Here is a 131968-nt window from a genome sequence, read left to right on the forward strand (position 1 = left end):
TGATCCAGCAACAATGAAGGAACAGCGATAGATGTCCCAAGTCTTGGATGATGTGGGACTTGGAGATGATGGTGTTCCCCTGTGACATGCTACAGTTTAACCCACACAATTCCCCTCCAGACTACCTCCTTAAAAAGAGCCTGAATCTGCTGCTGCAGTCCACAGTGTGTCTGAAACTGGCTGTACCACTACTGAACAAAGTGAACTAGGGAACAAAGGCTTCAGAAATGAGCAATGGCACAGATGCTCACAGACCAGGATTTACACAAAAAAAATTCAAAAATAACTTATTTTCCTTTGCACTGTAAAAGAAACTCGTTGCACAAAATTGTGTCACAATGAAACTTGATTAATATTGAGAACAGGAACAATTCAGACATTACATTTCTAAAAAGAGGCAACTTGTATAATCATTGCACTCAAGTTATTAACTTGCATATTAGTGTAAACGGACAACTTTGGAAATTCCAAGCTCTTAAATCAGTTGAAGAACCTGCATTTGTATAGCGCCTTTCATGACCTCTGGATATTCAAAGCACTTTACAACCAAAGGAGGACATTTGAGATGTTGTCACTATTGTAATGTTGGAAACACAGCAGTCTTTCTGAAAGGGGAGGTTTGGGTGGAACTCAAGTTAAACTTACTTTTTTCAGGCACTGACTGGTCTGCTGTACATATCTGTAAAACCCCTGGAGTAGATACACTGTGGAACTGAAACTATTTGTAAGAAACTCAGGCTGTGGGGTAAAGCCTGCATGCTTTCGCTTTCAGTAAAGTTTTTTTAAATTTGAAATATAAAAAAGCCACACTTTTAGGAGGTTCAACAGATAAAATGGAAGTGAACAGGCACTGTACCAGGCATACAACTCTTGCAGTCAACTATGGGGCCAACACCTGAACTTGCAAAGCCACGTGAAGTTTCTCAAATGCCATTCCACTAATCAGGGAGAGAGATTAGGTTGATTTAATAAAAGCAAAATACTGCGGATGCTGGAAATCTGAAATAAAAACAAGAAATGCTGGAACCACTCAGCAGGTCTGGCAGCATCTGTGGAAAGAGAAGAGTTAACGTTTCGGGTCAGTGACCCTTCTTCGGAAGGTCACTGACCTGAAACGTTAACTCTGCTTCTCTTGCCCCAGACCTGCTGAGTGGTTCCAGCATTTCTTGTTTTTATTTTAGGTTGATTTAAGTTTTGTTCCACCTTAGGAAAAGAGGCTTCACAACAAATGCAAATGGACAATATTGGAAATGCTGAGCTCTTAAATCAGTTAAAGAAGTTACATTTGTATAGTGCCTTTTGTGACCTCTGGACATGCAGTCAAGCACATAACCAAGTAAAACATTCGAGAGCAATGGCTCATTCATGGTGGTGTAAGTTTGAAAAAAAATACATCCGATCACCATAGGAAGCTCCTCAATAAAGCATCTTCACCACAGCTTTTCCTTTAAGGAAAATACTCTGAAAAATGTACAATCTCAAAAATACTTCTATAATGTATTTAAAGTAAAGGAAATGGTAGAGTCACCCTTTCAGTTTTGCAAGTAGGATATTAGCACTTTATTTTCTGTTCAGAGCAAGACACTTCCTTTAGAGTTATTTTCTTCCTACTTTTGCACTCTGTGGTGATTCTGAAACAAGGATTGTCCAGACCTAAGGGGGGGCATCAGTCAATGTTGCTTGAATCAGGCACTCAGTGCAACTTACCCTCCTCTCCATGTGGAAAATCACCATCACCCTGCACCACTGCCCCAACCAGAAGCAAGACTGAGATAGGGAACTCAGCAAGCAAAGACCATGTTTACTACTCAATGTCGCAGTGTTGGAGTATCATACTGCCCCTCCCACCCTACTTACTCTCTTGAGTGTAAGACACACAAATGGAATAAAGTCCAGCTGCCTTTGCTACTCATTCTCAAATCGTATTTTCAGAGAAATAAACTTATATCTAAAAAGTTATTTTTAATTATGTAGAAACACTTACAAAGCAGCCGTTCATGCTGCTGTGCAAAGTTACCAGATAGAAGTTGCAACAGACATTTTTACTAAATTGAGAAACACAGCTTGTATGTTTTCACTTGACTTCATAGATGAAGATCTGTTCAGCTTCCTGAAAAGCTCTGAGCGTTAAGTAAATTGTGTAGATTTTATTTTTTTTTAAACATTTTTGACAAAGCATTTAATTTTTTTTCAAATGACTCATCTCATTTCACATGCGATTGATCAGGATGTTTAGCTGAAAAAGAAAAACAACTCAATACTGCACCCCACCCCGCCGGCATAAAGTAATACCAAGCAAACAGAGCAGCAGAATCAATTCATGGATCCGACTGTAGAGCTACCACCTTTGCCTAGGTGGGGACAGGGCGGGGCAGTAAGAACTAAAAATTCACAGGTTATGTGTGGGTTATACCACAGTAGCATAGTTCAGAAATAAAAACCACCTCTATACTCCTCCACCCAACCCAAAAATAGGGATTTGCGATGCTCATGCACCCAAGTGACTCAAGGTCACATGACACAAAAAGAAAGATAGCGGTTTGGTCCAAAGACTACAGGTAGATTTTCAGCTCTCTCCCCAGGAATATGAATCACACCTCTTTGAGGTTGCTCAATTTGCACCCCTCAATTTCAGTGGAAACAGAAAATTGTGCCTTTTCAATAATGGATGGCTGATCCATAGCATCATTTTACGCTCAGGCGATAAGTTAAATATCTTCCCTCACATGTTTGTATAAGTGAAGAGAGAGCAGTTACGTGGCCAGCATTGCTATGCAGCCTGCAGTATAATTAGCTTCCAAGTTATCCCGGCTCAGTCATACTTCAAACACCAGCCATTATTGCACACTGGCTATTTCCGTTGCTGGGGGAAGTGAGTACTCCTCCCACTTTCTCACTTCCTTTTCTGCTCCAAACATCTATCCCAAGTCAAACGGTAGCAGACCCACTCCAGATCTTCCATAGGATTTCAACACCAGTTGCCAGACCCTGCTTCCTCACTGGCAAGCTCTTGTTTCCACATTCCTCCATTTTGCCACTGGCAGACTGGTGCTGAATGCCTGGCTCAAGCAGATTAATGTTGTCTCAGCAGCACAGCCAAGATCAGGAGCATGTTGGGGGAAACCATGTCCTGCTACCACTTAATGCTGTACAATGGGGCACACACCACAGCACTGCCAGCTATTAGTGCCTGATTGAAACTTGGCACTGAAAATGAGAGAAATCATGTCCATCGTGGGGACAAATCTTCGAAACAAACTTTCCACTGCGAAACCACCCAAGATTCAGCTATGGCACCGTGGGTGAAATGGCACATTGAGAAACCAAGGGGCAAGAGAAATGGGCAATATGGTATCTCCCTTTTGTCACAACACAAGGTATTTTAAACATTATTTTTTAATAAAAAGGTACATCACATGGCAGAGTTTTAAAAATGTTTTGCTAGTAATTTAGGTTTGCAAACTGCCGTAAAACAGTTCCATCAATAAACAGGTTTGTCTTCTCAGTGGGCAAAAGATCATGTCTTAAATCAGAGTTGCGCTCGCCTGTGACTTATCATTCATGGAATCCGGAGACATACACCTGGGGCAGATGAGAATAATATGGGCAGGGCTGGAAAGAGAGGAGGAATTAGTGCTGAATGATTAAACTTCATTTTTTGCCAGCCCTTTCCCCAGATCACGGCCCGCTCTCTTTAAGATCGCAGCCCCGCTCCTCAATCCCGCGCACAGGCACCACCGGGAGCACAACGTGCGCGATGCGACTCCACAGGCCACTCAGCTTGTCTGTGTCCATGCCCTCTTTGTCCTCAGAGGCAGAGAACTTCCACTTCAGAAAGTCGCGGACTTTCACTTCCACGGCCCCAAGGCTGATGCCCGGTGGCAGTCTCTCTTCGTTCAGCAGTATGGTGATCAGTAAGGCGACATCCTTGTAGGCCGCGTTCTCGTGGTCACAGTACTTGTAGAATATCAGGGTGGAGGATGGGGGCAGGTCCTGGAAATGGTGAACCACCGCTGCCTTGCTGCCTTCATCAAACCCAGATGAGAGCAGAGTGTCTACCTCCAGCTTCGCTGCGTCACTGTCCCACCTCTTTCCATCAGAGGCGCTGATTTCCACCGTGGCAGTGGCGTTGAGGGCCGAAGAGTAAGCTTCAGCGATCCGGCGAGCAAGGCACCTCATGGTTTGCTTGCCGTCCCACGCGGCCGCAAACATCAGGATGGCAGGCTTCGCGTGCCGGGTCAGATTGATGTGGTTACGCAGGGTGATCCTGCATCTCCTCCACAGCGCTGACTGCTGACCCTCAAATAAGGCCTCGACCTGCTCAAATTTGTCTGAAAATACTGTCAGTGCCGTTGCTTCCCCCATCGCCACAGCCGGTGGTTTGTTCCCCAGGAGGAGAAACAGTGCGGAGCAAATTGCTACTACAATCACCACAATCAGGGCCGCATACTTGCTCGAGGCATCAGTGGTCCCTGTGGAGGAATGAAAAAGACACAGAAAGTCACTGACTGCTCAAATGACCAGTCGTTGAAATTCCAGTTTTGCACTAGGTTCAGTGTCTGACTCGTGTCTAGTCTGAGACTATAAAAGTATCTATGTGTGGGATGTCTGTGCACTAGATCATACAAGCACCAGATATGTGAATACTGAGAGCATAACAGTACCTCGTAGCCTTGGATGTCTGAGCACTGAGATCACACCTGTACCGGCTGTAACTCAAATTCTAACTAAAATCTTACTAAACCACTCCCATTTTTTACTAAGAAAAATTCAAGCCAGTAAAATCAGAATTTAAACATTCAGCAATGAGAAAAAATAATGGTTCACAACTGCTTATGCATAGTGGAATTTGGTTAATGCAAAATATTATGGTGTACTGCAGAAAAATTCCACTCCCCTACACCATATCATAGAACATAGAAAATCTATGGTACGTAAGGAAAACATTCACTCATCTTGTCTGTGCCAGCTGAAAAACAGCTACCCAGCCTAATCCTACTTTCCAGCTCTTGGTCCATAGCCCTGTACATTGGAGCACTTCAAGTATTTGTCCACGAGTTTTTTTTAAAAATTGCGATGAGGATTTCTGCCAACCTTTCAGGCAGAGTGTTCCAGATTTCCACTACCCTCTGGGTGAAAAAATTCTCCCAACTCTGCTCTAATTCTCCCGCATATACTTTAAAGCCATCTCCCCTGGTTATTGACCGCTCTGCTAAGGAAAAATAGATCCATATCATCAACTCCATCACAGTCCCTCATAATTTTATACATCTCAATTAAATTTCCCCTCAGCGTCTTTTATTCCAAAGAAAACACCAGCTTATACAATATTCCTTCATAGATAAAATTTTCCATATTGACAACATCCTCATAAATCTCCTCCATAGCCACTCAAGTGTGATCATATCCTTCCTATAACAGAGTGACCAGAAAGTATCCTGTATGCCTTCTTAACTCATCTACCTGTCGTGCTACCTTCAGGGATTTGTAGTAATGCATTCCAAGGTCCCTCTACATTATCCTACCATTCATTGTGTATTCCTTTGCCTTGATTGTCCTCAAATGCATTACCTCAAACTTCTCCAGACTGAATTCCACTTCAACAGCACATCTGGAGTATTAATGCACAGCAACACCATTAATAGATGGGTCAATTTATATACTTACTGTCAATGCAGTCTCCTGCAGATTCTTGACAGTAAATAGGATTCTAAATGCATACGCTGAGATGACAATTGAATAGATGCAAGTGACATTAACTCAAATTCCTACATGACCGTAAAGCAATTTTGTCTGCTTTGTACAGCTCTCATTAGGAAATTATCATAGGGTTATATTTACCTCGAGTATTTCCGTTAAAGAACTACATCCAATCGACACTTACACAACTCACCACAGTTGGCTTCGGTGCTAAACACATTGAAACTAAACATGTAGAAACTAATCACCAACAACCTGTCAATTTCTGAGAAGTGTAAAATAGAGGTGGGGCCAAACCAGGAGAAAAATACTATGTCCTGTAATTCCCCAAGTACTTTACTCTTCTATACCACATTGTGCTTGTTCCTAGATGTCTATCCCTACCCCCAACTCTCCTTCCCCATCTCCATAATTCCCTCTTCAGCTGAAGGGTGGGATGGTTTGCACCAGCCTTTATGTTCATTTTTATTGTTTCTCAATTCCTTAACAGAAACTCCATTTCTGCACGGCAAGAGTAGCCCTGAGAAGCTTTTTCTTTCTCACCCCCTACCAAATTAAAAACTCTGCACTTAACACATTAAATCCAAAACAAAGCAATACAGTTTTTCTTCTACAAAATACATTTGTGTGGGATTGATCAACATTTGAGAGAGGTGAAACATTTAACAGAAGCCTGACCATTTGCAATGTCCTGATAAATTATGGTTGAGTTATCCTGACCTCCTGAAAGTGTCAAAGAAGTTGCATTTTGAATGAAACAAACTTCCTGCATTTAGTTGCACAGTATTATACTTAATGGCCAATCAAGAAAAACCATAAACTCTCAATATTAAAATTGGATTCACACTCTCAATCATGCTGGTTGTAACAGAGCTTCGCCTCTCACCAATCACAGTAAAGGATACCATGCTCAAACTTCCTTCAGCAAATACCAATTTTTAACTGGAGCCAACACCCGAGCTTTAACAGGGTTCAATGAAGTGCTGCACACGTTACAGTCCTCTCACTGAAGCCCAGGAGCGTGGAAGGTTTTTATTTTGTAACTTCAAATAAGGCTTATCTCAGCATCATTTTCAGCTGTTCTCTTTGGCATAAACTTGAAATAGACCAATGGATAAATCTTAGCAGGTTCGGCTTATACCTTCCTTTGTAGGTCTTCTGTCCCTTTCTCCTTTCTTCGGTGAAGGCTCACTACGAGGCAGTGCTGTAGAGTAAAAGAACAAGGCTACTGAACAAACAAGTTATCCTATCCACCTCCGTGCAACGTCACTACCACCACATCTATACACTCAATCAACAAATTTAATCGCTCTGCTGTGTGATGAACACAGATCACTGAAGCTAATTACATTCGGTTAGCTGGAGTGATTGTCATTTGTACTTAATGGAAGTGATCACATACAGACTTACAGGTAGAGAATAACGCCTTTACTTCACTCATTAGATAAATGCAAGCTATTCCCCTCAGCACCTTGTAAATTAGGAAATGTTCATTGATGGAATAAATTGGCCTCAACATCTTCACAAAGCATCCTCTATGTAAAGAAGTCCCTTGCTCCGAGCATAGGTGAAGAGTACAACTTATTACACTGGGACAGTGAGATAAGCAAACATTAAATACTGAAAAAAGAACTTGCCATTGTATAGCGCCTTTCATGACTTCAGGACATCCCAAAATGCCACCCACCCAATGAAGTCCTGTTCTAGTGAGGTTAGAGATTTTTAACACCCACTTAAGAGGTCAGACAGGGCCTTTGTTTAATACCTCACCCAAAAGATGGCACCTCCGGCAGTGCAGCACTCCCCTCAGTAGTGTACTGGGGCGTCAACCAAGAATATCTATCTGAGCCTCTGGAGTGGGATATAAACCTACAGCCTACTGACTCAGAGGCAAGCCTGCTACCACTGCTGTCCCATCTTTTTGGACAGTTAATAGTGCAAATTTCAGTGGAATCCTATCCTGAACAATAACATGCAGGTCAGTGAGGGAAAGCACACACTCCCAATAAAACATTCTACACAGGGAATGACATTCTCAATGCATTACCAATCATTTCAATTGCTTTACAAAATGGAGATCATGCAGGTCTCCCCAGGAGAGACAGTCATTCCCAAAAAGTTGTGTTTACAGGGTTAGGGCAGCAAGTTGTCGATCTTGGATGATATGTGGAATCTAGAAAAAAAGAGAAGGCTGACGGGTGACTCAATAAAAACCCTTAAAATTATGAAGGAGTTCAAAAGGAGAGACGGAGAGATGATGTTTCTACTTGTGGGGAGACCAAAACTAGGGACCATAAATAAAGATAGTCATGAACAAATCCAATAGGGAATTCAGGAAAAACCTCTTTACCCTGAGAGTGGTGAGAATGTGGAACTTGCTATTATATACATTTAACAGGAAGTTTGATAAACATATGAGGCAGAAAGGGGTGGGAGGAGGTTCATGGGCAGCACATACACCAGCATGGACTAGTGGGCCAAATGGCCTGTTTCTTTGCAGTAAATTCTGTGCAATTCTATGTAATACTTCAAAAGGTGGATGCCACATCCTCAAAGAGCACACATGCACATCCACAGACAGCAGGTATTTGTAACAAAAATTTGTGATCATCAAAGTAAGTAAATGCCAGAGACGTGAAAACGTTTTCCACTTGCAATATCAAACATTGATATCGTGTTCTCCTAGGTTGGGTATGTAACCCCTCGCTGATTTTTATTGCCACCCCCTTTCAGAAGCCTCTCCCCATCCAAACCCAACTGAGAGAGCTGGAACTCAATCCTGCATGGCATGCAGATAACACATTGCACCATCACTCTATGCAGGAAAACTTTAAGTGGGTCTCAAGAGTCAGCTCGTCTTCAAAGAGCATCCCAGCTAAAATCTGACATTCCTTAAATTCTGACTGCGTCAAAAGTAAAATGAACTGACGTGGTAACAAGCGTTACAACAAAATATTGCTGTCTTGCTTTACCTGGAGTTACAGGCCTGGGATCGGCTTTAGCTGGTGAGAAAGTCTCACCATCCTTTTGGCCTATAAGAAAATAAGAATTGCAAGGATTAACTACCGTGTCTCCAAGTACATGTACGAGGCAAGATCAGGACAGTGAGTCATTTTATAAGAAATATAAACCTTAGCGCTATAAACCCTTGATGGATAATTTCAACTGGACAGCCAGACTGAATCTAAAAGAAAAAAATTGTTGCAGAGGTCATGACTTTAATTCTTAACTAGATAAAAGCTAATGCCATCAGCATTCTTTGCTGTGAGGTATATAACTCTCCTGAAGGGGAAAAACACAGATTAAACCAAAATATAATCCAGATGCTCCTTTTAAGAAAACAGCAAGGACTTTGCTTTTTGCCACAGGCAGAACGTTATTGGAAAAGAATTACGATATGGCTTTTTGCTTAAACAAACAAGAGAGCAAGAGTTTAAAATTTCACTTGACCAGCTCTTTCGGAGTATGGATGTGCAACACTGGCAGCATGTGTTCATCAGCTACAACACCAGTTTTCCATGCTGCAGGGAGATCCATCTACATTGTAGATTGAAGACATGTAGTTGCAGGATTTAGCATTTCAACACAGTTCAGACTTTCTGCAAACTCCTGGAGGGCCTTAATCTAAGGACCCAAAGGTGTGAGGTAGTGTGGGGTTCAAAAATAAAATAAGTTGGCCTATGTTATATTAAAATGTCTCCACAGTTAAGTAAATTAATGTCTTTGTTGCTGGTGTGACAATTTTAGGTTCCTGAAGAAAATAACCACATATTTAAGAACAGGATCTCAGAATTTGTTACTGTGCATTATGTGCAAACAGATTAACATTCAGTACAACAGTACGACAAAAGTTAATGCAACATTTTGGCTGTTCATGAAACTAGAGTTATCTGAACTCTGTATTTTCTGTTCAGAAACGAAGGTAAGATTTTAAGGCTGCTATCAATCATACACAGATTCAACAGATTCATAATATAAGCAGTCGAAAGGAGGAGTAGGCCATTTGGCCCTTTGAGACTGGTCTGCCATTCAACAAGATCATGGCTGATCTTCTATCTCAACTACAACTTCCTACACCATACCATATCCCTTAATCCCCTTAGTACTCAAAAATCTATCGACATGTGTCTTGAATATACTCAACAACTGAGCATCCACAGCTTTTTGGGAAAAGAGAAATTCCAAAGATTCACAACCCTTTGAGTGAAGAAATCTCTCATCAAATGGCTGACTCGATTCTGAGACTGTAACCCCATGTTCTAGATTCCCCAGCCAGAGGAAACATTTTTGCAGCATCGATCCTGTCAAGCCTCCTAAGAATTTTATAGGTTTCAATTAGATCACTTTGCTCCAGGGCATAAAGGCCTAATCTCTCCTCATAGGACAATGCAAGGAAACCAGTCTAGTGAACCTTCATTGCATTCCTTCTGAGGCAGGTATGTCCTTCCTTAGCCAAGGAAACCAAAACTGAACAAACTACTCTGGATGTGGCCTCACCAATGCCCTGTAATTCTAGTAAGATTTCTTTACTCTTATACTCCAATTCCTTCCTTACAAAAGCTATCATACCATTTGCCTTCTAATTGTTTGCTGTACCTGCATGTTAACTTTGTGACTCATGTACAAGGGCATCAAGGTCCCTTTGAATGCAAGCATTTCCCAGTCTCACCATTCAAGAAATATTCTTTTTTATTTTTCCAACCAAAGTGGAAAACTTCACTTTGCCACATTGCCATGTTCTTGTCCACTCACCCACGACGTGTATATCCATCTGCAAACTCTATGTAGCCCCCTCGCCACTTACTTTCCCACCTAACTTTGTATTGCCAGCAAACTTGAATATATTATACTCAGCCCCCTCATCTAATGCGTTAACATAGATTTTAAATAGCTGAGGCTCAAGTACTGATCCTTGTGGTACCCTGCCAGTTACAGCCTGTCAATCCGAAAATGTCCTAATTATTCTTATTCTCTGTCCATTAGCCAATCCTCAATGCATGCTAATATATTACCCCCAGTCCCATGAGTCCTAACAGTGCAACAACCTTTTGTGTAACACTGTATTAAATGCTTTTTGAAAATTCAAATACACCACATCCACTGGTTCCACCTTATTCATTCTACTAGTTGCATCCTCAAAAATCTAAAATTTGGCAAACACCATTTCCCTTTCACAAATCCATGTTGATTCTCCTAATCATATGATTTTCTACGTGCCCTGTTACCACATACCTAATAATAGATTCTAGTATTTTGAATACTGCTGATGTTATAACTGGCCTATTGTTCCCCGTTTTCTCTCTTCCTCTTTTCTTAAATAGTTGGGTTATATTCACCAACTTCTAATCTTTGGGAACTGTTCTAGAATCTGAGGAATTGTGGAAGATCAAAACTAATGGATTCCCAATCTCTGCAGCTACCTCTTTTAAAACCCTAGGATGCAGGCCGTCAGATCCAGGGGATTTGTCACCACTTAGTTCCATTAACTTCTCCAGTACTATTTCTTTACTTGGTTTTCCAGTATTTCTGAAAAATTTTTTTGTGTCTTCTACCATGAAGACAGAAAACAAAGCATTTGTTTAATGTCTCTTCCTAGTCCATTCTCATATTGTCTTTTGTCTTTTCTTAGCAGTTCTCTTTTGATGAATTCTAAAACCTCCCCATCCTCAGGCTCACTGCTCTTTTTGGTAACATTATAAGCATCTTCCTTTGATCTAATATCATCTTTAACCCCTCTTATTAGCCATCGTTGGACCACTTTTTCTGTGGGGTTTTTGTGCTTTAAAGGAATGTACATTTGTTGCAGATTATGAATAAATTATTTAAAAGCTAGCCATTGCTTGTCTACTGTCATATCTTTGAATGTAGTTTCCCAGTCTATCAAGGCCAACTCACCCCTATACTTACATAGTTTGTTTAGTTTAGGTTTAAGACTGTAGTTTGGGCTTAACTGAATCACTTTCAAACTCAATATAAAATTCTATCATGTTATGGTCACTCTTCCCTAGAGGCCCCTTTACACAAGGTTCTTAATTAAACCTCTCTCATTGAATATTAGATCTAAAATAGCTTGCTCCTGAGTTGGTTCCACAACATACTGATCTAGAAAAGTACCTTGTATATATTCCATGAACTCATCCTCCACACTATTACTGCAGATGTGGTTTGCTCAGTCAATAAGAGTAAAATCCCCCATGATTATTGTATTACCCTTATAACATATGCCTCCAATTTCCTAATTTAAACTCTGCCCTACACTACAACTACTGTTAAAAGACCCATAAACAACTCCTACCAATGTTTTCTGCCCCTGGATGTTTCTAAGCTATGCCCAAACTAATTCAACTTTTTGATTTTCTTGAGCTACAATTCTTTCTCCTTACAGTCCTTATCCCATCCTTTATCAGGGCTACCCCTCCTCCTTTTACATTTTCCCCATCTCTTCTAAAAGAGAAGTATCCTGGCATATTTAGTTCCCAACCTTGATCACTTTGCAACAATACCTCTGCAATAGCTATTGGATCAAACCTATTAATTTCTATCTGCGCTACTAATTCAATTAATTTATTTCAAATGTTTCACACCTTTAGCTTTCACTTTTTCCTAATTTTCCCTGACATCACCTTAGTCACTGATGCCCGATCAACTTTGTTACTCTCACTGCCCCTTCCTGACCCACTCTGCTTATTTTTACCCAAAACGCTGCTCTGCTCTAGAACCTCGATATTTCCCTTGCTGCTTTTGAATTTATCCTTTCCCGAATCCTCCTACTCACCCCCTTTATTAGTTTAAAGCCCAGGCTACTGCGCTAGTTATTCAATTCACGAGGACACTGGCCCCAGCCCAGTTTAATTGGGCCTGTCTCAACAGAACAGCTCCCTCTTTCTCAGTACTGGTGCCAGTCACCCATGAAGCAAACGCCCTGTCTCCCACCACCCATGCATTTAACTTTCCAATCTGTTTACCCCTATGCCAATTGGCATGTGGCTCAGCTAACAATCCAGAGATTACCACCTTTGAGGTTCTGCTTTTTAATTTGGACCCTAACTCCTCAAACTCTCTCAGCAGGACATCATTCCTAGTTCTACCTATGTTGTTAGTTCCTCCATGAACCACGACAACTGATGCTCGCCCTACCACTCCAAGTCCTTCTCCAGCTGCTAGGAAATATGTTGATCCCTACTACTGGGCATTCAACACAATCTTCAGAACTCCAGGTTGCAGCTGCAGAGAACAGTATCTATTCCCCTATCTGCCCAGCATCACTACCACATTCCTTATAACACCACCAGCCACCGCCCACCCACCCCCCCCACCCCACCACCCCCACTTATGCAAGCAGCTCTTTCAGGAGTCAGTTCTATACTCAGACACCTATCATACTCTCTTGCTCGGGAAACAACCTTGGGTTGAACGAAGAGGTCTTCGGCTGAGGCTAGGCTGTGTGTGCAGGAGAACTTGATCTGTAGAAACACAAAAACAGAAAAAGTTATGAGTGCCCAAAGTTCAGCTGTGAATTTAGCTTAACTCTTCCAATACAAACTCCTGTGCGGATACCACAAATTAAGTACTTGTTGCTGATATTCTCGACAGCAACACGTAGAAGACAGAATAAAGTGCAGGATTGAGCCACACAATCCCTGGTTCAATCCCATCGTGAGTTAGCTGATCTCATCCAGGGCAGCGGTCGGGGCATTAAAAATGGCCTCAACATCCCTGGAGTAAGGAAAGATAAATATCGTTTCAGGCTTCCACGCCTCATGGCTACCCTGCAACTTTTACTAGAAAGTGCACCGGTGTAGGCAGCAGGTGCAGACAAGATGGACGCAGCTAATAATGCCCCAATGTCAAGAGGAAGGAAGAAGGGAAGGTGGGCGAGTAAGGAGGGGCAGGGGTGGGGAAGGGTGGAAATAACAGCCAAATCCAATACTGTCCACATACATTCACTTTACGGCAAGGATACTGATGAGTCATGGTAAGCCCTCTAACTGGTGAGGAAGGAAACCAGTTGGAGTGCCTACTTCATTGCCCTGATTTACAGATATGAACATTTTTACTATATTCATTCCAGCACGAGCATTTTAACTGGGAAGGTCAATTCCAAAGAAGTGCAGAATTGATCTACAGCCAGTGGGTTCAAGTACAATTGACAGAAATGGAGAACCCCTCAAGTGTGTTCTATCGCTGGAAACTCTGTACCTGTTGAAATCCGAGAACGTGTCCTGCTACATATCGGTGAATCCCCAGCTGCCCCCACATCCACATCAGAGTCACTGGTTTCTAGAAAGAGAAAATAAAACACACAAGCATCACACCGAAACTGTTCGGGGATCCCCACCAGCACTTATAATGACAATGGGCTTTTTGAAACCAGACTGTTTCAATAACGACTAGCAACCCATCCGATAAAACAGGGCTAATACTCTATACACATCCACTTACCTTCGTCTGATTTGCTAAAGTCAACTTCATCTTTAGGACTCCAATCTGTAGGAATAGAAGAGTCACTTCAGCTACGTACTCTGGTTGCTGTTCCATACATCAAGGAATCATGAGAAGTATCTCCCAAAGCTAACCTCAGTTTGAAGAATTATATATGATACGAATGTAGATACATATATACATGGGCGGCACAGTGGCGCAGTGATTAGCACCGCAGCCTCACAGCTCCAGCGACCCGGGTTCAATTCTGGGTACTGCCTGTGTGGAGTTTGCAAGTTCTCCCAGTGTCTGCGTGGGTTTCCTCCGGGTGCTCCGGTTTCCTCCCACATGCCAAAGACTTGCAGGTTGATAGGTTAATTGGCCATTATAAATTGCCCCCAGTATAGGTAGGTGATAGGGAAATATAGGGACAGGTGGGGTTGTGGTAGGAATATGGGATTAGTGTAGGATTAGTAGAAATGGGTGGTTAATGGTCAGCACAGACTCGGTGGGCCGAAGGGCCTGTTTCAGTGCTGTATCTCTAAACTAAACTAAACTAAACCCTAAAGGGCTGGGGGGGGAAATGGAGCCTTATCTCACCCTTGGAAAAAGGAAACAGGAAGTATATACAAGACTTCCCTTACATCAAGCAAGACCCAGATGATTTGGAGGTGAAGGTCAGGATAGAGGGAAGAGAGGAGGCTAGTGGCAAAAGAGATGAACAGTTACTGACCTGTGCACAGTTGCCATTTATTATTAAACACACTAGTCTGTATATGGTTGTGGCTGGAATGTGCTTGAAAGAAGCCATATGAGAAACTTAGAATGCAAATAGCCCAAACGTACTCCTTCAAAATTTGGCCATACACTTGGTTATTTAAGAAAAATTACTGAATATAAATATAAATATACAATCCATTTCTGTTATTGACCCTCAATGCTTCATCTCCGTGGGAATTTGTTTTACTAACTGCAGACCGAGGAGTTTGATTTACATTCAAGCATGCACTTTTTGCACAATAAACCCTACCCTCACCCACAGTTAAGGATTCATCTGATGGCTCTTTTCCAGCATCTGCTGAGGTCTAGCCAGTGTACCAATGACACTCTAAACGCCATGATTTGTATCCCTGATAGATATTGGATTCACAAGCAAAATCTACTAAACAAATCAATGCTAAACACTGTTGTTAGGATTATGAACTGACCCTTCTCAGAACAATTTTGTATTCATTCACAGAATGTGAGCATTGCTGTTAAGGCCAGCATTTATTGCCCTCGAGAAGGTGGTGGCCAGCCACCTTCCTGAATACAATTGAGTGGTTTGCTAGGCCGTTTCAGGGAACAATTAAGAGTCAACCACATTGCTGGGGGTTTGCATCACATATAGCCGATTTCCTTCCCTAAAGGACATTAGGTGAAACAGATGGATTTTTACGACATTCTGGCAGTTCGATGCTCAAATACTATCTTTTTAAATTTCAGATATATTTAATTTCCCTAGCTGCCTGGGCGGAATTTGAACCTCTGCCTCCGGATCATCACTAATCCAATAGTAACCACTATGTTACTCTACTGCTTAATGGATTCATAGTCACTAAAAGCAAAATAGTAATTATTTTTCACAGTCGACAACTGATAATCAGGCTCCTTAATTCTCTGAGATAGTGGGAAAAGAACGCTGGCATGGAGGAGAGAAAAAAAGAACTTGCATTTATATAGTGTCTTTTATGACTTCAGTACCTCACAGCTAATGAATCATTTCTGAAGTGTTGTAATGTAGGGACAAGTGGCAGCCAATTTGCACATAGCAAAGTCCCAGAAACAGCATGTAGATAAATGACCAATTAAACAGTGGCTGAGGGATAAATGTTGGCCAGGACACCAGGGAGGATTCCATTGCTCTTCTTTGGAATAGTGCCATAGGATCTTTACATCTACCTGAGAAAGCCATCACAGCCTTGGTTTAGCATCTCATCCAAAAAACACTCCCTCTGTACTGGACTGGAGAATCAGCCAAGATTATTTACTCAAATCTCTAGAATAGGGCTTGAACTCATGATGTGCTAGCTCAAAAGCAAGACTGCTGGTATTGAGCCAAAAAACAACAGATTTGTATAGTGCCTTGAATGAAATAAAAGATCCCAAGGCGCTTAATAGAAGCATTATAAAGCAGGATTTGACACCAAGCCTCATAAGGTGATATCACGCCAAAAGCTTAGTCAAAGAAGTGGGTTTTAAGAAGTGTCTTAAAAGAGGAGAGACAAGCTTAGGGAGGGAATTCGAGAGTTTAGGGTCCAGGCAGCTGAAGGCACAGCCACCAATGGTGGAGCAATTAAAATCAGGGATGCTCAAGAGGTCAGAATTAGATGAGCAAAGGTATCTTAGAGAGTCGTGGGGCTGGAGAGGATTATCTCCATAGCAAGGTCTTGGAGGGATTTGAAAACACAGATGAGAATTTTAAAAATTGAGATGTTGCTTGACTGGGAGCCAGTGCAGGTCAGCGAGCACAGGAGTGACAGATGAATGGGACTTGGTACAAGCAAGGACGTGTCTACAGAGTTTTGGATGACCTCAAGTTTACAGAAGGTACAATGTGGGAGATCAGCCAAGATTGCACAGGAAAAGTCAAGTCTGGAGGTAATAAAGGCATGAATGAAGGTTTCAGCAAGAAATGAGCTGAGTCAGGGGCGATGTCAGGCAATGAGGTGGAAATATGCAGTTTTAGTGATGGCGTGGATTTGTGGTGGGAAGCTCATCTCAGGATCGAAAATTACAGGGAGACAGATTGATTCAGTAGCTCGGGAACGGAGCTTGGAGCGAGAACCGAACACACTGGCTTCAGCCTTCCAAATATTTAATCAGTGGAATTTCCAGTACTGGATGTCGGATAAGTAGTCTGATAATATAGCAATATTGGAGGAATTGAGAGAGATGGTGGTGAGGTAGAGCTGGGTGACGTCAGTGTACATGTGAAAATGCTGTGCTTTCAGATGATGTCGCTGAGGGGCAGCATGTAGATGAGAAATAGGAGGCGGCCAAGGATAGATCCAAGGCTGGCACTGGATAATATAATATGCACATTTGCTGCTATAAGGCATGGCCTGGCACAGTTTGTATACAACCGTCTGGACTGCGAAACTTTCTGTGTCTCTTGTGATTACCAGTACTCTAAGCGTGGTTGGCAATAGGTGTTCTCCCACTGCTGACACCTTCCTTTCATTTCTCCCAGAAAATTGAGAGTTTCTCTGCTGTGCAGTGATCCAAGGACAAACAAGAACTGAATGAGGGAAGGCAAGTTTAAATGGTGCTCAAGACTATAACTCCATGTTAGAACCCTACACTAACGTGTCAGAGTTCCTGAACCATCAGCAATTGCCTCTCCTCCCCTACAAGAACATAAGAAATAGGAACAGGTGTAGCCCATAGGACTCCTCAAGGCTGCTCTGCCATTCAATTCAATCATGGCTGATCTCCTGCCTCAAATCCACTTTCCCACCCTCTCCCCATATCCCTTGATACACCAAAAATACGTTTATCTCAGCCTTCACGTACTCAACAATACAGCATCCACAAGGCCCTGGGCTAGACAATTTCAAAGATTCACAACCTTGGGTGAAGATATTTCTCCTTCTCAGTCCTAATTGGCTGACCCCTTATCCCGAGACTGTGTCCTTAGGTTCTAGATTCCTCAGCCAAGGGAAACAACCTCTCAGTGCCTACACTGTCAAGCCCCTTCAGAATCTTCTACGTTTCAATGAGATCACCTCTCATTCTTTTAAACTCCGCAGAGCATAAGCCCAATTTACTCAGCCTCGCATCACAGGACAACCCTCTCATCCCAGGAACCAATCTTGTGAATGTTCACTATACTGCCTTCAAGGCAAGTATATCCTTCCTCAAATATGGAGACCAAAACTGCACACAGTATTCCAGGTGTGGTCTCACCAAAGCCATATACAACTGAGGCAAGACTTCCTTATTCTTGTACTCAACACCCTTGCAATAAAGGCCAATATCCATTTGCCTTCCTAAATGCTTGCTGTATCTGCATGCTAACTTTCTATGTTCCTTGTACAAGTACACCCAAGTCTCTCTGAACATCAACAATTAGAAGTTTCACACCTTTTAAAAGAGATTTTGTTTTTCTGCTCTAACAACCAAAGAGAATAATATCCTCACACTTCCCTACATTATACTCCATCGGTCACCTTGTTGTCCACTCACTTAACCTGTCTATATCTCATAGCAGCCTCTTTGTCTCCTCCTCACAGCTTACATTCCCACCTAGATTTGTATTGTCAGCAAACTTTGATACATTAATCTCGGTCTCTTTGTCTAAGCCATTAATATAGATAGGAAATAGCTGAGGCCCCAGCTCAGATCCTTCAGCATTCCACCAGTTACAGCCTGCCAACTTGAAAATGCCCCATTTATCCCTACTCTTTGCTCTCTGTCGTAAACCAATCCTCCACCCATGCTAATATATGATCCCCTAAACCATGAGCCCTCATCTTTTGTGTGGCACCTTATCAAATGTCTTTTGGAAATCTCAATATACTTCAATTACATGCACCCCGTTATCTACCCTACTGGTTACATACTCAAAAGATCTCTCAGAAATTTGTCAAACACAATTTCCCTTTCGTTACTTTAGCTACACACCTTTTTAGATACTAGTAAAAGCTCTTGCAATTCATTTTTATATTTCTGGCTAGTTTACTCGTCAGCAGAACGGCATTCCTAGCTCTACTTATGTCATTGGTTCCTACGTGGACAACTGGATTCTCCCGCTCCAACTCAGAGTTGTCTTTAACCCTGGCACCGTGCAGGGAACACAGCCTTCGGAACTCCCAGTCGAGACTGCAAAGAACAGTATCTATCCCCCTGACTATACTGTCCCCCCGTTATCACTAGCACATTCCTTTTCATTCCCCCCACATGAATGGTTTCCTTCACTACGGTGCTCTGGTCAGTTTGCCCATCCACCCTGCAGTCCTTGTTCTCATCCACACACGTAACAAGTATCATATAACTATTGGTCAACGTCAAGAACCGAGGCTCCTCCATCACTACAGCCTGGATTCTCATACCTAGGTGACTCACAGTCACACCCTCATGTCCCTGACCACTGACCAGCTCTAAAGTTCTACTTAACCTAAGGGGTATGACTATTTCCTGGAACAAAGTCAGAGTCATTATGGTACAGAAGGTGGCCGTTCGGTCCATCGAATCCATGCCAGTTCTCTGTAGAGAAATCCAGCCAGTTCCATGCTCCCACTCTATCCCTGTAACCCTGCATGTATATTTCCCTCAAGTACCTATCCAATTTCCTATAGAAATCATTGATCGTCTCTGCTTCAACCACCCTCGTAAGCAGCAAGTGGCCAGGTAACTCTCCCTTCCCTGATGCCCCGCAATGTCTGCAGCTCAGACTCCAGCTCCACAGCTCTTAGCTGAAGTTGCTTAAGCTTCAGACACTTACCACAGATATGGTTGTCCAGGATCAAAATGTTCTCTACAACCTCCAACATGTTGCAGTTACGGCACACCACCTGTCCTGCCATGTCTGTCTCAACTTAGTTATTTATTTGATTAGTTAATTAGTTACTAATTTAGTAAAATAGTAGCAAGTTACAGTCTCCTAGCTTAGAGACAGTAAGGCTCCTCGACCCCACACACAATTTCCTGGAACTCAACAGAGTCAACACAGGTTGAAAGATCTCACCAGTAAACCAACATACCCTCAAATACACAACTGTACTTCTTGCCGATAATGTTAACTTTTGACGATAGTGTAAAATGCGCAATATCAATCGACTGTTTGTTCATTTCCACTGATGTTAATCAGAATCGGGAGAGGTGCGTAACATGTCGTTGACTAAATATTGGCCATTTCAAACTATTGCCACAAGTTATTATTATCCCCTCTTCAGGCTCATGTATGCAACATTTAGGAGGGGCAGCAGAGGTTGGAGACTTCCCTACAGGGCATAAAATTAAACAGAAGAGGGCACACTAATCCAGGGTCAGGAGAATGACTGGCAGAAATGTGGCCTAACCAGTAAAGCCTCTGTACACTTGAACGCTACTGTTCTGACTAATGCATCTTAGTAATTTTTGGCTTTTTTGAAATGTGTCACTCATTGAAAGAGATGCATCTATTATGCCAAGGTTCATTCCTACGATTGGTCAAAGGGGCTGCACTGTTCCATAGCAACATAATCCTACTGGGTATGAACTTGAAGAAAAGTGCTAGCATTCCTAAACTATGGTGCACATTTATTTGATCATGTGGACTTGACATTTCTCAGTGTGAAGTTTCATTTCCCCAGTTCCATAACTGATCTAAATTCTGTGCCAATCTTCAGTTGTTCCTTCTGTATTTCCTATTTTAGTGTTGTCAGCAAGCTTAGCCACTTAACATTTAGTTTTGATATCTAGGTGTGAGCTGTGGTTCCATTGGTAAGCACTCTCACCTCTAAATCAGAAGGATGTGGGTTCAAGCCCCACTCCAGAGACTTGAGCATAAAGTCAAGGCTAATACTCCAGACGTTAAAATCCCTCTAACCCTCTCAGTAAGATGTAAAAGATCCCTTGGCACTATTTCGAAGAAAAGCAGGGGTGTTCTCCTCAAAGTATTTCAGTGGTTGTAAAGCACTTTGGGACATCTCGAGGTTCTGAAAGGCACTATAGAAATTCTTTCTAGGTAATTGATGTGGTGACGAACAGCAGAAGCCCAAGTTTTGTGCTTAAATAAATAAACCACATGCGGTACAAAATTCTCTGTGCAGTCTAAGAACATGAAAAGTTTAATTCATACCTCTCCCCGCAGGACTGCTATCCACATCATCTGTCACTCTTTTATTTGGAGAAAGTCTGCTTCCATCTGGAAAAGCAATGGGGGTAACAAATCACCTAAACAACAAGATGTCACACTGCAGATAAAGTGCTTAGACATCACCTAATGTGTTTCAACAAATCACTTGGTTTACCAGCTAGGTACACTTCGTATGTCTTTTGAAACTTTGCCGAACTCCAGCTCAAAGAGTGCAAATGACGAACAGCAGAGAATGCTCCATCGCTGCTGAGATAGACACACAAGACACACCAGCACATGTCAATCGCATCTGGACTGAACCCAAATGAGACTGAAAGCACCTGTGTTCAGCTAACCAAATCAGTGCGCTTTCAAATATCTTCCAACTGGAATTGTTTATGGTTCCAGTGATAAGATACAGAATTCTTAAAGAACAGGATGCAAAGGTCACTCAATCAGCTGCAGAATGCCCAAGAGAAATCATCACTTGAAGTCCAGCAACACGAGAGATGGATATTAAAACAAAAAGGCACTGATATGCAGAACTGAAGAGACACGAGTCTGCTTTAGAACTCTAAAATGAGATTAATACATCTGCCAGGTCAGAGGTCACTTCTTTCCCCTTAGCAATGAGAAGTGTCTCTCAGTCCTCAGGATTATTTTCAATGATCAACAACCTTATCATTTTGAGGTAAGTTTATATATTGCATAAAGATACAGACAGAACATAAGGGTATTATTAAATCTCAGCATTCATGCAATATCCATAAACCACTTGAGCTTTGTTCTCTGAACTTCCAACAACCAGAATACCAAAGTCAAACACATCGAAAGGAATGAATTAAGAATATGTTCGATTAGTGCTCTCTGGTTGCAACACAATGGCACACCAGTGGCGCAGTGGCTAGGACCGCAGCCTCACAGCTCCAGCGACCCAGGTTCGATTCTGGGTACTGTCTGTGTGGAGTTTGCAAGTTCTCCCTGTGACTGCATGGGTTTCCACTGGGTGCTCCGTTTTCCTCCCACAGCCAAAGACTTGCAGGTTGATAGGTAAATTGGCCATTGTAAATTGCCCCTAGTGTAGGTAGGTGGTAGGAGAATTGTGGGGATGTGGTAGGGAATATGGGATTAATGTAGGATTAGTATAAAATGGGTGGTTGATGGTCGGCACAGACTCGGTGGGCCGAAGGGCCTGTTTCAGTGCTGTATCGCGAATAACAAATATTTCTATAACTGATTAAGTCAATTATTAACCACACTCTTGGATTACACATTCAAGATTAACAGGATTTAACTTCAAAAAAGTTCAGATTATGTATATTCCAATCCCTGCCAAACCCTCAGCCAAATGTTTACCTACACTGTCTTTCACAAGTACAAACATCATGCCAGAATTTCATCCAAGTAGCCATGCAAGCCAGACTGCTGCAGTGCGGTTTCCGAGACTGCTGTTGGTGAAGTAGAGCTGGGAGCCATCAACGTACACATGGAAACCGGTGTTAAATTTTCAGACAATGCCATCAAGGGGCAGCATGCAGATGAAAACTAGGAGAGCAGTCAAGTATAAATACTTGGGGAACTCCACAGTAATGCTGAGCAAGCAGTGGCAAAGTGGTAGTCAATGGACTAGTAATCCAGAGGCCCAAGCTATTGCTCTGGGGACATGGGTTCGAACCCCACAGCAATGTGGTTGACTCTTAAATGCCCTCTGAAATGGCCCAGCAAGCACTCAGTTGCATCAAACCGCTACAAAGTCCCACTGGCAGGACAGACCCACCAGAGGTGGTGGCACAGTGGTATACAGTCGGGTTGGAGTTGCCCTAGACGCCCCATGAAATCTCATGGCATCAGGTCTAACAAGGGCAAGGAAACCTCCTACTGATTACCACCTCACCCGATGAATCAAAACTTCTCCATGTTGAACACTAATTGGAAGAAGCACGAAGGGTTGCAAGGGCTCAGAATGTACACCAAGAGTGGCTAGGTAGCACGACTACTAACCGAGCTAGCAGAGTCCTAAAGGACATAGCTGCGAGACTGGGTCTGTGGCAGGTGGTGAGCGAATCAACAAGAGGGAAAAACCTAGACCTCGTCCTCACCAATCTACTTGTTGCCCATGCTTCTGTCCATGACAGTCTTGGCAGGAGTGACCACCGCACAGTCGTTGTGGAGACCAAGTCCCAACTTCACATTGAGGATACCCACCATCGTGTTGCGTGGCACTACCACTATGCTAAATGGGATAGACTTCAAACAGATCGAGCAACTCAAAACTGGGCATCCATGAGGCACTGTGGGCCATCAGCAGCAGCAGAATTGCATTCCACCACAACCTGTAACCTCATGGCCCGTCATGGCCTCCCCTCGCCAGCCATCCCCACCCCTCTCTCTCCTCACTACCCCATCACACCCCCTTCCCAGCCCACCCCTCTCTTCCCCCGTCACCCCTCCACCTCCTCCCCTCTCTCTCCTCACTACCCCATCACACCCCCTTCCCAGCCCACCCCTCTCTTCCCCCGTCACCCCTCCACCTTCTCCCTTCTGCTCTGCCCCTCCTCCTCCCCTTCTCTGCCCCCTCCTCCTCCTCTTCTCCCCCCTCCCACACCTCTTCTCACCCCCCTTCTCCTCTGCCCCCTCCTCTACTCAGCCCCCCTCCTCCCCCTCTTCTCAGCCCCCTCCGCAACTACCTCCTCCTCCTCTTCTCACCCCCCATCTTCCTCCCTCTTCTCACCCCCCTCCTCCTCCTCCACACTCTTCTCACCCCCCTCCTCCCCACTCACCCCCCTCCTTCCCCCTCTTCTCACCTCCTCCTCCTCCTCCTCCCCCCAACTCGTCCTCTCACCCCCACCCCACCTCCTTTCCTCCTCTCACCACCCCCTCCTCTCCTCCTCTCACCCCCTCCACCTCCACTCACTCACCGCCCGTTCTCAGAGTGTCCTCAGCGGTTGCTTTGCGCCTCTCGGCCCTGGGGCTGCGTTTGCCACTCATGTCGCGGACACGGCAATGCCAGTGAAACAGCGCCCGGCATTAGAAGGAAAACAAAATCATTTCCCATCAAAGTTCGAAACAAAAAGGAACAGCCGCGCGCCGCCCGGAAGTAACAACAGCAGCGCCGGAAGTGCAGCCGCTGGGAGAACAGTTTAAAGAATTTCTTTGTCAAGCAGTCAGATCGCATTTTGATCACCGGAGTCGATGTTGTATTAGTCTCTCGGGGATGGATTTTTTCCGATCCGACTTCGGGTCTCGGCGGGGGCGGCGTGTTGTTGGGTGGAGAATGGGAGCCGGGATCGTTGGGCCCGATCTTCCTGGCAACGACCAGGCTCTGCGACTTTACATATTTAAAATACCTCTCTGCAGACATTTAAAGTTCGTTCCACACCATCTTACCTGCACTTGCCAATCTTGAGCATGTTGTGCGGCGCTCATACACCTTTACTTTCCCGTCCCGGGGGAGATGGCGCGACCGAAGTGGGGAAGGGGACAAATCTGCATCATTTACTGTATGGGGGAAGGGGACAAATCTATCATTTACTGTATGGGGGAAGGGGACAAATCTATCATTTACTGTATGGGGGAAGGGGACAAATCTATCATTTACTGTATGGGGGAAGGGGACAAATCTATCATTTACTGTATGGGGGAAGGGGACAAATCTGCATCATTTACTGTATGGGGGAAGGGGACAACTCTATCATTTACTGTATGGGGGAAGGGGACAAATCTATCATTTACTGTATGGGGAAGGGGACAAATCTGCATCATTTACTGCATGGGGGATGGGGACAACTCTATCATTTACTGTATGGGGGAAGGGGACAAATCTATCATTTACTGTATGGGGGAAGGGGACAACTCTGCATCATTTACTGTATGGGGGAAGGGGACAAATCTATCATTTACTGTATGGGGGAAGGGGACAAATCTGCATCATTTACTGTATGGGGGATGGGGACAACTCTATCATTTACTGTATGGGGGAAGGGGACAAATCTATCATTTACTGTATGGGGGAAGGGGACAAATCTATCATTTACTGTATGGGGGAAGGGGACAAATCTGCATCATTTACTGTATGGGGGAAGGGGACAACTCTGCATCATTTACTGTATGGGGGATGGGGACAACTCTATCATTTACTGTATGGGGGAAGGGGACAACTCTGCATCATTTACTGTATGGGGGAAGGAGACAACTCTATCATTTACTGCTGGATTCACTCAGCAGGTCTGGCAGCATCTGTGGAAAGAGAAGCAGAGTTAACGTTTCGGGTCAGTGACCCTTCTTCGGAACACTGACCCGAAACGTTAACTCTGCTTCTCTTTCCACAGATGCTGCCAGACCTGCTGAGTGAATCCATTTTTTCTTGTTTTTGTTTCAGATTTCCAGCATCCGCAGTATTTTGCTTTTAATCTATCATTTACTGTATGGGGGAAGGGGACAAATCTATCATTTACTGTATGGGGGAAGGGGACAACTCTGCATCATTTACTGTATGGGGGAAGGGGACAACTCTGCATCATTTACTGAATGGGGGACGGGGACAACTCTATCATTTACTGAATGGGGGACGGGGACAACTCTATCATTTACTGTATGGGGGACGGGGACAACTATCATTTACTGAATGGGGGACGGCGACAACTCTATCATTTACTGTATGGGGGAAGGGGACAACTCTATCATTTACTGTATGGGGGAAGGGGACAAATCTATCATTTACTGTATGGAGGAAGGGGACAAATCTATCATTTACTGCATGGGGGAAGGGGACAACTCCATCATTTACTGTATGGGGGAAGGGGACAAATCTATCATTTACTGAATGGGGGACGGGGACAACTCTGCATCATTTACTGTATGGGGGAAGGGGACAAATCTATCATTTACTGTACGGGGGAAGGGGACAACTCTGCATCATTTACTGTATGGGGGAAGGAGACAACTCTATCATTTACTGTATGGGGGAAGGGGACAACTCTGCATCATTTACTGTATGGGGGAAGGAGACAACTCTATCATTTACTGTATGGGGGAAGGGGACAACTCTGCATCATTTACTGTATGGGGGAAGGGGACAAATCTATCATTTACTGTATGGGGGAAGGGGACAACTCTGCATCATTTACTGTATGGGGGAAGGAGACAACTCTATCATTTACTGTATGGGGGAAGGGGACAAATCTATCATTTACTGTATGGGGGAAGGGGACAACTCTATCATTTACTGTATGGGGGAAGGGGACAAATCTATCATTTACTGTATGGAGGAAGGGGACAAATCTATCATTTACTGCATGGGGGAAGGGGACAACTCCATCATTTACTGTATGGGGGAAGGGGACAAATCTATCATTTACTGAATGGGGGACGGGGACAACTCTGCATCATTTACTGTATGGGGGAAGGGGACAAATCTATCATTTACTGTACGGGGGAAGGGGACAACTCTGCATCATTTACTGTATGGGGGAAGGAGACAACTCTATCATTTACTGTATGGGGGAAGGGGACAACTCTGCATCATTTACTGTATGGGGGAAGGAGACAACTCTATCATTTACTGTATGGGGGAAGGGGACAACTCTGCATCATTTACTGTATGGGGGAAGGGGACAAATCTATCATTTACTGTATGGGGGAAGGGGACAACTCTGCATCATTTACTGTATGGGGGAAGGAGACAACTCTATCATTTACTGTATGGGGGAAGGGGACAAATCTATCATTTACTGTATGGGGGAAGGGGACAACTCTATCATTTACTGTATGGGGGAAGGGGACAAATCTATCATTTACTGTATGGGGGAAGGGGACAAATCTGCATCATTTACTGTATGGGGGATGGGTGGGGACAACTCTATCATTTACTGTATGGGGGAAGGGGACAAATCTATCATTTACTGTATGGGGGAAGGGGACAAATCTGCATCATTAACTGTATGGGGGATGGGGACAACTCTATCATTTACTGTATGGGGGAAGGGGACAAATCTATCATTTACTGTATGGGGGAAGGGGACAAATCTATCATTTACTGTATGGGGGAAGGGGACAAATCTGCATCATTTACTGTATGGGGGATGGGGACAACTCTATCATTTACTGTATGGGGGAAGGGGACAAATCTATCATTTACTGTATGGGGGAAGGGGACAAATCTGCATCATTTACTGTATGGGGGATGGGTGGGAACAACTCTATCATTTACTGTATGGGGGAAGGGGACAAATCTATCATTTACTGTATGGGGGAAGGGGACAAATCTGCATCATTTACTGTATGGGGGATGGGGACAACTCTATCATTTACTGTATGGGGGAAGGGGACAAATCTATCATTTACTGTATGGGGGAAGGGGTCAACTCTGCATCATTTACTGGATGGGGGATGGGGACAACTCCATCATTTACTGTATGGGGGAAGGAGACAACTCTATCATTTACTGTATGGGGGAAGGGGACAACTCTATCATTTACTGTATGGGGGAAGGGGACAAATCTATCATTTACTGTATGGGGGAAGAGGTCAACTCTGCATCATTTACTGTATGGGGGATGGGGACAACTCTATCATTTACTGTATGGGGGAAGGGGTCAACTCTGCATCATTTACTGTATGGGGGATGGGGACAACTCTATCATTTACTGTATGGGGGAAGGGGACAACTCTATCATTTACTGTATGGGGGAAGGGGTCAACTCTGCATCATTTACTGTATGGGGGATGGGGACAACTCTATCATTTACAGTATGGGGGAAGGGGACAACTCTATCATTTACTGTATGGGGGAAGGAGACAACTCTATCATTTACTGTATGGGGGAAGGGGACAAATCTATCATTTACTGTATGGGGGAAGGGGACAAATCTGCATCATTTACTGTTTGGGGGATGGGGACAACTCTATCATTTACTGTATGGGGGAAGGGGACAACTCTGCATCATTTACTGTATGGGGGAAGGGGACAACTCTGCATCATTTACTGTATGGGGGATGGGGACAACTCTATCATTTACTGTATGGGGGAAGGGGACAACTCTGCATCATTTACTGTATGGGGGAAGGGGACAACTCTGCATCATTTACTGTATGGGGGAAGGAGACAACTCTATCATTTACTGTATGGGGGAATGGGACAACTCTGCATCATTTACTGTATGGGGGAAGGGGACAACTCTATCATTTACTGTATGGGGGAAGGGGACAACTCTGCATCATTTACTGTATGGGGGATGGGGACAACTCTATCATTTACTGTATGGGGGAAGGGGACAACTCTGCATCATTTACTGTATGGGGGAAGGGGACAACTCTGCATCATTTACTGTATGGGGGATGGGGACAACTCTATCATTTACTGTATGGGGGAAGGGGACAACTCTGCATCATTTACTGTATGGGGGAAGGGGACAACTCTGCATCATTTACTGTATGGGGGAAGGGGACAACTCTGCATCATTTACTGTATGGGGGAAGGGGACAATTCTGTATCATTTACTGTATGGGGGAAGGGGACAACTCTGCATCATTTACTGTATGGGGGAAGGGGACAACTCTGCATCATTTACTGTATGGGGGAAGGAGACAACTCTATCATTTACTGCTGGATTCACTCAGCAGGTCTGGCAGCATCTGTGGAAAGAGAAGCAGAGTTAACGTTTCGGGTCAGTGACCCTTCTTCGGAACACTGACCCGAAACGTTAACTCTGCTTCTCTTTCCACAGATGCTGCCAGACCTGCTGAGTGAATCCATTTTTTCTTGTTTTTGTTTCAGATTTCCAGCATCCGCAGTATTTTGCTTTTAATCTATCATTTACTGTATGGGGGAAGGGGACAAATCTATCATTTACTGTATGGGGGAAGGGGACAACTCTGCATCATTTACTGTATGGGGGAAGGGGACAACTCTGCATCATTTACTGAATGGGGGACGGGGACAACTCTATCATTTACTGAATGGGGGACGGGGACAACTCTATCATTTACTGTATGGGGGACGGGGACAACTATCATTTACTGAATGGGGGACGGCGACAACTCTATCATTTACTGTATGGGGGAAGGGGACAACTCTATCATTTACTGTATGGGGGAAGGGGACAAATCTATCATTTACTGTATGGAGGAAGGGGACAAATCTATCATTTACTGCATGGGGGAAGGGGACAACTCTATCATTTACTGAATGGGGGACGGGGACAACTCCATCATTTACTGTATGGGGGAAGGGGACAAATCTATCATTTACTGAATGGGGGACGGGGACAACTCTGCATCATTTACTGTATGGGGGAAGGGGACAAATCTATCATTTACTGTACGGGGGAAGGGGACAACTCTGCATCATTTACTGTATGGGGGAAGGAGACAACTCTATCATTTACTGTATGGGGGAAGGGGACAACTCTGCATCATTTACTGTATGGGGGAAGGAGACAACTCTATCATTTACTGTATGGGGGAAGGGGACAACTCTGCATCATTTACTGTATGGGGGAAGGAGACAACTCTATCATTTACTGTATGGGGGAAGGGGACAACTCTGCATCATTTACTGTATGGGGGAAGGGGACAAATCTATCATTTACTGTATGGGGGAAGGGGACAACTCTGCATCATTTACTGTATGGGGGAAGGAGACAACTCTATCATTTACTGTATGGGGGAAGGGGACAACTCTGCATCATTTACTGAATGGGGGACGGGGACAACTCTATCATTTCCTGAATGGGGGACGGGGACAACTCTATCATTTACTGTATGGGGGACGGGGACAAATCTATCATTTACTGTATGGGGGAAGGGGACAAATCTATCATTTACTGTATGGGGGAAGGGGACAACTCTGCATCATTTACTGAATGGGGGACGGGGACAACTCTATCATTTCCTGAATGGGGGAAGGGGACAACTCTATCATTTACTGTATGGGGGAAGGGGACAAATCTATCATTTACTGTATGGGGGAAGGGGACAAATCTATCATTTACTGTATGGGGGAAGGGGACAACTCTGCATCATTTACTGTATGGGGGAAGGGGACAACTCTGCATCATTTACTGAATGGGGGACGGGGACAAATCTATCATTTACTGTATGGGGGAAGGGGACAACTCTGCATCATTTACTGTATGGGGGAAGGGGACAAATCTATCATTTACTGTATGGGGGAAGGGGACAAATCTATCATTTACTGTATGGGGGAAGGGGACAACTCTGCATCATTTACTGTATGGGGGACGGGGACAACTCTGCATCATTTACTGTATGGGGGAATGGGACAAATCTATAATTTACTGTATGGGGGAAGGGGACAACTCTGCATCATTTACTGTATGGGGGAAGGGGACAACTCTAACATTTACTGTATGGGGGAAGGGGACAACTCTGCATCATTTACTGGATGGGGGACGGGGACATCTCTGCATCATTTACTGTATGGGGGACAGGGACAACTCTATCATTTACTGTATGAGGGACGGGGACAACTCTATCATTTACTGTTTGGGGGAAGGGGACATCTCTGCATCATTTACTGTATGGGGGACGGGGACAACTCTGTATCATTTACTGTGTTGGGGAAGGGGACATCTCTGCGTCATTTACTGTATGGGGGACGGGGACAACTCTGTATCATTTACTGTATGGGGGAAGGGGTCAACTCTGTATCATTTACTGGATGGGGTACGGGGACAACTCTGTATCATTTACTGTATGGGGGAAGGGGACATCTCTGCATCATTCACTGTATGGGGGATGGGGACAACTCTGCATCATTTACTGTCTGGGGGAAGGGGACAACTCTGCATCATTTACTGTATGGGGGAAGGGGACATCTCTGCATCATTTACGTTATGGGGGAAGGGGACAACTCTGTATCATTTACTGTATGGGGTATGCGGACAACTTTGCATCATTTACTGTATGGGGGAAGGGGACAACTCTGCATCATTTACTGTATGGGGGAAGGGGTCAACTCTGCATCATTTACTGTATGTGGGAAGGGATCAACTCTGCATTAATTACTGTATGGGGGAAGGTGTCAACTCTGCATCATTTACTGTATGTGGGAAGGGGTCAACTCTGCATTAATTACTGTATGGGGGAAGGGGTCAACTCTGCATTATTTACTGTATGGGGAAGGGGTCAGCACTGCATCATTTACTGTCTGGGGGAAGGGGGCAACTCTGCACCATTTACTGTATCGGGGAAGGGGTCAACTCTGCATCATTTACTGTATGGGGGAAGGGGTCAAGTCTGCATCATTTACTGTATCGGGGACGGGGACAACTCTATCATTTACTGTACGGGGGAAGGGGACAACTCTGCATCATTGACTGTATGGGGGAAGGGGACAAATCTATCATTTACTGTATGGGGGAAGGGGACAACTCTGCATCATTTACTGTATGGGGGAAGGGGACAACTCTGCATCATTTACTGAATGGGGGACGGGGACAACTCTATCATTTCCTGAATGGGGGACGGGGACAACTCTATCATTTACTGTATGGGGGACGGGGACAACTCTATCATTTACTGAATGGGGGAAGGGGACAACTCTATCATTTACTGTATGGGGGAAGGGGACAAATCTATCATTTACTGTATGGGGGAAGGGGACAACTCTGCATCATTTACTGAATGGGGGACGGGGACAAATCTATCATTTACTGTATGGGGGAAGGGGACAACTCTGCATCATTTACTGTATGGGGGAAGGGGACAAATCTATCATTTACTGTATGGGGGAAGGGGACAAATCTATCATTTACTGTATGGGGGAAGGGGGCAACTCTGCATCATTTACTGTATGGGGGACGGGGACAACTCTGCATCATTTACTGTATGGGGGAATGGGACAAATCTATAATTTACTGTATGGGGGAAGGGGACAACTCTGCATCATTTACTGGATGGGGGACGGGGACATCTCTGCATCATTTACTGTATGGGGGACAGGGACAAATCTATCATTTACTGTATGGGGGAAGGGGACAACTCTGCATCATTTACTGTATGGGGGACGGGGACAACTCTGCATCATTTACTGTATGGGGGAATGGGACAAATCTATAATTTACTGTATGGGGGAAGGGGACAACTCTGCATCATTTACTGTATGGGGGAAGGGGACAACTCTATCATTTACTGTATGGGGGAAGGGGACAACTCTGTATCATTTACTGGATGGGGGACGGGGACAACTCTGTATCATTCATTCCATCTTCGCTGCCTTCGGAGAATACTTGGCATCAGGTGGCAGGACTATATCTCCAACACAGAAGTCCTTGAAGCGGCCAACATCCCCAGCTTATACACACTACTGAGTCAGCGGCGCTTGAGATGGCTTGGCCATGTGAGCCGCATGGAAGATGGCAGGATCCCCAAAGACACATTGTACAGCGAGCTCGCCACTGGTATCAGACCCACCGGCCGTCCATGTCTCCGTTATAAAGACGTCTGCAAACGCGACATGAAATCGTGTGACATTGATCACAAGTCGTGGGAGTCAGTTGCCAGCATTCGCCAGAGCTGGCGGGCAGCCATAAAGACAGGGCTAAATTGTGGCGAGTCGAAGAGACTTAGTAGTTGGCAGGAAAAAAGACAGAGGCGCAAGGGGAGAGCCAACTGTGCAACAGCCCCAACAAACAAATTTCTCTGCAGCACCTGTGGAAGAGCCTGTCACTCCAGAATTGGCCTTTATAGCCACTCCAGGCGCTGCTTCACAAACCACTGACCACCTCCAGGCGCGTATCCATTGTCTCTCGAGATAAGGAGGCCCAAAAGAATGGGGGAATGGGACAAAACTATCATTTACTGTATGGGGGAAGGGGACAACTCTGCATCATTTACTGTATGGGGGAAGGGGACAACTCTGCATCATTTACTGTATGGGGGAAGGGGTCAACTCTGCATCATTTACTGTATGGGGGAAGGGGACAACTCTGTATCATTTACTGTATGGGGGACGGGGACAACTCTGCATCATTTACTGTATGGGCAAGGGGACAACTCTATCATTTACTGTTTGGGGGACGGGGACAACTCTGTATCATTTACTGTATGGGGGAAGGGGACAACTTTGCATCATTTACTGTATGGGGGAAGGGGACAACTCTGCATCATTTACTGTATGGGGGAAGGGGACAACTCTGCATCATTTACTGTCTGGGGGAAGGTGTCAACTCTGCATCATTTACTGTATGGGGGAAGGGATCAACTCTGCATCATTTACTGTATGTGGGAAGGGATCAACTCTGCATTAATTACTGTATGGGGGAAGGGGTCAACTCTGCATCATTTACTGTATGTGGGAAGGGGTCAACTCTGGATTAATTACTGTATGGGGGAAGGGGTCAACTCTGCATTATTTACTGTATGGGGAAGGGGTCAGCACTGCATCATTTACTGTATGGGGGAAGGGGCAACTCTGCACCATTTACTGTATGGGGGAAGGGGTCAAGTCTGCATCATTTACTGTATGGGGGAAGGGGTCAACTAAATTATTTACTGTATGGTGGAAGGGGTCAACTGCATTATTTACTGTCTGGGGGAAGGGGTCAAGTCTGCATCATTTACTGTATGGGGGAAGGGGTCAACTAAATTATTTACTGTATGGTGGAAGGGGTCAACTGCATTATTTACTGTATGGGGGAAGGGGTCAAGTCTGCATCATTTACTGTTTGGGGGAAGGGGTCAACTAAATTATTTACTGTATGGTGGAAGGGGTCAACTCTGCATTATTTACTGTATGGGGAAGGGGTCAACACTGCATTATTTACTCACACAACAAAAACAAGAAATGCTGGAATCACTCAGCAGGTCTGGCAGCATCTGTGGAAAGAGAAGCAGAGTTCACGTTTCGGGTCAGTGACCCTTCTTCGGAACTGAATTTAATTCACTGCATTATTTACTGTATGGGGAAGGGGGTCAACTCTGCATCTTTTACTGTATGGGTGAAGGGGTCAACTCTGCATTATTTACTGTATGGGGGAAAGGGATCAACTCTGCATTACTTGCTGTATGGGGACGTGTCAACTCTGCATTATTTACTGTATGGGGAAGGGGTCAACACTGCATCATTTACTGTATGTGTGGAAAGGGATCAACTCTGCATTATTTACTGTATGGGGGGAAAGGGATCAACTCTGCATTATTTTGACTGTTGACAGGGCTGGCAGCTTTTAAAAATGGCACCAGCACCTGCTCCTGCATCAGGTGACGCCGTTAACGTCGTTGCTAATGCAGCCCTCGTCACATTATTGTGGGGGGGGGTCGCTGTCAATATGTTAAGTAGGCACCCATCGCGTAATCGTCGCGGCGTAGCTCTTATGCAGGGTGGCTGCCATTTTCTGCACCCGCCACTTCCAGCAGCGGGACATCAAAATCCAGCTGTTTATCTCTACTGCTCACCTGACCGAACACGAATTTTCAGTGAGTTCCCAACCTTCGCTGGATGGAAATCCAGAAGATCAGGACTGCTGTGGGTGGCAGGGGAATGAGGAAAGACCAGGGAATGGGGGAATTAGGGAGAGAGCGAGGAATGGAGATCAGGCAAGACTGGTGAATGCTGGAGGCTACTGCGGAGGCCGGGGATGAGTGCACACTGGGGATAGGGAACTCAAGGAGTGAACACTGGGGAATTGGGGGAAAGAGAAATACGCAGCAGTGACAGAAAAAATGAAATTAAAAAAGGTTCAAATTAGTCTGTGAACAGACTGACAGCAAGGTGACAGAGCAGCACACTTCAAAGGAATTGTCATTCTGTGTGGTATGATTCAATGATTCTTATTAATGTGTTACATCAGTGGCCTGTAGCCAATGAAAGAAGTTCTTCCTGCTTCAGTGTCGGAACAAATTGCCATTTATTAAGCTGCAAGATTTATTTCTTCAGGATGTCTGGGGCATGTCTTCAGTCACATTTGGTTTTGTACACTAGTTATTTCTTAAAATTCAACATCACCAGCCACTCCCAAAAATTACCTCATATCTCCTATAATCTGAAGTATGCTGGACACAATACTCAAGGCCAACCCAGTGTTTTATACAGGTTTATCATAACTTTCTTGCTTTTGTACTCTAAACCCCTATTTATGAAGTCCACGATCCCATCTGCTTTGCTCCATGGATGACAAAAGAGGTAGAGGTTAAGACAAAGAAGAAAAAGTGTGCTTATGACAGGTAGGAAATACTGTTGTGAACCAGGCTGAATATAGAAGGTGCAGAGGGGAAGTGAAAAAGCAAATAAGAGAAGCAAAGAAAGAGCATGAAAAGAGACTGGCAGCTACCATTAAAGAAAATCCCAAAGTTTTCTATAGACATACAAATAGTAAAAGGGTGGTAAAAGGAGGCGTAGGGCTGATTAGGGACCAGAAAGGGGATTTACACATGAAGGCAGAGGGCATAACTGAGGTATTAAAAGAATACTTTGCGAAGGGAAAAGATGCAATGCAGACAATGTTGAAAGAGGAGGTAATTCAGGCACTAGAGGGGTTTGAAGTTGATAAAGAGGATGTATTAGATCTGCTGTCTGTACTTAAAGTGGATAATGCACCAGGGCCAGATGAGATGTATCCAGGGATACTGAGGGAAGTGAGGGCAGAAATCGCAGAGGCACTGACCATCATTTTTCAGTCTTCCTTAGACTCATGAGTGGTGCCATGGGACTGGAGAATTGCAAACGTTACACCCTCGTTAAAAAAAGTGTAAAGATAAGCCCAGCAACTAAAGGTCAGTCAGTTTAACTTTGGTGGTGGGAAAATATCTAGAAAAAAATAATTCTGGACAAAATCAATAGTCACATGGACAAATGCAAGTTAATCAAGGAAAGCCAGCAAGGACTTCTTAAGGGAAAATTGGGTTAAACTAACTTGCTGGAGTTTTTTGAGGAGGTTGATGAGGGCAATGCTGTTGATGTGTTGTACATGGACTTTCATAAGGCTTTTGATACAGTGCCCACAACAGACTTGTGAGCAAACTTGTAGCTCATGGAATAAAACTAACGGTAGCAACATGAATACGAAATTGGCTGGGTGACAGGAAACAAAGAATAGTCGTTAATGGATGTTTTTTGGGCTGGAGGAAGATTAGTAGTGGAGTTCCCCAGGGATCAGTGTTGGGACCCTTGTTTTTCCTGATATATATTAATGACCTAGACCTTGGTGTAAAAGGGCACAATTTCAAAGTTTGCAGATGATACGAAACCAGCTGGGTGCACCAAGGAAGGCCTATCCATGGCAGAGAATGTACTGGGCTCACCTCAACTACTTCCAAATACAGGGCACAATTTCAAAGTTTGCAGATGATATAAAACTTGAAAGCATTGTGAACTGTGAGGAGGATAATGTAGAACATCAAAAGGACATAGACAAGCTGGTGGAATGGGCAGACAGGTGGCAGATGAAGTTCAATGCAGAGAAATGTGAAGTGATTCATCTTGGTAGGAAGAACCTGAGAGACAATATAGAATAAAGGGTACGATTCTAAAGGGGGTGCAGGAGCAGAGGGACCTTGGTGTATATGTGCATAAATCATTGAAGGTGGCAGGACAGATTGAGAGAGCACTTAATAAAACATACAGTATCCTGGGGTTTATTAACAGGGGCATAGAGTACAAGAGCAAGGAAGTTATGTTGGAACTTGAATAAGACACTAGTTCAGCTTCAGCTGGAGTATTGCGTCTAATTCTGGGTGCCGCACTTGAAAGACGTGAGGGCATTGGAGAGAGTACAGAAAAGATTCACGAGAATGGTTCCAGGGATGAGGAATTTCAGTTATGAAGATAGATTGGAGGGGTTAGGACTGTTTTCCTCGAAGAGAAGGCTGAGAGGTGCCTTGATAGAAGTATTTAAAATCATGAGGGATCTGGACAGAGTAGACAGAGAGAAACTGTTCCCACTCATGAAAGGATCGAGAACAAGGGGGCACAGATTTAAAATATTTGGTAAGAGAAGCAAAAGTGGCATGAGGAAAATGTTTTCACGCAGCGAGTGGTTAAGGGTCTGGAATGTGCCGCCTGAGAACGTGGGGAAGGCAGGTTCAATTGAAGCATTCAAAAGGGATTAGACTGTTACATGAAAAGGAAGAATATGCAGGGTTATGGGGAGAAGGCAGGGGAATGGAACTGAGGGAGTTACTCTTTCAGAAAGCTGATGCAGACACAATTGGTCGAATAGCCTCCTCCTGCGCTGTAACAATTCTGTGATTAACCACTTTCTCAACCTGCCCTGCAACCTTCAATGATTTGTGCACATATGCCCCCAGGTCCCTTTGCTCCTGCACTCCTTTTAGAATTATACCCCTTATATTGGGCCTCCTCGTTCTCTGCCCCCACCCCCCCCCACCCCCGCCACAAAATGAATCAGTTCATACTTCTCTGCATTAAATTTCATCTGCAACTTGTCTGCCCATTCCACCAGCCTAGCTACGTTTTCTTGAAGTTTCTCTATCCTCCTCACAGTTCGCAAGACTTCCAAGTTTTGACTCATCCACAGATTTTGAAATTCCGCTCTGTACTCCCACATCTAGATCAGTACATATCAGGAAAAGCAGGTGTCCTAATACCATCCTAACATGACATGATAAGTAGTTCCCAAAGCTCTCCCCCTCTGGGCCTTTCGGCATGTCATAGTTGGGTCTGGTGTAGGTTAATTGGGAGATTGATTGCTACATTTAGCCAACAATGTTAGATAAGTCCTTTTTCCTTTAAAACAGATTAAGATAACTAAAGCCGGTAATGTGTTTGATAATTCACTCCATTTATTATTGACAAACCAGTAATCTTAAACACCCATACAGAGTAGCACACATTAACCCTGCATCCAAAACTCAAGTCACACCACTGGGTCTAAAAGGCAGCATCGGTCTCTTTCTTTCTAACTAAGTGAAAACACTGCATTACTGTTTTGTACCATTTTTGTGGTCTTCCTGCTAAATGCAACACCACCTGATGTTTTATGATTACCCAGTTGTTGGAACCGATTACCAAACAAAATGAGAAGTCCCATGCCTTTTTACACCACACTGTTACTTCCAATCATGGCCTTTCCCAAGCCATAGCTTTGTTGTAAACAACCATTAGTGTGTGTTTTCACAGCATATTGCCTTTTATATTGCAGCAATCTCCTGCTCTCTCTGTGATGAAAAGCCTGTGTTTAAAAAAAAACTTGCGTTTCATTCTTAATTGTTCCAGCTCAATATTATTCCACCTCACTTATTTATGTACCTATTTTTACAGCATAATATCCTTGGTCCTAAAATGTATCCTTCTCTCATGTTATCGGCATCACTGAGGAGAAAAGACAGCCTGCATTACTTTTATTTCTAGCGAAGACAAAACATTAATGTAAAAACATATTGATATTCTTGCAAACAACTGCACTATCGTATCATGTGACTACCAGGATTGTGCAAGGTAAACTCAGTGGGCCTTGGTCATTTCTCATCTAGCAATTCCTATGTTTAGCAATTCTGCATCCTGCACCAGACAGCAGCATGCAGTAGAACTGCATGATCTTGTGCAGGTCATTATCTGCATTCTGCCCAAATCCACTTTCATCTCCCTATGTCCGTGTCCCCCACAATATGTAGATTTTTAGTCTATTCATTAGTGCAGTCGAAATTTTATTTTAAACTTCAGTACAGAAGTACATAAGGTTCCATGCCACTTTAAATCAGTTACATCTTTGCTTGATAATGTGATCTCATTAATATTTTACCAAATGAATTTAGACTTAATTTTAAAACATTATTAGAAATGCTAAGAGGTTAAACAGGTTGTTTAGTTAAAATTATTAAACGGACAACAGTTATTTCTGTCATCACTCAACTCTATCTGGTCCTTGATGTGGCAGATTTCAGCTCAGTCCCAGAACAGTAAAAAGAAAATCCTGGAATGAGGGTCGACACTGCAGGGGACTGGTAGACACTTCGTCTTGATCACTTCCTTATTATTTAGTGGTCATGACTCCTAGACCCTGTGCTAATCTAATGGAGCCAGTATGACTTCAGCAAGCTAACAGGTGACTAAAGGATGGTCGTACTCTGTAAATGAGAGCTGCAAGCATTGGCTATAATAAAACGGCAGGATACACAAAATTGTCTCCCTCCAGTATATGCTTTGACCAAGAGGCTGCCTTTGTTGGCTGGATGGGATCCGTCATTCACTTCCCCAAGACAACAGAGAACATGGGATTGGACGGACTAAAGCTCCTTTACTAATGAACCATGTTATTCAGCGTGTTGTATACAAACTGTATTCAATGGAGAATAAAATAAAATGCATTTCACTTGAGGAACTATTTAACTTCAATTGTACCATTTGTAAGGAAGATTTGAGTTATTAGGGTTTCCTCACTTCCAGGATACATTCCATATTCTCCACTCCTATTGAAGGAGACAAGTGTATGCTCTTGATAAGGTCTTCTTTGTTTTTTGTCATTAAATGGAGACCTTGTGTAAAGGTAAGGCATTTTGTTAAGTGGGAAGTGAATTAAATGAAATAGAAGAAACGCTTGCATTTAGACTGAGCCTCATGGCATACTAGCAACTATCATCTAATGCAGCAGCCATCCTCAAACTGATAGCATTGCAACAACAATGTTATTAGCCAGGACATTGGGAGAGCTCCCTGTGCTTCCACCAACAGCATTGTGAAATCCTGAATGTCCACAATATCAAAAAAGGCAGGTGGAGCCTTGAACTTCTCTCTTTTAAAGCCTTCAGAAGTGAAGAAAAGCAAAACATAAGTTTCCAACAAATTTTTTATTACGAATTTAAGAAGTAACTATAACTATGAAAAATAGGGTACTTCCTCAAAGTGAATAGACAAACATATAAAACACATTCATAAGAAATATATACAATTCCAATTTAAAGCATTATTTTTGGGAGTGGAAATTAATTTTCATACTGCTGAGAATATTTTAAATTACGAATGTGGCTCCTTGCAGAATGGAAATCGCTGACAATGTCCATTGTACAAAACAGAGCTGGGATTAATTAAATGGGGTTTTGGACTAGCTTGCACACCAGCTGTTTGCTACTGTCCAAGCTTCTTCTGTTTTCTCCTCTCTAGTCCCAGTGCAATCACTGCAGTAAAGAGGTTCAGCAAACTGATGTGCCTCTCGGCCTCGACCCATGCTGCTCTTCAGCCAGCTGCAAATTATTGATTTCCAACCCCGCCCTGCTCTACAAGGCCTCTTGGGCTCTGCTTGGCACCTCCCCACAGCAGCAAGTGGAGATCAGTAGTGCCTTACATTTAGGGTTGCCAACCCTCGAAGGATTGAAAATTAATCTCCAGAACCACAGCTCGAAGCAACCCAGAAAAATAATCATAGGGGCATTTTAAAAAACTCAACGCTTTTGTTTAGTAGTTATAAAAATGTTGGAGTTAGGAAAGCGAGGATTTTTGACTGACAGTCAAGAATCATCCAATCAGATATTGAGTGTCACTTTCCCATTGGTGTGGAAAGTGTTGCCATGAGAACAGACATGTCGAGAGACCAATGGCAATTGGAGGGTGGAGGTCATATGATGAAACCTCCAGAAATACATCCAGCCAAAGCTGGCAACCAGATTTACATGGGATGCACTGCACAGACTTATACCTGTCTCCTCAGTGAGTTAGCTAGACGGGTAAGATGATTGGAGGTCAGAAGAATATTTCAAAACATACAGTATCTCCAGTAGAGAAAAAAATTAGTAATATAAATGATACAAGCATTTAATACCAAAATTCCCAAAATATGGGTTAGTTTTTAAAAAAAAGTTTTGAACCCCCCCCCCCCCCCCACAAAACTCCAGAAAATATTAGATCAAGATTCTTAATATTCATAAACATGACATTTAAAAAACACTGACCCGGAGTATCATTTTAGTAAGAAAAGTGAAAAGTCACTTGGATCCTCTTGAGTATTCGTAACTCAAGTAATGAATGCCCTTTCACAATTAATGCACAATCAGTGCACGACCGTGATATGTTCGAGATCATAAACTCTGTGCAGTGCACAACTTTCACATCACTTCAAACTGGGCAGGCTCCAGTTTCAATTTCTTTCTCTAGCTTGACCGGCAGCACCAGATGGGAGATGCGGCTCCACAGGCCACTCAGTTTGTCTATGTTCATAACGTTGAATGTTCCTGGTTTATCGGAGCAGAGCTTCTTCCTGAGGAAGTCGTGGACTGTCTCCTCCAGGGTGTTGAGAGGCAAGTCTGAGTTCAACGTTGGCTCGTCAAGCAAAACTGTGATCAACAGGGAGATGTCCTTAAAAGCCGCGTTTTCATGGTCGCAATACTTGTAGAACAGAAGGGTAGAAGGGGGTGGGAGATCTTGAAAGTGATGAATAATGGCCGCCTTTCTCCCTTCCTTGAACCTAGACGACAGCTGGTTGTCTAGGCCTAGCTTCACTTCATCACTATTCAGTGAATTCATGTCAGATCCGTTGATTTCCAGCACACTTGAATTGAAAGCTGAAACGTAAGCTTCAGCTATCATGCGTACAAGGCAACGCATGGTTCCCTTTGCATCCTGAGCAGCGGTGAACATCAGGATAACGGGCTGAGTGTGCACTGCCGTGCCCACGTGCTTCTTCAACAGAACAGTGCTTCGCACCCACAGTTCCTCCCGCTGATTTGGGAACCTGGTCTGGATCTCTTTCATCTTGCCCTGGAGGAACTCCTCTCTCTTCAGCATTCGGTGAACAGTTGTCTTGGGCACCCAAAGGCAAAGAATGCAGGCGGTTAAGACTGCAATCAGTCCCATTATTGGAACTGCAAACTTCCAGAACAACTTGGATCCTGAGGAAAGATGAGATAGGGCACAATCAGTCCTTTTTTTGTTCCTGGAATGGTAGATTGCAAGGCCTTACAGCAGATCAATGCAACGTCTCATGTGCATTGGGCAAAGTCAAATAACATAGCTTGAAGCAAATGATCACAGCTAATTCTACTTAAGTCTGCTCTATAATACTATGGAGTTTTTGATTCAGCGTGATCTATCACATATTTGATATTCTGGCATCTTGCAATTTCCATCGCTCCACCATTGGCACCTATGCCTCCACATGTCTACACCCCAAGCTCAAATTCCCTTCCCTAACCTCTCCACCTCTCGCTGTCCTTTAAGATGCGCCTTAAAACCTACATCAACTGTCCTAATATCACCTCACATGGCTCAGTGTCACATTTTGTTTCATAATTGCTCCTGTGAAACCCCCTGGCACATTTTACTACGTTAAAGGCACTATACAAATACAAGTTGTTGTTGATATGGTGGAGATTCCACAGTACTGGCATTAACACAAAAAACAAAATCTCAAACAAATTTGTGACTTTCTCGATTTGCCACCTGTCCATCCGTCATGGCTTCTCTCGAAAACTGCACTATGACAACCATATGAACATAAGAAATAGGAACAGGGGAAGAATGTATGGTCCCTCAAGCCTGCTGTGTCATTCAATATGATGATCATGACTGATCTTCTGCCTCAACTCCACCTTCCCGCCCTCTCTTCATATCCCTTAATTCCCCGAGAGATCAAGAATCTGTCCCAGGCTTGAATATATTCAATGGTGGAGCATCCGCAACCTCTAGCATAGAGAATTCCAAAGATTCACAATCCTCTGAGTGAAGAAATTTCTCCATGTCTCAGTTCTAAATGATGGCCCCCATCCTTAGGCTGTGCCCCCATGTTCTAGATTCCCCAGCCAGGGGAAACAACCTCTCAGTGTCTACCCAATCAAGCCATTTCAGAACCTTGTATGTTTCAACGAGAGTACTTCTCATTCTTCTAAACTTCAGAGTATAGTAAAATAAAAGCAAAATACTGCAGATGCTGGAAATCTGAAATAAAAACAAGAAATGTTGGAAATACTCAGCAGGTCTGACAGAATCCAGCATTCTCCCTCCACCTGGAGCCCTCCCTCTGGCCTCTTACCCACTTTTGATCTTTTCATTGAAAACTGTCGGCGAGACATTGGCCATCTCAATTTCTCTGTCTCCCTCACTCACTTTAACCTGTCTCCCTCTGAACTTGCTGTACTCCGTTCTCTCAGGTCTAATCCCAAAATTATCAAACCTGCAGACAAGGGTGGTGCTGTTGTTGTCTGGCGTACCGACCTCTACCTTGCACAGGCTCAGCGCCAACTCTCAGACACTTCTTCCTACCTCCCCCTGGACCAAGATCCCACCAACGAACATCCAAGCTACTGTCCACATCTCTGGAGATCTTCCCTTTACAACTTCCAATCTCATAGTCCCGCAACCCCGGACAGCCCGCTTCTATCTCCTTCCTAAAATCCACATCAGGACTGTCCTGACAGACCCATTGTCTCAGCCTGTTCCGCCCCACTGAACTTATTTCTTCCTATCTTGACTCTACCTTTTCTCCCCTGGTCCAGTTTCTTCCCACCTACATCCATGACTCTTCTGACGCCCTACGTCATTTTGACAATTTCTAGTTCCCTGGCCCCAGCCGCCTCCCCTTCTCTATGGATGTCAGTCTCTCTACACCTCCATCCCCCACCAGGACAGTTTGAGGGCTCTCCGCTTCTTCCTTGAACAGAGGCCCAATCAGTCCCCACCACCCTCCTCCGCCTGGCTGAACTTGTTCTCACATTGAACAACTTCTCCTTCAACTCCACTCACTTCCTTCAGGTAAAAGGGGTTGATATGGGTACCCGCATGGGTCCTAGTTATGCCTGTCTTTTTGTGGGATATGTTGAACATTCCTGTTCCAGTCCTAATCAGGCCCCCTCCCCTAACTCTTTTTCCAGTACATTGATGACTATATTGGTGCCGTTTCCTGCTCCTGCCGCCAACTAGAAAACTTTATCAACTTTGCTTCCAATTTCCACCCTTCTCTCACCTTTACATGGTCCATCTCCGACACTTCCCTTCCTCAACTTCTCTGTCTCCATCTCTGGGGACAGGCTGTCTACTAATATTCATTATAAGCCCACTGACTCCCACAGCTACCTTGACTACACTTCTTCACAGACTGCCTCCTGTAAGGACTCCATTCCATTCGCCCAGTTTTTCTGTCTCCAACACATCTGCTCTGATGATGCACCCTTCCACGACAGCGCTTCTGATATGTCTTCCTTTTTCCTCAACCGAGGATTCTCCCCCACTGTGGTTGACAGGTCCCTTGACCGTGTCCAGCCCATTTCCCACACCTCGACCCTCACCCTCCCTCCCAGAACCATGACAGGGTTCCTCTTGTCCTCACTTTCCACCTCACCAGCCTCCACATCCAAAGGATCATCCTCTGCCAATTCCGCCACCTCCAGCGTGATGCCACCACCAAACACATCTTCCCCTCCCCTCCCCTCCCCTGTCAGCATTCCAAAGGGATCGTTCCCTCCGTGACAACCTGGTCCACTCCTCCATTAGCCCCAACACCTCATCCCCTTCCCAAGGGACCTTCCTGTGCAATTGCAGGAGGTGTAATGCATTCACTTTTACCTCCTCTCTCCTCACTATCCAAGGCCCCAAACACTCCTTTCAGGTGAAACAGCAATTTACTTGTACTTATTTCAAGTTAATATACTGTATTCTCTGCTCACAATGCCGTCTCCTCTACGTTGGGAAGACCAAACGCGGAACACCTCCATTCATTCAGAAAGCTTGACACCGAGCTTCCGGTTGCTTGCCATTTCAACACACCCCCTTGCTCTCATGCCCACATATCTGTCCTGGGCTTGCTGCAGTGTTCCAGTGAACATCAACGCAAGCTCGAGGAACAGCATCTCGTTTACCGATTAGGCACACTACAGCCTGACGGACTGAACATCGAGTTCAACAATTTCAGAGCATGATGGGGCCCCCCTTTTTATTTTCAGTTATTTTTTTTCTTTTTTCTGTTATTTTAGTTTGTTTCATCATTCATTTTATTACCATGTGCCTGCCTACTTTTTTTTCATGTATCTGCTTTGGGCCAGGACTGTTCGTTTTTCCGTCCATTAACACCCTTTCTGCACTAACGCTTTGTCTTTCAACACACGATTAACATACCGTTTGCCTTTGTTCCATGACCTTCTGGTCAGTTATTCTCTGTGACCCTGTCCTATCAACACCTTTACCTTTGTTATCTCTTGCCCCACCCCCACTTTATTTGCTTAAAACCTATTACATTTCTAATCTTTGCCAGTTCTGATGAAGGGTCACTGACCTGAAACGTTAACTCTGCTTCTCTCTCCACAGATGCTACCAGACCTGCTGAGTATTTCCAGCGTTTCTTGTTTTTATTCCATAGAGTATAGGCACAAATTACTCAACCTCTCATCCCAGGAACCAATCTAGTGAACCTTCGCTCTACTGCCTCCAGGGCAATTATATCCTTCCTTAGACATGGAGACCAAATCTATACACAGTACTCCAGGTGTGGTCTCACCAAAGCCCTGTATAATCGTATCAAGACTTCCTTGTTCTTGTACTTCAATTCCTTTGCAAAAAAAAACCAACAGCCATTTACCTTCCTAATTGCTTGCTGTACTTGCATGCTAACTTTGTGTCCATCTATGAGTACACCCTAGTGTTTCTGAACATCAACATTTAAAAATTAAATGCCTTTTAAAAATATTCTGCTTTTCTACTATTAACAAAGTTATTAACAACTCACTCTTCCCTGCACCACCCCCCCCATTATACTCCCATCAGCCACCCTGATGCCCAATCACTTAACTTCTCTATATCTCTTTGCAGCCTCTTTGTGTCCTCCTCACAGCTTACATTCCCACCTAGCTTTGTATCGTTGGCAAACTTGGATACATTCCCCTTGGTCTCTTTGTCTAAGTTATTAATATAGATTGTAAATGGTTAACTCAGCCTTGCGGCATTCCACTAGTTGCAGCCTGGCAACTTGAAAATACCCCATTTATCCGCGCTCTCTGCTCCCTGTCCGATGACCAATCTTCCATCTATACTAATATATTTCCCTGCACACCATGAGCCCTTGAATATTAACCTTTTGTGTGGTGCATTCTGTTGTTGCTCCAGCAAAGCACATGGTGTTGGGGTGGGGAGGAAGGACTCTCCATCCCACTAGAGCCTCCAGATCTGCTACATTAATGACTACAGAATCAGCAATGGCATTCAGCTGGTACAGTGGTTGCACAGTGCTTTTTTTGTCCTATCCAGGCCTTGTAACTGAGCCATAACTGGAAGCTGCGGTTATGTATTTCCAACACTGCCTACACATCACACAGGAATGGCATTGGTAGCTGCACCTGATCAAGTGGGGAGGTGTGCTAACATAGGAACAGGAGGCCATTCAGCCCCTCAAGCCTCTTCTGCCATTCAGTTAGATCATGGCTAAACTGTATCTTAACTTGATCGATTTGCCTTGGCTCTATAACCCTTCCCTAACAAAAATCTATTAATCCTGGTTTTGAAATTTTCAACTGACCTAGCTTCACCAGCTCTTTGGGGGAAGAGAGTTCCAGATTTCCACTACCCTTTTTGACATCACCCTGAACGTCTTAGCTTTAATTTCAAGGTTATGCCTCCTTGTCCTGGATGCCTCCACCAGAAGAAATAGTATCTCCCTTCTATATTACCAAATGCATTCATCATATTATACAGCTCAATTAGATCACCTTTTAACCTATATTCAAGGGAATATAAGCCTAGTCCTTTCAACCTGTCCTCATAATTTAATCCTTTTAGCCCTGGTATCATTCCGATGGATCTGTTCTGCACCCTCTCCAAGGCCAAGATATACCTCCTAACGTACGTGCCTAGAACTGAAGTACTCCAGATGGGGTCTGACCATAGTTCTATACAACTGTATTATAACTTCCACCCCTATGTATTCCAGTCCTCTTGAGATAAAATACATTCCATTAGCCTTTTTAATTATTTCTTGTACCTGTCCACTAATTTAGTGATTTCTATACTTGGTTCCCTAAATACCTCTGCTCATCCACAGTTCTTAGCTTCCCACCATTTAGAATTGTTATGCCAATATGTTTTGTTGGATGATAATTTTCTTTGGTCCACTGACTGGAGATCTGAATTTATATATTTTTTTAAAAGAAATGTAAAAAGAACATTTAAAACAGGATGACTGCTGGCAGCTTAAGATGATCACCTAGTTTGTAAATAATTAAAACTAGAGTATGGCCATGACAGTGAGACTGATGAGTTTGTGTGTGTGTGTACAGGTTTTTAATTTGTGACCTCATTACGAAATGTTCCTGTTGTCACATTTCATTTTGCATGGTGGGGAGGTGTTATGCCAATGTGTTTTGTTGAATGATAATTTTCTTTGGTCCACTGAAAATTATATTAAAAAAAAAACATTTGAAACAGGATGACTGCTGGCAGCTTAAGATGATCACCTAGTTTGTAACATTGTATCCTACATTGCAAAGGACTGTGAGGAGGAAGACAAAATGGCTGCATTTCTCAGCAAGAACCAAGACCTAGGAAGTTTAAAGGAACTACCAGTTCTTTCAGCAAGCAGGGAAATACTGTTAACTGCTATGTTTGAGTCACTGAGTGACTGTCATGTGACAAGCCCCTCCCTGTCTGTGGTTTTAAGCTGGTGTTTTCTCTGCAGTAGAAAAGCAACTGGACTCTGACATGAGCAGACCCTAAGTGGGGGTCCCTCTCTCTCCATTCCAGCTTTCAAATCCTGCTTGTTGACTGACCACCTTTGCATAGTCCGGATACAATCCAAACCCCGTTGGAGGAAATCATCCGCAACGCTATCTCGAAGAGACTTACCAAACCAGTCATCTACATTTTCAAACTAAAAGCCTCAGGGCCACTGAATTCAGCTAGAAACCAGCCAAATCACAAAACTCCACAGACTGTATACCTTTTTTATGGACTCTAAAACTCAACCGATCTACCTATCCCCGCTCTGTAACCTATTTGTGTGTGTGTAAACCTCTAGTGTGTGTGTGTGTGTGAGTGTGAAAATTGGCACGCTGTTTATTATATTAATTCGGTTTAGGTACAATAAAGGTAACCTCGTTCTTTGTTAACTCAAGAAAACCTGTCCGATTGGTTCTTGCTAATAGCAAGTAAGTAATCAAACACCCACTTTAAGAAAGAATTAAACCTGTTGTGGTCTAACAAGAAGAGGGAAAGGAGGGAAGCCCTTCAACCCCTCCTCACTTGACGGTAACAGAATATACTCTGATCTATTTTCCTTAGGTCCAAAATGGATGGCCTCACACTTCCCCACACTGAACTCCATCTGCCAATTTTGCCTGCTCACAAGATTAGTCAGAGATGACCTACCCTTTGCAACCTTTTGCTCCCATACCATTTACTGAGCCACCTAAATGAGTGTCCTCAGCAAACATAGATGTATGGCTCTCTATTGCTTCAGCTAAGTCATTTAAACATATAGTGAAAAGCTGAGGGCCCAGTCAAGATCCCTGAGGGACACAATTATTCACATCCTGCCAATTTGAGTGCATACCTATGAACACTACTGTCTCCATCTTAATCAGATTCCCTATCCAAGCCAACATGTTGTCTCTAATTCCATGCATTCTAAAACCTGGTGACCCGACCCAAACCCGACGAGAACCGACTACGTGTCGGGTTCAGGTCGGGTCAATATTCCGAGTCCAGCACCCGGGCTGGTGAATGTCAGCTACAGGAAGGAGAGAATAAATAGGAACTTATGTTAGAGTGCAGCAAAGCATGGACATTTAAAGTATCTCCCCCAATATATTCAATAACAAGAATGATCTCTTTTCATTTGGCATGTTTGTATCTGAAACATCACTCTCTGCTCCTATCAGGAGGCTGCAGAATAGGCTTGTAACCACTATAATGTGGTAGAATTGTATTATGGATCCCCCAGTTTCTGAATAGCTAAAGTACAGAACTGCCACTCCATAGATGACTGGGAAGTAACGGGATCAGGCTTCCCCATGCTTCCCCACAACTCCATCCGCAGAAATAGCCTGCTGCTGGAACAGGTGAAGGATATTCGTGTTGGATAAGGTCGGGTGCGAAAAAAAATTAAAGGACTTGGGTCGGGTTTGGGTTGACTGTGGTCTGGTCGGGCCTGGGTTGGGTTTTAAGTTTATACCTGAGCCAGGCTTGAATGCATTTAAATTTTTGTTAAGTTTCTTAAGTGACTCCCATTACTAATTTAAACAAACAATGCAGCTAGAGATTCCTCTATTTTTGTTTAGATTTAATGCTAGTAAATAGAATTTTTCCTATTTCAGGCACCCAGTGTCAGCAGCATGCATTCCCAGCACAGCAATAACGACAGTTATCAGTTACATACAAAATAAAGCTTCCTCTGCTCTGTTCCAACAACGTGCCTCAACCACCCCAACCTCAAGGGAGCACTAACTACAGCACCAGTGCACCAACTTCCTACCATCCACACCAGTCAACCCATGGCCTCTCTAAGTGAAATTACCAATTAGTGTTGAATGAAGGGCAAATTTGCCCTGGGTGCCTATGTCCACTGGGATCTGGGTTGGCACTAGGTTCGAACAAGAATCCTTCCAGGCAGCACTGAGCTTCTTTTAAGCCTCAAAACAAATAAGTTTATATTTTTAAAGCTCCACCATTGTCTTGTACGTCAGTGTTAGTATTTTGTTTTCCACTGGTTATCTGACTCAATTTACCTTTGTATTTTTGTTGTTTGATTCCATGATCTGTAGAAAAAAAAAGAGGATGACAATTTTAAAACTAGTATCAAGAAATAAAACATAAAAGTATACCTGCAAAAATAACATGATACATGGTCCCTTTGTAGTGTACTGTACCTTTTACCATTCTAGGATAACATTTCCATTTCCTCAGCAACTGTCTTTAAGGTCTCTTTGAATCCAACTCCTGATTTTGGGAAGATTCTACTCTACAAATTTATGGGAGGCATATGGGAGTCTTTCAACATTGTCTGATGCCACCTGGGTTACACAACAATTCCAAGTGCAGCAGGTCTTCAGGCAGATTGCCCACTCATCAATATGGAGTTTCTGTTCATCTGGAGGACAATATTGAGGATTGGTTGGTGCGGGCAGTTCAAGCACTTATACACTCCCAATCAATTCTGGGATCTAAGGATTGAGAAGAGGCCATGGCACCATGGCATATCTCCTCCTGCTGCTGGCATTAAGGGTGCTTTGTGAAATGTCAGTGAGCAGTCATTTATCAATCATCATCACTAGGGAAAACATACTGAGCAAACTATTGGGATAGAAGGCAGACAAGTCCCCAGGGCGTGATGGCCTAAATCCTCTGGTCTTAAAGGACGTGGCAGCAGAGATAGTGGATCCATTGGTTTTAATATTCCAAAATTCCCTGGATGCAGGAAAGGTTCCAGTAGAATGGAAAAATCCTAATATAACACCCTTATTCAAAAAGGGAGGGAGGCAGAAAGTAGGACATTATAGACCAGTTAGTTTAACATCTGTTGTTGGGAAATTGTTAGAATCCATTATTAAGGAAGTAATAAGAGGACGCTTAGAAATCAGAGTCAGCATAGTTTTATGAAGCTTACATTGGGTTTGACTAATTTGCTAGAGTTCTTCGAAGATGTAACAAGTATAGTGGATAATGGGGATCCTGTAGATGTAGTTTATCTGGACTTTCAGAAGGCATTTGATAAGGTGCCGCACAAAAGGTTAATATACAAGGTAAGTTCACATGGGGTTAGGGGCAATTTATTAGCTTGGATACAGGATTGGCTAACCAACAGAAAACAGAGAGTCGGGATAAATGGGTCCTTTTCTGGTTGGCAAGATGTAACTACTGGGGTGCCACAGGGTTCGGTCCTTGGGCCCCAACTATTTACAGACTATATTAATGACTTGGATGCAGGGATAAAAGGTACTATAACCAAATTTGCAGATGACACTAAAATAGGAGGGACAGTAAGTTGCAATAAAGAAATAAGAAATTTACAAATGGATATGGATAGGTCAGGTGAATGGGCCAAAATTTGGCAGATGGAGTTTAATGTGGATAAGTGTGAGGTTATCCATTTTGGTCGGAAGAATCGAAAGGCAAATTATCTAAATGGAGAGAAACTTCAGAGTGCTTCGGTGCAGAGGGATCTGGGTGTCCTCGTGCATGTATTGCAGAAAACTAGTATGCAGGTGCAGCAGGTAATAAGGAAGGCAAATGGAATTTTGGCATTTATTACTAAAGGAATAGAGTATAAAAGTAGGGAAGTGTTGCTGCAACTGTACAAGGCATTAGTGAGACCGCACCTGGAGTACTGCGTACAGTTTTGGTCCCCTTGAGGAGGGATGTCGTTGCATTGGAGGCAGTTGAGAGGAGGTTCACTAGATTGATACCAGAGATGAGGGGATTGTCTTATGAAGAGAGATTAAGCAGTTTGGGCCTTTACTCTCTAGAGTTTAGAAAAATGAGAGGCGATCTAATTGAGGTATATAAGATGATTAAGGGGATTGACAAATTAGACGTCGAGAGGATGTTTCCTCTGGTGGGACAATCTAGAACGAGAGGTCATGGTTTTAGGATAAGGAGTAGCAGATGTAAAAGAGATGAGGAGAAATTACTTCTCTCAAAGGGTTTTAAGTCTGTGGAATTCACTACCCCAGAGTGCAGTGGATGCCGGGACATTGAGTAATTTTGAGAAGATAGACAGATTTTTAATTGGTAATGGGTTGAAGGGTTATGGAGAACGGGCAGGAAAGTGGAGTTGACGCTGAGATGAGATCAACCATGATCATATTGAATGGTGGAGCAGGCTCAAGGGGCTGAATTGCCTACTCCTGTTCCTAGTTCTTATGGTGTACTGAGAAGACTCACACTCTGCCCATTGGATGCACTCCAAAAACATCAAAAGTGGCCATCATCAGACACTTTTGTGCGTGGATAATTTTACAACCCAATTCTCCAAAGAATTAGAAGCCCATTAAGACCTAATGAATCCAGAACTGGCACTCCCAAACAGCTTGTTATCTGCTTACCTGCCATACTCAACCTCTTAAACTGAGCATTTCGTTTTGCACCAATGTCATTTTGGGGATCCCTGTAGCTCAAGGGCTGGTGAATGTCAGCTACAGGAAGGAGAGAATAAACAGGAACTTATGTTAGAGTGCAGCAAAGCATGGACATTTAAAGTATCTCCCCCAATATATTCAAAAACAAGAATGATCTCTTTTCATTTGGCATGTTTGTAATCTGAAACATCACTCTCTGCTCCTATCAGCAGGCTGCAGAAAAGGCTCGTAACCACTATAATTCGTGGTAGAATTGTATTATGGATCCCCCAGTTTCTGAATAGCTAAAGTACAGAACAGCCACAGGTGACCGGGAAGTAACGAGATCAGTCTTACCCATGCTTCCACACAACTCCATCTGCAGGAATAGCCTGCTGCCGGAACAGATGAAGGATATTTGTGTTGGGTCAGGTCGGGTGTGAAAAAAACATTAAAGGACTCGGGGTCGGGTTCGGGTTGGCTGTGGTCGGGTCGGGCCCGGGTTGGGTTTTAATTTTATACCCGAGCCAGGTTTGAATGCATTCTAACTTTCGTTAAGTCTCTTAAGTGACTCCCGTTACTAATTTAAACAATGCAGCTGGAGTTTCCTCTATTTTTGTCTAATATTTCAGGCACCCAGTGTCAGCAGCATGCATTCCCAGGACAGCAATAAGGACAGTTACCAGTTCCATACAAAATAAAGCTTCCTCTGCTCTGTTCCAACAACGTGCCTCAACCACCCCAACCTCAAGGGAGCACTAACTACAGCACCAGTGCACCAACTTCCTACCATCCACACCAGTCAACCCATGGCCTCTCTAAGTGAAATTACCAATTAGTGTTGAATGAAGGGCAAATTTGCCCTGGGTGCCTATGTCCACTGGGATCTGGGTTGGCACTAGGTTCGAACAAGAACCCTTACAGTCAGCACTGAGCTTCTTTTAAGCCTCAAAACAAATAAGTTTATATTGTAAAGCTCCACCATTGTCTTGTACTTCAGTGTTAGTATTTTGTTTCCCAATGGTTATCTGACTCAATTTACCTTTATATTTTTGTTGTTTGATTCCATGATCTGCAGAAAAAAGGGGATGACAATTTTAAAACTAGTATCAAGAAATAAAACATAAAAGTATACCTGCAAAAATAACATGATACATGGTCCCTTTGTAGTGTACTGTACCTTTTACCTAATGAAACTAGAACTGGCACTCCCAAACAGCTTGTTACCTGCTTACCTGCCAAACTCGACCCCTTAAACTGAACATTTCGTTTTGCATCAATGTAATTTTGGGGATCCCTGTAGCTCAAGGGCTGGTGAATGTCAGCTACAGGAAGGAGAGAATAAATAGGAACCTATGTTAGAATGCAACAAAGCATGGACATTTAAAGTATCTCCAATATATTCAATAACAAGATTGATCTCTTTTCATTTGGCACGTTTGTAATCTGAAACATCACTGTCTGCTCCTATCAGCAGGCTGCAGAAAAGGCTCGTAACCACTATAATACCTGGTCAAATTGTCTTATGGATCCCCCAGTTTCTGAATAGCTAAAGTACAGAACAGCCACTCCATGCAGGTGACCCCAAATAAATCTGCATCAAATGTACCTTAAGTGAATGGAGCAATGCTAGGCCTTCACTTCAATTGTTAATTTGCAGTGCTACAAATGTTGGGCTGGGTTTTAAGCGCCCGCCACCAGGAGCAGTGGTGGGCAAAAGTAAATGGCAGCCTGCATGCCGCTGCAAGCTCCTGCGCAGAGGCTCAATTAAATACCCCAGTTGGCCTCCACCACCCACCACCCCCTTCCCCAATCATGTGGAGGGGCGGGCTCTCCAACAGCGGCAATGGCATCAGCTGCCTGTGCACAGGCACTGGCGCTATTTTTAAAGCACAGTCAGTCCTGCCGGCTAATTTAAATTTTTAAAGGGAACCACCCCCCGCCAACTGTTCAAATCAAAATTCTGTCACCCCTTTTTTCCATCCCCCCAATAACAGTAAAATTAAGAATTTTCTCTTTTTCCCGCCAAAACACTTATCTTACAAATATGACCTTCCACCCACCGCCCCCCAAACTGTACAAAGTTCACCCCTTCCCACCATCCCCTACACTAATGATGAGAGTTTGACACCCCCCTGTTCCACACTAAAACTCTCACGTTCACCCCTTCCCCACCACTGTGGCACCCACTTTTTCCAAACGGGAAAGTGAAGGCGCGGGAGGGGCGGCTGCGGCCCACCTGTAGGATAGCTGGTAAGTTTATTGTTCTCATTTCAATATGGTAAGCTGGGTACCGTTGCCCAGCGGTGGGGACCGCCACCGGGAGGATCAGGCCTGGCCCTCCCGGCGTCGGGCTCCATGGCGGGCCACTGTTGAAATGATCTTCCGGCACCCCCACCCCGCCTCCCCACCACCACAATCCCAATGTCGACAGCCCTGTAAAATCCAGTCCGTCGACTCCCCATTGGAGTAAAATTTTAAGGCAGAGAAAAAATTATTGCACTCAACAGAACTATTTCGGAAGTATGCTGAGGTTAGCTGATACATTTCCACGGTCCCCAGTTCAGTGCTCTGTTCCCCATATATTAAGCCAGGATAAGTCAGAGTTATACAGCACAGAAACAGGCCCTTCGGCCCATCGTGTCCGTGCAGGCCATCAAGCACCTATCTATTCTAATCCCATTTTCCAGCACTTGGCCCGTGGCCTTGTATGCTGTGGCATTTCAAGTGCACATCTAAATACTTCTTAAATGTTGTGAGGGTTCCTGCCTCTACCACCTCTTCAGGCAGTGTGTTCCAGATTCCAACCACCCTCTGGGTGAAATTTCTTTTCCTCAAATCCCCTCTAAACCTCCTGCCCCTCACCTTAAATCTATGCCCCCTGGTTATTGATACCTCTTAAGAGAAAAAAAGTTTCTTCCTATCTATGCCCCTCATAATTTTGTATACCTCAATCAGGTCCCCCCTCAGCCCCTCAGGAAAACAATCCTAGCCTATTCAGTCTCTCTTCATAGCTGAAATGCTCCAGCCCAGGCAACATCCTGGTGAATCTTCTCTGCACCCTCTCTAGTGCAATCACATCCTTCCTATCGCATGGTGCCCAGAACTGTACACAGTACTCCAGCTGTGGCCTAACTAGCACTTTATACAGCTCCATCATAACCTCCCTGCTCTTTTATTCTATGCCTCGGTTAATAAAGGCATGTATCCCATATGCCTTCCTACCCACCTTATCTACCTGTGCTACTGCCTTCAGTGATCTATGGCCAAGTACACCAAGATCCCTCTGACCCTCTGTACTTCCGAGGGCTCTACCATCTATTGCATATTCCCTTGCCTTGTTAGTCCGTCCAAAATGCATCACCTCACACTTCTCAGGATTAAATTCCATTTGCCACTGCTCCGCCCACCTTACCAGCCCATCTGTACCGTCCTGTAATCTAAGGCTTTCCTCCTCACTATTTACGACACCACCAATTCTCGTGTCATCTGCGAACTTACTGATCATACCTCCTATATTCACGTCTAAATCATTAATGTACACTACAAACAGCAAGGATCCCACCAAAAAGGTTTCCGTCAATTTATTATTATTAGCTTGATAGCTAAGACAGCTAACTAAACTCTGTTTCCAGTGTGGAAAATTATTTGCTATGTTACTGGTTGAATGACAAAGTTACTTCTCACAATCCTGATTTTTATCGTGTAATGGTTTAGCTGGCTGGCTACATGCTAACGCAGTATTTGGACATGGTGTAGCTAGCTCTATTGCCAACAAAAGTAATTTTACATTGGCATTGCATACTGTTTTGCTTTCTAAATAGCTAATACAGTTGTGCTGCTCTCCACTGAGGTTTGTATGCTTAGCTACTTTATTTAGAGGGAGAAATGTGTTTTAAAATTGAACTGTGTTTTGATGGCATTAGGTTGGCTATACACTTTATATACAGATTAATTGCCCCCATGTCCGTGGCTGAGTCAATAATTTTAATATCCATGGTGCAAAATGTTGGTGCCTATCCCTGGTCTTAAAAGAAGTGGCTGCAGAGATCGTAGATGCATTGGTTGTAATTTTCCAAAATTCCCTAGATTCTGGAAAGGTCTCATCAGATTGGAAAATAGCGAATGTAACTCCTCTATTCAAGAAAGGAGGGTGACAGAAAGCAGGAAAATACATGCCAGTTAGCCTAACTTCTGTCATAAGGAAAATGCTAGAATCTATTATTAAGGAGGTTATAGCAGGGCACCTGGAAAATCTTAATGCAATCAGGCAGCATCAACATGGTTTTGTGAAAGGGAAATCATGTTTGACTAATTCATTAGATTTATTTGAGGAAGTAACAAGCAACCTGTAGGTGTGGTGTACTTGGATTTCCAAAAGACATTTGATTACGTGCCACATTAAAGGTACTATACAAACTAAGCTCATGGTGTAGGGGGTAATCTATTAGCATGGATTCAGGATTGTTTAGCTAATAAGAAGCAGAGTGTAGGGATAAATGTGTCATTTTCAGATTGGAAAGGTGTAACTAGTGGACTGCCACAGGGATCAGTGCTGGGGCCTCAACTATTTACAATCTGTATACATGACCCGGATAAAGGGACCAAATATATGGTTATTAAGTTTGCTGATGACACAAAGATAGGTTGGAGAATACGTTGTGAGGAGGATATAATGATATATAAAGGGATTTAGATAGGTTGAATGAGTGGGCAAAAATTTGGTCGATGAAGTATAATGAGGGAAAATGTGATCTTGCCCACTTCGGCAAGAATAGAAAAGCAGTATATTATTTAAATGGAGAGGGACTGCAGAACTGTGTGGTATAGAGGGATCTGGGTCCTGGTACATCAATCACAAAATGTTAGTATGCAGGTAAAGCAAGTGATTAGGAAGGCAAATGGAATGTTGTCATTTATTGAAAAGGGAGTAGAATATAAAAGTAAAGATTGCTGCAGTTGTACAAGGCGTTGGTGAGACCTCATCTGGAGTACTGTGTGCAGTTTTAGTCCCCTTACTTAAGAAAGGATATAAGTGCAATAGAAGTTCAGACAAGGTTCATTTGACAGATTCCTGGTCTGGGGTGGGGGGCGGTTATCTTATGAGGAAAGGTTGAAACGGTTGGGCCTGTATCCATTGAGGTTTAGAAGAATGAGAAGCGATCTTATTGAAACAGAAGATCCTGAGGGGACTTGACAGGATGGATGCTGAGAGGATGTTTCCCCTTATGAGAGAGATTAGAACCAGGGGACATAGTTTAAAAATAAGGGGTCCCATTTAATAAGATGGAGAATTTTTTTGTCTCAGAGGATCGTTCGGCTGTGGAACTCTCTTCCCTGGAGAGCCATGGAGGCAGGGCCATTGAATATTTTTAAGGCTGATTTAGATAGATTCTTGATTGACAAGGGGGTCAAAGGGTATAGGGGGTCAACAGGAAAGTAGAGTTGAGGGCACAATCAGATCAGCCATGACCTTAACAAATGGCAGAGCAAGTTTGAGGGGCCGAATGGCCTATTCGTATATGCCATTCCCACCTTTTGACCAAGATCAGCTGATTCAGCTGAGATCTGGTCGTTGTGGCTTAGCTGCTCACTGTACCAACTTGTTGAGTCGTCAGAGAATTATAGAATGGTTGCAGCACAGGAGTTGTCGTGGTCCACATGGGTACCGATGACATAGATAGGACTAGGAAAAAGGTTCTGCTTAGAAATTATGAACATCTAGAGGCTAAATTAAAATGCAAGAGGTAATAATCTCTGTATTACTACTTGAGCCAAGAGCAAATTGGCATAGTGTAAATAAGATTAGAGAGTTAAATGTGTGGCTCAAAGATTTGTGTGGGAGAAATGGGTTTCAATTCATGGGCACTGGCACTAGTACTGGGGAAAATGACAGCTGTATGGTTAGGATGGTCTTCACCTGAACTGTGCTGGGCCCAGTGTTCTGGTGAGTCAAATAACTAGGGGAGTAGAGAGGGATTTAAACTAAATAGTGGTGGGGACGGATCAAGTGAGGGGAGATGTGTTAAATCAAAGAGAAAGGACAAGGCAATAGTGCAGGGTAGCAACATGGGGAACTATAGCCAGAGTGCAGCAGCAAGGGACAGAGCGTACAAACTTACGAGTACACCAGTAGACAGGGTCAGAGTTTCCTGAAGGCTCTGTACCTGAATGTGCGCAGCATTCAGAACAAAACGGATGAATTGTTTGCACAAACAGCAATAAATATGTATGACCTGATATTCATTACTTAGACGTGGTTGCAAGGTGACCACGGCTGGCACCTGAATATTCAAGGATATCTAACATTTCAGAAGGACAGGAAGCTAGGAAAAGTGGCGGGGTAGCTCTGTTAATTAAGGGTAACATTAGTACAGTTGTGAGAGATGACCCAGTTCAAAACCATAGAAAAGTTATGCCACAGAAGGAGGCCATTCAGCCCATCGTGTCTGCGCCGATTGAAAAAACGAACCCCCCTATCTAATCACACCTTCCAGCACCTGGTCCGTAGGCTTGCAGGTTACAGCACTTCAAGTGCAGGTTCTGGTACATTTTAAGTGAGTTGAGGGTTCCTGCCTCCACTACCGATCTGGGCAGTGAATTCCAGACACCCACCACTCTCTGGATGAAAACGTTTTTCCTCATGTCCCCTCGAATCCTTCTACCAATCACTTAAATCTGGAGCCCCTGGTAATTGACCTCTCCGCCAGGGGAAACAGGTCCTTCCTGTCTACTCTATCTAGGCCCCTCATAATTTTGTACACCTCAATTAAGTCTCCCCTCAGCCTCCACTCTTCTAAAGAAAACAACCCTAGTCTTTCAAATCTTTCCTCATAGCTGCAACTTTCAAGCCCTGGCAACATTCCTGTAAACCTCCTCTGTACTCTCTCCAGAGCAATTATGTCCTTCCTGTAATGTGGTGACCAGAACTATATGCAGTACTCCAACTGTGGCCGAACCAGCGTTTTATACAGTTCCAACATTACATCCCTGCTTTTGTTTTCTATACCTCGGCCAATAAAGGAAAGCATTCCATATGCCTTCCTCACCACTTTATCTACCTGTCCTGCCACCTTCACGGACCAGTGGTCATGTACTCCAAGGCCTCTCACTTTCTCTACCCCTCTCAACATCCTCCCGTTTATTGTGTATTTCCTTGCTTTGTGTGCCCTCCCCAAATGCATTACCTCACACTTCTCCAGACTGAATTCTACTTGCCACTTTTCCACCCATTCAACCAAACCATTGATATCATTCTGGAGTCTACAGCTAACCTCTTCTATCAACTATACGGCCAATTTTTGTGTCATCTGCAAATTTCCCAATCATGCCTCCCACATTTAAATCCAAATCATTAATATATACCACAAACAGCAAGGGACCCAACATTGAGACCCTGTGGAACACCATTGGAAACCACCTTCTATTCACATAAACATTTGTCAACCATTACCCTTTGTTACCTGTCGCTAAGCCAATTCTGTATCAAACTCACCACATTCCCCTATATCCCATGGGCTTTTACTTTTCTGACCAGTCTGCCACGTAGGACCTTGTCAAATGCTTTACTAAAATCTATGTACACAACTTCCACTGCTGACTATCCCTGATTAATCCGTGCCTAAGTGACATTTTTTCCTATCTCTCAGAATTGATTCCATTAATTTGCCCACCACAGAGGTCAGACTGACTGGCCTATAATTATTTGGTCTATCCCTCACACCCTTTTTAAACAATGGTACAACATTTGCAGCCCTCCAATCCTCTGGTATTTCGCCTTTATCTAGTGAAGATTTGAAGATGGCATTCCTTTAACAACCTGGGATACAATTAATCCAGCCCTGGTGATTTATCCACTTTCAAGGATGTCAGACCTTCTAGTACTTCCTCTCTTATTATGCTTATTGAATCTAATATTTCACACTCCTCCTCTTTAACTACAAAGTCTGCATCATCCCCCTCCTTTGTGAAGATAGAGACAAAAATACTCATTAAGAACCCTGCCCACATCTTCTGCATCCACGCATAAGTTAGCTTGTACATCTCTGATAGGCCCTACCCTTTCCTTAGTTATCCTCTTGCTCTTAATGTACTGATAAAAACATCTTTGGGGTTTTCATTGATTTTAGCTGCCAATATTTTTTCATGTCCTCTCTGTTTTCCTAATTTTCTTTTTTACTTCACCCCTGCACTTTCTATGCTCCTCCAGGCTTTCTAAAATATTAAGTTTTTTGTGACTGTCATAAGCTTCTTTTTCTGCTTTATCTTACCCTGTATGCTTTTAGATAGCCAGGGGGCTCTAGATTTGGCAGGAGCACCCTTTTTCTTTGTGGGGACATGTCTACACTGTGCCCGTAGAATCTCACTTTTGAATGCCTCCCACTGGCTTGCCACTGATTTTCCTTCAAGAAGCTGTATCCAGTCCACATTTTGCTAGATAGATCACCTCTCAGCTTTGTAAAATTTGCCTTCCCCCAATTTAGAACTTTTACTCCTGTTCTATCCTTGTCCTTTTCCATGACTATGCTAAAACTTACGGCATTATGGTCACCGTCTCCAAAATGGTCACCCACTGATACTTCATCCACTTGCCCAGCTTCATTTCCTGAGACTAAATCTAGAATTGTGCCCCCTCTCGTTGGGCTTGTTACATACTGGCTAAAAAACGTTCTCTTGAATGTAGTTCAAGAATTTTATCCGCTCTGTGCCCTTCATAGTGCTTGTATCCAGTTGATATTAGGGTAGTTGAAATCCCCAACTATTATTGCCCTATTGTTTATGCACCCAGAAATGTGCCTACATATTTGTTCTTTTATCTCCTTCTCACTATTTGGGGGTCTATAGTACACTCCTAGTAGTGTGGCTGCCCCTTTTTTTTATTTCTGAGCTCAACCTATATGGCCTCATTTGATGATTCATTTAGCATATCATCCCTCCTCACAGCTGTAATTGATTCTTTAACCAATAATGCTACACCCCCTCCTTTTTTATCCCCCTCTCTATCCTGCCTGAAAACTCTATATCCAGGGATGTTGAACTGCCATTTTTGCCCCTCTTTCAGCCAAGTTTCCGTTATAGCAATGATATCATGCTGCCATGTGTTTATCTGTGCCCTCAGCTCATTGGTTTTATTTGCTATACCCCTTGCATTTAAATAAATACATTTTAACACTGCCAAATTCCTGTGCTGCACACTTTTTAACCTTTGCTTCTTCTGTCTTTCAGAGTCACTCGCTAATTTTCTGCCTCCTGTTCCCTGCCCTGAAATTGTCCTATCTGAAACTGCCCTCAGCTTCCCATCCCCCTGCCAAACTAGTTTAAACCATCCCCAACAGCACTATCAAGCCTGCCTACAAGGATATTTGTCCCGGTCCTGTTCAGGTGTAGACCGTCTGGCTTCCACAGGTCCTACCTTCCACAGAACCGGTTCCAATGCCCCAGAAATCTGAAGCCCTCCCTCCTGCACCATATCTCTAGCCACACATTCATCTGCTGTATTTTTCTATTTCTATAGTCACTAGCATGTGACCTTGGAGTAATCCAGAGATTACTACCTTTGAGGTCCTGCTTGCTAAAAAAAAATCTCTTTTCTCACTCCTTAAACTCAACCTGCAGGACCTCATCCCTTTTTCTACCTATATCTTTGGTACCAATGTGGACCACGACCTCTGGCTATGCACCCTCGCCCTCCAGAATGCTCTGTAGCTGCTTGGCGATATCCATGACCCTTGCACCAAGGAGGCAGCATACCCATCCTGGAATCACATCTGCAACCACAGAAAGGCCAGTCTGTTCACCTAACTATAGATGTGCTATCACTATTGCTCTCCTGTCTTTTCTCCTCCCTCCCTGCACAGCTGAGCCACCCATGCAGCTCTGGTCATGACTCTCACTACACTCTCCAGAGGAACCCTCTCTCCCATCGGTGCTCAGAACTGAATACTGGTTAGAAAGTGGGATGCTCTCCGTGGTCTCCTGCACGATCTGCCTTGTCTTTCTTGTCTATCTAACAGCCACCCAGTCCCTCTCTGCCTGCGCTCTCTTAAGCTACGGGGTGACCACCTCCTGAAATGGGCTATCTATATATCTCTCATCCTCGCGAATGCACCTCAGTGACTCCAGGTGCTCCTTGAGTTCTTGCATTTGGTGGCACTTTCTGCACATGTAGTTGTCCAGGACATGGGCAGGCTCCTGGAATCCCCACATGGCACAGGATGTGCTTTGACAGGTGAGAGCAGATCTGCCATGCCTTGAATTATTTATTTACTGCACTAACAATTGGAAGTGAAATAAACACAATAAAATGGTTATAAATAAAATAAACAAACAGGTCACCACCTACCAACTATTGGTATTTCAGCTTCCACCAGATACTCGATGACAAGCTCCCTGTGCCTCTCCATGCTCTCCCCTCTCGTGCTGTTTGTAGCTCCACAGTCTCATACAGCCAATCACCTACCTACTTCCCTGTGATGTCCACTTAACAAAACTAATCTACCTTACCACTATTAATATACCCTAGCAATACTAAAATGTCACCAATAGTAGTAATAACCTCAGTAATAAACCTTACTGCTTTAAAATAAAATAGAACAGTAGACTCACCAGCTTTTCCGTTCTGCTTGTGTACCTAGACAACTTTCAGGCTTGGGCTGATAAGCAGCAAGTAATATTTGCACCACACAAGTTCCTGGCAATCTCCAACAAAAGAGAATCTAACCATCTCATCTTGACATTCAACTGCATTACCATCGTTGAATCCCTCCATCAACAACATCATGGGGGTCACTATTGACCAAAAACTTAAGTGAACCAGCCACATAAACACTGTGGCTACAACATTAAGTCAGAGGCTAGGAATCCTGCAGTGAATAACTCACCTCCTGACTCACCAAAGCCTTTCCACCATCTACTAGGCACAAATCAGGAGTGTGATGGAATACTTTCCATTTGCCTAGATGAGTGCAGCTCCAACAACACTCAAGAATCTCAACACCATCCAGGAAAAAGCAGCCCACTTGCTTGGCATCCCATTCACCACATTAAACAATCACTCCCTCCAACATTGGTGCACAGTGGCAGAAATGTGCATCATCTACAAGATGCACTGCAGCAACTCATAAGAACATAAGAAACAGAAGCAGGAGTAGATCATTTGGCCATTTGAGCCTGCTCTATTAACAAGATCATGGCTGATCCCCTATCTCAATTCCACCTTCCCAAACTATCCCCATTATCCCTCAATTCCTTTAGTACCCAAAAATATATCAACATCTGTCTTGAATACACTCAGTGACTGAACATCCACAGTTTTCTGGGGTAGAGAATTCTAAAGATTCACAACCTTATGAGTGAAGAAATCTGTCCTCATCTTCGCCCTAATTGGCTGACCCCTAATTCTGAGACTGTGACCCCGTGTTCTAGATTCCTCAGCCAGGGGAAACATTTTCTCAGTATCTACCCTGTCAATTCCCTTAAGAATTTTATATATTTCAATCATGCTTCTAACCTCTAGGACACATAGGCTTACTCAGAGGACAATCCCCTCATCCCAGGAACCAGTCTAGTGAATCTTCACTGTGCTCCTTTTAGAGCAAGTTATGTCCTTCCTTAGGTGAAGGGACCAAAACTGCACTCAGTACTCCAGGTATAGCCTCCTCAATGCCCTGTATAATTGTAGTAGGAATTCTTTATTCTGATACTCCAATCCCTTTGTAACAAAACTGACACACCATTTGCCTTCCTTATTGCTTGCAGTCCCTGCATGTTGACTTTGTGATTAATGTACAAGGACATCCAGATTCATCTGAATGCAAACGTTTCCCAGTCTCTCATCATTCAAGAAATATTCAGCTTTTTTACTTTTCCTACCAAAGTGGATAACTTCACATTTCGCAATATTGTACTCCATCTGCCACGACCACTCATCCAACCTGTCTATATACCTCTGCAGCCTCTTTAAGTCCTCCTCACCACTTACTTTCCAACCCAACTTAGTATTGTCAGCAAATTTCGATACGTTACACTTAGCCCTCTCATCTAATTCATTAATATAGATTGTAAATAACTGAGGCACAAGTACTGATCCTTGCAGTACCCAGCTAGTAACAGGCCTCTAACCCAAAAATGTCCCGTTTATTTCTACTGTGTTTTCTGTCCATTAACCAATCCTTAATCCATGTTAATATATTACCCCCAATCCCATGAGTCCTAATTTTGTATAATAACCTCTTGTATGGTACCTTATCAAATGCATTTTGAAAATCCAAATGCACTACATCCACTTCTTCGCAGCACCTTCCAAACCTGTAACCTCTACTGCCTAAAAGAACAAGGGTAACAGGCATGTGGGAACACCATCCCCTACAAGATCCCCTCCAAGTCACACAACATCCTGACTTGGAACTATATCACTGTTTCTTCATCATCGCTGGGTCAAAAGCTTGGAACCCCCTAGCTAAAAGCCCTGTGGGTGTGTCTACACCATACGGACTGTTGCGCTTCAAGACAGCAGCTCAACATCACCTTCTCAAGGGCAATTAGGGATGGGCCTACATCCCATTAACAAATATTAAAAAATCCCTTTACCATAACAGAATATAGCATTTTCAATTCCTCACAGCTGTCTTTGAGGTCTCTTTGCATCCAACTCCTGATTTTGGGAAGATTCTACTAACCAAATTTATGAAGGCATGGTCTTTAAAAATGTCTGCTAACACCTAGGTGACATAACTTCAAGGGCACCAGGTCTTCCAGTAGATAGCCCACTCATCAACATACAGCCTCTGTTCATTCTAGATGACTGAGGATCGGATGGTGCAGGGAGTTTGAGCACGAACACCCTCCACAACAACACTGGGGTCCAAGGAGTGAGAAAAGGGCACAGCCACAGCATTTCTCCTCTTCCTCCTGGTGTTAAGGGTGTTCCGTGAAACGTCAGTAAGCAGTCAATTATGGAGTGTCAGTAAGCAGTCAATTACTGAGGGAGGACACATTCTACCAATTGGCTGAACTCCAATAACATCAAAAGTGGCCATCACCGGACACCTGTGTGCATTTTACAACCCAATTTTCAAATAATTAGAGACCCAAAGACCACCAAATGAAGCCAGAAATAGTACTCCTAGCTTGTCACAACTTACCTGGTACTCTTGGCCTGATAATCTGCACACTTGGTTTTGCATCAATGTAGTCAGCTACAGGAAGGAGAGAATAAATAGAAATTATGTTGGGGTGCAGCAAAGTACAGACAGTTAAAGTATCTCCCCCAATATATTTGATAACAAGGAAGTTCTCTTTTTATTTTCATGTTTGTTACTGGAGACCTCACACTCTGCTCCCAACAGGGAGCTGCAGGAAAGACTCGTAACATTATAATATACGGTACAATTGTATTATGAACCCCCTGGTTTCTGAATAATTAAAGCCACTCGATGCAGATGACACCAAATGTACCTTCAGTGAATGAAGCAATGCTACTTCAGTTCAGTTCAATTGTTAACATACAGTGCTACAATCATGGAGTCCACACTGGAGTAACATTTTAACGCAGAGAAAATAAAATAAATATAGCACTCCTTAGCAACAGAACTATTTCTAATATATTCTGAGTTCTGCTGATTTATTCTCCATGGAGAATAAAACACCTGTGAGAGGAAGTGTTCCCAACACAATGCTCTTTTCCCCACTCATTAAGCCACTAACAAAACTTTGATTTTTCTTTTAAGGTAAAGCTTGAAATTTCCATCTTCTAGTCTTCAAATCACTTTCTAATTATCACTTCTTCACCGATTCAAAATCAGATTATTCTTATGTCCTCTCCATATGTCATGGGCAGGTAAAAGGCCAGTACACCTAGCTAGTATGGTAACCCAGGTCATCAAAATTGGGTGTAAAATCTTTTCTTGCTAACCTTTTCCTCTTCTTCCTGAAGATGTCGGCTCTTCAATGGTACATTTCCATGGTTCAAAAATAAGCAGAGTGGGTCAGGAAAGGACAGGTAAGAGTAACAGAGGTAATAGGGCATTAGTGACTAAGGTGATGTCAGGGAAGATGAAAAAAGTTAAAGTTAAAGGCACTATATCTGAATGCATGAAGCACTCACAACAAAGTAGATGAACTAATAGCACAGATAGAAATTCATAGGTTTGATCTAATAGCCATTATGGAGAAATGGCTGCAAAGTGACCAAGGTTGGGAGCTAAATATTCCAGGATACTTAACTTTTAGGAGAGATAGGCAAAATGGAAAAGAAAGAGGGATAATCCTGATAATAAAGGATACGATACAGACAGTAACTCAGAAAATCAAGAAGTAGAATCAGTTTGGGTGGAGCTAAGGAGCAGCAAGGGGCAGAAAACATCGGTGGGAGTTGTTTATAGACCTCTTAACAGTAGATGTAGTGTAGGGCAGAATATAAATCAGGAAATTAGAGGTGCATGCAATAGGGTTAATATTGAAATCATGGAGGCCTTTAATCTTCATATAGACTGGGCAAACCAAATTTGCAGTAATCGGGCTGAATTTAATGGGCCCCCCCGAGACGGGTTCAGATGCGGGAGACCCATAGAATTGTAGTGGAGGGTCTGTAGCCTTCCCGTCGCACCAGAATTTAGTCAGTGGCGGGATGGACCGACGATGGCCTTCCTGCCCAAAGGCCAATTGAGGCCCTTATGTGGCCACTTAAGGGGCTTCCTGCTGCCACTGTGATTTAACCAGCAACCAGGGGGGCCTTTGCCACGCGGGGAGGTTGCCCAGTAAAACGAGGCAAGCCCCCTGTGGGCATGGGTGGGGAGCCCTCCTCTGTGGGCAATCTTTGGCGATCAGCCATGATCTTGTTGATTGGCACAGCAGGCTTAAAGGGTTAATTGGCCTACTCCTGCTCCTATTTCTTATGTTCTTATGAAATGTAGACGCTTAAAGTGGCACAAAAACAATGACCTGTGCAATTGTCTTGGTGCATGTTTAAGGCATCCAGACTTCAACTGTTGATGCAATTTTGTGCCATATCAGCTCAAACCTGATTAATAGGTATATGAAAATGGAATAGCTGTGAAGTTAAATTTTAATTTGCTCCATGGCACACAGAGTTGGAACACCACTTACACATCATTCACAGATCTTGGATATGGAGCGGAACATTTATTTTCAAAGAAAGTCTACCTGCATGAATACTTTAGTGACCTGGACGCACCTTGAATTGGGCTTGAATATACTGTCTTAGGCTGTCCATCAGGAACTTTCTGCATATTGCCAGCTGAAGAAAATGGACCTGCAAAAGAAATCACAACAGTCCCCAGAGTAAAATCTGGTCACCTTTATGAACTTCAAGTGGCCTCTCGATCAAAATTGACAAGAGTTTATCGTGCACAGTTTCCTCAAATAACAATAAGATATGTACAGTGCTCTGCAAACATAATAAACAAATGAGGTAACGTTCATATTTAAGAACATAACAAATGGGAGGAGTAGGCCATTCGTCCCTTCAAGCCCACTCCCCCATTCAATAAGATCATGGCTGATCTTCTACCACAACTCCACCTTCCTGCAGTTCCCGATCTCCCTTCATTCCCTTAGTGCTCAAAAAAATATTTATCTCCGTCTTGAATCTACTCAACAAATGAGCATCCACAGCACTCTGCGGTAAAGAATTCCAAAGAATCACAACCTTTGAGTGAAGAAATTGCTCCCCATCTCAGTCCTAAATGGCCAACCCCTCATTCAAAATCTGTAACCTCTAATTCTATACTTTTAAGCCAGGGGAAACATCCTCACAGCATCTACCTGGTCAAGCCTCTTAAGAATTTTATGTTTCAATGAGATCACCCCTCATTATTCTAAACCCTAGGGAATATGGGCCACAACAGTAGCTAGCACCCATTGCTTTCAGTTGGACTGTGAGTGTGCCCAACATGCTGAAGTTCAATTCTACCAATAGTGATCAGAATCACTGTGGCCATGATATTTCCCTCGTGCTCATCTCAGAGTTCAAAAATTACGTGGGTTATGTGGCAGTCGTGGTACACTGGGCCCAATGATTCAAACTTCAATTTTAACTAAAAATAACCTTCTGTTATCTCCATGAACAATCTTCATGTTGGCAGCAATTTATGAAATAAAAAGTGAATGCTGTCATACGTTAAGTTTTTACTAAAGCTGAGTGTGCTGAACTCAGCACCCAATACTCCTGTCATCCTGCATTGTGTTGAAGCAAATCCAATTGCCCCGCGATGGCTGGTCTCTACTCCACATCTCTCTGAAGACATGGCTGAGATTGACTTGCTGCATGGGGAATTAATATCAAAATAAAACCACTATCTCTCTCCTGAAATATGGACTTCCTTGATGTCATCTCACTGTTGGACACACGTATGATACGAGACAGGATACAGGAAATACAAATGGCATAGCTAGAGGTCAGAAAGATGCCATCATTGTAAAAAAAAATGTATTTGATCAGTTCAAATGTAATCTCCAAATCAGTGGAGGAATGCTGCATGGAAGATCTACTTGCAACATCTTTGACTATGATAAGAATGACAATGCCACCCGCCCCACCCCAGCATCCCATAAAACACATCTCAGTGCTGTCTTTCCAATGAGAAGTTAAACTGAGGCCTTTCCTATCTGTTCTTCAGGTGCATGTACGATTCAAAAGAGAGCAGGGAGTTCTTCAACGTCTTGGACAAGATTCACCTTCAAACCAATACCACCTAAAAAAAGATTACGGGGTAGAAATCTGTCTCAGGCGGTGACGCAAAATGGCGCTATATCGGATCGGCCGCCCATTATACACAGCAGCTGATATTCAGTTCCATTGCAGTCAATGGAATTAAGTATCATGCACAGAATACAGGGGCCAGACAATCCAATCCCGCCCATTTTGTGCCACTGGTCGAGATGAATTTCTAACCCTGACTGTTTATTTCTCATAAGCGCTCTTTGTGGGACCTGGCAGTGTGCAAATTAACTGCTACAGTTAACTGCCTATCAAAGCAATAGTGACAAAAATGTAGAAGTAATAAACTAGCTATGAAGCACTTAGGGCCATCCTGAGAACGTGAAGGTGTTATATAAATGCAAGCTCCGTCTTTTGTTACCCTGGATAGCCTCATGACTGCAATCATATTATTAACTTCATACACATTCTCACCGCGTCATGCTGAAAATTAGGCAGAGTGATGTGGGAGTTCTGATAACAAAGCTCAGCACTTTGGTCCGAGTACTGACCAAAAATAATATTCTGTTATCTCCGTGTACTATTTCTCAAGATGATAGGTAAACACGAAAACATTGCTTTCAGTCACAGCTCGGCTTTGAACTAATCAGGAGTATTGAACATCCAATGCCCCTGCCACCCTGCATTCATTTAAAGCACCTCCAATTTTCCTCTTTATCCGAACACCTACATTCTGCTTCACATTTCCTTGAACATTCAGCTAAAGCCGGGAAGTTATTGGTGAAAACCCATATCCCGTCATATTCTTGATGTTTTCCTCAATGTCAAGCACATACAAAGTGGAGGAAAGGAAACCACAGCATGGTTGATGAGGTCATAGAGGTACCATGACTCCAATAAAAAGGGCCTTGTCATTTCAAACAGCAGAAATGCCACCAAACCGTAAGAGGAGTGACAGCTGCCTTGTATCATTCCAAGGTTACATCATGGCACTTACCAATGCCTTCAGGAGAGAGGGTGAGAAATTCCACTTGTATAGAGTGAGAATAAAATAAAGGCTATGTTTAGTTACACTACTAGGACAATTAATGACGAAATGTAATCTGACATTTGACGCAGTCAGGCTACAGACTATAGACTATAGACTGACAGCACTGCACTGAAGTTCTCCACAGGAGTTCTATATATGGCTGTGCAGAACTGAACAACGAACAGTGCATCAACACAGCACAACAGCAGCACAGCATGAACACTTGGGCTGAGCTCAAGTGACCTCAGGTGCATGTGGGTCATCGGCCTGGCAGCAGCATCAATATCTATTCTGTTTTTAAAAAATAATTCTCAAAATGTGGGCAGCGCTGGGAAAGTCAGCATTTAGTGCCCATCCCCAGTTGTCTGAATTTACACGTTGATTTATCTCAGACAGGCTACTGCCTACAACACAGCATACTGGCATTTTACACACTAAACGTAAAGCAATCAGTACCAGAAAATGTTTGACTTGCTGATGGTCCTATGGGATCTTGCAACTTGTCAGCTTCCACCTCAGATTCTAAATCCATATCTGAAAATTGAAAGCAATTATTACAGATTATATCTCATGAAAGATATTCTTTAACCATTAGAAAGAAAGAGCCATTCATCTGCTGCTCAAGGCTACTTTTTTGAACCAAGCACAGCTAGATAACCAGCCAAAAGATTTGAAGGATGTATGAAAAGCACATTTTGCTGATTACAAACACCTCAAGTTTGAGAGCTTCATTTGTACCAAAGGATTGACACAGATACAAAGTGCTCAGACTTTACTGATAGAATTAGGTTGTGCAGCTAAGGGAACTGAACCAACACCGGCAGAGGCAGACCAATAAAAACATATTTCAGTGATCATGGCATTTCAATTATGCATTAGAATTCACATCCTTCACAATACCGTGCTCAGCATCTTCCTGCAACTGAATTAGTAGGAATGGCATTGGAGTTCACTAATTCAAGCCAATATTTGCACAAACCATGAATAGCGATTATTTTTAAAAATCTTTTTGTTATTTCTTTAAATCCTTTGTAATTGTTAAAATGGCTGAATAGCCTCCTCCTCTGCCATAATGACTCTATGGCTCTGAGGGTGTGACTCCTTTAAGAGCTGGTTACGCTGTTCTCAGCAGAGTTGTATTGAATGGAATGTGGAAAATCCCTATTACACAAGTTTTTTTTGGTTGGAAAATGTAAAGTACTTTTTAACAGGAGTGGGAACACATTACCTTCATCTGCAGGATCCTGAGGCGACACGGTGGAATCTTTGTTACCTTCAGACTGGTTCCCATCTGAAAGCAAATTGCAAACATTAACCACTAAAAATAGGATAATGAAGCAGTTGTCCTCCTTGGTATGCATCAGGAACAAATGCTTGCTGAAACATTTTACTGAGCCTTGTTACAACCAGGTGAGAAAGGGGCTCGAGGGGTTCCCTCTCAGTCTTTGCCTGGTTTAACCGTAACAGGGTTTAATTTTCAAAACATCGTGTATTTAACTCCCCCTCAGTGAATCCTTGTTCTTTGCTCTCCAATTGCAAGGCAAATAAATCAACCAGACAGGTTTTCTTAGATTTAAACAAGAAAGGTGGAAGTTTATTAACCTTAAAACTCTAATTCGGTTAAAACGACTACAAATACGTGGTGCGACCATGCTAGCATGCATACGCGATAAACACACAGACAGATACAGAAAAGTAGAAAGAATAAAGGGGAAAAGTTTGAGGCAATAGCTGGAATTTATTTATGGTCCTCTGAGTTCAATGTAAAGTCTTTGACTGCTGGTAAGTCTTGCTGTTTCACTGGCGCCCAGTGCACACTTTAAAACCTGTTTTGATGTAGGAGTCTTTTCTCTCTTGATGTTTAAGTGACTCCAGTAGATCTGGGAATTCGTGAGAGAGAGAGAAAGAAAGAACTAGCCAGGAGAGAGGCTCTCTTCTTCCAAGTTCAGTTGCAATCTCCCAAACTGTCCTGTGAGCAGTTCAAACAAAACCTGGGCCAACAAGTTAGTCATGTGACAAGCTGTTTTAACAAACTTCTGCATTTGTGGATTCTCCATTTTAGCAGACACCCTGGAATGCTGGCTTTCTTACACATTCAATGTCCGGTGATCAAAGTCCATTTGGGTTAAGTGGATCAGGGAGCAAGCAGTTCTCTTCTCTCCATGCACTGTCTCTTAGTATGCAAATATTTTCCAGCCACGGCTGATCTCTTTAAACAAGTCATCTCTTCACTCCAGCAACAGTTTAAAATCCATGTTCATATGATGAAATTAATATGGCTCATTCATGGCAGGTGGGGTCTTCATGACACCCTCCCTTCTCCCCTGCCATTCAGTACCTCACCCAAGAAGTCCATTCATTCAGGTGTGAGCCAAACAGAAGTGTCTGCGGGCTGTCTGACTGCAAGGGTTGGGGGCGGGGTAGGTACCAACATTCCCACTAAGCAGCTTGCATGCACCACAGCCTGAAAGGTACCGCGGGGGTCTTGTTCCATATTAAATGCCACAGATGCAAGCGGCCACACAAAAAATGTGAAGGTACCATGCATTGAAGAAATTGCCTGTGCACAACAACATTTTAAAGGGAACATTGGTGGGTATATAACAACCAAGTACTAGTCACATTGCTTGTACATCATACCTGGCCGTTGGACAAACAACACAAAAGTGTGCATTTCGCACTACTGCAGCAATCTACTTTGATTATGAACTGCTCACAGTTATGAACAATACTGCAAAACTACTCGCGTGCCATGTTATCAAATTTTGTGGATCAGTTAATCAACAAATGATTGAACACATCTATTATATTATATCTTATTAGATCTTACTATTCATCTATAACAGAGAAGGCTGAAGGGTGACCTAATAGAGGTCTTGAAAATTATGAAAGCATTCAATAGACTAAGGAACTATACATTGGTTAACTTATCATCAGAGGTAGGAAAAACAACAGAAGCTTTACTGAAAGATGCAATAGAAAAATATCTGGAAACTGAAAATATAATAAAGAATAGTTAGTACGGATTTCAAATAGGGAAGTTTTGCTTGACTAACCTTACTAAATATTTTAAAGGAGTAACAGAATGAGTAGATAAGGGTAATGGAGCAGATGTAAAAACATTGGATTTTCGAAAGGCCTTTGATAAGGCACCACACAACAGACTTATGACTAAGGTCAGAGTAAGTGGAGTCAGGGGACAAGTACTAGAATGGATAACAAGCTGACCAAAGAACAGAAAACAGAGAGTAGGGGTCAACGGTTGCTACTCAGACTGACAAAAGATGGGAATGGTGTTCCACAAGCATTGGTGCTGGGAGGACTGTTGTTCACAATTTACATAAACAATTTACACTCAGAAATCATAAGCACAATTTCAAAATATCGGTACGTCATCAAATTGGGGGTGGGGACGGTTAGATTTTGACAGGAAGAAAAAGGGGATCACTTGGGCTGATAAATGGCAAGTAACATTCATGCCACACAAGTGTCAGGCAATGACCATCTCCAACAAGAGCGAATCTAACCATCTGCCCTTGACATCGAACAGCATTACCATCGCTGAATCCCCCACTATCAACATCCTGCAGGGGGGGGGGGTGCGGCGGTTACCATGATCAGAAACTTAATTGGACCAGCCATAGAAATACTGTGGCCACAAAAGCAGGTCAGAGGCTGGGAATTCTGCAGCGAGTAACTCATCTCCTGACTCCCCAAAGCCTGTCCACCATCTACAAGGCACAAGTCAGGAGTGTGATGGAATACTCTCCACTTGCCTGGATGAGTGAGGCTCCAACAACTTTCAAGAAGTTCGACACCATCCAGAACAAAGCAGCCTGCTTGATTGGCACCCCATCCCACCACCTTAAGCACTCACTCCCTCAACCACTGGTGCATAGTGGCAGCAGTGCATACCATGTACAAGATACACTGCAGCAACTCACCAAGGCTCCTTTGACAGTACCTTCCAAACACGCGACTTCTAACACCTAGAAGGACAAAAGGCAGCAGATGCATGGGAACACCATCACCTGCAAGTTCTCCTCCAAGCCACACATCCTGACTTAGAAATATATCGCTGTTCCTTTACTGTCGCTGGGTCAAAAGCCTGGAACTCCCATCCTAACAGCACCATGTACCTACACCAGATGGACTGCAGCGGTTCAAGAAGGCGGCTTACCATCACCTCTCAAGAGCAATTAGGGACGGGCAACAAATGCTGGCCTAGCCAGCGATGCTCACATCCCAGGAACCAACTAAAAAAGCATACTGCTTGGATAAGAAGATTCCAAATGGGACAGAGGAGCAAAGGAATCTGGGAGTACAGATACACAAATCACTAAAAGTATCGACGCAGGTTAATAAGGCCATTAAAAAAAACAAACCTAACACTGAGGTTCATTTCTAGAGGGATAGAATTTAAAAGCAGAGAAGGTATGTTAAATTTGTATTGAACCTTGGTTAGACAACACTTGGCATACTGTGCACAGTTCTGGTCTCCATATATACAAAGGACATAGAGGTATTGGGGAAGATGCAAAAAAGATTAACAAGGATGTTACTAGAACTGAGAGGATATACGTACCAGGAAAGACTGAACAAGCTGGGGCTCTCATCTCCAGAAAAAAGAAGGCTGAGGGGTGATGTGAGAGGTCTTTAAAGTTATAAAGTTTGATAAACCCTCACAACATTTAAGAAGTATTTAGATGAGCACTTGAAACATCATAGCATACAAGGCTACGGGCCAAGTGTTATAAAATGGGATTAGAATAGTTAGGTGCTCGATGGCTGGCACATACACGATGGGCCGAAGGGTCTATTTCTGTGCTGTATAACTCTATGACTCTATAGGGTAGATGTACAGATGTTTTGTGGTGGTGTCCAAAACTAGGAGTCATAAATGAAAGATAGTAATAAATCAAATAAGGAATTCAGGAGCAACTTCTTTACCCAGTGGTGGGAATGTGGTACTTGCTACCACATGGAATGGTTGAGGTGAATAGCATAGATGCGTTAAAGGGGAAACCAGATAAACACATGAAGGAGAAAGGAATAGAAAGTCATGTGTAATGGGTGAGAGAAAGTGATGTGGGAGGAAGATTGTGTGGAGCATAAGCATACATAGACCTATTGGGACAGACGTCCAGCTTATGCGCTGCAAATTCAATGCAACTCTATGTAATATTTCCAAGGTGTATATTCATCTACCTTGTTGAGGGTGGTCACACAGCAGTAATGAGGAGCAGGAGGAAACCCATAGGATCTGTCCATGAGAACTACATGAAAAAGGCCAACTGAATGAGGCCATCTTTGTTTTGTTTTGTTTAGAAAGTCAGGCTAGCCTCCCCCCTCACCTGCCAAGAATGAGGAAAATTAATTTTGCCACATGAACTTTGATTTTAAACTGTTGTTGGCGAAGAAAGAACGTGCTTTAAAAAACAATTGGAGACTTTGGCTGGAGAGAGACATTAGTATATCAACAGACAATACTTCAAAAGGACAAAGGAGCTATTCCCTGTTCCAATTTAATCCACAACGGACTTTTGATCACCAGACGTTGAAGCATTCCAGGTTAACTACCAAGATGACCAAATACAGAAACAGACGCTCACCAGCTTCCGAAACCACTGAAGACAGATGAACCCCAAGAAAGAAAAGTCTCCTACAGTGAACAAGCTTTAAGAAGAATGCAGTGTGTTTCTTCTTTAAACCCTAAGAAAGCCTGTTTGTGCTCATTTCTTTGCCTTATAATTGGAAAGTGGTGAACAAGGATTCACAAAGGGGGGAGATCAAAACACAGTATGTTCAAAACATAAACCCTGTTACAATAAGACCAGGTGAAGACAGTAAAAGACCCCTAGACACCATTCTCACCTGGTCGTAACAAGAAACTCAGCCTCTGTTACTGTCATGAAATACACAGCAGTGACAGAAAATAAATGAAACAAAAATGCTCAGGCTCAGTCTGCAAACTGATGTCTGACTGACAGAAAGGTGACAGAGAAGCACACTCCAAAGGAATTATCTTTTCCCACCACACTTGATGGAAGCAAAAGCAGACTCTACAAAGAAGTCTGAGGCTAGAATTGTTTTAACTGGGAGAATGGGAGTTGGTGGTGGTTGGAGGAGTGTTGGGGAAGGGTGTAAAATCAGGTGAATCTGGTTGCTCAGCAGACGTGGAAGGTTAGCAATACGAATTGTGCATCTGGTGTCAACACTCTCAGGTCAAGTGTAGCACAGATTGGATGTTTCCTCTGCCCCGACTCTGCTGCTTGAATCTGAGCCTCTTTAGTTTCCACACCAAATGTTCCTCTCTGAGTGAGATGGCTAACTGTTCCAAATTATAAGCTGTTTTTGCAGTGGATTCCAGCCACAGGGCACCATCAGTCTGACCTCCCTTCAAACCCAAGTTGCACCTCAAAAATTTTGCATGAATCCTTTTGCCATCAGGACGACATTATTGAGCAAGCTACAGACTATTGATAACACTAACTGTATTTATATAACATTTTTAACATTGTAAAATGTCCCACGAAACTTCACAGGCACATTATCACATCAGAAATGACACACCTGGAGACACTTGGCTGGTAGCATCGGAACAGTCCATCTTCTCTGGTTCTGCATGAGAAGGCAAAACAGAATCCTTTAAAATCTATTGACAATAAAATCTCACAAAATTAAACAAGGCTGCATGGCAACTAATATTCACATGGACAAATGCAGGTTAATTTAAGAAAGCCAGCATGGATTTCTTAAGAGAAAATCCTGTTTAACTAACCTGCTGTAGTTTTTTTGAGGAGTTAACAGAGAGGGTTGATGAGGGCAATGCTGTTGATGTGGTGTATATGGATTTTCAAAAGGCGTTTGATAAAGTGCCACACAACAGACTTCTGAGCAAAGTTATAGCTCATAGAATAAAAGGGACGGTAGCAACATGAATACGGAATTGGCTGAGTGACAGGAAACAAAGAATAGTCATTAATGCATGTTTTTCGGGCTGGAGGAAGGTTTGCAGCGTTGCAGGGGTCAGTGTCGAGACCCTTGCTTTTCCTGATATATATTATTGGCCTAGACCTTGGTGTACAGGGCACAACTTCAAAGTTTGCAGATGATAAGAAACTTGGAAGCATTGCGAACTGTGAGGAGGATAATTTAGAAACTCCAAAAGGTCATAGACAAGTTGGTGGAATGGGCAGATAGGTGACAGATGAAGTTCAATACAGAGAAATGTGAAGTGATACATTTTGGTAGGAAGAACATGGAGAGACAATATAAAATAAAGGGTACAATTCTAAAGGGGGTGCAGGAGCAGAGGGACCTGGGCGTATATGTGCATAAGTCATTGAGGTGGCAGGACAGGTTGAGAGCACCGTTAATAACGCATACAGTATCTTGGGCTGTATTAACAGGGCATAGAGTACAAGAGCAATGAAGTTTTATTGTACTTATATAAGACATTAGTTCGGCCTCAGCTGGAGTATGGAGTCCAGTTCTCTTCAGATAATTATCCAATTCTCTTTTGAAAGGCACGACTGAATGTGCCTCCACCACACTCTCAGGCAGTGTATTCCAGATCCTAACCACTCGCTGCCTAAAAATGTTTTTCTTCATGTCGCCTTTGATTCTTCGCCAATCATCGCTGTCTACTGCTCCTTGACTCTTGCGCCAATGGGAACAGTTTCTCCCTATCTACTCTGGCCAGACCCCTCACAATTTTGAACACCACTATCAAATCTCTCAACCTTCGCTTCTCCAAGAACAGCTCCAGTTTCTCTAATCTATCCACGTAACTCAAGTCCCTCATTCCTGGGATCATTCACGTAAATCTTTTCTGCACCCTCTCTAATGGCTTCATAAAAAGTGTTGCGTCCAGAATTAGACATAATACTCCAGTTAAGGCTGAACCAGTGCTTTATAAAGGTTCACCATAACTTATTTGCTTTTGTACTCTATGCTTCTATTCATAAAGCCGATTGTCCCATATGCCTTACTAACCATTTTCTCAACCTGCCCTGCCACCTTCAAAGATTTGTGCACATATACCCCCAGGCCCCTCTGCTCCTGCACCCCCTTTAGGATTGTATCCTTTATTTTATATTGCCTCTCCTCGTTCTTCCCACCAAAATGTATCACTTCACACTTCTGTATTAAATTTCATCTGCTACATGTCCACACATTCCACCAGCTTGTCTATGCCCTCTTGAAGTCTATCACTATCCTCCTCACAGTTCACAATACTTCCAAGCTTTGTGACATCTGCCCTGTACACCCAAGTCTAGGTCACTAGTATTGATCAAGAAAAGCAGTGGTCCAAATACCGACCTCTGGGGAACCCCACTATATACCTTCCTCTGAAGTCTGAAAAACAACCGTTCACCACTATTCTGTTTCCTGTCACTCAGCCAACTTCGTATCCTTGCTGCCATTGTCCCTTTTATACCATGGACTTTAACTCTGCTGACAAGCTTGTTATGTGTGGCACTTCATCAAATGCATTTTGAAAGTCCATGTACACCACATCAACCGCATTACCCTCATCAACCCTCTCTGTTACCTCATCAAAAAACTCAATCTATTTAGTTGAACACGATTTGCCCTAAACACATCCGTGCTGCCTTTCCTTAATTAATCCACATTTGTCCAAGATTATCTTTTCTAAAAGCTTTCCCACCACCTAGGTAGTGCTTGGTGAATAAAATCACATGCACAGAATTTGTATTTAATGGCTTAAACTGTATCAAAAAGTGAAGGAAAAGACATTTTTTACTTTTGGTGCTTTTTCTCCTGCTACTTGTCATAGAGTTATACAGCACAGAAACAGGTCCTTCGGCCCGTGTCCACACCGGCGATCAAGCCTATCTATTCGATTCCCATTTTCCTGCACTTGGCCCACAGTCTTGTATGCTATGGCATTTCAAGTGCTCATCTAAATACTTCTTAAATGTTGTGAGGATTCCTGCCTCTACCACCCCTTCAGGCAGTCCATCAGTCAGATGGACCAGAACTGTACACAGTACTCCAGCTGTGGCCTAACTAGCATTTATACAGCTCCATCATAACCTCCCCTGTGCCTCATCATTGTTTAGTTATGTGCTATGTGTTTTTCATGTTAGCGCATGGCATGGCTTGTTATGTCACAAGTTGGGTTTTATAGTCTCAAAGGAACAGGATGAAAACTATGATTTCTTTACTGCATCTCTCTTCCAAACACTAACAAAACAAAATACGCACACCCAAGGCCAAGGAGAAGTTTCTGACTCAATCCCCATGTCCTAACTATAAGGGCAGATTGGCCCTTTCTCTTGTATTAAATCCTTTCTTTGCCTGAATCTTCCGCTGCCCACCTGAAGACAATCCACATCAGGCCACTACCCACAGCTTTGCCTGCACCTGGTCATTTCTTTTACTTAAAGCTCCACACAGGTGGTTTGCTCTATCCCTTCTTCCTAACCTGCTTCTGGCTCTCTCCAATTCATCGGCGTCACATGAAGCAGCCCTGGTATGTTCCCAGCCACCACCCGAGATACAGCTCTGAGTTCTTTTAAACACTTTTATGGTCTCTGTTAAAGGTGGTCAGAACACATGGAACACTTTAAAGAACTTCAAGCCAATTATCTCACCCGCCACCAGACATGTGGCATCATGGTCACTTCTCGGTCGGCTGATGGGTTGCAGACGCCAGCACCAGACTTTGAACTAGCAGCTGGGAACTTGGGCTTGTGGGTAGACACCCAGTAAAGGAATGTAATACAGATACCCGCGGATTTTACACTTGCCATATTTACAGGAACAACTGAAAATTAATGTTGCAGTAGCTCCGAAATACCTGGGCTGGGGCATGACTCCAGATCCTCCGTAACAGCAACAGGAGGACCATCTGGCTCTTTCTGGAGATGTTGTACAGCTGAGGCTCCATCTTAAAAAAAGGTATAAGATATAAACTCATTATATCAGTTCAGGAGCAGGTACAAGAACAATACAGAGAGAACATGAAATAAATAGGCAAAAGGAAGGGGAGTCTTAACAAAAAAGGGTGAAACATCCATGTTTCCCAATCAAAACTCTTCTCTTCCCACTTGCAAAACCCACCCCAGTAAATAATGGGCCAGTACGTGTTCAAGAAACAATTGATAGATTTTCTTTTTGTTAGGAAAGTATTATAGGTTGTGGGACCATGGTGGGTAGATGAAGTTAAGATACAGATCAGCCATGATCTAACTGAAGGGCAAAAGAGGCTCGAGATGTTGAATGGCCCATTCCTATAAAGTCTGTTGGTCCAGTACAGACAAATGTCTCAATGAGGCAGTCAGACTTTAGTGTGTGTTTTTTGATTTGGTAGCCCAACTACTGTTTTTAGTTTAAAAGCCTCCAAGCTCTGTACAGCATTTACTGTTGACAGGGGCTTCGGCTGTGAATAAGCTTTTGATTGGAATATCCTATGTGCTTTTAAAAAGCACAAGTTTGGAGTAGTGATGTGAAACAGCTGCAATGCTCATCACTGTGCACAGTTGATGTTGAGTTTCTGATCAAAACTGCAAGGAGGTGCTGAGCAGAGGCTAGGAACTTCTGTTGTGGGTTGTGCAAGGGGCTGAGAATAGAGTGGAAAGTGGTCAGCCAGGGCAACCTAAGCACATCTTTATAACACCTATGGGTCAGCACAGGGCAAGGGAACAAGTTATCTGCTCACTTAGCTTGTGTGTCATAAACAAATGTGCAGAAGTGAGAAATGAACTAATCGACAATCTGAAAGAGTGTACCTTTAAGAGATTTCTTCAGAGATTCTGATGATTCAGCACCCAATCGATAATCTATCACAACTGAAAGGGAATGGCCAACATTACAATTAGAGTAAAACTACTGTAAAGGCTTTATTGTGATTTCACAGAATTTTAGCCTTTTCCCACTTGAAGGTAGGTAACAATCACTGAAATGTCATGCACCAAGATACTAAGAGAAGTCAGCAAGGAGGCACAAAAACAAGTTCCACGGCCAGGCATAGCACCTACATCCTCACTTTAGGGCTGACCAAACAGAGAAATAGGAGAATGGAGCAGCTATGAGGACTGGCCACTCTGACAAGCCAGGGCTCACTCTATAGTGGGCTGAATGGCATCAATTTGTGCCAGTTGTGGTGAATAAAGGTCTGCAAAGGAAACCCGACGAGCCCCAATGCCGGACCCGGAAGTCCGACCCGGCCCGAACCCGACACATGACATCGGTTCTCATCGGGGGTCGGGTCGGGTCGCAGGCCTGTACATCAGTACATGGGTAAAGGCCTGCTACCCGACCCAACCCCGGCGGGACCCGATGACATGTGTCAGGGTCAGGTCGCACTTCCAGGTCCGGCATTCGGGCTCGGTCGGGTTTCCTTTGAAGACCTTTACATCACATATAAGGCTATCCAACAGGGCATTGCAGTGCTTTATTGGTGAACCTACGTAGCTCACTATCAGCATGATCTGTAAAAATGTCAACAAAACATCCCTATCTGCTGTAGCAGTGGGGCCTCCACATTGAGCAGCCTCCCGCCTCCACTCCAGAACAACCCAGCAACTGACTTGTGTGCCCCTGCAAATACGTGGCCCGATAAACAGGCACAGCAGGCTCATGCGGAATACTGGAATCATTTCTCTGAGGCTGAATTTGACAAATCCACAGCAATGACTATTTTACATACTTTCAGCTGCAAGGCTGGTTTAATGAGGCACATTTCATTCAACGAGAACAGATGAAGTGATATCTAGCGGAGCTGAAGCTTTTTAGCCTGGGAGCTGGTTATCTGCTCACTTAGCTTGGGTGGCAATAATAAACGTGAAGTTAGAAATGAACTCATCAGCAATCGGAAAGAATGTACCTTTAGGAGATTTCTTCAGAGGTTCTTCTGATTCCGTATCTGAAAGGGAACAGCCAACATTCAACCAGAGCAAAACTAACTTCATTCGAAGTTCTGTATTTTTCCCCCCCCCGTACCCTTGCTTGTGCTCATGACAAATAAACAAAGTCTTAATTTGTGAGGTGGAGTGAGGGCAAAGAGAAGGAATAAAGTGAGACAGTGTCGGTTTTCAAATTGGCTGCCCTGCACCCGAAGAGGTCGATGAGGAAAACATAAGTAGTCAGCGGGTGCAATGTGAACGGGTGGGAGTCAGTGAAGTTGTCACATTTGAGTCCAACATTCCTGTAATTATTTTTCGCACCCCCAACCCCCGAGTATGCAAGTGATTTCTTGAAGCGCACAGACCATTAAAATTTTTTTTGCACGACCACACACAAGTGGTAACTTAACAGGCCAACTTGTGCGTGGCCTGCACGGAGTCTTCCGGGTTGCTGCGCGACCGCGTGGCCACGCAGTTTCGAAAGAAGATTATTTCTGTCCACCTGTTATCAGATTTCTGTATTTGTTACCTTATTAATAAAAAATGCTTACTGCCCTGCCGGCAGTTTTCCTTTGGGTGGCTGACACGATGGGCTAACTTTCCTGGCCCTGGGATGAAGGGCTTGGAGGCGGGAGATCTGGGAAAATTGGGGGGAGCCATGTCAGGCCAGCTCCCTGATGGATTCCCGCTGCCGGGAAACTTACCCGGGGTGGCCTGGGAAGCAGATCGGCTGCATGCTGCACAGCCAATTTACATAGTTACGGTCCCAATTAGGGGCAATTTCGTGGCCTCGCCAGCATTTTACCGCCAGCGGAGCAAAGCCCCGCCGCGTGCGGAGGTCACCAGCTCAATGGAGACAGCCTCCTTGCAGCAGGCTGGGGGCCCATTGGAGCTGAAGACTCCATTCCCCAATGATGAGGCCGCAGGAGGGGAAGGCTGCACTCGCGGCCCAAGCAATTTAACCAGAGGGGTTTCCCCTCCACTCCCAGGGGCCAACCGCCTTCACCCCTCTAAATTTTCTGCCTGCCTGAATGTGAAGTTGAGGCGCACTCGCAGTCCCCGACCTGTTTCAGCAGCATCCACCTCTCCCGGTCTGGCTGCCAAGGCTCCAAAGCTGCTAGCCCTCTAATTGGGCCGGCAGCACTGGGAGCCTGCCCACGGTCATTAATTGGAGGGCAAGCTTAGAGGCGGCCTCTCCGCGAAGACTACGACAACGGTCTCTCTGCCAGCAAGTGCAGGCATAGGCCCTCCATTTGCCAAAAGCCCTCAGGATAATCCAGCCCTATATTTCAATAGTGGGAACAGAAGGTCCTGAATGAGGAAGCTTGTGACACCTGTACTGTCGATTTGGTTAAGCCCCCTGCTGGAGAATAAATAATACAAACTATCCTATTGTCAGGATGCAAACTGCTCAGGAATGCACCTGAATCTCTTGCCATTGTTTCAAAACTGACATAATGGTGCTAAAGTCCTCAATTTCATGACAGCTCCATCTGGGGTCCCACCTAATCAGCATTCTAATCGCTGTGCGTTAACCCACTGTAAACACGAAACTGATCTTTAAATCAATAACATAAAATAAATCCAGCCAAAATTCCTTCCAGATCAACTAAGTAGAAGTCCCAAAATGTTACAACGGTTGATTTGCCATATATTCTCCTGAAACAATTAAGCCTGATTCACAGTTAATCATCACAAATCTGTAAGTAGCTGCAAACAAAGACACAGATCTTAGTTTATAAGAGGCTTTTGGGGGGACAATTTTAATGCAACCCACCATTTGGGAAACTGACAAAATCGAGTTCAACACTAGTCAATGGAAAGTAATATCATGCGGGACGGAACACCAGTGTTGGCCACCCAATCCCATGGGTTTCCCAATGGTGAGTTAAGTTAAAATTACTGCCAGGGTCTCCCTACAGAAACATTACTCTAGCATGAAGCAGAAGTAAAGTATTGGAAAAAGAACCCCAGGGCTTTTTCTGCTCATCAAAATTTTGTAGCAGTCGAGAAAACACTTAATGATCAGAGGTATTGAAAGGAAAACTAACATCTTAATCTTATTAGCCTCAGTTACACACCAATGAGGCAGCTTTCTAATCTTACTGATCTTGGAGACATAGCAAGTACATTCTAGTCTATCAGTAATGAATTCTGAATTTAGTGTAACTGCTTAATTTATTTATGTTAGTGATTTATAAGAAGTGGCTCCAATTCTTTTCCCGTTTCCTTAGAACATCATAAGTGGGAGCAACCTTCTCACCTTCCCACTCTGCAGAGAAGGTTTGTATTTAACAGAATAAACAATTGAACAGCAGAAAGTATGTCAAATCTGTTGAATTCCTAAAAAAGTTAGAACCCAGATAACGTGGTTTGTCCCAAGCTTTCTGTCAATAAACTGCATTCAAGCGCCAACAGGTATGTAATTAGAGCATCTTACCGACTTTTCTTTTTCTCTGGTTCTTTATTGGAGATCGAGGTGTCACTTCTATTTTGTCAGGTCTGTTTGCTCTGGAGGAACCTGTGTGTAATAAGAGTGTCCAGAAATGGCAATATTTTGCAACTGGTCCTGCTCCTGAAGAGAACAAGCTTTTTCTCACCATTTCCTACAAAAGGTTTTCTTTGCAGTCTGAAGACTGGTACAAACACCAATAAAAATCAGCCTATACTAGGGTGCAGAGGAAATTTACCAGAATGATTCCAAGAATGAGGGATTTTAGCTACAAGGTTAGGTTGGAGAAGCTGGGGTTGTTCTCCTTGGAGCAAAGGAGTTTGTAGGGAGATTTGATAGAGGTGTACAAGATTATGACAGGTTTGGATAAGGTAGACAAAGAAAAATTATTCTCATTAGCTGATGGTACAATGACTTGGGGACACAGATTTAAAGTTTGGGCAAGAAATGTGGGGGACTGTGAGGAAGAACTTTTTTTAAGCAACAAATGGTAATGACCTGGAACTCGGTGCCTACAAGGTGGTGGAAGCAGAGACAGTCACAAGAACACAAGAAATAGGAGCAGAAGTAGACCATATGACCCATCAAGCCTGCTCCGCCATTCAGTACAATCATGGCTGATCTTGGGCTTCAATTCCATTTTCCTGTCCGCTCCCCATATCCCCAAGACCAAATATCTATCTATCCCTCCCTTAAATGTATTCAGTGAGAAGCATCCAAAAACCCTCTGGGGTTTCAGAAAGGAAATTGGATGGTCACTTGAAAGAAATAAACTTGCAGGTCTACGGAAATAGAGAGGGAACGGACTGGACTCGATGGGCCAGATGGCCTACTTTGGTGCTGTAAATGTCTATATTTTATAATACAGACAGTGTCTGTAATGTATTTAGTGGCTGAGTCTAAATGGTTAGGATAATCACAAAAACCTCCTTTATTTTTCCTTGATGTAGTACCAGGCTGTTTAGATCGTTGTTCATCTTTGTTTCCATGAAATAGCTCAACTTAAATTTTTTAAATGCGAAACCCAAGCTGAGGCCTAAGGCCCATAGTGTAGGACACAACCTTGATCAGAAAGAGCAAAAGAGGCAAGGTCAATAGGGAAGCCAGGGTTCGAGTATACAAAGCTTGGACTTAAAAACCTGAGATTAAAGACAGGAAGGGAAGGTCAGAAAGAAGTATGGAGCTCTGCAGTTTTGACATTCTGGGAAAAGAACAATAACTGTGTGAGACACGAAATATGGCCTAGGTTAACAACCAGTTTGTTTATTAAATAATTGGTTACTTGTTAGCACATTAAAGCAATTCCGTACAAATCCAGAAAATGACGTCAGCTTTGCTTTAATAATACAAGTTGCGCCAGAAGGTAATGTACAATAGATTTCACTGTACATTAACAAATGTTACATATAATATGGTGTGATTGTTACATCTCCTAAGGTTTGCTGCATTGTGCTAGATGAACTGGGTCTTGATTTTTTTCCGCTAAAGAAATATTCAAAGGAAACTTTAGCGGGGGAAGAACTAAACACAGAGAGACTAGACCACATCCTTGCTTACACTGAAGTTAGCTGAATCTAGATTTCTCTTTTGCTCTTCCACTCTCTTCCTGTTCTCCCTGGACCATGACCAATCCTTGGCCTAGAGGATAGACAAGCAAGCTGACCCCAGGCCTCTGTTAAACCCACTGAACCAGGTTGCTTTAAAATGTGCACAAGTGGCCCGAGATGACTTTCCCTCAGATTTTTCTTATGAGAAACAAATGACACAGATTTAGGATAATTGGCAAAAGAAACCAATGGGGAGGAGATTTTTTTTTAACATGGCAAGTTATGATTTGGAATGCACTGCCTGAAAGAGTGGTGGAAGCAGATTCAATACTAACTTTCAAAAGGCAATTGGACTTATACTTGGAAAAGAAAAAATGTGCAGGGCCATGAATAAAGAACAGGGGAGTGGGACTAATTGGATTGCTCCTTCAAACAGCTGATACAAGCATCATGGGCTGAATAGTCTCCTGTGCAGTAGGATTTGTTGATGCAGCTGCCAATAGGCACCTCTCTGTGACACTGCATAATATTAGCTTTTGAACGCAGACACAATGGCCTGTTCTGTGGAAAATTGCATGGTATTGTCACTGTACAAAGGCAGCTAGATGCAAAACTAGCTTTGTGCACAAATGTACTTCATAAATTCATGATGATCTACATAAAAGCAAGTCCCAGGTTGTAGAAGGTCTAAGCCAGCCACCCCGCTCTGGTGTACCCAGCTTCTGGCAGATGTCTTTTGTCTGATTTTTGTACAGTATTAGTGTTAACTAAGAAAAGGAAGGCACTTTTTGGGTGGTGTGAAGAACATCCACCTGTCAATCACTCAACCGAAAATGGGAGTCTCAGAGGAAATGCTAAGACACTAAAATTCAGTTCAAGTATTTTAAAAACTGATAGGTCAATGAAGTGTGTGGCCTGGGAGACACAGTAAGAGTAACAGAGAGTGGGAGGCAGGGTGGTGCGAGGTGAAAAGGTAACTATAAGAAAGCATTGGTAAAGAGGCTCAGGCTATATTCATTGCTGTAAAAAGCCAAGTATAGTTTTAAATATCATCTTATGACATGACTTGGAGAGAAACAGAATGCAGTAGACATTAGTACATAGTATTATGCAAGTGCTGAAGGACAGCGGTCTCCGCAGAGGCAGAATACCACAGGCACAGGGCTGCAGCTTCTGTTTTGTGGTGGACTGGGATCCATTAACAGGAAATGTGGAGTCACCATTGCAGGAGGGACCAGGTCATTAACTACCCAAAATTGCATTACACTAGAGGGTGTGAATTAAGAGATACATGTCCTGCCACATTGTCATTCAGTTCACTCTTTCTAGAATTCATTCATCTGGCTTTACCTTAACTCCCCTCCATTCATTTCATTGAATCATAGAGCACATTCAGCCCATCACATCTGTGCCAGCTCATTGAAAGAGCTATCCAATTAGCCCCACTTTCCTGCTCTTTCCCACAGCTCTGCAAATTGTAGTCAGCCACTTAGAACCTTGCACCCAGATGCCAAGGGGCTGTCCATTGGGAGGTAACTATGCATATGATTAAAATATTTTATTTCATTTCTCCAATAGCTTGAAGTCAAGGCAATGTTTTGAAGTAATATTACACAACACAGACCATAAATTATTTCAGAAGATAAACAGCAAGCAAACAACAGACAGTCAGAACTCATCAATTCAGCTCTAGAACCAGTCACTTCAAATTTTCCCAGCAGTAATGCTGAGATTAGAGTCTCGCTGTATTCTATAACATAATTGCACAGTGTGTTGGCTTTGCTCAACAGTTAACACTCTTATCTGATTCAGAAGGTTGTGGGGAGCAAGGTCTAGTACAGGCAGATACTCCAATGAATATAAAGATTTTAATCCCTCTGATTGCAAAACATGGAAACCAAAATTAAGCACATCCTATTTGGATTAGTGGAAATGTTAGCAAAGTACCAAACCCATTTGCACATAAAGAAAACAAAATATTAGGTCATTTCAACATTCTCTTCTCTTTAGCATCCAATCATTGTTTATTCTGTTTTATTCCTTTTGCTTCTGTGTAATTATAAATCTTGTGCATAAATTCAACAACTCGTTTTAGCCTGAACTAAGTAATCTAACCACATAGTGTTGTCCACCTTTCAGAGAGGACTGGACCGTTTGGTGGACAAATTCCAGTATAAGATGAACCATTAAAAAGGTAATTATTCATTTTGTCATGCTTCTCCCATCCACAGAATTGATTTGGGTGCAAGATCACAAGAGGTAAAATTCTGACTGTGCAAGTGCAAGAGAGAGAGAGACAGAGAGAGACAGAGAGAGACAGAGAGAGAGAGAGACAGAGAGAGACAGAGAGAGACAGAGAGAGACAGAGAGAGACAGACAGAGAGAGAGACAGAGAGAGAGACAGAGAGAGAGACAGAGAGAGAGACAGAGAGAGAGACAGAGAGAGACAGAGAGAGACAGACAGAGAGACAGACAGAGAGAGAGACAGAGAGAGAGACAGAGAGAGAGACAGAGAGAGAGACAGAGAGAGAGACAGAGAGAGAGACAGAGAGAGAGACAGAGAGAGAGACAGAGAGAGAGACAGAGAGAGAGAGAGAGAGAGCCCAAATTGTTGGAGATTGCATCTGCAGTGACACTGCTTTTCTGTGATGACATGCCTGGCCACTGCTCAGAAATTCATTACAGAGATGAAGCAGGAATTAATCTGGTTGTAGAAAACTGAGCTGCTGCTCTGAAGCACCCTCCACTGCTGCTTCAATAGGCCATTTCACAGCTTTGCCTCATAAACGCAAGACTTTTACTGAGAAACGCTAAGCCTAAACAATTGCCCATTACCACTTACTGTCTAATGTACGTTTCTGGTCCTGGTCAGTCTTTTGTCTCTTTGAGGACCAGTTCACTTCTGGTGAAGTTTGACTTCGCTCTGCAAGAAATTAAGAATACTGCTGCTTTATTTTTCTTGTTCACGTTTCAGTCTATGAGGTTGCATTTACATGCAACATTTTTTGTTCTTTACGACAGTGGGGTTTCAGAGATTCTTGGATTTAGCCTGTGAAGGCCTGATTGATTTCCTCCTACTTTGTGCTTGTACACACTGCCAACTTCAGCACCTTCAAGCTGCTCAAAGTTCCCAGGCCTGGAATACAGGAAGTGGTCAGGGTCAAAGATTGCTGAAAGTTTGTCAAGCAGCAGCCTTTACTAATCTTCCAGGCGTGGCATTTTTAAAGAACAGAAGTACTGTCCCAACAACCCATACTGCTTTAGGGGTTCCAGACGGGTCTTTCAATATCTCCCTGTTCCCTGAAGAGGACCTCTGGAGAGTAGGGTGGGAAAGAGAGCAGAGGGAAGAGGAGCAGGGTGGGGGAGGAGAGCGAGGTGGTGGGGGGGAGTGTGGAGAGCTACTTGGAAATACTTCAATATAATTTCAGCATGTTGCAACTAAACTTCTAAAACTTCACAGGAATTGATGTTTCCTCCAACGTGCCTGAAAAGACATCTATAAAACATCTGTGGTATTCTGTAGCTTGCAAACCACTCCCAGTACGGTTTTGCATCACAGTGGGTTCTACTTTGCATTGGCAAACCTGACCCAACGGAAACTCAATGCCTCCCCTTAAAGGGGTGTAACCACATATTTCCAGGGAGCAAGCCAAGGAAGGAAGATGTTAGCTGATCTCTGCTGGGTTGACAGTAAGAGTGCTGTAATCAGTATCAATGCCTTAAACTAAAATGAGGAGAAGAAAAGGGAATCAAGGTTCCAGAACCTGGTCACTCATTCATAATCCCTGCTGAAAATACCATATGTGTGGGTGTCATCTGAGGACAGGATCAGATTTGGCTGTCAAACAACTTGTTGACATTCATTTCCTTGCCTTACTTATTAAGAATTATTACAAAGATTTCAGATGATTGAACTGTAAAATAATGCTTCCCAAAAGTGGCACACCCAGAATCTGAGTGAATGAAATTGATCATATGAATGAATGCCACGCAATTGTTTAACTGCCTAAACCGAGGTGAAGGGTCAAGCTTCACAGTGGAGAATACCACCAAATTGGGTAAATTAGGTAAAGAATTAATGATTAGGTAACACCAAGTTAAGTTTTAAAAATCTGTAGATTGTAGGAGCTGTTGTATGGGTGATAGAAGAATTTCCATAGTTTTACAGTCCTGTGAAAGAACCAATTACATCAGGAGACAACACAAAATAAAGAAAATACAAAAAAACTACAGATACTGCAAAATCTGAAACAAAAACAGACACTGCTGTAAACATACAGCAGGTCAGGCAGCATCTGTGGAACAAACAGACAAGTTAATGTGAAATAAAGACAAAGTGCTAGAAATACTCAGCACTTTCTGTCATTATTTTAGATTTCCAGCATCTGCAGTATTTTGCTTTTATTATAGACAAGTTAATGTTTTGCATGTAGAACAAAGGTCTGGATCTGATACATTAGACAGTGCCACCTGCTGATTTCAACATAGCAAAAATTCAGGGAACGTGTAAAGTTATTTAATTGGGGCTTAGGAGGTGATAGATACTGTTACATAGGACTTAAGAGCAGGAGTAGGCCATTCGGCCCTTTGAGCCTGCTCCGCCATTCGATAAGATCATGGCTGATCTGGTTGTGGTCTCAACTCCACTTTCCTCTCTGCCCCCTATAACCCTGGACTCCCTTGTCTATAAAAATATATCTAACTCAGCCTTGAATAAATTCAGTGACTCTGCTTCCACTGCTTTCTGGGGAAGAGAATTCCACAGACTAACAACACTCAGAAAAAATTTCTCCTCATCCCCATCTTAAAAGGGAGACCTCTTATTCTTAAACTGTGTCGCCGAGTTCTAGTCTCCCCACAAGAGGGAACATCCTCCTGGTGTCCACTCTAAGTCCCCTCAGGATCTTAAATGTTTCAACAATAAACAAGAAAATTTATGATGAGGAAGGAAGCTGGAGGGCAGAAGTGAGACAAGGATTGTAACCTGTTCAGGATTGCAAGCAAGGTGAAAAGAGCCCCCGTAATTAACAGAACACATTTTCAATGCAAAACTGAATTTATCAAAGGATTCAGACAGTTTACACACGGAATAATAATGCATATTTGGGAATGGCGGGGTTAAGATATCACTTAATTCCGTGTCATGACAGCTTTGCACAGTAATCCCCTCCAGCTACTGTTTATTACGAATGATAATCTGCTTCAATTTTACAGACCTCTATTCTGTATTTAGACGCAGACTGATGAATATTATTAGAGTCCGTATGGTTACCATATGCTGGTCAGTGTGGGCTCCAAGAGAGCCACTGACTGGGATAGAAGCTAAAACAGGAAGTACGATGTTTTAAGGCTTGTGTCAATTTTATAGCAACCTCAGCTCGCATACAGGAAAGCAGTTACTCTCCACCCAATTTATTAACAAAAAAAATCTCAGGCCACTTAATTTAGACAAGAAAACGCCTCTGCAGCTTCTAATCTATTACTTGCAATAAGTCCTTCCTGGGAGAGTTGAGTCTGAATCATTTTCGATTTTGATTCTGAGCCTGAACAAATCCCCTTCCAATCAAAATCACCCAATCTCTCTGACAAACCCCCCATTGCAGTTCCACACTCTTTCTCTCAATCTTTTCTTCGGTTTCTAACCTCTCTGTTCCTTGGACCGGTCATTATTATTTCTCATTGATCTCCGAATCATTTTGCTGTCTTGCGACCGTCGCTCTTCTCCCCCCCGCCCTCGACAAACCACGCCTCCACCGGGCTCTCGCCGCAGTACCAGTTTCCCTCCGGACATCATGCGACGCACAACCCCGCCGCCGATCCGATTGCTGGCGGACAGATTGCGGGGCAAAAGATAACTTCCGCTTTCCACCTGAAGCGGAGCAATCTGTGCTTCCGGTCGGCTTCATCTTGTGAATGTTGAACTGCATTGTTTGGTCCACGAATTGAAATGGGTCCAACGCTCCTTTTCATTTCAATGCCTGAAGTTTTCCCCAGTGCTGCAGTTCTCCTTTCAGTGTTTTAGCAGTAGCGGAAGATCCTCCCATGACAAAAACAAATCCCAACCGTTACTAACAGAATGTCTGAATTGGCGCCAGGCGCCGGGGGTTCTGAAAACCGTTAAAGGGGCCGCGCGCCCATTCAGGGAAGCTGATGTGCTTCTCAAGCAAAAATACCTCAAATGCAAATGTATACATTTGTATATTATGATAGTTTTGAAAGGTGCATTTCAGTATTGCTACCTGCCAAGATTGGGGTCATCGCCCATCCAATTCCGAGCTTTCCAGAAAGTTCTGGGGTGCAAGAAGTCTTTCTGAACTAAAAGTCAATCTGCCTGTTTTGGAGGCATTTATTTTTTTTTCAGTTAGTTTTCTACCCGAGTTATAGCAAACTCCAGACCTCGAATGTCAATACTCCTTGAATGGTTTGGATGAAAGGTGTCAATCTCACCTACTGCTTTAGGCCTCCCCCAAAAAGGAGCGATGCCAAAGCAGGAGGCTGCTCCATTTGAGGAGCTGAGGAATCAGTTATGGAGCAGCTTGGGTCGGGGTCCAGAAGTGCACAAGATGCTTTTTTTTTTAAATGTTGGATCCCAAATGAAAATAGACCAGCATTAGGAAACGTGGTGTCGAGCGATGGAAAGTCCAAAGGCAGTATTTCATGTTTAAACTACTCCATTTAACAGAAGAAGACAGTTGATCTCACCAGTTGGTAAACCCTCACCAATTCACTTGCCATTTTTGACAAATTGAACCCAGCTATCCCATCTGCAGTTTTCAAACTAATTTGGGACTGAACCTCACCTAAGTGCTGTTAACCTTTCAAGCTCTGCTGGCTAAGATTATTGGTAATGGTAAGTCTGCAAAAAAAAAAACTATCTCCTCCCTCACTTAAGTTCTCTCTCATCCTCCATTTCTGTTTCGCATTTCACTTCTGTGCTGGCTCTGCTCCTTTGCTGTTTTTCTTACTCTTCCTTTATTTCTCTGTTTAGTTTCTCCCCTCCTTCACTGTCATCTCTCTGCAAACACAACTTGTATTTATATAGCACCTTTAATGTGGAAAACATCCTAAGTGGAAAGGAAGAAATAAAATAATGTGCTAAGCAAAGGGAGGTAAATGAAAACTTGCTCAAAATGATGGTTTATGAGAAGGTTTTTAAAAATAGACATGGAAAGGCAGGGGGATTTAGGGAAGGAATTCCAGAGACCAGGGTCAAGGCAGATGAAAGCTGCCTTCAAAAAACAAATAGGGGTTGATGTGTAGGGATACACAGGTCAGAGTCTGAATATCATAGATAGAGAGATACAGCACTGAAACAGGCCCTTCGGCCCACCATGTCTGTGCCGACCATCAACCACCCATTTTATACTAATCCTACATTAATCCCATGTCCCCTACCACATATCCCCACCTTCCCTCAATTCTCCTACCACTTACCTACACTAGGGGCAATTTACCATGGCCAATTTACCTATCAACCTGCAAGTCTTTGGCTGTGGGAGGAAACCGGAGCACCCGGCGGAAACCCACGTGGTCACAGGGAGAACTTGCAAACACCGCACAGGCAGTACCCAGAACTGAACCCGGGTCGCTGGAGCGATGAGGCTGCAGTGCTAACCACTGCGCCAACCTATGTCAAATCATGAAACAGTCGTTCTTCGTGCTTGAGAAGTTGTAACACCACCGAAGCTTGCGATCTCCAAACATCATGCTCCTCTGCATGAATACCATTTACAGAATAATTAGACTTTCACAGTACGTGCCATTGGGAAGGTGACCACTCTGGCTCAACATCTAAATACCAAAGGATTCAAAAGGATATGTAAAGGGAAGTTGACGAGATAAGATGTTGCCATGGGTACAGAAAGATGTGAAGTCGAGGCTATGGTTTTTTAAATGAATACATTGGGGAACAGGGAGCCAGCAGAGGTCAACAAACACAGTCGTTATGGCCAATCAGGACTTAACATGGGACATGATACAGGTGGTTGAGTTTTGAACAAGTTGGGGGTTAGTAGGATGGAAAGCTGCCAAGAAGGAAATTGGAGAAATCAAGTATAGAAATGAGGAAGGAGGAATTAAGGTTTTAGAAACATAGAAAATAGGAGCAAGAGTAGGCCCTTCGAGCCTGCTCTGCTATTCATTATGATCATGGCTGATCATCCAACTCAGTAACCTATTCCCGCTTTCGCCCCATATCCTTTGATCCCTTTCACCCCAAGAGCTATATCTAACTCCTTCTTGAAAACATACAATGTTTTGGCCTCAACTGCTTTCTGTGGTAGCGAATTCCACAGGTTCACCACTCTCTGGGTGAAGAAATTTCTCCTCATCTCAGTCCTGAAAGGTTTACCCCATATCCTTAGACTATGACCCCTGGTTCTGGACTCCCTCACCATCGGGAACATCCTTCCTGCATCTACCCTGTCAAGTCCTGTTAGAATTTTATAGGTTTCTATGAGATCCCCCCTCACTCTTCTGAACTCCAGTGAATATAATCCTAACCAACTCAATCTCTCCTTGTACATCAGTCCTGTCATCCCAGGAATCAGTCTGGTAAACCTTTGCTGCACTCCCTCTATAGCAAGAACATCCTTCCTCAGATAAGGAGACCAAAACTGCACACAATATTCTAGGTGTGGCCTCACCAATGTCCTGTATAATTGCAGCAAGACATCCCTGCTCCTGTACTCGAATCCGCTCAGTATGAAGGCCAACATACCATTTGCCTTTTTTACCACCTGTTGGACCTGCATGCTTACCTTCAGCGACTGGTGTACGAGAACACCCAGGTCTCGTTGCATATTCCCCTTTCTCAGTTTATAGCCATTCAGATAATAATCTGCCTTCCTTTTTTGCTACCAAAGTGGATAACCTCACATTTATCCACATTATACTGCATCTGCCATGCATTAGCCCACTCTCTCAACTTGTCCAAATCACCCTGAAGCCGCTCTGCATCCTCCTCATAACTCACCCACCCAATTTTGTGTATTCTGCAAATTTGGAAATATTACATTTAGTTCCCTCATCTAAATCATTGATATATATTCTGAATAGCTGGGATCCTAGCACCAATCCCTGCGGTACCCCACTAGTCACTGCCTGCCATTCGGAAAAAGACCCCTTTATCTCTACTCTTTGTTTCCTGTCTGCCAACCAATTTTCAATCCATTGCAATACACTACCCCGAATCCCATGCACTTTAATTTTACACGCTAATCTCTTATGTGGGCCTTTGTCGAAAGTCTTCTGAGAGTCCAAATAAACCACATCCACTGGCTCCCCCTCATCAACTCTGCTAGTTACATCCTCAAAGAATTCTAGTAAATTTGTCAAGCATGATTTTTTCTTTTGTAAATCCATGCTGACTCTGTCCGATTCTACCACTGTTCTCCAAGTGCTCTGCTATAAAATCTTTGATAATGGACTCTAGAATTTTCCCCACTGACTGGTCTATAACTCCCTGCTTTCTCTCTACCTCCCTTTTTAAATAGTGGGGTTACATTAGCTGCCCTCCAATCTGTAGGAACTGTTCCAGAATCTTGGAAGATGACCACCAATGCATCCACTTTTCCTTAAGTACTCTGGGATGCGGACCATCAGGCCCTGGGGATTTATCGGCCTTCAATCCCATCAATTTCCCCAACACCATTTCTCTACTAATCCTGATTTCCTTCAGTTCTTCTCTCACTCTGAACCCTGTGTTCCCCAACATTTCTGGTATGATATTTGTGTCTTCCTTTGTGAAGACAGAACCAAAGTATGCATTTAGTTGGTCAGCCATTTCTTTGTTCTGACTGTAAGGGACCTACATTTGTCTTCACTAATCTTTTTCTCTTCACATACCTATAGAAACGTTTACAGTCAGTTTTTATGTTCCCTGCAAGATTGCTCTCGTACTCTATTTTCCCCTTCTTAATCAATCCCTTGGTCCTCCTTTGCTGAATTCTTAACTGCTCCCAATCCTCAGATCTGTTGTTTTTTCTGGCGAATTTATATGCCTCTTCCTTGGATCTAATACTATCTCTAATTTCCCTTGTAAGCCATGGTTTGACTACCTTTCCCGTTTTACTTTTGCGCCAGACAGGAATAAACAATTGTTGCAGTTCATCCATGTGCTCTTTGAATGTTTGCCATTGCCTTTCCACCATCGTCCCTTTAAGTAACATTTCCCAATCCATCATAGCCAACTCGCACCTCATACCTTTGTAGTTTCCTTTAAGATTCAGGACCCTAGTCTCAGAATCAACTATGTCACTCTCCATCTTGATGAAGAATTCTATCATATTATGGTCGTTCATCCCCAAGGGGTCTCGCACAACTAGATTGTCAATTATTCCCCCCTCATTACACAATACCCAGTCTAGGATGGCCTGTTCTCTAGTTGGTTCCGCAACATATTGGTCCAGAAAACCATCCTGTATACACTCCAAGAATTTCTCCTCTACGGTATTGTGACTAATTTGATTTGCCCAATCTATATGCAGATTAAGGTCACCCATAATTACAGATGTTCCTTTATCGCATGCATCTCTAATTTCTTGTTTATTGCCGTTCCTAACATCACCAGTACAGTTTGGGGGTCTATATGCAACCCCCCACTAATGTTTTTGCCCCTCAGTGTTTCTCAGCTCTACCCATACAGATTCCACATCATCAGAGCTAATATCTTTCCTCACTATTGCGTTAATTTCCTCTTTTACCAGCAAAGCAACTCCACCGCCTTTTGCTTTTTGTCTGTCCTTCCTAAATACTGAATACCCCTGGAGGTTCATTTCCCATCCCTGGTCATCTTGCAGCCATGTCTCCGTAATCCCGAATATATCATACCCATTTACATCTATTTGCGTAATTAATTCATCCACTTCATTGCGAATGCTCCACACGTTAAGGCACAAAGCCTTAAGGCTTGTCTTTCTATCATTACTTGGCCCCTTCCCACTATTTTTCACTGTGGCCCTGTTTGATTCTGGCCCTTGATTTCTTTGCCTATCACTTTTCTTATTCCCCTTACTGTTCTTTTGTTCTTGTCTTTGATCTCCCCCTCCTCTGATTCCTTGCAAAGGTTCCCATCCCCATGCCATTTTAGTTGAAACCTTCCCCAACCACTCTCGCAAATACTCCCCCTAGGACATCAGTCCCGGTCCTGCCCAGGTGTAACCCGTCCAGTTTGTACTGGTCCCACCTCCCCCAGAACCGGTCCCAGGAATCTAAAACCCTCCCCCTCACACCATCTCTTCAGCCACGTATTCATCTGATATATCCTGCTATTTCTACTCTGACTAGCAGGTGGCACTGGTAGTAATCCTGAGATCACTACCTTTGAGGTCCTACTTTTCAACTTGCTTCCTAACTCCCTATATTCTGCTTTTAGAACCGCATCCTTTTTTTTACCTACATAATTTGTACCAATGTGTGCCACGACCATTGGCTGTTCACCCTCCCCCTTCAAGATGTCCTGTAACCACTCTGAGACATCCTTGACCCTGGCACCAGGGAGGCAACATACCATTCTGGAGTCTCTCTTGCAGCCACAGAAATGCCTATCTATTTCCCTTACAATTGAATCCTCTATTACTATTGCATTCCCACACTTTTTACTCCTCCCCTGTGCAGTAGAGCCAACCATGGTGTAACAAATTGGGCTGTTGCTGCTTTCCTCTGAGAGGCCATTCCCCCCAACAGTATCCAAAGCAGTATGTCTGTTTTGCAGGGGAATAGCCACAGGACATTCCTGCACTGGTTGCAGTGAATGTGCAGGTGAGGTAGGAGTGGAGGTGAACAATTTATGGAAATTGAAGTAATGGTTTTGGTAATAACTAGGATGTGGAGTTTGAAACCCAACTGTGGGTTGAAGATGATGCAATGGCTTCAGACAGCCTGGTTCAGTCAAAGTGTATAGCTGGGTTAGGGGATCAAGTTAATGGCAAGGGAGTGAAGATTGTTGTAGGAGTTGAAAATTTTGTCTTTGACCTTCCAGAATTCATTTGGAGCAAATTTTTGATTACCTGTGATGTCAGACAATCCTGTTCCTTTTGGAGCTATTCCATCCCACCAAGAAGGGAGACCTAGCTTGTTTTATGGCAAATAACGTTTTTGTGAAGCTAATTTCTTCTATAATTTGAGGGAGCAGTGAATCTTTCTAGACAGTAGATAGGGAAAAACTGTTCCCATTGGCAGAAGGGTCGAGAACCAGAGGACACTGATACAAAAAGTGAATGCCAAAAGAACCGTGACAAAGGGAAAATATTTTTTACTCAGCGAGTGGCTAGGATCTGGAATACACTGTCTGGTGAAGGTAGATTCAAATATGGTTTTCAAAAGGGCTTCCGATAAGCACCTAAAGAGAGGAAATTTGCAGGGCTACAGAAAAGAGCTGGGGAGTGGGACCAGGTGAGCTACTCTTGCAGACAACCGGCACAGGCATGACAGGCTGAATGGCCTCCTATGCTGTAACCATTATTATTCTATACCAAATTTCTTGCATATCGCATATACTTCCTGTCCACAAGAATTACTGCCTATAAGGTTTTTTTTAAAGTCTTACTCAATACCCACCTGTTTCGGTGGCCAGATATTTGAGCTTGACATGAAATTTAAAGGCAGTCTTACTGATTGAAGACAGCAGGGAAACTTTGGAAATTAAAAAAAATGGCTGGTAGAAATCCAGAGAGGGCACCCAGCTTTGGAGACCTGAGTCCAGGCTGTTGCCTGAGGAGGAATTCTGTTCCCCCTTGAGGACAGAAAGCCCTCCAGGCAACACATCCACCATCAGTGGAAAGAGGTCATCGAGAAGTTCAATACAAGGAGCTTAGCTCCTTGGAGATGACTGCAATACAAAAAAAAATTCAGTGACTTCACCCGAGTTGTCAAGGTAAGAATCTTAACTCATACATCTTTACTTAAATCTGCAACAATGCTTCTCACAGTACACCCCTTCACACTTAATGCTCCAATAATCACTGTGCCATGTTTCACTCCATCTCCTTCAGCTACTCTCACCACTATAACAACCCTCACTTCCCCACACCTCGCATCTTATATACAACATACTTATTATTAGAATATATAAGGCACATCCTCCAAACAGCTCACAAGGTTGTCACACGCACATTTCTTTATTACAGGATAATCTTGCACACAGCATAGGGAGAGAGACCAAAACTGGAGGAGGCAGAGCACACCTGCATACCCCTTCTCCTCTGGAAGATGTACTGGCCATCACAGGGGAGGGGCGTCATGATCGTGGTCAGTGGCAATGCTAGAAGTGGCATCATATAGGGTTTCTTCACAATGTATTTTTTTCCCTTTTCATCTTCTAGCTCACTCTACACTCTGCATAATAAGCTGCAGCTTTCAGCAGCTATACATCCCTCTGCTCTTTCTTCACACTAAAGGTCACCCTTGTCCCTCTCTTTCTCTTCAGCTGCTCAAAAATCAAGGCTTCACTTCAAGAGGAGGAAGTATAGAGATGATACAGCATTACTAAGTCTGACTGAGCAGTTACCAGCTCAGAAACTGACACCATGCATACCATAGAGGGTAGGTTAGAGCAAGATTCTTCACTTGATGAATTTACAACTACAAGTGTGCAGGAGATAGGAAGCCAAGGTGCCAGCTCGCTGAAGAGTGTGATCACATACTAGTTCTGCTGCAGAGGACTCTCATGCTGACTTTGAGGGCCTAGTTTACCAAAGAAGACCAATGGGCATAGACCAGGAAATGCTAAATGCATTTGTCAGCCTGCAAGCGAGCTTCTATTCAATGAGTAAGGACTCCAGCATATAGCGAATGGTCAGCTCCATGAAATCAATAGTGGCGCCCACCATGATGGAGCCTTTGCTGACAGCTCAGAATGTTGCCATAAATGCCACAGTTGCCATCTTGCCTCTGGAAGCTGATGTGGATGGGTTCTCACAGGATGTCAAATCACTCCTGCATTCTGTTCTCGCACAGAACCCTAGAAATGCTGAATTGCATTCCCAGATGAGTGGCCATCTTGCCATGGTAGAAGCAGCTGCTGTTCTCTCCCAAGGTGCCAGCTCCCTCCCACCCACAGTTTTTTAATTCTTTCATGAGATGTGAGCATCTCTAGCAAGGCCAGCATTTGTTGCCCATTCCTAGTTGCCCTTGGGAAGGTGGTGGTGAGCCACCTTCTTGAACCGCTGCAGTCCATATAGTGTAGGTACACCCACAGTGCTGTAAGGAAGGAAGTTCCAGGATTTTGAACCAGCGATAGTGAAGGAAAGGCAATATAGTTCCATGTCTGGATGATCATCGTTAGCCACGGGTGAGGTACTGGAAGACTGGAGGATAGCTAATGTTGTGCCTTTATTTAAGAAGGGCAGCAGGGATAAGCCAGGGAACTACAGGCTGGTGAGCCTTACATCAGTGGTGGGAAAGTTATTGGCAGGGATTCTGAGAGACAGGATTTATATGCATTTGGAAAGGCATAGTCTGATCAGGGATAGTCAGCATGACTTTGTGCGTGGGAAATCATGTCTCACGAATTTGATTGAGTTTTTCGAGGAGGTGACCAAGAGGTTTGACGAAGGCAGGGCGATGGACGTTGTCTACATGGACTTTAGCAAGGCCTTTGACAAGGTCCCGCATGGTAGCCTGGTCCAGAAGGTTCGAACACATGGGATCCAGGGTGAGCTAGCAAAATGGATACAAAATTGGCTGGGTGATAGGAGGCAGAAGGTGGTAGTGGAGGGTTGTTTTTGATTGGAGGCCGGTGACCAGTGGTGTACCGCAGGGATCAGTGCTGGGCCCTCTGTTGTTTGTCATATATATTAATGACTTGGATGTGAATGTAGGGGGCATTAGTAAGTTTGCAGATGACACCAAAATTGGTGGTATAGTGGACAGTGAAGAAAGTTGTCTAAGGTTACAACAGGATATAGATAAACTGGGAAAGTGGGCAAAGGATTGGCAAGTGGAATTTAGCGCAGACAAGTGTGAAGTGATGCATTTTGGGAAGTTAAACCAGGGCAGGACATACACAGTGAATGGCAGGGCTCTGGGGAGTGTTCTTGAGCAGAGAGACATTAGGGTGCAAGTACATGGTTCCCTGAAAGTGACAACACAGGTAGACAGGGTGGTGAAGGCGGCGTATGTCATGCTTGCCTTCGTCGGCCGAGGCATTGAGTACAAGAGTTGGGGCGTCATGTTACAGTTGCACATAATGTTGGTTAGGCCGTATTTGGAGTACTGTGTGCAGTTCTGGTCGCTGCACTACAGGAAGGATGTGATTAAGCTAGAGAGGGTGCAGAAAAGATTCACAAGGATGTTGCCTGGTATGGAGGGCTTGAGTTATAAAGAGAGATTGGATAGGCTGGGTCTGTTTTCCCTGGAGCGAAGGAGGCTGAGAGGGGACATGATAGAGGTATATAAAATTATGAGAGGCATAGATAGGGTGGATAGCCAGAGTCTGTTTCCCATAGTAGGGGTGACTAAAACTAGAGGGCATAGATTTAAGGTGAGACAGATGAGGTTTAAAGGGGATCAAAGGGGTAAAGTTTTCACACAAAGAATAGTGGGTATCTGGAATGAGCTGTATGAGGAGGTGGTGGAGGCAGGAACAGTAGCAACATTTAAGAGGCATCTGGACAGGTACTTGAATGAGCAAGGCATAGAGGGATATGGAATTAATGCAGGCAGGTGGGATTAGTATAGATGGGCATTATGGTCGGCATGGATACGGTGGGCCGAAGGGCCTGTTTCTATGCTGTATGACTCAATGACTGTGTGTGACTTGGAGGGGAACTTGCAGGTCGTGGTGCTCCCATGCGTCTGCTGCCCTTGTCCTTTTAAGTAGTAGAGGTTGTGGGTTTGAAAGGTGGTGTCAAAGGAGGCATGGTGAGTTGCTGCAGTGCATCTTGTACATGGTACGCACTGTTGCTTCTGTGCACTTGTGCTGGAGGGAGTGAATGTTTAAGGTGGTGGGTGGGTGCCGATCAAGCGGGCTGCTTTGTCCTGGCTGTTGTCGAGCTTCTTCAGTGTTATTGGAGTTGCAATCATCCAGGCAAGTGGAGAGTATTCCATCACACTCCTGACTGTATCTTGTAGATGGTGGACAGGCTCTGGGGAGTCACGAGGTAAGCTACTCGCCACAGAATTTCCAGCCTCTGACCTGCTTTTGTAGCCACAGTATTTACATGGCTGGTCCAGTTAAGTTTCTGGACAATGGTAACCCTCAGGATATTAACAGTAGGGGAATTCAACGATGGTAATGTTATGACTGAGGTGGGAGGAGTGCATTGTTAATTCAGTCCCACTTCTCCCCAGGTCAGATCAATAAATTTTCCCACTTACTGAAACAGCCAATTCAATACCCTGTTCCCAGAATAAAGCATACCAACCAGGTTTCTTTAATAAACAAAATGATCTGTTTTATTATAAACTAAGTCTTAACCAATAATAAAGTAAATATATACGCAAATTGAAATATTAAAGCCCCATATTATTATCCTAAGCCCTCTCACATACATCCAAAAACCAGTTAACCAGGAAAAAAAAGGATCTTTTGTTTACAGCTGTTACAAAGAAGTAGAAGGAATAAAAAAAACTGTCTGCCATGATTAAGTTGAGGGGTGATAGATATAGGACAGATGTCAGAGGTAGTTTCTTTACTCAGAGTAGTAGGGGCGTGGAACGCCCTGCCTGCAACAGTAGTAGACTCGCCAACTTTAAGGGCATTTAAATGGTCATTGGATAGACATATGGATGAAAATGGAATAGTGTAGGTCAGATGGTTTCACAGGTCGGCGCAACATCGAGGGCCGAAGGGCCTGTACTGCGCTGTAATGTTCTAATTCTAATTCTAATGATATGGAAGGAAGTCCTTTGTTTTGGCGAGGTGTCCCAAAGTCGAATAGTTGGCTGCCACTAGGAATTTTTCCGGTGAGGTTGATGAACAGTCAGTTTGGGTAGGCGTTTAAAGAAATGCAACTGTAGAAGGCTTCACATAGATCTTACAGTAGGTGTGCAACAACAAAGGTGTCGGTTCTTACACATTCGATGCAAAGTCCTTTTTAAAGATGCAAGGTTTCTGCCAACATTCAGGAGTTCTTCAAAAATATGAGGCAAGAGTACAACTTCATGCAAGCTTCTGCTTTTCAAGAGCAGAGATTCTTCAAAGAGGTAACGGGTCCAGTTTTTCTTCTGATCTCCTGGCAGGTGCATATCAAATTCCAACTGCCTCCTTTAGTCCAAATCTACTGGCTTTTAACAGTTCAAAATGAAACCAAACTTTTTCCCAAGCAAGTCCCATGATAATCATAAATTCTGTGTTGTCAGAACACAGAATAGCTCTTAAGTCAAACCCCCTGCTATGTTTACTTGAAATCACATGGTCTCCAGTAAAATCATGTCCGCTGCAACCCCTTGTCGAAGTTCCTGCCAAAAAAACACCCAAATTTCAGCTGCTTCGATTTTAAAATATAGATTCCAAGTTTTAACAAAAATTATGGAAACTCGTAACAGTAATGACATTAAATATCAAGGCGATATGATTTGATTGTCTCTTGTTGGAGATGGTCATTGCCTGGCGCGAATGTTATCCAGGTCTTGCTGTATGTGAACATAGACTGTTTCATTATCTGAGGAGTCACGAATGGTACTGAACAATGCAATCAGCGAACATCCCCACTTCTGATCTAGGGAAGGTCATTAATGAAGCAGAGAGAGATAACAGCACTGAAACATGCCCTTTGGCCCACCTAGTCTGTGCCGACCACCAACCACCCATTTATACTAATCCTTCGTTAATCCCATTACCCCTACCACATCCCCACCTTCCCTCAATTCTCCTACCACCTACCTACACTAGGGTAAATTACAATGGCCAATTTACCTATCAACCTGCAAGTCTTTGGCTGTGGCAGCAAACCGGAGCACCCGGCAGAAACCCACAGTCAGAGGGAGAACTTGCAAACTCCGCACAGGCAGTAACCAGAACTGAACCCGGGTCACTGGAGCTGTGAGACTGTGGTGCCCATTGAAGCAGCTGAAGATAGTTGGGCCTAGGACACTACCCTGAAGAACTCCTGCAACAATGTCCTGGGACTGAGATGTTTGGCCTCCAACAACCATCTTTTCATGCTCGGTATGACTCCCAACCAGTGGAGAGTTTGCCCCCGATTCCCATTGACTTCAATTTTGCTGGGGCTCATTGATGCCACTTGCAGTCAAATGCTGACTTGATGTCAAGGGCAGTCACGCTCACCTCACCTCTTGAATTTAGCTCTCTTGTCCATGTTTGGACCAAGGCTGCAATGAGGTCACTGAGGACACTGTTGGTTGCATACAGATGCTGCGTTTGGGTCCTCAAGAGCCCAGAGCTGTGTGAGGTCACCCACTATGGCCACGTGAATTGTCCTCAATGGAACCTCAGTAGGTTTCCACCTACCAAGCTGTGGCCAATGGGAATACACTAGAGGAGCACTAGTATAGGTAAACAAGCACACAAGGCAAGTATCAAAGGGTTTTTCAAGGATGTTGCTCAATTATTCTTGTTATATTTTGTACACAGATGGAATTAAGTTATTGGATTAATTGTTTTTGGATTTGCAAAACTGTTGGTATATTGGGGATGAATCACAAAAAGTTAGCATGCAGGTACAGCAAGTGATTAAGAAGGCAACTGGAATGTTTAGTGTTGATTACAAAGGGAATGGAATATAAAAGTAGGGAAGTTGTACACTATCTGTACAGGGCCTTGTTGAGATCAAATCTGGAGTACTGTGTACAGTTTTGGTTTCCTTATTTGAAAAAGGATATAAATGCATTGGAGGCAGTTCAGAGACGGTTCACTTGACTCATTCCTGAGATGAAGGACTTATGAGGAAATGTTGAACAGGTTGGGCCTTGACCCATTGGCGTTCAAAAGAATGAGAAGTGATCTTATTGAAAGATATAAGATCCTGCGGGGACATGATAGGGTAGATACCAGGAATATGTTTCCTCTTGTGGGGGAGACTAGAACTAGGGAACACAGTTTAAAAATAAGGGGTCTTCCTTTTAACAGAGATGAGGAGAATTTTTTTTTCTCAGGACTATTAGTTTATGGAATTCTCTTCTCCAGCAAACAGTGGAGGCTGGGTCATTGAATTTATTCAAGGCAGAGTTAGATATATTTTTCATAGAAAAGGGAGTCAAGGGTTATGGGGTGCAGACAGGATAATGGATTTGAGACCACAATCAGATCAGCCATGATCAGATAGAATGGCGGAGCAGGCTCGAAGGGCAAAATGGCCTACTCCTGTTCCTGTGGTTCACATGAAGCGTTGTAGGATGAGTTGGTCTCTTGGCGCTCTGACAACTTGGGATACTAATGGCTGAAGTTCCTCACGCTCATCATCCTCCTCTTGCACTGCTTGCTGCTCAGGTGGTAGTAAGGGATGTGTCGCATTATCACAACAACTTCCATTTTTATAGCACCTTTAATGTGGTAAAATGTCCCAAAGTGCATCACAGGAGCATTATCAAACAAAATTTGACACCGATTCACATAAGGGGATATTAGGAGAGATGGTCAAAAACTTGGTTTTAGGGAGCATCTTAAAGGAGGAAAGAAGTGGAAAGATTTCGGGAGGGAGTTCCAGAGCTTAGGGCCTGGGCAGCTGAAAGCACAGTCACCTATCGTGGACCAATTAAAATAGGGGTGACTCAAGTGGCCAGAGTTGGGGAGCAGCATAGATTTTTATTTTATTCTTTCATGGAATGTGAGCATCACTGGCAAGGCCGGCATTTGTTGTCCATCCCTAATTGTCCTTGAGAAGGTGGCGGTGACCTTGTCTCTTGAACTGCTGCTGTCCATGTTGTTGGGAAGGGAGTTGCAGGTTTTTGACCCAGTGACAGTGAAGGAATGATATTGTTGCAAGTCAGGATGATATGTGACATGGAGGGAAACTTGCAGGTGGTCGTGTTCCCATGTGTCTGCTGCCCTTGTCCTTCCAGATGGTAGAGGTTTGGAAGGTGCTGTGGAAGGTGTTTGGTGAGTTGCTGCAATGTATCTTGTACATGGTACACAGTGCTGTCACTGTGCACCGGTGGTGGAGGGACTGAAGGTCTTTGTTGGGGTGCTGATCAAGCATACTTCTTTTTCCTGGATGGTGTGAAGCTTCTGGAGTGTTGTTGGAGTTGCAGGCATCCAGGCAAGTGGCGAGCATTCATCACACTCTGGGCCTGTGCCTCGTAGATGGTGGACAAGCTTTGGGGAGACAGGTGGTGAGTTACTCACCACAGAATTCCCAGCTTCTGACCTGCTCTTATATTTATATTGCTGCTCCAGTTCAGTTTCTGTTCAATGATAACTCCCAGGATGTTGATGGTGGGGCATTCAGTGATGGTTATGCTGTTGAATGTCGAGGGGAAATAGTTAAATTCTCTTATTGGAGATGGTCATTGCCTGGCACTTGTATGGCGTGAATGTCTCTTGACACATATCAGCCCAAGCCTGAATGTTGTCCCGGTCTTGCTGCATGTGAACACAGACTGCTTCAGTATCTGAGGAATTGTGAATGGTACTGAACACTGTGCAATTATCAGTGAACATCCTCACTTCTGACTTTATAAAAGGAGAGAAGGTCATTGATGAAGCAGCTGAAAATCGCTGTACTTTTTAAAGGATGTGAGGCAACCTGTATCTACCACCCTCCCAGGCAGGGCATTCCAGATCGTCACCACCCTCTGGGTAAAAAAGTTCTTCAAGTCCCCCTCAAACCTCCCGCCCCTCACCTTAAACTTGTGATCCCTTGTAACTGACCCTTCAACTAAGGGGAACAGCTGCTCCCTATCCACTCTGTCCACGCCCCTCAATCTTGTACACCTCGATCAGGTCACCCCTCAGTCTTCTCTGCTCCAGTGAAAACAACACAAGCCTATCCAACCTCTCTTCATAGTTAAAATGTTCCATCCCAGGCAACATCCTGGTGAATCGCCTCTGCACCCCCTCCAATGCAATCACATCCTTCCTATAATGTAGCAACCAGAATTGCACACACTACTCCAGCTGTGGCCTTACCAAAGTTCTGTACAACTCCAACATGACCTCCCTGCTTTTGTAATCTATGCTTCGATTGATAAAGGCAAATGTCCCATATGCCTTTTTCACCACCCTATTAACCTGCCCTTCTGCCTTCAGAGATCTATGGACAAACACGCCAAGGTCCCTTTGTTCCTCGGAACTTCCCAGTGTCAGTCCATTCATTGAATACTTCCATGTCACATTACTCCTTCCAAAGTGCATCATCTCACACTTTTCAGCGTTAAATTCCATCTACCACTTTTCTGCCCATTTGACCATCCCGTCTATATCTTCCTGTAACCTAAGACACTCCACCTCACTGTTAACCACTTGGCCAATCTTTGTGTCATCCGCGAACTTACTGATCCTACCCCCCACATAGTCATCTATGTCGTTTATATAAATGACAAACAATCGGGGACCCAACACAGATCCCTGTGGTACGCCACTGGACACTGGCTTCCAGTCACTAAACAGCCGTCTGTCATCACTCGGTCTTCTCCAGCTGAGCCAATTTTGAATCCACCTTATCAATTACCTTGTATCCCATGTGCATTTGCTTTCTTGATAAGTCTCCCATGTGGGACCTTGTCAAAGGCTTTGCTAAAATCCATGTAAACTACATCAACTGCACTACCCTCATCTACATACCTGGTCACATGCTCAAAAAATTCAATCAAATTTGTTCGGCATGACCTCCCTCTGACAAAGCTATGCTGACTATTCCTAATCAAATTTTGCCTCTCCAAGTGGAGATAGATTCTCTCCTTCAGAATTTTCTCCAATAGTTTCCCTACCACTGATGTGAGACTCACTGGTCTGTAGTTCCCTGGCTTATCTCTACAACCTTTCTCAAATAGTGGGATCACATTAGCTGTTCTCCAGTCCTCTGGCACCTCCCCCGTGGTGAGAGGGGAATTAAAAATTAGGGTCAGAGCCCCTGAAATCTCCACCCTTGCCTACCACAGCATCCTGGGACACAAATTGTCCCAACCTGGAGATTTGTCCACTTTTAAGCCTTCCAAAACCTCCAATACCTTGTCACTCCCGATGACAATTTGCTCAAGAACCTCACAGTCTCTCTCTCTCTAAGTTCCATATCTACATCCTCATTCTCTTGGGTGAAGATAGATGTGAAGTATTCGTTCAACACCCTACCAATGTCCTCTGGCTCCACCCACATATTTCCCCTTTGGTCCCTTCTTTCCCTGGTTATCCTCTTCCCATTGATGTACTTATAGAATATCTTGGGATTTTCCCTACTTTTACCAGCCAGAGCTTTCTCATATCCCCTCTTTGCTCTCCTAATTGCTTTCTTAAGCTCCATCCTACACTTTCTGTACTCCACTAATGCTTCCATTGATTTGCTATCCTTGTATTTGCTAAAAGCTTCTCTTTTGCTTCTCATCATACCGTGAATGTTTCTGGTCATCCATGGTTCTCTGGGCTTGTTGCTCCTACCTATTACCCTAGAGGGAACATGTTGGGCCTGTACCCTCCCCATTTCCTTTTTGAATGCCCCCCACTGCTCTTCTGTAGATTTCCCAACAAGTAACTCTTTCCAGTCTACCTTGGCCAGATCCTGCCTTATTTTACTAAAATTCGCTCTCCCCCAATCCAAAACCTTTTTTTGCAACTTGTCTATTTCTTTCTCCATAACAAGCTTAAATTGTACCACATTATGGTCACTAGCACCAAAATGCTCCCTCATCAACACATCACGCACCTGTCCTGCTTCATTCCCCAGAATTAGGTCCAGCACTGCACCCTCCCTTGTTGGATCCTCTACATATTGGGCTAAAAAGTTCTCCTGTATACATTTTAAGAACTCCATCTAAGCCATTAACACAATTACTATCCCAATTAATGTTGGGAAAGTTGAAATCACCAAATATAATTACCCTATTATTTTTACACACCTCTGCAAATTGCGCACATATTTGCTCCTCAATTTCCCGCTGACTATCTGGGAGTCTATAATAAACACCTAACAATGTGGCTGTCCCTTTTTTATTTCTAAATTCTACCCATAAAGCTTCATTTGATGCCCCCTGCAAGATATCATCTCTCCTTACTGCAGTAACTGACTCCTTAACTAATATTGCAATGCCCTCTCCTCTGTCTTGCCTGAAGATTCTATATCCCGGGATATTGAGCTGCCAATCTTGCCCCTGCCTCAACCATGTCTCCGTGATGGCTACTATATCACAATTCCACGTGTCAATCATTGCCCTTAACTCATCCATTTTACCTGCAATCCTCCTGGCATTAAAGTAGAGGCCTTCCATCCTGGTCTTACTCCCTTGAAACTTACTTCCGCTGTATTCCCTCTGACTTGTTTGCTTAGCTGTGTCCCTATTCTGCTATGAATCTGCGTCCCCTCCCCCTGCCAAATTAGTTAAAACTCCTCCCAACACTAGCAAATCCGCCAGCAAGGATGTTAATCCCCCTCTGGTTCAGATGTAGACTGTCCCGCTTGTACAGGTCCCACCTTCCCCAGAAATGGTCCCAGTGGTCCAGGAATCTAAAACCCTCCCTCCTGCACCAACTTTTAAGCCATGCATTCATTTGTGCTATTCTCCTATTTCTATACTCGTTAGCACGTGGCACTGGGAGTAATCCAGAGATTACAACCAGAGAGGGCATGCTTTTTAGTCTACTGCCTAACTCCCTGAATTCTTGATGCAAGACCTCATCCCTTTTTTTACCTATGTTATTGGTACCAACATGTACCATGACCTCTGCCTTATCACCCTCCCCCTTCAGGGTGCCCTGCAGCTGTTCAGTGACATCCCAGACCCTGGTACCAGGGAGGCAACACACCATCTTGGAGTCACGCTGACAGCCACAGTAGCGCCCATCTGTTCCCCTGACTATAGAATCCCCTATTACTATTGCTCTTCCTCGTTTCCCCCTTCCTGTGCAGACAGGCTGCTTGCGGTGCCAGAAGCTTGGCTCTGTCCACACTCCCTGGAATACTGATTTGCAAGCTGGACCCCAGGGGACTCCTGAACTACCTGCCTGTTTCTCTTGGACTGCCTGGTGGTCACCCATTCCCTTCCTTTAAGTCCCTTCAGCTGCAGTGTGACCACCTCTCTATACGTGCTATCCACAATGCTCTCAGATGCTCCACAGTGTTTTCAGCCGCCGTTCCAGCTCTGAAACCCGAGCTTCCAGGAGCTGCAGCTGGACACACTTCCTGCACACATGCTGTTCCCAGGGGCTGGAAATGTTCCCAGATTCCCACATGCAGCAAGAGGAGCAAACCACAGCTTCAAGCTCTCCTGCCATGAATAAACCCTTTAAATTTAAAACTATAGATTATAATAAAAAAAAACAATTAAGTCTTGCTAAAACAATGACTTACAATTCAATCCACTTTGAAAAATACCCACCAGGACTTACTCACCAGTCAGCTGTGTTCTTTGGAAGCTCTCGGCTCCCCTCACTCTGAGGACAGGTAGGAAATGAAAGGAGCTCCTCACTGAACTTCCTCAGTTACCAAACTTCCACTATAGCACTCTCGTGCAAACCAAGTCAGCACTGTAAGATGGCCCACTTTTATACTGACTGACTCTAGCCCCTGAAAACTGGTTTCAGCCAATTCTCTAATTAACAAGGTGCAGCTGCAAGCAGAGCCTGACTGAACCCTGTTTAAAGCTGGTCTAAAACTCATCTTCTCCAACCCAAACAGCAACTGTAAGTTAATCTGCTAAATAAAAGACAGATTAGACTTAAGATAAAATTAACCCTTAATTATCCTCAGTTACCAAACTTCCACTATAGCACTCTAATGCAACCCAAGTCAGCACTCCAATGCAAACAAAAAACAGTGGAGAATATTTAAAGAAACATTTAATGAAATACAGAGCAAGTATATACCCCTGAGAGGAAAAAACTCCACTTCACAGAAAAAACTGCCATGGACAACTAAAGAGATTAGGGATAGTATAAAACAAAAAGAAAGGGCTTACAAAAATGCAAAACGCAGCACAGATCCGGCCGAATAGGATCGATACAAAGACCAGCAAAGGGTCACAAAGCAGCTTATAAGGGCTACTAAAAGAGATTATGAAAGGAAACTTGCAAGGGTCATCAGAATCAATAAGAAGAAATTTTATAGTTACATAAAGGGAAAGTGGGTGATCAAGAGCAATGTACGCCCACTAAAAGCTGAAAATGGAGATATTGTCATTGATAATGGGGGAATGGCAGACATGTTGAACAATTACTTTGCCTCAGTATTTACAGTTGAAAAGGAGGATAACTTGCCAGAAGTCCCGAAAAAATTAATAGGGGACAGGGACTGAATATAATTAACGTAAGTAAAACATCATTAACAAGGAAATTAATTGAACTAAAGAGTGAGAAATCCCCAGGACCTGACGGTTTCCATCCGAGGGTATTAAAGGAAGTAGGGGAGCACATTGTAGATGCCTTAACTATAGTCTTTCAGAGTTCCCTAGATTCAGGAGTGGTCCCTCTGGATTGGAAAGTTGCATGTCACTCCACTTTTTAAGAAGGGTGAAAAGGGGAACCAAGGAAATTACAGACCAGTTAGCCTGACATCTATGGTGGAAAAGTTGCTGGAGTCTATAATCAAGGATAGGGTGACTGAACCCCTAGAAACATTTCAGTTAATCAGGGACAGCCAGCATGGATTCATGACGGGAAGGTCATGCCTGACAAATCTCATTGAATTTTTTGAAGAGGTAGACAGGGGAATGTCTGGATGCTATTTATCTGGACTTCCAGAAGGCATTTGATAAAGTCCCACATAAGAGACTGTTAACTAAGGTAGAAGCCCATGGAGTTGAGGGCAAATTATTGACATGGTTAGGAAGTTGGTTGAGTGGTAGGTGACAGAGAGTGGGGATAATGGGTAAATACTACGAGTGGCAGGATGTGACTAGTGGTGTCCCATAGGGATCTGTGTTGGGGCCTCAATTATTCACATTATTCATTAATAACTTGGATGATGGCATTGTAAGTCATATATCCAAATTTTCTGATGATACAAAGTTAGGTGGCATTGTAGACAGTCTAGATGACAGCATAAAATTGCAAAGAGATATTGACAAACTAGGTGAGTGGGCAAAACTGTGGCAGTTGGATTTCAATGCAGGTAAGTGTGAGATTATCCATTTTGGACCAAAAAAGGATAGAGCAGGGTACTTTCTAAGTGGGAAGAGGTTAAGTACAGTGGATGTCCAAAGAGACTTGGAGGTTCAGGTGCATAGATCTTTAAAATACCACGAGCAAGTGCAGAAAATAATCAAAAAGGCTAATGGAATGCTAGTCTTTATATCTAGAGGATTGGAGTATAAAGACACAGAGGTTATGCTGCAGCTGTACAAAACCCTGGTTAGACCCCACTTGGAGTACTGTGAGCAGTTCTGGGCACCACACCTTGGGAAGGATATATTGGCCTTGGAGGGAGTGCAACGTAGGTTTACAAGAATGATACCTGGACTACAGGGGTTAAGTTACGAGGAGAGATTACACAAATTAGGCCTGTTTTCACTAGAATTTAGAAGGTTAAGGGGTGATCTGATCGAGGTCTTCAAGATATTAACAGGAAAAGACAGGCTAGATAGAGATAAACTATTTCCACTGGTTGGAGATTCTATAACTGAGGTCATAGTCTAAAAATTAGGACCAGACCATTCAGGAGAGATGTTAGGAAGCACTTCTTCATGCAAAGGCTGGTAGAGGTTTGGAACTCTCTCCCACAAACAGCAGTTGAAGCTAGAACAGTTGTTAATTTTAAATCTGAGATAGATTTTTGTGAAGCAAAGATATAAAGGGATATGGGCCAAAGGCAGGTATATGGAATTAGGCCGCGGATCAGCCATGATCTCATTGAATGGCAGGACGAGGGGCTGAATGGCCTACTCCAGTTCCTATGTTCCTATGTCTATCTGTGTCATCCAGGGAGCTCTGGATTTGTTTGCCCTACCTTTCACCTTTGAGGGAATATACTTTGACTGTGCCCAATCTATCTCTTCTTTGAATATTGCCCATTGTTCAGCTTCTGTTTTACTTGCCAACTTTTGATTCCAATTTATTTGGCCCGGATGCATTCTTATCCCATTAAAGTTGGCTTTCCCCCTGTTAATTATTTCTTACTCTAGATTGTTCTTTGTCCTTTTCCATAGCCAACCTAAACTTTACAAGACAATGATCACTGTCCTCTAAATGTTCTCCTACTGATATTTGATCCACTTGGCCTACCTCATTCCCAAGAACCAGGTCCAGCAGAGCCTCCCCTCTCATTGGACTGGAAACATACCACTGTAGAAAGGTTTCCTGAATGCACTCTAAGAACTCTTGCCCCTCTCTGCCCTTTACACTACTACTATCCCAGTCTATATTCGGATAATTAAAGTCCTCCATTATTGTTGCACCTCTCTATAATTTCCTTGCAAATTTGTTCTTCTACATCCTTTCCACTAGTTTGGTGGCCTATAGACTACACCAAGCAATGTACTTGCACCTTTTTTGTTCCTTCGCTCTAACCAAATAGATTATGTCCTTGACCCCTCTGGAATATCCTCTCTCCAGCAATATGATGCTCTCCTTAATCTTTTTTTATTCATTCTTGGGATGTGGGTGTCGCTGGCTAGGCCAACATTTATTGCCCATCCCTAATTGCCCTTGAGAAGGTGGTGGTGAGCTGTCTTCTTGAACCGCTGCAGTCCATCTGGGGTAGGTACACCCACAGTGCAGATGCATCTGAGCATGAGAGTATTGGTAGGAGTGTCCTACCACAGTCCTTGTGGAGACTAAGTCCCATCTTCACATTGAGGATACTCTCCATTGTGTTGTGTGGCACTACCACCGTGCTAAATAGGATAGATTTTGAACAGATCTAGCAATGCAAAACTGGGGATCTATGAGGCGCTGTGGGCCATCAGCAGCAGCAGAATTGTACTCAACCACAATCTGTAACCTCATGTCCCGGCATATCCCCCACTCTACCATTACCATCAAGTCAGGGGTTCAAACCTGGTTAAATGAAGAGCGCAGGAGACAAGCCAGGAGCAGCACCTCAAAATGAGATGTCAACCTAGTGAAGCGACAACCCAGGACTATTTGTGTGCCAAACAGCATAAGCAGCATGCAATAGACAGAGATAAGCGATCCCACAAGCAATGGATCAGATCTAAGCTCTGCAGTCCTGCCACATTCAGCCGTGAATAGTGGTGGACAATTAAACAACTAACTGGAGGAGGTGGCTCCACAAATATCCCCATTCTCAATGATGGGGGAGCCCAACACATCAGTGTAAAAGATAAGGCTGAAGCATTTGCAACAATGTTCAGCCAGAAATGCCGAGTGGATGAACCATCTTGGCCGCCTCCTGAAGTCCCCAGCATCACAGATGCCAGACTTCAGCCAATTTAATTCACTCCACATGATATCAAGGAATGACTGAAGGCATTGGATGCTGCAAAGGCTATGGGATCTGAAAACATTCTGGCAATAGTACAGAAGACTTGTGCTCCAGAACTAGATGCACCCCTAGCCAAGCTGGTCCAGTACAGCTATAACTCCGGCATCTACCTAGCAATGTGGAAAATTGCCCAGGTATGTTCTGTACACAAAAAGCAGGACAAGTCCAACCCGGCCAATTACCGCCCCATCAGTCTACTCTGGATCATCAGCAAAGTGTAATTGACAGTGTTATCAAGTGGCACTTACTTAGCAATAGCCTACTCAGTGATGCTCAGTTTGGGTTCTGCCAGGACCACTCGGCTGCTGCCCTCATTACAGCCTTGGTTCAAACATGGACAAAAGAGCTGAATTCAAGAGGTGAGGTGAGAGTGACTGCCCTTGACATCAAGGCAGCATTTGACCAAGTATGGCATCAAGAAGCCGTAGCAAAACTGGGAATCAGGGGGAAAACTCTCCGCTGGTTGCAGTCATACCTAGCGCAAAGGACGATGGCTGTGGTTGTTGAAGGTCAATCATCTCAGTTCCAGGTCATCACTGCAGGAGTTCCTCAGGGTAGTGTCCTAGGCCCAACCATCTTCAGCTGCTTCATCAATGACTTCCTTCATTCATAAGGTCAGAAGTGAGGATGTTCGCTGATGATTGCACAATGTTCAGCACCATTTGCAACTCCTCAGATACTGAAGCAGTCCATATAGAAATGCAGCAATACCTGGACAATATCCAGGCTTGGGCTGATAAGTGGTAAGTAATATTCACGCCACACAAGTGCCAGGCAATGACTATCTCAAACAAGACAGAATCTAACCTTTGACATTCAATGGCATTATGATCACTGAATGCACCACTATCAACATCCTGGGGGTTATTATTGACCAGAAACTGAACTGGAGTCACCATATAAATACCATGAGCAGGTCAGAGGCTATGAATTCTGTGGCGAGTAACACCTCCTGACTGCCCAAAGCCTGTCCACCATCTACAAGGCAGAAGTCAGGAGTGTGATGGAATACTCTCCACTTGCCTGGATGAGTGCAGCTCCAACAACACTCAAGAAGCTCGACACCATCTGGGACAAAGCAGCCTGCTTGATTGGCACCCCATCCACAAACATTCATTCCCTCCACCATCGACGCACAGTGGCAGCAGTGTGTACCATCTACAAGATGCAGTATAACAATGCACCAAGGCTCCTTAGACAGCAGCTTCCAAACCCACGACCTTTACCACCTGGAAGAACAAGAGCAGCAGATGCATGGGAACACCACCACCTGCGAGTTTCCCTCCAAGCTATGCACCATCCTGAATTGGAACTATAATCGCTGTTCCTTCACTGTCGCTGGGTCAAAATCTTGGAACTCGCTTCCTAATAGCACTGTGGGTGTACCTACCCCTCATGGATTGCAGCGGTTCAAGAAGGCGGCTCACCACCACCTTCTCAAGGGCAATTAGGGATGGGCAATAAATGCTGTCCTAGCCAGTGACGCCCACATCCCATGAACGAGTAAAGAAAATGACCCCCCTGCACCTTTTCTTCCTTTCTTATCTTCCCTGAACACCTTTTATCCAGGAATATTTAACACCCAGTCCTGCCCTTCTTTGAGCAAGGTATCTGTTATAGCTACATCATCATAATTCCACATGTCAATCTGCACCTGTAATTCACCAATCTTATTAATCACACTCTGTGCATTCACATACATGCACATTAACCCTGATTTAGATTTTATTTCTTTCTCCCCACCGAATAACTTACTATTCCCTACTCTAGTGCTAGCTATCTCTCCCAGTATTGTATGCATCTTGGTATTCATATCTGATATTTCCTCCTTGTTCCCAGACCTCTGCCAAGTTAGTTTAAACCCTCCACAATGACACTCGCAAGGAACTCAGTCCCAGCTCGATTTAGGTGCAACCCATCCAGCTTGTACAGGTCCCATCTCCCCCAGAGCCGGTCCCAATGTCCCAAGAATCTAAAACCCTCCCTCCTGCACCATCGTTCCAGCCATGCATTCATCTGCATTATCCTCCTATTTTTATACTCACGCATGTGTTACTGGGAGTATTCCTGAGATTGCTATTTATGAGGTCCTACTTGCTAATTTCCTACCTAGCTCCCTAAATTCTCATTGCAGGACCACATCCCTCATTCTGCCTATACCATGACTGCTGGCTGATCACCCTCCCCCCTCAAGGTACGCTGCAGCTGTTCAGTGACATCATTGACCCTGGTACCAGGGAGGCAATGTACCATTCTGGATTCACGTCTGTGGCCACAAAAATGCCTGTCTATTCCCCTTGCTATTGAATCACGTATCACGATTGCTCTTCCAGTCTTCCTTGTGCCCCTTGTACAGTCTTCAGAACTGAATACTGGTTGGAGAGTGGGATGCACTCGGGAGACTCTTGCACTACCTGCCCGTTTCTACTTGACTGTCTGGCATTCCCTCTCTCCCTGCATACTCTTAAGATGCAGGGTGACCACATGTATAAATGTGATCTCCACGAAGCTGTCAACCTCATGATGTGCCACGGTGATGCCAGCTGCTGCTCATGTTCCAAAACTTGGAGCTCAAGCTGCTGCAACACTTCCTGCACATATGGTTATCCAGGACACAAGAAGCATCCTTAAATTCACACAGAGCACAGGATGTACAGTCCATAGATTGGAACATCCTTGCCATTCCTCTTGCTATTAAATTATAAACCTTGGTACTACAAATAAACCCTGCTACTACTAATAAATACACCCAAGTTTCAAGGAAAAATAAAAGGAAAATAATTCACACCAACCAATCACTTACCTGCTTCCCACTGATGTCACACTTGATTTTCTTGAGAATGCTGTTGGTCAGTTCTGAACCCACCGACTAACTCCCTCAGGCCCATTCTTTAAACTCTTGCCACTGCCCTTCACAGGCCTGCTCTTTAAACTCTCACCACTACCTCTGCTCCCTCACAGGCTGGCTCTTTATCCTCTCACTGCTGGTCTCTCACAAGCCCGCTCTTTAAACTCTCGTTGCTGTCGCTGCTTCCTCACAGGCCCCTTCTTTAAACTCTGGCCACTGCCGGTGCTCCCACACAGGATTAAATTGGGTCTTTTTGTGTCTTCCTTTAATATTTTTACTTCAATGCCTGAGTCTCTCCCAAAAGACTGAGTTTGTACGTTATACTTCTGCTCAAAGCTGGAAGCATGTAGTCTTAGCATTTGCAATGTGCCTAATCTCCCAGAATACATGAGAGCACTAAAGCTAGTCAGATGATAAACTGAAGCCCTATCTCCCATTTCCATTTCACATCTTGTTACAGACAGGTTGGAAATGGTGTGATTGACTTCTACTTTTCACTTCTCAGCTGACCACAGATAGTTTTTTAAAAGAAATAATGTTTTAGTCCCTGAGTGTTTTAAGGATCAAACAAACAGACAAGCGGCAGGTTTTCTCGTAGGTTTAAAAAGAAAGGTAACTATTGTCATGGACATTTTTTTCTGTTTAAAAACTAATGGGGGAGTTTGTGTGCCTTTAAGAATGAGAGTTGTTTGTTGCTCTGAAGATAGTGTGTGCGAGCTACAAGCCTGTTTCCTAGGCAACAGCAAGAGAGAGAGAGAGAGGTCACATGTCACATTGTACCAGTTTGACTGTGTCAAGACTAGCTAAAACCAGTTTGAACTGGCAGACCAGCGAAGCGTCCTCTCTTGAAGGAAGGATTTGTCTCAGCAGAAAATCTACATTGGCCTACAGGCCGTTTTTCGTCTAAAGAGGAAATGACCACTGGAAAGGAAAATTTGTATTATTGAAGGTCGCAAATTCTTTTTACTCCCATCTCTAAGAAGTCTCTGCCTCAGAAGTGACTTTCTGTTGCCTTTCGTGTTTCTGGGAGTTCTGGAAACTCAGTAAAGATTACTGATAGACTGCTAATTCAAAATCTAAACAGACGTGTTGTTATACTCCTTCTTGAAAGATCTGTGTGACGCCTACTGCAGCCGATGTACTGTGAACGCCTATCCATTACAGATTGTTCCTCAAACTTGCCAGGAGACTTTGAGTGGCATCTGACTATTTGACTCTGGGAAACCTCACCAAACCAGGAACGTAATCCGCCAAGACTTACAATCCAGTTGTTTTATTATTCCTAAAAACAGCTCTAATTTAAATTATTGTTTTAGAACAAGTTGACCTTTAGTTTTTGTATGTATGTGTGTGTGCATGAGGATCAGGAGGAATAAGAAGTTAGAAAGTCTTTTCAAACATAGATTTATCTCAGTATTATTTAAGATTTAATTTCTTCTTCTTCTTCTTCTTTGGCCTCCTTGTCTCGAGAGACAATGGGTAAGCACCTGGAGATGGTCAGTGGTTTGTGAAGCAGCGCCTGGAGTGGCTATAAAGGCCAATTCTAGAGTGACAGACTCTTCCACAGGTGCTGCAGATAAAATTGGTTGTCGGGGCTGTTACACAGTTGGCTCTCCCCTTGCGCTTCTGTCTTTTTTCCTGCCAACTGCTAAGTCTCTTCGACTCGCCACACTTTAGCCCCACCTTTACGGCTGCCTGCCAGCTCTGGCGATCACTGGTAACTGACTCCCACGACTTGTGATCAATGTCATAGGACTTCATGTTGCGTTTGCAGACATCTTTAAAGTGGAGACATGGACGGCCGGTGGGTCTGATACCAGTGACGAGCTAGCTGTACAATGTGTCCTTCGGGATCCTGCCATCTTCCATGCGGCTCACATGGCCAAGCCATCTCAAGCGCCACTGGCTCAGTAGTGTGTATATGCTGGGGATGTTGGCCGCCTCGAGGACTTCTGTGTTGGAGATACGGTCCTGCCACCTGATGCCAAGGATTCTCCGGAGGCAGCGAAGATGGAATGAATTGAGACGTCGCTCTTGGCTGACATACGTTGTCCAGGCTTCGCTGCCGTAGAGCAAGGTACTGAGGACACAGGCTTGAAACACTCGGACTTTTGTGTTCCATGTCAGTGCGCCATTTTCCCACACTCTCTTGGCCAGTCTGGACATAGCAGGGGAAGCCTTTCCCATGCACTTGTTGATTTCTGCATAGAGAGACAGGTTACTGGTGATAGTTGTGCCTAGGTAGGTGAACTCTTGAACCACTTCCAGAGCGTGGTCGCCGATATTGATGGATGGAGCATTTCTGACGTCCTGTCCCATGATGTTCATTTTCTTGAGGCTGATGGTTAGGCCAAATTCATTGCACGCAGCGCCAATCCTGTCGATGAGTCTCTGCAGACACTCTTCAGTGTGAGATGTTAATGCAGCATCGTCAGCAAAGAGGAGTTCCCTGATGAGGACTTTCCGTACTTTGGTCTTCGCTGTTAGACAAGCAAGGTTGAACAACCTGCCATCTGATCTTGTGTGGAGGAAAATTCCTCTTCTGAAGACTTGAACGCATGTGAGAGCAGCAGGGAGAAGAAGATCCCAACCAGTGTAGGTGCGAGAACACAGCCCTGTTTCGCGCCACTCAGGATAGGAAAGGGGTCTGATGAGGTGCCGCTATGCTGAATTGTGCCTTTCATATTGTCATGGAATGAGGTGATGATACTTAATAGCTTTGGTGGACATCCGATCTTTGCTAGTTGTCTGAAGAGACCACGTCTGCTGACGAGGTCAAAGGCTTTGGTGAGATCAATGAAAGCAACATAGAAGGGCATCTGTTGTTTGCAGCATTTCTCCTGTAGCTGGCAAAGGGAGAACAGCATGTCTTTGGTGGATCTCTCTGCTCGAAAGTCACACTGTGCCTCAGGGTGGACACGCTCAGCCAGCTTCTGGAGCCTGTTTAAAGGGACTCGAGCAAAGACTTTCCCCACTATGCTGAGCAGGGAGATTCCACGGTAGTTGTTGCAGTCACCGCGGTCACCCTTGTTCTTATAGAGGGTGATGATATTGGCATCGCGCATGTCCTGTGGTACTGCTCCCTCGTCCCAGCACAGGCAAAGCAGTTTGTAGAGTGCTGAAAGTATAGCAGGCTTGGCACTCTTGATTATTTCGGGGTAATGCCGTCCTTCCCAGGGGCTTTACCGCTGGCATCACTGAGTTCCGATTTTGTTGGCTGTATGTCCAGCTCGTCCATGACTAGCAGAGACTGGGCTGCATTGAGGGCGGTCTCAGTGACAACATTTTCCCTGGAGTACAGTTCTAGGTAGTGCTCCACCCAGCGGTCCATTTGCTTGCATTGGTCAGTGATTGTGTCCCCTGATTTAGATTTGAGGGGGGCGATCTTCTTGATGGTTGGCCCAAAAGCTCTCTTAATGCCATCATACATTCCTCTGATGTTTCCGGTGTCTACGGCCAGCTGAATATGACTGCATAGGTGTTGCCAGTAGTCCTTTGCGCAGCACCTGGCTGTTCTTTGTGCAGTGCTTCTGGCTGCTTTAAGTGCTACGGATGTTAACTCGCTGAGGGCTTTCTTGTAGTTCAGCAGTGCAATGCGCTTAGCGGCTATGACAGGTTCCAGCTCTTCAAAGTGAGATTGAAACCAGGTCTGCATTCTGCTTCACACGTTTGCCATAGGTGGTCATTGCTGAGTCATAGACTGCATCTCTGATGTGGGCTCACTTGGTCTCTGCATCCCCTGTAGGAGTGTTTTGAAGGGCTTTTTCAAGTGAATTTAGAAACTTATGTAACAGCTGTGGATAAGAAATTCTGCTAGTGTTGATGCGCGGGCAGCCCTTCTGCTTGGAGTGATGCAGCTTCTTTGGTTTGAGTCTAACCTTGCTGCACACCAGGGAGTGGTCGGTGTCGCAGTCCGCACTGTGGAAGCTGCGTGTGATTTGAACACTGTTTAAAGAGGCTCGCCTTATTAATAAATAGTTAATTTGTTGTTGTTTAAAGATACCTGGTTTGGTGTGTTTTGTTCTGGGCGTTAATAAAGTGTTTAATTTGGCTAATTTCCAGTAGGTGGGAAACTTCAATAATATGCTGTGACTTGTGGAGTAATGGGACTGAATTGACAGTGCATTACTCCCGCATCACTTGCAACACTATTTATAAAACAATACCCAAAAATGTTCACAACCTCACCCCCCACACAGGCACACACACAAGAAAAGACAGAGTTTAGAGGATAGCATGCATTTAAGTCCTATTGTTGTTAGAAGAATTCACTTTGAAACCTTCTTGATTTTCTGGGAGGAATTTTTAACAATGTTGCAGGCCTGATGTTCCTTGTCTTGGTTCACTGAAGTATTACAGATTCCTTTGTTTAAGACTCAAAGTCAGTGGACAATCCTGTTAAAATTTCTCAGATGGGGCGTTTTCAAGGTCAACTTTGGAGTCTCTGCCTCAGTGGTTTAAAAGATGTACATGCAGGGTCTTAGTCTTAGCTGGAATTGTTGTCTCAGCTTCCTTGCTGGCTGGCTTTCTCTCTCTCAACATAATCTCTTTTCTTAAGAAAAACCTTTATCAGGCTGGGTTTCGGTCAGGTGAACATAGATGCTCTCCCCTGTGTTCACACAATGTCTTTGAATGTGGGGACATTATTACACAATGGGGTTGGAATGGGTTTTTCTTGATAAAGTGGTATTATTTCCCACCTATTATCTTGGCTTTGCACCTGTCTGTGAAGGTTTTTGTCCACCCAATTCTTGAAGATAGGAGCCATCTGGCATTAAAATGCTAAAACAGGACATTCAATGTGCCTCTCCAGAACAAGTCCAGACATGATGATGAGTTTAGTCTCCAACAGTCACGATTTGTATTTGCCGTACAGGAAAGGTCACCTGACCTCTTATTCCATCTTGTCTGCAGCAAAATGTGACAATTTTTTGGAGCTTAATTCACCAGTTTGTTTTTACAGTTCATAATTGCTCCGGTTCCAATACAGCACTGAAGTGCCAGCCTGTATTTTGTGCACAAATACATAGTAGGGCTTGAACCTACAACTTTCTGCCTCAGAGAAAGCAGTAATCATAATTAAGTGAAGCTGACAGTTGGCTCACTTGTTAGCACTGTTGCCTCAGAGGGCGACCAACTCAGCCAACGATAAAAACATGACCTTTGTTACGCTCACAGGAAGTGCAGTGATGGAAATACAAAAATAAACCGAAGAGTTATAAATAATAGAACAATTTAAAAAGTACACTTGCCTTGAACAAGATGGAAGACAAAGTCAGATGATACATACACTGAATGATCCATACACTGAAATGCACATTCATGTCTGCTACAACTGAAACTCATTAACCCTGTCTGCATTGAAATTTTGAAATTAAGCAGCGCATCACACATAGATGTGAGCTATCCACAAAGTGAGCTAAAGCAAAGGCAATAGCAGATGCTCAGTCTCCAGCTACAAACACTACAATTAAGTGCGAACATCCCTCATCTTATCAAAATAGGCATAAATCAGAATCTATTGTATAGCCCCTCAGGAACTGAAAGCCTAAAGTCACATGGGCGAAACTAACCTTTATGAATTTACCTTTAAAGGTAACCTTTTTGGAGAACAAAGGGAGTCATCAGTCATCAAGCCATCAGCATATCAGTCTGAAATCTCCAACCACAGAGAGAACATCGAAAGCCATCTTGCATTCCATCGCAAGGCTGGAAGAGAGAGAGATTCATTCCAGCTAAGACAGTTGACCCCTGCTGAGATGAGTTGGCAACCAACTGCAGCAGAGAAGTAAGAGAGTACCTTTTGAACAACTCCTCCACCTGTGAAGATTTAACTAAGAAATACCAGAAACATCTTCGAACTAAAGTGTTGACTGCCAGAAGACTTCAGCAACCCAGCAAGGGCAAGACAACTAGCAAATAAGCCTGCAAGTTTAAAATCTTACCTTCCAAGAGGATCCCACAGGTTTTTCCTGAAAACAGCAGACTTTTACAATTTGAAATCTTAACACCACTTACCCTTTACCTTCCATCTCTCGCTTCTTGAGTGTGCATGACAGTGTGTATGGGTGGGGTTGCGAACATTTCAGGTGACTATTGTTCAATAAATATTTAATCTTCTGTTTTTAAACTCATGAGAAAACCTGTCACTGTCTGTTTATTTGGCCAATAAAACACAGGGGTTTAAACACTAATTTAAACACTAATTTAAACAAAAACACTATCTGTGGTCAGTTGGGAGGTGCCTAGTGGAAACCAGCCACGTCACTTCCCACCTGTCCATAACACTTTCCTGCCCCTTTAAGTATGAGTATAATAATAGGCTCAGAGTGGATTTTTTTTCATCTACTGCACAAAAAGCCAGTACCATGAACTTCAGGTGAAGTGCGCCACAGGTTCATGCATTGTCAAGTTCCCTCTACTCTGCACCAAACTGCATCTGGCCCCAATCAAGAAAAGCATCCTCTACTGTGCTTGTGCGAAATTTCCACTTCCTTCACCATCCATCCAGATCAGTTTTCCTTCAAAGAGGCTGCAATGAATTAGCACCCATGTTTGAGGTAAAGGTCATATATTCTAAGTCGCAATCATGTAGATACCAAACATCGTGAACCAAACTAAGCCAAACCATTCATTAAAGCAGCACTTCATAAACATTGGAACCGGAGGCCCCTTGCGCCTGTTCCGCCATTCAATGAGATCATGGCTGATCTGTGACATATCCTTTGTCCCATATCCCTTGATACTTTGGATTAACAAAAATCTATCAATCTCAGATTTAAAACTAACAATTGATTTAACATCAATTGCTACTTGTGGAAGAGAGTTTTAATCTTCTACCATTCTTTGCATGAAGAAGTGTTTCCTACTTTCACTCCTGAAGGGTCTGGCACGAGTCATTACGCTATGCCTCATAGTCCTAGACGCCCCAACTACTGGAAATAGTTTCTCCCAATCAATGTTCTTCTAATTACCCTTCACTGTTCATGGCCCGTTTCTTGCACTGCACGGTACCTTTAAGATGCACACGCATATGCGCATCTTAAAGGGACTGCTACTTGTCACAGTATGTTTGTCTGCTCCACGGCACATTCTCGATTGCTGCATGACTGCACAGCTTAGAGGGAACGTTGCTTCCAATCTACCCTATTTGTTCCCCTTAATATCTTGAAAGCTTCAATCAAATCACCCATTAACCTTCTAAATTCCAGGGATTACAACCCTAGTTTGTGTAATCTCTCCACATAATTTAACATTTGGAGTCCAGGTATCATTTTAGTCAAAGTTAATATTTCAGGTTGATGACCTTTCTTCAGAAAGTTCTGATGAAAAGTCATTGTGATGAAAGATCATTGACCTGAAACGTTAAACTCTGTTTCTCTCTCCACAGATGCTGCCAGACCTGCTGAGTATTTCTAGCATTTTCTGTTTTTATTTCAGATTTCCAGCATCCACAGTATTTTGTTTTTATATTATTTTGGTCAGTCTATGCTGCACTCCCTCCAAGGCTACTATTTCTTTCCTAAGATGTGGTGCTTAGAACTGCTAACAGTAATCCAAGTGTGATCTAACTAAGGCTTTGTAAAAGCTGAAGCATGACTTCTATCTTCTTGTATTCTAGACCTCTAGATTTAAAGGTCTACATTCCATTTCTTATTACTTTGTGAACCAGTTCATGACAGTTTAATTATCTGCGTACCTGGACCTCCGAGTTTCTTTGGACCTTCACTGTTTCTAGCTTTTCACCATTTAGAAAGTACCCTGTTCTATTCCTTCGGTCCAAAGTGGATGACCTCACATTTGTCTACATTGAAATCCATTTGCCAGTTTTGCCCATTCGCTTAATCGATCAATATCTTTTTGTAATGTTACACTTCCATCTACACTACTTAAAATGCCATCTTTGTATTATTGGCATATGTGGATATGTGGCTTTCTATCTCATCATCTAAGTTGTTAATGAATACAGTGAATAGTTGAGGCTCCAACACATCTTGTGGGACACCACTAGTCACCAAGTCAATAATTTGTCTTCAATTCCATGACCTTCAACTTTAGCTGGCAGTCTCTTATGAGGGATTTTATCAAATGCCTTCTAGAAGTCCAATTAAATAACATCCATAGACTTTCCATTGTCCATTACTTTAGTCATCTCTTCAAAAAATTCAATTAGATTTGTCAGGCATGACCGACCCTTTACAAATCCATGCTGGCTCTCTCTGATCAGCTGAAAAATTTCAAGGTGTTCAATCACCCACTCCTTAATTATAGACTCAAGTAATTTCCCAACAACAGATGTTCGACTGATTGGTCTATAATTCCCTGGTTTCATTCTCCCACCTTAAGTAGCAGGGTGGCATGTACAATTTTCCAATCTAATGGAACAATTATAGAATTATTGAATGGTTACGGCACAGAAGGAGGCCATTCAGCTCATCAGGTCTGTGGCTGCTCTCTGCAAGAGCATTTCAGCTAGTCCCATTCCCCTGCCATTTCCCCATAACCATGTATATATTTTTTTTATCTTCAGATGCTTATCCAATTCCCTTTTGAAAGCCACAATTGAATATGCCTCCACCATACTCTCAGGCACTGCATTCCAGATCCTAACCACTCAGTGTCATAGAGTCATTTATAGCACAGAAGGAGACCATCCAGCACATTGAGTCCATGCTGGCTCTCCACGGAGCTATCCAGTCAGTCCCACTCCCCTGCTCAAACCCCGCAGCCATGCAAGTCTCTTTCTCTCAAGTGGCCATCCAACTTCCTCTTGAAGTCATTGATTGTCTCCATTTCCACCACTCTCGTGGGCAGCCAGTTCCAGGTCATTACCACCCACTGTGTAAAAAAGTGCCTCTATTTATGAAACCCAAGATCTGTATGCTTCACTGACCACTCTCTCAATATGTCCTGCCACCTTCAAAGATCTATGCACATGCACTCCCAGGTCCCTCTGTTCCTGCACACTCTTTAGAACTGTGCCATTAAGTATATATTGCCTCTCCCTATTCCTTATGCCAAAATGCATCACCTCACACTTGTAGTATTAAATTCCATTGACCACCTGACTGCTCACTCTACTAGCCTATGTCCTGTTGCAGGCAGTTCACATCATCCTCACTGTCTGCCGCAGATCCAAGTTTGATGTTGTCGGCAAATTTTGAGATTTTACTCTGTATTCCAAGATCCAAGTCATTTATATATTGCAAAAAAATCAGTGGTTCTAGCATTGACCCTTGGGGAACATCACTGTCTACCATCCTCCAGGCTAAAAAGTAACCATTTATTACGACTTGCTGTTTTCTGTCCTTAAGCCAATTTTTTATCCAGTTGGAATCTGACCCTCCTATTCCATGAGCCTCACTTTTGTTAACCACCCTTTGATGCAGTACCTTATCAAACGCTTTCTTAAAATCCATATAAACAACATCCACCACATTCCCTTCATCAGCCTTCTCTGTTACTTCATCAAAAAATTCAGTTAGATTAGTCAAGCATTATCTGCCTTTTACAAACCCATGCTGGCACTCCTTAATTAAATGAACCTCTCTAAGTGACCATTCATACTTTCCCTGATTATTGTTTCTAAAACCTTACCCACCACTGATGTTAAACTAACTGGCCTGCAGTTGTTAGGACTGTCTTTACATCCCTTCTTGAATCAGGGTGTCACATTTGCCACTCTTAAATCCTCTGGCACCTCCCCCATATCCAGGGAAGATTTTGGCAAGCCCTTCTGCTATCCCCACTTCCTTTAGCAACCTGGGGTGCAAGCCACCTGGACCAGGTGACTTATCTACCCTAAGCAGAGCCAGCCTTTTTTGTACCTCCCCCTCTCAATTCTTATCCTATCCATTGCCTCTACTCTCTCTGCTTCTGCTAATATTTTGTCAGATTCCATTTCCTTAGTGAACATTGATGCAAAATACTCATTAAGTACATTATCCTAGACCTGCGCCTCTAAGCATATATTACCCTCTTTGTCCAGAATAAGCCCCACTCCACGTCTTATTCTTCGCTTTCTATTTATATGCCAGTATATGACAGTCTTTGGGTTCCCTTTTATGTTGACTGCCATTCTATTCTCATATTCTCTCTCTGACCATCTTATTTTACTCTTCACCTCCCCTCACAACTTACTGCATATGGACGGCCTGGTTCTCACTTGATGAGTTCACCTGACATGCATCATATACCCACTTTTTAGTTTCATCATAATATCTACTTCCTTCGTCATCCAAGGAGCCCTGTTCTTGGTTCCCCTACCTTTCGCCCTTGTTGGAATGTTCCTAGCCTGTACCTGAAGCATCTCTTCCTTTAAGATAACCCATTGTTCTGATATAGCTCTTCCTGTCAGTCTTTGGTTCCATGCTACCCTGGCTAGGTCACTTCTCATTGTGTTGAAATTAGCACTCTTCCAATCTAGACATTCTACCTCATTTGGTACCTTGCTTTTCTGAATTACTCGTCGAAACCTTACAAAACGACGATCACTCTTACCCAAGTGCTCCCCAACAGACACTTGGTCCACTTGGCTCACCTCATTTCCCAGCACCAGATCCAGCAATCCCTCCTTTCTAGTTGAGCGACAGAAAGGGGGGTGGGAAATAGAGGGGAGGAAGAGAGAGAGAGGGAAGGGGCAGAGAGAGAGAGGGGAGAAAGAGAGGAGGCAGAAAGAGAGAGTGGGGCAGAGAGAGAGAGGCAGGCAGAAAGAGAGAGAGGGGGCAGAAAGTGAGAGAGGGGGCAGAAAGAGAGAGAGGGAGCAGAAAGAGAGAGAGGGGGCAGAAAAGAGAGAGAGGAGGCAGAAAGAGAGAGAGGAGGCAGAAAGAGAGAGGGGGCAGAAAAAGATAGGGGGGCGACACAGAGAGGAAAGGGGAGAGAGACAGATAGACATAGAGAAAGAGAGGTGGGAGAGAGAGCAATCAAGATCACTCCTGACAGCTGGACATCTGTTCGGAGTACTGTGCATTGCTACAAACACTGACGACTTGTGCCGCAAAACAAAGTCATTGTCCAACATAGTGATGGGAAACTAAGTCAATAAATTAATCTTCTCATTTAAAGCTCCTTGACAAAAATGCACATTTGTTGTTTTGATTAATAGTAAGATAAATTGTTAATGTCTTTATCTTTCCGAAACTGTCTCACTGGCCCCCTATGTAAGGCAAAAATTGTAATGTGCCCCCATGTGAAAAGCCTTTAGCCTTGTGTTTTAAAACAACCTAGCAGTCATTAACTGTTTTGTTTTTGCAGTGCATTGGATTAAAGGACAAATTTTACAAGTCTGTCCAAGATCAATAATTGCAATATGCATCATTTACTATCCAGTTTGAGGGCAGATAACCTGAGTGGCCAGTGTCATTTGAAAGTTGTTTGTATCATATAATTACATTACATTAAAAGTGCACCTTTGGTAACAGGTAAGAGATTTAGCTTGGACATAAATTGGTTAGTCTGGAGTGTAATCTTACAGATAGTGACTAAACATTTTGTAACTGAATAATACATGGAGTAACAACTGCTCAACTTTTTGCAGAAAAGCTTTTTGTTAAGAATAATCTTGTCAGAGCTGAATCGGAATCGACAGTGATAGACAGATATAGACATAAGTGAATTTAAGAGAATCACTTTATTGGAGGAGCTGAAGGGTGCTCTTTATTTGTAATTGTTTTTATCTAGATTTGGTGAGCAAATGACATTTTGTCCATGAGAGATGCTGCTGTTTCTGTATTTTAAAATCTAGGACCTGGTTTAACAGCCTGTCAAAATTAATAAACTAGTCTTGGCTACTTACTGTTAATCTCTCTGTCTCTTCCTGTCCCACTGTTTTTCTGTTTTATATGACTCTTCTAAAGTACTGGTGAAGGGTCACTGACCTGAAACGTTAACTTTGCTTCTCTCTCCACAGATGCTGCCAGACCTGCTGAGTATTTCCAGCATTTGTTTTTATTTCAGATTGCCAGCATCTGTAGTATTTTGCTTTTATTCTTCTAAAGTACTACCTGTTTCACCCTATAAAATTCTCTTGATCACTGCCCATTTGTTGGCTACCCTGTCTTCAGACACATATTACAAGCAGGTGGAGAAGTTGCACAAACAAAGACCATCACGGATTAAATAGTCTTTAACAAAAGCAGTGAGAGAAATGGTCCATCTGCCCATTGCTGATATTTCTACTGCCTCACCTCAATAACCACAATAACAATCCTCTCCTTACGTTTCATGGTTTATTGGATGAATTTGCACTCCTGACACAGTGTGAATCCACAGAGGTCATCCGATAAGGTCCACCTACCACCCCCGTGACATGATCTAGCTAGCTCGATTCTGTCAACAGAAGTAATTCGCACTGGCGTTGCATAGTATTTTGCTTTCTAGCTAGCTTAATACAGTTGTGTTGCTCTCCATTGATGTTTGCCTGCTTAGCTACTTTATAGGGAGAAATGTGTTTTAAATTGGACTGTGTTTTGATGGCATTAGTTTGGCTATACACTCAATACACAGCTAAATTGCTCCCATGTCCATGGCTGAGTCAATAATTTTGTCAAATTGTGCAACATATTGGTGCCTATCCCTGCTGATCAAGGAAGTTCTCCTGAACACATTTCAGAAATTCCTCGCCCTCTCCTTACCCTTTACTCTAAAATTATCCCAATTGATATTTGGATAATCAAAGTCCCCCTGTATCACCACTCTATAGTTCTTGCACATCTCTGTGATTTCCCTGCAGATTTGCTCCTCTATCTCTCGCTCTCACTATTTGGAGCTCTATGGAATACCCCTAGTAACGTGATCATAGCCTTTTTGCTCCTCAACTCTAACCAAACGGATTCTGTCTTTGCCCCTTCAAGGACATCCTCCCTTTCCAACACTGCATTGTATTCCCTAATCAGTACTGTCACCTTATCTCCCTTTTTTCCTTCTCTACCTTATCTGAACACGTTATATCCGACTATATTAAGCACCCAGTCCTCGCCATTTTTAAGTCACATTTCCGTTGCCAATACAACATATTCCCATACTGCTATTTGTACTTGTAGCTCACCAACCTTATTCACCACACTTTGTGCGTTTACACACATGCATTGTAGTCCTGTTTTTGCATTCCTCATCGTCCATCTCAATTCACTCTCATCTAATAATTTAGAGAAGAACTACTCCTCTAGTACTGTCTAACACTCTTACATTATGTACCTTATTCCTCTTTTCTACTTTTATATGCTGGTGTCCACCCGCCTGCCAATTTAGTTTACCCCCTCCCCAACCAATAGGTGCTAGGTGATGGCAAGTGTATGCTAGAAGTGGCAGAATGTTCTCGTTGTGCCCGAGAGGGCACTTGGGCACCCAGAGTGTAATAGGTGTGCCGAAGAATCTTCTGTGGTGCCCAAGAGTGTGCTCGGAGATGTCATTATGTGGTGTCCAAGAGTGTGATAGTGCACACAGGAGAGTGTGATAGTGCACACAAGAGAGTGCGAGGCGAGGCCAGTGTATGATAGTGTTGCCAAAGAGAGTGCTCAATGTGCCCAGAGTGTGATAGCGTTGTCCAAGTGTGTGCTAGAGAATGACAAAAGGGCGCTACGTGCATCCAAGTGTATTTTGGGGTATCCATGTGCGTTCAGGTGTGCCCAAAGCATACAATGAGCATCCCTAGAAGCATCCCTGGAATCTCCCTGGAAGGACATTGATCCCAGTCCTGTGGAGGTGCAGCCCGTCTCTTTTGAATAGGTGCCTCCTGCCACAGAACTGGTCCCAATGCCCCAAGAATCTGAAGCCCTCCCTCCTGCACCATGCTTCAAGCCACATATTGATCCTCCCTATCTTCCTATTTCTACTCTCACTAGTGCATGGCACAGTGAGTAATCCAGAGATTACTGCCTTTGAGGTCCTATTCTTTAACTTCCTGCCTAACTCCTGAAAATCTGACCATAGGACCTCAATACCTGCCCTTACTATGTCATTGGTACCAACGTGTACCACAACTTCTGGCTCATTCCCTTCCCCCTGCTTAATATCCTGCACCCTTCTCTGTGATGTCCTTTACTCTGCCACCAGGGAGGCAAGACACCATACAGAACTCACGATAATGGTTACAGAAATGCCTCTCTGTCCCCCTTACCACAGAATCACCCATAGCAACTGCATTTCTGCACTTTGCCACTCCCTCCTGTACAGTCCTATGCCCATTGCTGCCATGGTCTTGGACTGCAATCCTTCAAGTTGCCATCAATCGCAGCAGTCTCTAAAGCTGAGTACCGGTTTGAGAGTGGCACACACTCCAAAGACTCCTGTACTTCCTGCATCTACCTACTCTTCTAGATGGCCGTCCATCCACTATTGTGAACTCTTATTGCCTATGGGGTGACCGCTTCTTGGAACATACGATGCAGGAAACTCTGCTGCTTCCTGATGCTTGGCAGTGATTCCAGCTGCCCCTCAAGCTCGGAAATCCTGAGCTCAAGGTGAAGCAGCTGGAGACACTTCCTACACACAGAGTCACCCAAGACAATGAAGTGTCCTGAAGTTCCCACATGGTACAGGAATTGCAAGCAACAGGTCGCAGATGCCCATCCATGATCTAAGAAACAAAAACTGTTCCCTTTTCTAACAGTCTAATTGATAACCTGCTTAAACTATCAATTGTAATTATTACCTCTAAGTCCTGCTGTATGCTTATACTCTGATTACAACATTTAGTATTACACTACCCAATGAATATTTTTAATTTCCCAGCTCCTAATTTGAACCAATATCTTCCCTGCTGGTCTCTCTCTCTCTCTCATGTATATATATATATATATATATATATGTATGATAAATTATAAAATCCGCCTTAGTTTTTAGTTTTTATACTAATGAATCAATCAAGTCTTATTTTATATTTGATTAAATTAAAAGCTTACCAGTATACTCACCCTGGCTGGTGTTCTGTTTCCCTGCGCTCTCTATTGATTGTGATGTCATTTGGATGTCACTATTCGATTTTTTTCACCCGCTGCTCTCTCTCCAGCCTCCAACCTTTTGGAGCACTTTTAAATCTCTGCTCTGCTCCTTTCTCTCCAGCCTCTGACCTTTTGGCGTGCTCTTTATATCACTCGCTGCATAAAAGAATTCTTCCTCATGTCCATCCTAGGAAACAGTTTCTCTCTCTAGTCCCCTCATGATTTTAGACA

The 131968-nt window shown here is 43.6% G+C and overlaps 2 protein-coding genes across 5 annotated transcripts; both read right to left on the reverse strand.

The window, feature by feature from the left end:
* Positions 1-3378: 3378 nt before the first annotated feature.
* LOC137373061 (torsin-1A-interacting protein 2-like) lies at positions 3379-24431 on the reverse strand. 4 transcript variants are annotated; one of them, XM_068037836.1, is made up of 8 exons: positions 24289-24430; positions 20945-21010; positions 14143-14187; positions 13900-13980; positions 13104-13163; positions 8673-8732; positions 6842-6904; positions 3379-4472 (listed from the first exon to the last, which is right to left on the reverse strand). In XM_068037836.1, the coding sequence occupies exons 1-8, from the start codon at positions 24365-24367 to the stop codon at positions 3679-3681; spliced, it is 1248 nt and encodes a 415-aa protein (XP_067893937.1). In that variant the 5' UTR covers positions 24368-24430; the 3' UTR covers positions 3379-3678. The 4 variants fall into 4 exon arrangements, with proteins under 4 accessions (XP_067893937.1, XP_067893939.1, XP_067893940.1 ...); XM_068037838.1 differs by lacking the exon at positions 24289-24430 and adding an exon at positions 23860-24041; XM_068037839.1 differs by lacking the exon at positions 14143-14187 and having other exon boundaries at positions 24289-24431.
* A 14963-nt stretch (positions 24432-39394) lies between these two features.
* LOC137373236 (torsin-1A-interacting protein 1-like) lies at positions 39395-98704 on the reverse strand. The gene is made up of 18 exons (XM_068038087.1): positions 98589-98704; positions 92429-92527; positions 91107-91288; positions 88306-88386; positions 83905-83985; positions 81446-81484; positions 80349-80408; positions 79418-79507; positions 76162-76209; positions 70817-70879; positions 70045-70122; positions 67074-67151; positions 65023-65076; positions 53116-53205; positions 52923-52952; positions 51869-51958; positions 49553-49582; positions 39395-41740 (listed from the first exon to the last, which is right to left on the reverse strand). The coding sequence occupies exons 1-18, from the start codon at positions 98702-98704 to the stop codon at positions 40968-40970; spliced, it is 2082 nt and encodes a 693-aa protein (XP_067894188.1). The 3' UTR covers positions 39395-40967.
* Between the last annotated feature and the right edge of the window lie 33264 nt (positions 98705-131968).

Source organism: Heterodontus francisci, chromosome 8 (assembly GCF_036365525.1).
Source record: "Heterodontus francisci isolate sHetFra1 chromosome 8, sHetFra1.hap1, whole genome shotgun sequence".
NCBI classification, from domain to species: domain Eukaryota; kingdom Metazoa; phylum Chordata; class Chondrichthyes; order Heterodontiformes; family Heterodontidae; genus Heterodontus; species Heterodontus francisci.

Coding starts and splice junctions, on each gene's coding strand:
- LOC137373061 (XM_068037836.1), bottom strand. CDS start 24,367: ATGAGCGCCGCACAACATGCTCAAGATTGGCAAGTGCAGGTAAGATGG. Junction 14,188..20,944: donor TAGCAGTCCTGCGGGGAGAG/GTATGAATTAAA, acceptor CTATTCCTACAG/ATTGGAGTCCTAAAGATGAA. Junction 13,981..14,142: donor CTTTAGCAAATCAGACGAAG/GTAAGTGGATGT, acceptor TTCTCTTTCTAG/AAACCAGTGACTCTGATGTG.
- LOC137373236 (XM_068038087.1), bottom strand. CDS start 98,704: ATGACGCCCCTCCCCTGTGATGGCCAGTACATCTTCCAGAGGAGAAGG. Junction 83,986..88,305: donor CCAGAAACGTACATTAGACA/GTAAGTGGTAAT, acceptor TATTACACACAG/GTTCCTCCAGAGCAAACAGA. Junction 79,508..80,348: donor TCTGAAGAAATCTCTTAAAG/GTACACTCTTTC, acceptor CCTTTTTTTAAG/ATGGAGCCTCAGCTGTACAA.